General features: G+C 41.8%; 1 protein-coding gene across 3 annotated transcripts; it reads right to left on the reverse strand.

Annotated features, from left to right (window-relative positions):
* Positions 1–22,976: 22,976 nt before the first annotated feature.
* SNAP25 (synaptosome associated protein 25) lies at positions 22,977–108,286 on the reverse strand. 3 transcript variants are annotated; one of them, XM_059705561.1, is made up of 9 exons: positions 108,139–108,284; positions 99,253–99,345; positions 53,507–53,642; positions 51,801–51,842; positions 43,963–44,011; positions 37,265–37,382; positions 33,486–33,611; positions 30,902–31,046; positions 22,977–24,256 (listed from the first exon to the last, which is right to left on the reverse strand). In XM_059705561.1, exons 3-9 carry the CDS (start codon positions 53,576–53,578, stop codon positions 24,188–24,190), a joined length of 621 nt encoding a protein of 206 aa, XP_059561544.1. In that variant the 5' UTR covers positions 53,579–53,642; positions 99,253–99,345; positions 108,139–108,284; the 3' UTR covers positions 22,977–24,187. The 3 variants fall into 3 exon arrangements, with proteins under 3 accessions (XP_059561544.1, XP_059561543.1, XP_059561542.1); XM_059705560.1 differs by lacking the exons at positions 37,265–37,382; positions 99,253–99,345 and adding an exon at positions 37,547–37,664 and having other exon boundaries at positions 108,139–108,286; XM_059705559.1 differs by lacking the exon at positions 99,253–99,345.
* Positions 108,287–144,179: the final 35,893 nt, after the last annotated feature.

Here is a 144,179-nt window from a genome sequence, read left to right on the forward strand (position 1 = left end):
AGTTATGTGGGAAACTATTCTGCACTCTTTATGTAGATTAATTATAAACTCTATGATAACACTATATGGTTGACATCATCCTTATAGATGAGGACATGAGGCTTAGAAATGGAAATAATTGTCTCTGATTCACCCAGCTAATGAGTAGAAGCACAAGTTATTTAATCCCAGGTCTGTGTGGGTCTAAAATCTAGGCCTATGCATCGTACCACCCAGCCTTTCCTTCCTTATTTTTCCATAGGTAATGCATTCTCATTGTATGGAAATCAAAGAGCACAGCTAAATAAAGAGAAAATAAAAATCACTTAAAATTCCATTACTCAGAGTTCATTAACTATGATTGTATTGGCATACACCCTTACGTTTGTTTCTCTGTTCATGTGTATCAAGCATATATATATATATATATGTATATATGTATATACATATATATATATATATATATATATATATATATATATATATATATATAGTCAGTTTTATAGGTAGTGTCATACTTCCATATTTTTTTCAAATAAAATTATCTTTCTCTGACTTTCATCCTACCAGATTGTTAGGAGATCCTTGTAAGTATTGGATGGAGGTCCTGATCTTCCTTGGGATCAAAGAGAAAAATGGGAGACTTACACACTGCTAGGAGAGTGGGAGAGATCTTTGATCTTCAGTCCAGGAGGGCAGCCTTCCTCACTGTCTGCTCTCCAGGGGATCAGGAAGGCAGGGGTTCGGCCGCTTCAGGGCCCAGGGGAGCATAGAGACTTGCCCTGGATGGGAGGCTCAGTGTTAGCTTGAGGTCCCTCTGCGGTCTTATACTACCTAAGGGTACTGTGAGGCATGGGCCTGGGTTCTCCAGTTCACTGTGCACCCCTCTCCCATTTAAAGACCACTCCCCTTTATCTGACTGTCAATCTCTCCTTTAATTCTTTCTCCCATAGTATAATCCCTTTTGCTCAAGTTTTCAAAGCAGGAGCTCAGATGGGAACTATTTATGGTTAACAACGCCTTTTGAAAAAAGGGAAAATAAAGACTACTGGGAATTATTTTTCTATTTATTTATTGTTATCACTAGAGGCCTGGCGCACAAAATTTGTGCACTCAGGAGCGGGGTCCCTCAGCCTGGCCTGCGCCCTTTCACATTTTGGGAGCCCTTGGGGGATGTCTGACTGAAGGCTTAGCACTGCCAAGGAGGCAGGAGAGGCTCACGCCATTGCTGCTGCGCTCACCAGCTGTGAGCCCAGATTATGGCTAAACAGCACTCCCCCTGTGGGAGCACACTGAGCACCAGGGGGCAGCTCCTATGCTGAGCATCTGCCCCCTGGTGGTCAGTGCACATCATAGCGACCAGTTGTTCTGCCATTTGGTCAATTTGCATATTAACCTTTTATTATATAGGATTATTTAAAAAATGAGGGTCACACTCTATCTGCCTTGTTTTTTTAAAATCAATTTTGACAATATACATTTTAGCTAGATCTCTTTTCTTATTGTTGAATTTTAAGAATTTTTTGTATATTTTGATACAAGTCCTTTATCAGATATTTGTTTTTCAATAATTTCCCCCCATTCTGTCATTCATTTTATTAGCAGTGTCTTTAGCAGAGCAGATATTTTAATTGAATTTTAATAATATCCAAAATATCAATTTTTCCTTTCTTAGAGTGTGCTTTTCATATTTTATCTAAATACTCATCTCTCAACCCCAAATCATATAAATGTCCTTCTATATTTTCTTCTAGAAATTTATAGTTTTGCACTTTACATTTAGGTTTGTAATTAATTTTGAGTTAATTCTTGTGAAACATGTGAGTTAATTTTTGTGAAAAGGTATAATCTAGGTTCTAGCACCATTTATTGAAAAACTGTCCTTTCTCCATTGAATTGCCTTTGAGCTTTTATCAAACATAAGTTGACTAATATTTGTGTAGATCTATTTCTGGGCTCTCTATTCTATTCCATTGATCCATGTGTCTCTTTTTTTCACTAACATCATGCTGTTTTTATTATTGTAGCTCTATGGTAAACCCTGAAATCGGGTAGTTTGAATCCTCCAATTCTGATCTTTTTTTCAGTATTGTGTTAGTTATTCTAGGTGTATGCTTTTGATACACACACTGGAATCAGTTCCTTGACATTTACAAAATAGTTGCTGGGGTTTCAAGTAGAATTGCATTATACCTATAGGTGAAGTTGGGAAGAAATGACATCTCTGGACAGGGTTGTCAAGCTATGACCAATTTATCAGAGTGTTGCCCTAATAAATTCCCAAGCTTCCCAAACCCTCAAGTAGGATGTCTCTGTGTGTGTTCTACCATGTCTCCCAGAGTTCCCAGGTAGCGTCAAGCATGGGTTGCCCACAGTGGCAACTTCTCATCAAGTTATCCTTTGCTGACTATCTTCTCTCCACTGCTCATGTCTCCATTCCCTTACTGATTTGGGTTGATTTATTGAGCAGGGTGATCTGTTTCCCCACGTTCTTGTCTCGATGGATTCAAAGAATGAAGCCATGAACAAAAGGTGATAGGTGATAAGTACAGAAACTTTATTGCAAGCAGACACTACCTCTAAAACCTAATTATAAATTTAAGTCTAAGACTCTGTCCCTCTTGGACAAACAGAGGGGCCCTTGAGAAGGGTGATCACTGCTTTCTTTGTCTTGAGGCATTTAATAGGCTGCAGTTCTTTGTCTGAACCTGACCCCTTCTTATTGGTCATTCTGCTACATAGAATTAGCTTGCAAAGCTCAAAGCCCATGTGGTGTCCCCCATTTTCTCTCCCCCTTATCTTGTTGGTTGGAGTCACTTTTGATTTATCTTATAGCTCTCCCAGTTGTGTTGGCAGAGAAAGCCTTATCTTATGGCCCTGCCAACTATCAGGTCAGGGCTACTTTTGGCCTAACTTATGGTCACTTTAATTGCTCAGGCCAGAGATACCCCTGTCCTTGGTTAATGGCTGTCTTTAAAAAATATATATATATATGTTTTTTATTTATTTTTAATAAAAAATAAAAGAGAGAAAGAGAGAGGGATAGAGAGTTAGAAACATTGATGAGAGAGAAACACTAATCAGCTGCTTCCTTCACACCTCCTACTAGGGATGTGCCCGCAACCAAGGTACAAACCCTTCACCGGAATCGAACCTGGAACCCTCCAGTCCGCAGGCTGTCGCACTATCCACTGAGCAAAACCAGTTAGGGCAGTTAATGGCTGTCTTAATTTCCCAGGCCAGATATATTTCTATTTTTCTGTGGCACTTCTTTATTCTCTGTGCAAGTAAGATAAACACCCTGGCATCTTCAAGTCTCCATTATGTATTCCTTCACCCACAGACCCCCTAATCTCTATGGCTCCCTAAACCTGTTTAATTAAGATAGCTAGCTAACCCTTTCACTACCAGTACTCCTTGTAATCACCTCCCAAATAAACTACCTGTTCTCAAAACTTCATCTTAGTTTGTTTCAGAGAGTGTGTGTGTGTGTGTGTGTGTGTGCGTGTGTGTGTGTGTGTGTGTGTGTTTGGGGGATTTAAACTGAGACAGACATGTGACAGCACTGGTATAGTAAAAGGCAGGTTCAATTAAGAAACTCCATTTCCTATATGTTTCCAATTTCCCATGTAGGATCAGGCTTAATCTATATCGAAAACTTAGGTAGCTTAAAATCTACGTTGGGTGTTCAGATTTATTCTTTAAAAGGTAGAAAGCAAGTGCTGCTCTCAAAACTGCTCTCTCTCCAGGAGAAAAATAAAAAGGATAAAAATGAAATGCATTTAATTTCAACAAGCATGCATGTGCATGAAACTGTTCCTCAAAATAGCTGGTAAAAGATGTGTTGCTATTTTAAAGTCAGAAGGTTTGGATTTGCTTTAGGCAGCTTTTAGTAGGTAGGGATTTATGGTGCACTAGTTTCAGGTTAGAAAATTAGGGTTGCAAAGCATACTGTGGTTTCAGTGTCCTCCATCCTTTCAGAATTGTGTAGTACACAGGTACCCAGTGTGGGAGATGTGGGAGGGGTGGGAAGGTAGGAGGAAGGAATGAAAGGTAACAAGAAAACAGGTCCAACTCTCTGTCTTCATTTGTAACAGACTTAAAAGCAGACCTGCATGCTGAGCACCGCAGAAACACCAGACATTTGTTGAGGGGGGGGGGGGACGGAGCGGGGGGGGGGGATCCTCTGGGAACACAGTCCTTGAGGGGAGAAATGGCTTCATAAAAAAAGGATGCAAACACTGTCATTTGCCCTGCCAGCAACTTCTCTCTTTATTTGTAGTTGTAGAAGGAAACATCCACCACGCTAAAGCCTCAGTCAGCTGTAAAAACAATGTGTTGTAACCTGATATTTATATTTTTGAAAATGGAGCTGCATCCCTGACAGTCCGGATTCTGCAGTCTTGTATACAAAGCCCCCAGAGAGCCTTCTATGACCTTGGGGGAGTGCAGACGGCTAATGAGACATCCTCACTTTCGCAATTTAATTTTTCTTCAAGAACCCAAGCCAGAGTTAGATGAGTTTCCATCCAGCTTTTGGAGGGGAAAACAAAAAATGAATTAATGAAGCTTATCAGACAGTCTTTAAAACATGTAACATCAGCCCTTTATTATGAAACAATATCAGCCAACACTCGCTTCATTTTCCCTGGGAGGAATTGAATTGGAGATGCTGATCATGGGAGAAGTAGTTTGTTGTCTCACCCACACACTCAAGCAATTTAAATCTGGTCTCTGAGAGACCTGACATCATGAAGGGAAATTGTGTTCAGGTCTTCTAATCAATGAAAACATTACCTCAACACTGCTCAGCTTACTCACTACCATTATTGCTCCCTTTCCCTGAAGCACCAAACTTTATGGGAGAAAAATTATTGCTTCAGTGCTCCACCACCTAATATTTTCTTAACACTAAGATCTCATCTCATAGACACTGTTCTTTGGAAGGTCACCAAGGACCTCACCTTCTCCAACCCAATAAGCATTTTTCAGTCTTGATGGACAGCACCATTGAACATCACCTACCCCTACCCACCTCTCCTATTCAGAAGCCTTGTTTTCTTGACTTTTGTTGACATGATGCTTCTATCTTTTCTGTGCATCCTTTCAGCTATTCCCTGTGGTTATTCTCAAAGGGTTTTTTCTTCCAACCTCCCATTCTTTATATTCATTCTCTCAACACACATCCATTCCCATATTTTCAGCCATTACCTCCCTGATAGCTGGAGGGTCAGCAGAGTCTTGACTAATGAAGCAACCTTGACAGTGGAATTCCCCAGTGCTGTGGTCGGCAAACTGCGGCTCGCGAGCCACATGTGGCTCTTTGGCCCCTTGAGTGTGGCTCTTCCACAAAATACCATGTGCGGGCGTGCACATACAGTGCGATTGAAACTTCGTGGCCCATGCACAGAAGTCAGTATTTTGTGGAAGAGCCACACTCAAGGGGCCAAAGAGCTGCATGTGGCTTGCGAGCCGCAGTTTGCTGAGCCACAGTTTGCCGACCACTGCCCCAGTGGAACATGGTGAAGCAGGACATTAAAAGGAACTTGACACCCTAGTGACTTTGTTGGAGCCACCGTATCTGTTTTGCTCTGCCCACCTCCTGATTTCTTCTACATGCTAGAATAAACCATTGTTATTGTGGGTTTTCTGTTATATGCAACAGAATCTAATTTACATAATAAAAATGGGTATAATAATGCCTTTTCATAAAGTCAGTGTAAGATTTACATGACATAATACACGTCATGTACCTAGTTCATGTGCCTAGCCAAGCATAGCCTAGGTGGTCAAAATATTATAGATAGTATTATTAGCTCTATGCCTACATTTTCAGTGTTACGGTGCATAATACTACAGAATTCCAACTATATTCAAAACAAATCCCTTCCAAAACCAACTCCTACTCCTGATTGCCTTAGTCTTTGGTTTATGACATGCCTAATCTCTTATTAATCAAGGCTTTGATTCTCCTCATTCTTTTCCTCCTAATATTGAATCAAATGCTAAATTCTATTGATCTAATCCTTCAAATTTTCTTCAATTAATTCCCTCAGTTTTATATTTTCCCTGCAAACTTCCTGGGTGAAACTTTCATTATTACCTACCCAAAATATTGCAATCATTCACTCACTTGTTTCCCCACTTCCTGGGTACCTTCCTTCTCCTGATTATCTTACAGAAACTCTGACATGAATCTTCCAGAAACACTGCTCTAATTTTGGTACGTCTCTGATTAAAAACCAGAGTGGCTTGTCATTGCCATTGAGTTAGACAACACACTCCTCAGCCTGGCACTTGAGACCCCAACCTATCTTGCAACCCTCATCTCCACCTTCTTTTATGCCAATCAATCTAGACTCTTTGATTTTCGTTTGTCCTCCCTCCCTCCCTCCCTCCCTCCCTCCCTCCCTTCCTTCCTTCCTTCCTTCCTTCCTTCCTTCCTTCCTTCCTTCCTTTTTTTTCAAAGCAAAACTTTTTTAAAAGAATATGTTTGTATTGGTTTTCTTTTTTAGAGAGAGGGGAAGGGAGAGGGATAGAGAGATGGAAACCTCAATGAGAGGGAAACCTGCCTCCTGCACGCCCCTCACCGGGAATCAAACTGGGGACCTCTTGGTTCATGGGTAGATGCTCAACCATTGAGCCACATTGGCTGGACCAATTTGCTTTCTTAATTCTGTTGCTTGGCTCATATTTCACTTACCCAGAATGTCCTCTTCCTACTCCAGCCTCTACATGTCAATATCTTTGGTAACTTTAAAAGCTCCACAGCAGAACTGTTATTCCTGGAAGTCCTCCTTCCAAAAGAGGTGTGATTTCCCCTTTACTCTAAGCACTTTGTTCCTCTCTTATGGTGCTTGTGCTCTACTGCTTTACAGAGGTGCTTCTCAAATTCTAGGGAGCATCACAGTCACCTGGAAAACTTATGAAAATACAGGTTGCTGGGCCCAACTCCCACAGATTTAGCTTTAGAAGGTCTGGGGTGGGATCTGAGAATCTGCATTTCTAACTACATCTCAGGTAATGCTGATGCTGTGGGTCTGAGGACCACACATTGAGAACTGCTTTCTAGTTATGGGGACTCATTCTCCCACCACATTGTAAACTTTTTGACAATATGGCTTACTCTAATCCTTGTATTTTCTGAAGCTCTCAGCACACAGCAGATACTTAAATATTTATTTAAATGAAATTGAATAGAACAAGAGGCCAAATTTCTGCTTTTGAAGTTGGCACTGACCCTTTGGAATTGTGTTCCATTGTTGGCCTCCATCATCCAGAAAGAACACATTTAAGTGCTTTTGCTGAGAGCACAGCCAAACCCCTCCTGGTCTTTGCTGTCATCCTTTGTCTGGCTGGGGAAGTGGGATCACAGCATGTGGTAGGAGAAACTTCAGGCACTGAGGGCAGTGACAGGCCAGGAACTCAGGAAAAGCAGTAGTTGAAGGGCTCTCCCAAAGGAATAAAATGACCGAAGTTCAACATTTGGGAATTTAAGTATGAAGATTGCCATGGCAAGGTAACAACAGAGTTCAAATCTCTAATCATACCTGGAGAGAGGTAGGTAGAGTCCCCTCCACATACTTTCATTCCCTTTTAAGCTTTTAAATGCTTCAGAAGCAAGTCACTCTAAATTTGGGTTGTGCTTCTAATTACTCTTCTTATTCTCAGAATGTTCTTTAGAACTAACATGGTTTTTACGAAAGAAAATTAATTGCAGCTTTTCTTGGTTTGGAAATGTGGGAACTGGCTATTCTGGCAAATTCATGTCCTGTTTTCCTCCTATGTGTAGATAACAGATGATTTTCTCCTTCTGCTGTCTATTCACTTATCTAGTCAGGGCATATTTTCGGGAGGGTGAAAGGAAATTTTGCATATGGGCAGTGTTGTGAAATGACAAGAAAATAAAGAACAAGTCAGCCAAAGGAGAAAAACACACACATGGTAGTCATCCCCCAAAGACCTTTGCTCTTAGCTTTCGTATTTCATGCCATACGTCTCATGAAATAAATCTACAGAAAAAAACGAAGGATAGATGGAGAACTTTATAAGAAAGGATCTTTATCAAATATGGATATTTCTTATTTTAAAGAGGCAAGTTTACAAAGCCCAGATGCTGCATTCAAAACGTCACACCTGTGCATCATCATTTTCCAGCAGAGGCACAGATGGCACCTTTCACATGCACCGCATGCCAACATAGTCAGTGCATTCAGCTGATTGCCCAGCCCCATCATGACTCCAAGTTTACATGGGAGGGGGCATGTTGGTTAAGTTAACCCAGAGACCTTCGGGAAACTTCATCGCATGGGGCCCTGACATTACTATTTGATAATATTTTCTTCCTTGAGGAAGCAGATGGGCTTGCCAGACCCTGACTTTTATCTACCGTTTTTGAGTAAGGTACCCCGGGGCTTCCTGCCACAGACCTACAGTGATGGAGAGAAGCGCGCTCTATCTGTAGACCTTCTGCTGGAAGCTCTTGTTTGTTTAAACAATCCGATTCCTTGTTTTTTATTTTTTATGTTTCTGGAAATTAGAGAGATATTTATCTCTTTTTGTTCCAGTGGAGTTAAAAATTATGATGGATGTCATGAAGGGCCCACAATTTATATCCTGAGTAAAAAAAAAACCCACAAACAAACAAAAAACCCAGAGCAAAAATACACTGTGACCACCACCAGCATTGCCCTCACCTGGCTGTTGGAAGGGATGGCCTGGGGACAGTAGCAGAAATTCTGCTTCCTCTGGGGAAATTACTGTGGTCTTCCGGGGGCAACATAGCAGCCTGGAGGGCCCAGCAGAATCCTACTCAAGGAAGGCACCAGGTAACTACTAATTGGGAAGCATTTCTAATTAAACTAAAGGGAGAATGGAATTGCTTGCCAGCCTATCTCATGTTGTCCTGCAATGTCTGCTTCACTGCGATAAAACAAAACTGGCCAGAGAGCATACCCTTGGCCCTAGGGCATGTCACAGGCTAGCATTTATTTGCCACTTTAATTCTTGCTTCCTAAGCTTACTGATTTCTCCGGCAGTGATAGGCACTTACCATTTTCAATATTTCACAACTGTGCTAACCTCTGGCTGTTAACGAAGAGCTGTCAGTCCTTTGAAAAGCACCATCTTCTCATTTCTCAGCCCTTCCTATACCCGTGCCCTTTGCGGTGTTGCTTTACAGCTTCCACATCAAGAGGTTGAGCCTATTTCCCTGGCCTTTGGTTCTGGTTTAATCCATGTGACTTGCTTTGGCCAATGGGATATGAACACATGTGACTTGAGCAGAGGCTTGAGAAAGAGCTTCCTTGTTTCCACGGTGGTTTGGTCTGCTGTCTCCATGCGCCTGTGCCCAGTTATCCCGCTGCAGAATGAGTGACATACAGAGCAGAGCTGAGCTAATCCACTTTTTCTAGGTCAGTGGTTCTCAACCTTCCTAATGCCGCGACCCTTTAGTACAGCTCCTCATGTTGTGGTGACCCCCAACCATAAAATATTTTCGTTGCTACTTCATAACTGTAATTTTGCTACTGTTACGAATCGTAATGTAAATATCTGGTATGCAGGATGTATTTTCATTGTTACAAATTGAACATAATTAAAGCATAGTGATTAATCACAAAAACAATATGTAATTATATATGTGTTTTCCGATGATCTTAGGTGACCCCTGTGGAAGGGTTGTTCGACCCCCAAAGGGGTTGCAGCCCACAGGTTGAAAACTGCTGACTTAGATCATTCTTTCCTAGCTGTAATCACAATCTGTACTTAGTCTATTTAGTTATTTGCTTCTTTGTTGGCTTCCTTCCTAGTTAGAATAAAATTGTCATAGACAAGCTCTTGATTTTCTTTTCTTTTTTTTTTCTCTTTATTTTCACTGATAGGTTAAAACTGGACTCCTTTACACACACACACACACACACACACACACACACACTACATGTAATAAGTATTTGTGTGTATATGGCAATGAGTCCTTTAACTTCACATACATATGTAAAACATATACAATGTATACCTATGTGTATAATGTACATATATATGTAATGAGTCTTTTATTTGTAATCTAACATGCATATATATATCCAATTTACTCTTCAGAATCTTGCATTATGTAAAAATATAAATTAAAAATCTTTTTATAACCTCAGGTATAAGCTGACCTCATCCCTAAAGTTGTATAGTATCCCTTTGTATGGATGTTCCATAATTTATTTAGCCAGTGTGACTTGTATTAAGATTGTTCCCGTTTTTCTGATGAGGCAACAGGGACTGAGGGGGACAGTTTGATGAAGCCAGACAATTTTGGACTTGGTGTCTGAGTCCCAGTGGGGCAGCGTGGGCCTGGCACTCCGGGGGGATATGCACAGGTGGAGGCGGGTGTGTCGGGGGTGGGTTCAGTTCCTGTTGCTGTTGTACTTCTTGACCTGTGGCTTTCTGTTGATGATACTCTCTCCAACCAATCCTTCTCCCAACAGTTGAACGAGAGGACGTATGTCAGTGGTTTTCAGAAGGCAGTGCCCACAAAACCACCTGGGCGTCTTATTAACATGCAGATTGCTGGGCCCCCCCCCCCCCCCCCCGAGATTCTCACACAGCAAATCTGGGCTGGGGCTGATTTCTGCATTTCAAACAAGTTCTCCGGAGGTGCTGATACTTTAAGTCTTTATTAAACCCCTACTGAATGCCAGCTACATGACAGGCAATATGGGGGGGGGGGAAAAATAAACACAATGCGGGGCTTCACTCATGAAGATTTAAGAATTTAGTTGGTGAAAACTAAACGTGTCACAAAAACACAAATTTTCAGTGCGTTCCTTTTCAGTGCCAAAGGGAGTCTTTAATTAGAAACAAGTTCTGGGGAAAAAACCCACACCACTCTACTTAATGCAGATGATAGGATTTTTGGCATCTACTTATTGAATATCAATTTTGTTAATAAAACCTTTCCTCGTTTTAGCTGGTGCAGAATTAGCGTTCTCCCAGAACTGATGGATGGCTGACTTGAACTTCTGCTTGCTGATCCATCACTTAGCTAAGACTGTTTCAAGAGCCACTTTGACATAAAGGGAGGCTGTCTTAGGTGGGGTCCTTAGAGGTGAGCCTGAGATGAGGATTCTTGTGCAGGCGATTTATTTAGGGAGAGCTCTCGGGAGGAACCTGTGACAGGGTGAGGGAAGCAGAAGAGGGCAGGGCAGGAGAGGAAGGAGGATGGAGTTTCAAACATAACCTCAGCCTGGGGCTGTTCCATCTTGAGTCAGGGGGCTGTCCTCCTAGTACCCCGATATCAGTCAGTCATTGATGGGGTATTGCCCTTGGGGGTGAGGTACCTACCTTTGGCACTTTCAGTAGAACCTTGCAGTCCAAGGGCCCCTCCATCGTGGTTCACTAGTTTCCTGACTTTCTGCCATTTCCACCCGGATTCCCAGAGTCTTTGTAAAAACACATTTTTCTTGTTTTACTTAGCAAGCATGTATTGCCCACATAGGCTCTGGGGTACTTGTGAGGTCCTTTTAGGACCTCAACTTCTCTGTTTCAAAGCCCGCAGTGACATCATTTGATGATGAAATGTGACCTGCTGGCTACAGGGACAACTTCCTCTCCAGGGTCGCACACCTGAGATTGAGCCAGTGGAGATGTAATACCGGGCTTTAGTCTGGCCCCTCCAACCTTGCTCCACACTGCAGTCGGGAGGATCTGCAATAAGGGAAGTCTGACCACTTTACTCTCATGTGAAATCTTTAAGGTGCCCAATCACTCACCCTGTTTTGGTCTGTAAGATTCTTCATGCTCACATATCTGCCACCTCATCTTTCACCCCTCCTTAAGCTCAAGGAATGCTGAAATGTCCAGGTCTTAAGCTGTTGTAGTACACTGAATGACAGCCACCCAGAGATGTTAGTCCTATCCCCAGAAACTGTTAATCTTACCTTATAAGGAAAAATGGTCTTTGCAGATGTGATCGTTAAGGGTCTTTCTTTTTTTTTAATCCTCACCTGAGGATATTTTTTCATTGATTTTTAGAGAGAGTGGGAGAGGGAAAGACAGAGAGAAATATCGATGTGAGGGAAACATCGATTGGTTGCCTCCTGCACAAGCCCTAACCAGGGCCCGGGCCTGGGAGGAGCCTGCAACTGAGGTACATGCCCTTGACCGTACTAGGACCCAGGACCCTTCGGTTTGCAGACTGATGCTCTATTCACTGAATCAAACCAGCTAGGGCAAGGGTCTTAAGATAGAGATATCATCCTAGATTATCCAGGTGTGTCTTAAATGAAATCACAAGTGTGTTATAAGACACACAGAAGAGAAGGCGCTGGCTGTAAAGATGGAAGCAGAGGTTGATTTGGCCACAAGCCAAGTAGTGAGGGCAGCCATCAGAAGCTGAAAAGGACAGGTTCTTCCCTAGAGCTTCCAGAGGAAGCTTGGCTCTGTCAACACCTTGATTTCAGACTTCTAACCTTCAGAACACTGAGAGAATGAAGTTCTGTTGTTTTAAGCCACCCACTTGTGATCATTTGTTACAGCAGCCACAGAAACTTATATAGTTGTGATATCACCTCTTTCAGGAATTACCTGGCCTCCTTCTCCCACAACACATACTTTATCAGGATGATTCCTCTCTTTGCAGCTCACATGCCACCTCCTCCAGGTAGCCTCCTAGATGTCCTCCCACCACCTCCAGGTTCCAGTCTGAGTAGGCACTCCTCCTCTGTTTCCCACTGCTCCTCTTCCATTGCTTCTTCCCATTCCTTTGTATGACCCTTTGTAGTCAGTCTTCACATTGGATTCTAAATCCCCTAGGGCCCTATTCATTTTTGTGGTCCCTGGGTTTGACACAATGCTGAGTGCAAAGTGGCTTCTTGGTGAGTATTTGCTTCTTGCCACGAAGAGGAGGTAGATGCTGCCAGTCAGTGGTTAAAGGGGAGCTCTGGGGGCCTGTGAAGCCTCTCATCACTGGCCAGAAACAGCGGTACCTGAGTGGACGGCAGCTCTCTTGGCTGGGCGCCATGTGCAGGCTTGTCTGCTGTGAACCTGCTTCTCAAGCCCTCCAGCCCAGCCAGCTCTGAAGCTTTCTGAGGCCTCAGGCCTAGGGGGCTCCCCTCGGCTTTGTGTCTACAGAGCCTGTTTATTTTCTGCTCAGTTTTTAAAAATATTCTCCTCCTCTCTCCTGTCTCCTCTCCTGCCTCTCAAACATCAGTGACGCACAACCTCAAACGATGCTCCCTTTCTGCATTATTTTTAGGAGCCACATGATTTCCCTCATTATCGCCTTAGGGCTAGACGGGAGTTGTCCTGCGGCGTTTTACTCTCCTGGGGCCAAGCTGGCAGTGCAGAGCAAGTGGCAGTTCAATAAACTGGGGGTTGTGTTAGTGTCCCAGTAATCTGGTTGCTCGGAGGAGATAGTGGCTAAACATGGGGTTTGAAAAGTAGGATTGGCTTCAGCTAGAGTTTTTAAATTTTTTCTGCAAATTCACTTCCAAACTCAGACTTCCTGGACAACATTTGCAGTCAAATTAAACAGTCCCTCCTAAAGCCTGACAGCTTTATATTAGCCTCCAAGGAAGGTAGATAATTATTTTTGTCTACTATTATTATTTTTTAAAAATGAAATTTATTGGGATGACATTGGTTAATAAGATCATATAGGCTTCAGGTATACTTTTTTTTTTTTTTTTGAACACTAGGTAGAGGGTTCCAGGGTGGGGTTGGTATTATATTTTCTCCCCTTTATACTGTATAGAAGCCACTGTGATGTTGTAATTATGAAACCCGGATTTTGGGGAGAGAGCTCAATAATTTATTAACAAAGTAGCTGAATTAGTTATTTATTGCTGCGTAGAAAACGGTCCCCAAAGCTTAGCAGCTTAAAGCAAGCATTTATTATCTCACAAAGTTTTTGAGAACTATGATGCGGGAGCGACACGTTCTGTTTCAGGGTCTCTCGTGAAGTTGAGTCAAAATGTTAGTTGGACTACAGCATTCTTCAGAAGGGGCTGGAGCAAGCATGTCAAACTCGCGGCCCACAGGCCACCTGCCTTAATTGGCCCATGTTAGCCTTTGAGTTTGACATGCTTGGGCTGGAGGATCTGCTTCCAAAAAGGCTTATTCATAAGCCCATTGGCTAAAGGCCTCTGTTCTTTGCCACTAGACCTCCCTATGGGGCTGCATGAGTGCCCTTAGGACATGGAAGCTGGCTTCTCCCACAGCAAGTGATCTGAGAGAAAAAAAGGGAGAAGTACAAGGCTTTTGATAACCTACTCTGAGAAGTTACATGCTGTCACTTGTGCTGAATCTATTCTTAGGAGTGAGTCATTAAGCCCACATTTAAGGGGAAGAGAATTAGGCTTCACCTGTTAGAGGGAGTGTCAAAGAATTGCAGAGATATTTTAAACCACCTGAGTGGCTTTTCTTCAAATAGCTTCAGAGAGGGCAAACAATGATTGTTATGCTGTAGATAAAATACCGCCTGCTATTTGAAAGTTCTGCTGAGAGGTTGTAAGACATGGAAGTCTTACATTACAATCATTGGAATAGTGAGAAAATAATAGCATTAACAGTGGAAATAACACTTATGGAGATGGTTGAGGGGGTAGTCTGCTCTCTTGGGGAATAGGGGGAAGAATTTTGGAAGAGTAGGGGGTACCACTGGCTTCAGTTTAGTACCTTTAGTTTATTAATATATACAATATTAACTAGCTATCTCACTGTGCTCCTAGATCCAACAATTCAACACCACATACCAGACAAAATCCTTGCCTTCAAGAATTCGAGACAGATGGAGCAGAGATGTCCCAGTTAAGCTGCCCCAGCCCAGCCCAGCCCAGACAGAACCCCACCTGCATACATGCATGAGAGAGCCCAGCAGAACCACCCAGCTGAGGTCTGCTGAACCCTGCAGAAATGTGAGACATTAATATTTATTGTAGGCCACTGAGCTTGTGGGACTGCTTGTTATGCAGCAATAGTAACTGATACAAGTTTACAGTGCCATGAAAAAGACAAATATAAAGTTAAATTTTGCAATGTAATATGATACATATCACACTTGAAGATTGAATGGGGTGTTCTGAGAAGAATGAGAAGGAAGTGCTAAGTCTACCTCAGAGTGATCAGGAAAGTCAAAGACTTCAGCTGATGCCTACCTAAAGTCCTAGAGATGAGCAGGTGTTTACCAGAAAGTGGTGGAGACTCAGTTTGGGGTGGGGAAAGCTTATCCTTTTCAGGGAACTGCAAGCATCTTAGTAAACTAGGGAGCAATGGTAATGGATGGGCCCCAATTGTTGGCAGCCACTGGCTCATGGATAGCTTCACCTGTCCTGCTAACAAGTTTGCTCCTGATCTTTTTTGTTGTTGTTAATCCTTACCTGAGGATATTTTTAAATTGATTTTTAGATAGGGTATAAGGGAGGCGGGGGAGAGAAACATCAATGTGAGAGACACATAGATTGGTTGCCGCCTGCACGCGCCCCTGACTAGGGCTTGGGGATCAAATCTGCAACCCAACTATGTGCCCTTGACCGGGAATAAAACCAAAGGAGACTGAGGAAGAGAAGCCAGAGCGTAAGAGAAGAGCCAGGGGAAAGTGGTTTCACATAAAACAAGAAAGTGTCTTATGGCCAGGCTGCCACAAACTGTCAGCAGTCCCCAGCCCCGCAGCCACTCTGCTCATGCTTCTCAAATCCTCTCTTGGGCTGCTGGCCTTCTGAGACCTACAGTGTTGTTGTTTGTTTGTTTTGTTTTTAATACTACTAAAGGGGAAGAATATTAGCATGTGCCCTTTCTCTCTTTTCTTTCATAATGCATTCTTGTACTGGCTCTCCCTCCTTCGCCATTTCACCCTCCCGTCCCTTTTTCCTGCTCCCTGGAATCACACTCCCAAATAAACTACTTGGACTTATGCCTTTATCTCAGGCTTTGTTTTATGAGGCACCAGCCTGTAGCACCCCCTAATTCAGCCCCTGGGGGAGGGGAAAGCACCTCCAAGGCACTCCTAAGGTTCTTCTTGGCTTGAAATCCTTGCTCTGGAATAAAGTTATGTTGAGATAGTTTGTTGGGATCTCTTGAGCTGAGCAGTCTATTTGCATTTAAGGTGCATAAATAAAAGTTCAGTGGGCAGAGATTCAAATGGGCCATTGTCATGTCCAAATCAATAGGTATGGGAAGCAGAGTGGATTTTCAGGGGAGAGGTATAAAAGCTCCAGCCACTTAGAGAATCTATTTGGCCTAGTTTGGAGTTTTGCCCTTCATAACAATTAAGAGTATGAGCTTAGGTCTCTAGGGCTTTCTATCTCCACAGCCTCTGAAAGTTTAAAAACGCACACCATTAGCACTTGCCTCATTTTTCCTAAACTGGGTGGTTGTCACGGTTCCTTTAAAGAAGTAAGACAGTGCGTTGGAAGATAGCACTCACCTCCCACACCCCCACTCCCCCACACACCCAAGATACATCTTGTGTATACTTAAGCTGTCTCTAACACACAATTTCTTTCTCACTCCTGAGTAATCAGTCTTTCTTATCCTCCTAGCAAAGAGAACAGTATATCTTTGTACAGAAAAGATTGGAAGGAAAGGAAAATAAAAGAAAGCCCCCCCCCCCACCTACTCCCTGAAATTTCAGTGTAAATTCCCACAAAATAGCAACAAATAAAAGATGGCAGGGGAAAATCACAGTCTAGAACAGCTGTGGGCAAACTACGGCCTGCGGGCCAGATCCGGCCCGTTTGAAATGAATAAAACTAAAAAAAAAAAAAAAGACCGTACCCTTTTATGTAATGATGTTTACTTTGAATTTATATTAGTTCACACAAACACTCCATCCATGCTTTTGTTCCGGCCCTCCGGTCCAGTTTAAGAACCCATTGTGGCCCTCGAGTCAAAAAGTTTGCCCACCCCTGGTCTAGAATAAGGGTATTTGTCAAGTGTTGAGGATCCAGTTCTATTTTGAACATTTTGAAATGTTTTCTTTCAAGTTCAGCTGTTTAGGGGTTAATGATGGTGCTGAAACCCTGTTGCTTTGAACAGGAAGGATTAGTTTCATTATTTCCGGATTAAGGTCAGTCTATGGAGAGGCTGCCACAAACTGTCAGCAGTCCGCAGTTCCACACTCACTCCGCTCATGCTTCTCAAATCCTCTCTTGGGCTGCTGAGCCTTACAGTTTTTCTTCGAATACCACTAACAGGGAGGAATATTAGCATGTGCCCACTCTAAGACACAGAGAGCTTCCCCTAACCTTTGCTTTCCATAGGACTCCAAGGCCACAGAGGAGAGAGTTCCACAGGCCTGTTTGAGGTTATGGTAGATTCATTGTGAATATAGTCATACTAGAGGCCCAGTGCACGACTGAAATTGTGTGAGGAGGTGCCCCGCCGCCCACCGTGCAAGGAGGCACCCTGCAAGCAGCTGGGACCCATGCCTGACTCACAGTGTCCCCCAGCCCCCCTGCCTGTGTCCACTCCAGGACCGCCAGAGCCCCCGTGCCGGCTTGGGCAGGCCCCTCGCCTCTGTCTCCATCTCTGCTCCGGGCCTCACCTGTGCGTGCAACCTCCTCCTGTCCGGTCATGACGCGTTTCAGGGTCCCAGCCTAATTTGCATATTCTCTCTCTTTCTCTCTATCTCTCTTTCTCTCTCTCTATATATAATTCACCCCTCTCTGTATCCACACCCTTGATAATATGACTTTGAAGTTTTTTTTCAATAAGTGGTGGAGAGTATTGCCCTGTTTTGAGTCTAAACTAGTATTGTCACTTGTTTTGGCCACTAGAAAGTGGTAGGCATGATGAGCTTAGAGGAAGTTTTGCATGCTTCTACTATCTTCCTTGGGATTTTCCTGACTTTGCCATGAGAATAAATCTAGGTTGGATTGCTGAAGAATGAGAGTGAACAGAGAGAAGAGGTGAGGGGCTTTTTTTTTTTTTTTATAGCTTAAAGTATTACAAAGGGTATTACATATGTATCCATTTTATCCCCCCGCCCTAGACAGTCCCCTAGCCTCCGAGGTGAGGGGCTTTGACCAATGGCTGGCCAACTCTTACAGGCTAAGCCACCCAGCTGACATGCAGTTGACTAAGTAACGTGAGGAGCTCAGCCAAGACCAGAACTGCCAGCCAAGCCTAGTTCAAAATGCCAAACTGCAGAACTGCAAGCTAAATAAACATTCATTGCTTTAAGTCACCATGTTTTGGGGTGGTTTGTTTCATAGTTATAGCTAACTGTTACAGAAGTTTCATAGCTTCCACCATATTTCTTAGATCATTTGCCTGGTTTGCCTTATCTTTAACAATATTGGCAGCAGTGAAAACAATAGGTAACATTAGGATAGAGTGTACAACTCATTTGGTTCTCACAATATCTAGGAAATAATTCCTATTTTAGACATGAATGACAGCAAAAACAGTGTTAATGCCCTTGACTTTTGTGACATTAGGGTAAAAGAGAGATGAACTTTAATGGTGATAAATTTAGCACATCAACTGCTACAGTTTGGTACATGGAGGTACTTGGTTGTTGATTGGTAGATTTTTTTAATGCATTTTTTTGGCTAATCCTCACTGGAGGATACTTTTCTATTGATACTTAGAGAGAGTGGAAGGGAGGGAGAGAGACAGAGAGAGAGAGAGATATCAATGTGAGAGAGACACATCTGTTGGTTGCAACCAGAGCTGGGGGTCGAGCTTACAACCGAGGTACATGCCCTTGACCAGAATTAAACCTGGGACCCTTCAGTCCATGGGCTGAAGCTCTATCCACTGAGCCAAACAGGCTAGGAGAGTTGATTGGCAGATTTAACAAAGGCATGAAACATATTTGATGTGGAAATAATGTGCTTAAACTAAGATGAAATTCAGTGAGTGCATCTTGTATGCATGTATGCAGTGAGTGAATTCTCTCATTAAAAGTGGCAAGGAACATCTGCTTCTATCTCTGATGGTGTTGATTGTGTTTTCTTTCACTTTAATTGTCATGTTGGTGGCACATATGATTTACAAGGAATTTTAATGAACATTATCCTAGTAGATGTTCTTAACCATCCAGTGAAATAGGCAAGGCAAGCATCATTTTAAACATTTGCTTGGACATATATAGACTAAGCTCAGGAAAGTATCAAGATTCCTGGTTGAATTCTCTTCCCATAGCACACCTTGCCACCCTTTAGTTTATAATATAACTTTGTGGGAGGCAACATATTGCCTTTTACTAGAAGCTTTGTTTCCCCAACCATCGGTTGGGGAGGGTGTCATGGTGCATGAGCAGCAGAAGCTGGAACTCACAGATGAAGGTCAGTGGGCTCAGGCAATAGTTGGTATTGCTTTGCATGCAGTTCCTTGCTTACCACTGAGGGATGCCAGTTTTTAAATGCAGGCGGTAGGAATAAAGGAGCATTTCCTTGACTAAGGATGGGTCCAAATAATGCTGGGAAGGAGGTGGAAGGCAGCACATTTCCCTATGTTGGTGTCTTGGGGGAGATGCTCAGAGGCTGGCCTCTAGCTCATCAGAAAGCATTGCCTAAGGTAAGGCTTCCTCAGAAGCAAACCTTCAAGCAAGAATTTGGGAGCAAATGGTTTGAGAAGAGATTCTAGGAAACACAAGTAGTGAGGTGGGAATGACACAGAGGAGAAAAGACAGTTGATAAAGACAGTGATAATCATCAGGCAAGTGATCTTGTGAGAAACTGGAGACTGAGTCTGCTGGGGGCATTCTGGGAGACAATGTAGAACACACACACCTAAAGCTATCCAACCTGGGCCCAAGCAAACTGGGTATCCGCTCACTCATCCCCATCCATCCTGGCTGAGGACTGCTTCCAGGGGTATTAAAACGTCAGCCTTTCTGCTGTTCCCAGCCCCAAGGCAGAGAAGTACAGGGTTCTTCTGTGCAACAACCTTTTGTGAGTGGAGGTAAGTGCTCAGAGGATGTGGGCCAGGGCACCAGCAGTGCCCAGCAGAAGGATTATGGTGGATGTTTTTCTTGAGTTGTTTGTGGAAAGGGGATCATGAACTCAAAGCAGTAAAGCCCCTATGGCAAGAGCCTGGAGAAGCTAAGGATGGGTGTAACGGTGGGTAGGGAACATCAGCTGGTGGCACCCTGTTTGGGGGTGGAACTCTAGAATATTCCATACTCATCCTGGAAATAACATGGGCTCTATGGTTAAATGACTATTAGATAGCTTACTTTTCTTTTGTTTCCTTGTTTCCCAAAATCTCCTACATTCTAGGAGATTGATTTGAGTTTCTAAAACCTAGATGGAGAACCAGAGGTATATCACTAACCTACTCGAAGGTAAATTACTAAGTTGATGATTATACAAAGACCACTTAGAGCAAGAATTCCTACATCTTGGACCATGAAGTCAACACTTTCAACTCTCCTAAGAAAGTGTGACTTGATACTCATCCTTTGCACACTGTTTCATCCTCTAAACTTGCCTCCCTGCTTGGGCCAAGGATTTTGCAAGTCTCTTCTGAACAAGGGGGAAAAACTTTAAACCGGTATTGACTGAGTTGCAGAGGAGGAACCCCAGGGGCATTACTAAGTGAAAAAAATATAAGTAGCTTGTACATTGTTTCATCAATCCTGGCCCCTGCTCCCCAAATGCATTCACTCTGGACATATCATTTTAGTCATCCCCAAACTTGAAGAATTCTCTGCTTAAACTTACTTCATCTGTGAGGTCTTTCCCCATCACTCTATTTTAAAATAACACCCTCTCTCCTATGTCCTCTACTGTTTATCCCCTTCATTGTTCTACATTTCTCTTTGACACTTACCATCTGATATACTTTATATTTTACTTGTTGGTTTATCTATCTCCCCCCAGCTTGAGTGTAAGTTCAATGAATGCAGGGAATTCACAGCCTCTCCAATCCCCGCCCCCCCCCCCCCACCACCCACCGACCCCCACCACGATGCTCTCAATTCTCAGGACCTGGCATAGAAGCTCAGAGAATATTTCACAAATTAATAAATGAATGATGAAAAGCAGGTTCACCAAGGCCTCCTGCTAAGAAGTCCAGTACATTTGTCTTTGCTGTTCTTTGTGAAGCCAAATAGTATATCCTGGAGTTTCCTGTTTGAATTGAGAGAGGCACCATCCTGAATTTATTTTTTAGGCTTCTCTATAGCTTTATACACATTGGGTTTGAATCATGCCTACATTACTTACTAGCTGGGATAACTTGTTTAACTAAACTATTAATATCTTCTGCAAAATGGGCTATCATGCCCATTTTACAGAGTTTTTAAGAGGGTTTAATGAATCTAACTAAATAAGGCACATAACATAGCACCCGGCATGGACTGGATGATTACAAAATATGAATCTTCTTTTTTTTCTCTTAATTTCCATTGCAATTATCAACCTACTGACAAAGCACTGAGACAAAGATTAGGGAAAGTTGGTCAAATCAGATGTGGGGAGGATGTGGAAGGATAGCAGAAACGAGAATGGAAAGGCAGACAGAGGGAAGGACTCTGTTGCTAGGACCCAGGGCTACATTCCCCATCTGGTCTTTTGTAGAAGGGCCATGGAAGAGGGAGATGGAAGATTTAGCTCTTACAGTGTTCCTCCTCATTATATTTCTAATGTACTTCCCGAGTTGGCACATTCTGCAGAGCTGATTCATCCCCGGGGAATATGTTCTCCTTTAGCCAAAAGGAGCTGACTGCATTAGAGCTGGAGTTGAATGAACTCAATTATCAAAGAAATATGCTTCAGAATGAATTATGTGATGGATCTTCAAGCAGAATTCCCATATCTTACCTTTCTTGTATCCAGTGTGGGATTTTAATTACTCAGACGATGAGGCGATGAGGCGAGGGAGGTAATGGTGGTGTTGGTGAAGGTGGTGAAAGAGATGGAGGTGGAGGCAATGGTGGTGATGGTAATGGTGATGAAGGTGATAATGGTAATTGGGAAGGTAGCGGTGATAAAGGTGGAGGTGGTGGAGGTGCTATTTAAGATGGAAAGGTAGCAAGAGGCAGAAGAAAGGTGAAGGTGGTGGTAGTCGAGGCAGTGATTATGGTGGAGGTACAGGTACTACAGGTAATGGTGATGCTGGTGGAAGTGTTGGTGGTAGAGACGATGATGGTGGAAAAAATGATAGTGATGTTAAGAAAATTGAAAACACATGTCCACACAAAAACTTATATATATGAATGTTCATAGCAGCACAATTCGTAATAGCCAAAAAACAAAAGTAATCCCAATGTCCATTGATGGATGAATGGATAAACAAAATGTGTTTTCCATATAATATTATTTGGCCATAAAAAGGAATGAAGCTCTGTTATATGTTTCAACGTGGATGAACTTGAAAACATTATGCTAAATATAAGAAGCTGGTCACAAAGGATCACATATTGTCTAATTCCATTATATGAAATGTTCAAAATGGGCAAATCTATAGAGACAGAACATAAAGTAGTGGTTGCCTACAGCTGGGAAAAGTGGGATGGGAGTGATGGCTAATAGGAATCAGGTTTCTTTTTGGGATGACATTCTAAACTTAGATTGTACAACTCTGAGTATACTAAACACCATTGAATAATATGCTTTAAATAGGTGACCTGTATCGTAGGTCAAAAAGCTGTTAAAAAGTTGGGGCAGCAGTGGTGGTGGTTGTGGAGGGCTCAATTTTGGTGGGAGTATATTGGGTGGAGGAAGGAAGAGTAAGAGTTGATTGACAACTAATATACCTAAATCTTTGTAGGGCCAAGTCTGAGCACCACAGATTTTTTTCCTGTTTTCTGGAAAACTATATATCCTCCCACAGCCAACACTGAATCTACACACACGGATTTCTGAAAAAGATTATAAAAATCAAGCCACATTCCAACTGCCATTGAAATTGTATCTAAAGGAGACACGTTTGTTTTTTCCTTACAGTGTCCTCAGCACACAGAATTGGCTTCTTAGGAGCAATCGGACAGGGGAGCCAGGTCTCCTCTTCCTGTGTGAGTGCAAAGTCAGATGGGGTCCATGAAAAAGTGAAAGCAGACATTTGGTGTCTATAATTTTTAATAATTTTAAACTAGCTACAAAATGTCAATCACTTCACAAACTGACAGAGAAGACAGAAGGAATTTAATATTACATGCTATAATGATATTTATCTCACAGTTTATATTTCATTCATTTATATTATTTTTTAAAGGTTTATCAGCTACTAAACATCTCAGCAATTTGGTGTGCATAGCTCTAGATTAAGCAACAGAGAACTGTACTGATAACAAATCACAGGGAAAACAGTGATTAGTAAGAGTCAGCCTTATAAAATTTACATCTCCACACTGTTTCACAGCAAGATTGCTTTCTCCAAAACACAGGCTTCAAAAGCAGAAAACAAACCCTATATTACAATCATTTGACATAGTTTCAGCCAAATGTTTATTTTGCTGGAAATGATAAAATGGTGAGTGTGTCAAATTCATCTTTTTAAAAAATTCTTTTTTTTAAAAAGGATGATGATGATTAATAAGTCTCTATATTGACAGAAAGAAAGTGACACTACTGCAGTTTTGCTGGTATAAATTAATCTTGACAGTCTCGATACTGAACATGCTTTGCTGTTTTGTTGTTGCTGTTGTTGCATGTGTGTGTGTGTTTTCATCAGTATGCTACTGTCATGGAAAGATTTTATTAAGTAGGAATCTAAACTCTATTTAGTTCTCATGCATAAATGCATAAATCACATCACTTTTAGTGCAATGCCTGTTATGTAATTCCACATTTGTCTAATCGTGAAATCATAAAGACAGATGACAGCCAGGAGGAACCAAAGACAGCAAATTTTGAGTTTCAGAGCCCAACACCCAAAGAAAGGACCGTGGCAGTAGCTCTGTGGAATGTCACAGTTTTACAAGAACAATACTCTGTATTGAAAGAATCAACAGCACATTGAGCATTCCTTAATTGTTGTCATTCAGCAAACGCCACTGAGGAGAAAAAAAGAAAAATGAAACCCAAGACATCTTACATTGGGAGTTAGAGCCACCAAATGACCACTATATACAACCTTTGGAAAGAGAGAGACTCAGAAAGAACAAAAGACACAATATTTTTGGGAAGTTGATGGATGACACAAGACAACATTTACAATGGAGATGGACTTGTGTGTGTATGTGTGTAGACCTACTAGGTAATACCATGAGAAAAGCATGAAGGTGCTATCTTGCCCGACAGCATTTGGAAGAGAACACAGGTGGGCACATTTAACCGCTCCCCAGCATCTTTGTTGCACGTTGGTTGGCCTCATCAATTCTGGTTTTGTTGGAATCAGCCTGGGAAAAAGAGAAAGAAAAGAAAATTGAGGTTACCCATGAACATTTCATTCATCCTTGTAGGTCTAGTTCAAATGCCCCCTTTTGGGTGAAGGCATCTTGAAACTTCAATCAGAATTGACGATCCCTTTGTTTGTGTTCCCAGTCATTGCTTATGACTGTAAGTGGACATGATCATGGAAACTTGATCTTAGGTCTCATGACTATTTTCCCCACCAGAGAGTGTCCTTTTGAATACAGAGTTATATCATTTATTTTTCTCTCCTGAAATGGTACCTGATGACTTCTACGGTAGGCAGTCACATCTGTTGGATTGAGTTGGGTTACTACCACTAGTGTTGTTGGGTTCAAATCATGGATAATTTATTAGTAGTGTCACTTTGAGTAAATTACTTAACATGATGGGGCCTCAGCTTTCTCATCTTTAAGCCAGGGGCAAGAAAGACTACAGCTAATGAGAATGAGTGTCTACTATGTTTCATGCATCCAATTTTGGTAACATCAAGATTGACATCATCTATGAGGTGTATACAGTATTGTTATTAGCTCCTTTTTTCCTGAGAAAACCAGGAAGAGAAGATTTAGGCAGTTTGTCTAAAGTCATAAGTCCCCTTAAATGGGGACACCATAGTCAAATGCAAGCAGCCTAGAGTCTGAATCCACACTGCCTATCACTATGTTGCTCATTTTACTTCTTAGGTTTGCTGTGAGGATGAACTGCATTTATACACATAATGTGCTTAGAACAAGGTTTTGCACGAATTAAGTGCTTGATACAGCTTATCTTGCTATTATTGTTATTTGGTGAAAATTTGGCTTGCTTTTGAGATGTCTAATAACTTTTCATCCCTATTTCTGAAGATTCACTCCTATGAGTTTGATAACTGACTTATTTAAAAATGGATACATTTACCATAATTTTGTACCTAGATAAATCTCCTCACTGCTTGAGTTAGCTTTGCTGAACAAACAGAATGAAACCCAGGGCTGCTACCAAGCTAGACCTTTAAACACCAGAAAATAAATTATTTCTAACATCACTGAGAAACATATGAGGCAGCAAGTAGAAGCAAAGACAAAGATTCCAGGAAAACTGACCTGTTTTTCTATCAATAGTATTTATTCAATGATTACTGGTTTTGCATCTACTACTGTGTTTGGTGAGTTCCAATTTCTATCAAATTGGGTCTTCTTTATTCAGTTTAATTGTGAATTCCTAGGACACTAGAGTTATCCATATTCAAATAGCAGTTTGTGAGTGGAAATATAAATATTTCTAGGTTATTCATAACTCTGAATTATCTGGCAATGATTCCCTACCATATGTTTGGATTATCAAGAGTTGACTTTCAAAACAAGTGAGAGCATTAATTTTCCTTGATTGTTTTGATCTATAGACTCATATTTTTGGCCTAGGGTTCCTAACTTGGAAAATGATATTCTCTCCTATTTTACTTGGCTCTCAAATCTTCTTTCTTCAGCTACAAATCCTATCAGAAACAATGACACTTGGATACAAAGGAAAATTACAGGCTCAGACCAATGTGCAATGCTTCTGCAGGTTGAATTAAGCTATTTTTCCCAGCCTGAACTCTGAGAAAAGCTCAAATGAAAAAAAAAAATATCCATTTCAAAATAGGTAGCATTTCTGGAGGCAAATGTTCTAGGACCTCTTGCATTAAAAATGCACTAGTGAGCTTCACATGGTGGGGCAAGAAGATAATTTGAAGTAGAGCACAAGGCCACTCTGGATATCTTTAAAGGATTTGGAAGGAGCTGGAACAGACCTGTATTCAATGAGCATCTGAATTCCACTTAATTCTTTCTGAAACATATCAGTATTCCTGACCATATGATATCTGACACAAAGGGTACCATTTTATTATTGGTGTAACAGAAGTAGTACTTTTTCCAAAAAAATCCTGAGATAACCTTCTCTTAGGTGTCTTCCTGGTATTTGGAGAATGCCCCTGTGTTTTTCTATTTATACTAGAGGCCCAATGCACAAAATTCATGTGAGGGGCTCAGCCCTCTCAGCCCCAGCTTCATCCAGAAGGTTGTCCGGAAGGTTGTTCGGCTGTCCGGTCTAATTAGCATATTTTGCTTTTATTATTATAGATGCTTTAGAACTGTGTTTATGGAATCCAGCCCATTCATCTTCATATTTCTATTTAGAAGATCCTGAACTTGCTGGCGTACCCAAGATTTGCCTTTGTGGGAAAGCCAAGATGCCCACTGGAAAGCCAGTAAGAGAATTAGAAAGCGCTATTTAGCCCACCCTTCTGAACACTCTGGAAATCTCAACTTCAGACCATGGCAGATAGTTTTTAGGCCACAGCTGAGACTTGCAGAACTGGAGGCTCATTACCCATCATGGCAGTCAGTTCTGATCCCAGGTTTGAACTATTCTCTTATTATCTTTCAGATGAGAAGACCAGGTCACAAAGCAGGAAAACCCTGTTGGACCCAAGATCTTAGTTTTCAAACACCATGTTTGCTAGTTGATAGGAGAATCTGAGGAGTGCTAAGGCAGCCTCACTATATTTCACCAGGTGTGACATCTACCACTGACAACTTTATTTATTTATTTTTTTAAATATATTTTTATTGATTTCAGAGAGGAAGGGAGAGGGAGAGGGAGAGAGAGGTAGAAACATCAATGATGAGAGAGAATCATTGATCAGCTGTCTCCTGCAAGCCCCCTACTGGGGATCAAGCCTGCAACCTGAGCATGTACCCTTAACGTAATCGAACCCGGGGCCCTTCAGTCTCCAGGCTGATGCTCTATCCACTGAGCCAGACTGGCTAGGGCTCACTGATAATTGTAAACTGAAGTTTGAATATCTATAAGTTTTTCCTTGACAACAACTCCATAAAATATCTGATATAATCTTGCCCCATTTTAGTTTTCTGAAAGAATGGTACCTTATAATAGTTTATACAAGAGTGGGCAAAAGTAGGTTTACAGTTGTGAGTTCACAAAACAGTTTATTCTTGTAGTATTTATTATTGTATTACTTTCCATACAAATGACTGTAAACCTACTTTTGCCTACCTGCATATATAAATATCCTAAATTAGAAAGCAAGGTTTTTTTAAAAAGGCAAAGTAATTTCTTGACAGTCCTTGGGGATATAGTGAATATTGCTTTGTTTTGAATTCCCAAAATTTCATTATTAATCCAGATGATAAGAAAGGATCATTACTGATGGAATTGAATGAAGGTTGTTGTTGGAGTCATGAGAGAATATGAGAGAGACATCATAAAATTCTCTTTACTTCTACCATGTGATTTCAATTTAATCTTAGTTATGGGAGAGACCTTTGCACAACATTTCCTATTAACAGAAATGCAAACATACATGAGAAGGTGAAAGTCTGTTAATAATTGTGAAGCCCATATAACATGTATCATTTCAGGGCCATGCTGGGTTAAAGTGGGTTCTAACTAAGTCATGTCCAGATTGTAATTAGTTGGGGTTTGGGGGGGGAGCTAGTTATTCAAAGGCAACTAGACCCCTCTCCACTTCTTAAGCAATTCAGCATTCAAGGAACAATACAAATCATAATGGCTATTTCCCATCATGACTTTGGATTAAACCATGTAGCTTCATATGTCTTTGTCCTTGTGGTAAATTGGGTCCAGAATGACAGGGTTTCCCTGAAGAATAAAGCTAGAATTGCAAAGTAGCAGAATTAAAGTGCCACTTGCCTTTCCAGGAACACTTTTCCGTGCTTCAAGTCCAATTCTATCCATAAAGGTTGACCCCTCTCTCTTAGTATAAGTTCTCCTCTGGAACGCTAATTGAGTTAGAGATACATTATCCCCCTACATCTTTGAGTGAATTGAGTCCATGAATAGAAAATGACTACTTGTTTTTTCAAATCGTTTTTCTGTTGGAAGGTAGTTCAGCAATTACTTCTTAGTTTATTTTTCTGGGCCATAATGGGTTAGGTCAGTTTGTGTTAGCTCCAGTGCTTTTTGAAGTTCTCAATATCATTCTAAAATCTATTGATTTGCTCAGCCTTAAAAGCTTCAGCATATCAAAGGCTCTAAGCAATGGTAAATATGTCATGACTTGTAAAAGTAAGTAAAGCACAAGCATTTTGCCAACCAGCACTGACATTTGTGTAGCTCAATATTGATCAGGCAAAATATTATGCAGTTAGATACTTTCAGTATGGAGCCCTTAGAATACAACAAGGCAAAGTGTTTCCTTTGTCTACTCATTCCTTTTTCAAATCAGTGGAGACTGCTTGGGTAGTAAGAAACTGAGTATTTAGCCTTATGATTCAAGAGATCTCAAAAACATCCTTCTCTGTTCATCAAAGTAGAATGACTTGTTAAAAGGAAATTCAGGGGCTCAGGTGGAAAACTTCAATATCTTCCAGGGAATAAACTTATGCATTTTAAGATCAGCCAACTAGAATTGACACACAATTATGATTAAACCTATAATATGTCTATTTTTTTTCTTTTGAATTTGGATATTTTAAGAGATTTTAAGCATTAATCAAGATTCTACTGATTGGGGAGGGTTGAAATGCAAGGATATAGAAACAATGTCAGATTTACATAATGTGGAATATTAGGTTTTGGTGTCCTTTTTTAAAAGATTGTGGAATATTAGGTTTTGGTGTCCTTTTTATAAAGACTTTCCAATGTTTCTTTCTCTTCCCTTCTAATCTCAAGCCCCCGGACCCACCCCTTCCCATTCTAACCTTGCCGCTCTTCCTTAAGCCTCTTGGTGACCCTATGGGCTCAGTCATAGAGCCATATCTGGTGTCCTTGTGTGAATTCAATCTTGTCACATTATGTTCCTCACTTTGAAATCTGGACATGTTTATTGTTGGACTGGAAATGGAATCTGAGCCTTTTAGAACTATCATTAAAACTTTGGCATTTATAGCAACAAAATCTCAGACATATGCCGAAGCAATTTCTTCACTGATACAGCTCCTAGGGCACTTGAAACTAAAGAGAAAATGAACAAATGGGACTATATCAAAATAAAAACTTCTGCACAGCAAAAGAAACGATCAACAAAACAACAAGAAAGCCCACTGCGTGGGAAAACATATTTGCCAATGTCATATCTGATTAAGGTCCTAATCTCCAAAATTTATAGGGAATTCATACAACTTAACAAAAAGAAGATAAACAATCCAATCAAAAATGGGCAAAGGATCTAAATAGACACCTTTCAAAAGAGGACATTCAGAAAACCAAGAGACATATGAAAACATGCTCAAAGTCACTAATCATCTGAGAGATGCAAATCAAAACAACAATGAGGTACCATCTCACACCTGTCAGAATGACTATCATCAACAAATCAACAAACGACAAGTGCTGATGAGGATGTGGAGAAAAAGGAACATTTGTGCACTGCTGGTGGGAATGCAGACTGGTGCAGCCACTGTGGAAGACAGTATGGAGTTTCCTCAAAAAACTAAAAATGGAACTCCCATTTGACCCCGTGATCCCACTTCTAGGAATATATCCCAAGAAACCAGAAACACCAATCAGAAAGGATATGTGCACCCATATGTTCATAGCAGCACAATTCACCATAGCTAAGATCTGGAAACAGTCTAAGTGCCCATCAGTAGATGAATGGATTAGAAAACTGTAGTACATCTACACGATGGAATACTATGCTGCTGTAAAAAAGAAGGAACGCTTACCATTTGCAAAGGCATGGATGGAACTGGAGAGCATTATGCTAAGTGAAATAAGCCAGTCAATGAAGGAAAAATACCACATGATCTCACTCATTCATGGATAATAGAGACCATTATAAACTTATGAACAATAATAGATACAGAGGCAAAGCTGCATCAAACTGATTGTCAAACTGCAGCGGGAAGGCTGGGGAGGGTTGGGGGGCAGGAGGGAGGGGGGTAAGAGATCAACCAAAGGACTTGTATGTATGCATATAAGCATAATAAATGGACATAAGACACTGGGGGGTAGGGGAGGCTAGGGGATTGTCAAGGGGGGGAAAAAGGACACATATGTAATACCCTTTGTAATACTTTAAGCAATAAAACAATAAAAAAATAATATTTAAAAAAACAAAAACCTTTGGCATTTATAAAAATCAAAGCTTATATTCATCTTCTGCCTAAACTAAAATAATTATTGTTTTCCTCATTTCCTGATTTTTTTCCTAAATCATATCCACTGACTAGTTCCTAACCATCCTTTAAAACTCAGTTCAAGTTCAATTCTTTTTTCCCCCAGATTTTCCCATCCTCTGAACCTGGAAATCTTCCTTCATCTAACTTTCTTAGCATTTTATGCGTGGCGCTCTCAGTGAATTACATTTTCTGTGGCAGTAAATTCATCTGGAGGCTAACCGTCTCTCCTTGGCTGTGAGTTTCTTGGCAGATGGATGGTATCTTTCTCAACTTTATATGTTCTGTGATGCTGAGCACACTGCTGGAAATAGAGGTGCCCCGAGGAATATCTGCTAGATTAAATTCTATCTTCTACTTACTTATCTGTTGCTGAATTTTTGTCTACCAGTGTGTCTGAATCCAATGCCACGGTTTGAGGGTCTCATTATGCCCTTCACACTTTCTCAGTGTTAATTTCAGAAGTAATGAACAATGAAAACTTGCTGACTGCCACATGCTTACCTTCTCCATGATCCTGTCGATCTGGCGATTCTGTGTATCGATTTCATTGCCCATATCCAGGGCCATGTGACGGAGGTTTCCAATGATGCCGCTCACCTGCTCCAGGTTTTCATCCATTTCATTTTCTCGGGCATCATTTGTTACCCTAGGAGTGAAACAGCAATTTTTAGTGGGTAAGGATAAGAAAAAAAACACACCTTGAATATCAAGGATCCAAACCTTAGGAAAAAAAATCTATCGACCTCTAGATATCAATCTTATCTACCTGAAATCTCCATTCAATATGATAACATGATTTAGCTTTTATACATTAGAAAGGAATTTTTATTTATTTTATTGTATTAGAAAAACAATTTTAAAATGCATTTTAAACCCTTGAATTTCCATTTTTTAAAGAATTTCGATTATTAAATAGATTACCTGTTAAATTTCCACCAACACATTATTTTCTCCCTTCAAATATTTACCCCAATTTTCATCTTTAAAAAAGAAAATTATTTTTAGTTGGGATGTTTCTTGGTCAGAGAATGAAGATGGAACTAGTTAGAAACTATATTTTTCTTTCTGAAATGTCAACCCAAATCTCCAAGAGTCAAATTCAAAATGAGAGAAAAGCTCATTGCGTGAAATCAGTAAATTTCTCTGCTCATCTTCTTCCCTATTTGGGACCAACATCAATGGGAAGAGTAATGTTCATTTCAATCTGCCCCTTAATCCCACTTGCTCCCCAGAACTCCACAGGGAACTACTTGTTCAAGATGACTTTTATTTGCTCAGATTTCAATGCTATGGGTTTTTTGGTGGCATTGTGAATGGATGATTTCAAGCGAAAACAACTGTGCTAAAAGGTTTTGTTCCTGTTTGAGTGGGGAGAAATGAGTAGGTTCTCAAAGTGCCTTACCATCTTGCCATTTCTTTTTTCTATAGCTCAGCTTGAAAGTGAAAAAGCAGTGAAACAGTAACTCTTTATTGCAAATGGTAGGTACTTACTCCAGAATATTCTGGCTAAATAACATTTTCCCAGTACAGATGGTGATGGGCTAAAAATGATCAGAGGGCTTAAAATCCTCCCCCCATAATAACTCCCAATGCAGACTAGCCTGCTAAGTGTTTGAAAGCAACCCAGCCCAGAGAAAATGAAAGGGGGGACTTCCTAGCTTTTTTAGAAGAGAAGCTTATTTAAATGATCATCAACAGCTAAGGCATATTAGTACTTCCCATTCAGTGTTCTCAGCCCTGATTAGGCATTTTCTAAAAACCTGCAGATGCCTGGTTCCCATTTCTAGAGCTTCTGATTCAATTGGTGTGGATTAGGTCCAGGCACTTGTATTTTAAAAAAAAAATCTCCTTCAGTCATTCTAATATGCAGCCAGGACTGAGACCTCCATCTAGTTTCCCTGGGAGCAGGGAGAAACAGGAATAGAATTGCCACCTGTGAGGCTCTAGGTAGATATCTAGACCTTATACCTAAGTGAGAGCGACCTGTCACTTGAACCTGGGTTACTGGTGGGCAACATTAGTGGCCTGGGTGAAGATAACTGTACAAGCAACTACCCTAGTTGCTGCTGAGTCCTGGTATAGTAGCCTATAAAAAGAGATCGTTTTGTTTTTTTCTTTGCAACACCTGGAATATTTGTTACTGTATTTGTTTTCTGGTCTCCTGAAAGCTGAGTTCTGTGTAATTGGCAGATCTGTGAATTTAAGATTTTTAAAAATTGATATTTAAGTTGGCTTTTGCTTCCAGATCTCAAAGGAAATGATTAATAAGAAGCCAGGTATGCTCATTATTGTCTCTTTGCCCAGATCTGTTCCCTGACGTTTCTCTCTGCCCCAAGAGGCTGACCTCTCTACAACGGTATCACCCAGGTTTTCTCACCTTCTGACTTCCAGAGGGCATTGCAAATGGCCAGTGAATGACTGGAAGGCAAGAGGAGGGAGGGGTTGACACACCTATTGCCTGGCAGTGGCTGCATTTCTCTACCCACAGCTATCACTCTTGTTGGGTTCTGATAACAGCTCTCTTCTGTCCTGTCAGGACTCTTCCTGCTATTGCTAATCCATAAGTGCTTTACCATTACTTGTCATTAACCCTGTCCACACCTCTGTAACCAGCCTCTTTAATAAGCTCTGTTCAATTAAACTCATGGAATGAGGTGCCTGTTTGCTGCTCATGTGATCATGTGACTTGCTCTGTCTGGTGAGACTTTGGCAAACATGACACAAGCGAAGGCTTGATAAGTGCTTGTGAATTGGAGCCTGCCCCTTAAAATGCTTTCACCACCATGTAAGACCCCTGAGCTGTTCTGCTGGAGAGATGATATGAGAACAGAGGCGCTCTGCTGACATCCCCTGCCAACCCTAGCAGATGTTGACAGCGGCAAACAAACGAGTGGGCCATGTTGCATCATTCCACACCCAGTTGCCTATAATGAATGAACCTAGGCTCTTGAGGAAATACCCAACCAACATACAGATTCATAAGTAATAAAATGGGTGTTGTTTAAAGAACCATTCAGTTTGGGGTTGTTTGTTACTCATAAATAGACAACAGTTATGGTTATAGTGTTGGCTGTGCAAGGCTCACCTGCGGATAAAGCCACCGCTAATGGCCATCTGCTCCCGTTCGTCCACCACACGAGCAGGCTGGCTGGCCACCACTCCATCCTGATTGTTGCCCCAGGCTTTTTTGTAAGCATCGCTTGACTTAAGCCTATGCAAAAAAGAGGGTGAGTGACAAGGCAAGATGGTGGAACGTCAAGCTCACAGCAACGGTTATCTCTTCAAGCCAAGAACCGAACCAAGCGAATGAGTTTTAAGTTGAGGCATTAGAGAATACCGATATATCATAATATGGACCCAAACAGTTGGCCACCACCATGCCTCAGCTACTCAGCATTTCATGTCCAATTGAGTCAATTGCAATTGTCAAGACTGTAACCTTTGCCCGCAATTTGTTCTTGTTTTGGCATGTTTTGGTAGTTTAGTTAGATTTAAGACAAGGATTAAGGTAGCTGGAGGACACTCAGTTCTATTTCAGTGACATGGTTATATTTTGAGACACAAAACACACAGGAAAACATACTGGCAGACAGACACAAAACAAGACTGCCAAGTAGAGTGTGTACATCACACCACAGCAACACACTGTCATCAAGAAAAACATACTCAACCAAGTTTTTACACACTATCATGCAGAATTCCGTTTAATTTCTCCCCCCTCCCCACCCCCAACACATGTGCGGAACTAACCATTCCAACTCTGCATGAAGGACATAAAGGATTGGTGGTTGGCCAAGGGTGACGGTCTCTGAGTTGCCTCTAGCATGATCTGAATTAGATAATATATCGGTACTTCCAAACAGTCACCATACATCCAGAGTTGATGTACAAACCTTTGTCCACAGAGACAAAAAGTAAAAGAGGCGTAGTGAAATGAATGCAGGAAAATAGAAGAGAGAACAAGCCATCTAGCACCAAAAAGGGAAATCCCTCTACGTCTTCTTCATGCACCAGCTACAGGCATGAGTAGAAAGTGAAGCATTCTCATTTAAGCCAAACTACTCCAGAAGTTGACCATTCTCGAAAAGGCACTAGCAGGGCAGTAATAGCCTTCATGAGGATTTGAAACGCAGTTTCAGTAGCTTCTTTGTCGGGCTCAAGGGCGGGGTGGGAGTGAGTACAAACTCCTACTTCAAACTATCCTGGGATGTGGCAGGGGGAGTGGTCTGGAACTAGTGTGGCCTCCATGGGCCATATTTCACTGAGCTGCCTTGGAGAGAAACTTAAAATCCAGGCATACCTGTTGTGCCCAATAGGAACATGTGCAGCATATTTTGGTGGGTGTGTTCTTACTTAAGGCAATCAAAGATGTTTTTAGGTTCTTTGCATAGTAGAAACCACACTTTTTAGTCCAAAAAAACAAAAGAACTTCCTTTGGTCCCATTTTCACAATTTCTATTAAAGATATTTAATCCTCCACCCCCCATTTTTACTTCAGAGAACCACAGCCATCTGTAGTTCTAATATTAATATTTGCAGATTGGGGATCAAACAACCCTGGAAACAAATTAGAAACCGTACAAATGAACCCTCAGTAGCTCCCACAATCTAGCATAGAGCCCTTAGAGCAGTCAAAATTTACTGCGCTAAAGAACCGTGGGCCCACTCAGTGGGACAGGATGCAAAAACTAATTTAATGGAGCTTAGCATCTGGTTTTGGTTTTTTCCCCACTCCCTATCCCCTCCCTCCTCACATTAAAAGAAGTTACATGGACCTGGTGATGTTTTCTGCTATGTAAATGTCTGGTATACCATCTTTGGCAAAGTCAAGAGGGTAGGAAGGTTTGCGTTTCTGAAAGAAGGCAAATCACTGCACTCACAATGCTGCACATAGACTCACATAACTGCCGTACATCTATCATAATCCTTCGAAACATGCCGAGACAGGGCGAAGCCCCCAGAGAGTCCAGGGCACCACCAGACACTGCATTGTGACACATGGTTTTTACAGCATTATTTACACACAATAGGGAACACTTCGGTCAAGCTTTGAAGCTCAGTGAGGGTCTCTTGTGCAATAAGGAATTGGTGCCAACTAATATGTGGAATTCACAGGGGCCATCATCTCATTCAAACATTAGAATACATCCTGGGGGTGGGGGCCTGCCTCCACCCTTTCTCCACACACAGTTAGTTGATGAATGGGAAAAATGTATCTTTTGGAATTATCACAAAACAGGTGTAAATCTCACCTGGTGGCAAGTAGCCACTAAAGACTATACAGTTAAATCTTGACTAACTGGAATACTTTGAAATGAGTCGTTTTGGTGAATTATTTAACTTTCTCCATTAACAGTGGGCCATGGAGGAAAATTTTGTTTCAGGGGTGATTGTTGATTACCAGTTGGATTCTTGAGCCACTTTCCTGTCTTTGTCTTAGGGTAGTGAACTTGATTGAATCTTTTATTGATTATGTTTTCTCTTGATGTATCTGATGGCCTTTACTCTGAAGATCAACCAACTCATTGTTTGGTCTTCTTAGATGTGGAAGTTATAGAATGGAGACTGAGTGTGAGAATCCAAACTACCTAGATTGCCCATTTTCAATCCCTGATGTGATTCCTCCCTCCCCCCGCCCCCCTCCCCCCAATTTGTTCATTTGTCTCTTTTTGCCAGAAATGGAAGGAAGCAAAAATATAAATAGATTTGAGGGTTCCAGTTAGCTAGATTCCAGTTAATCAGGCTTTACTGTAAATCATTCTCTTTTTTAAAAAAGGTTTGAAATTATTTGTAAATCGAGCCCCTCCCCCTCCTAAATAGGAAGTGGGATATTTTAAATCAGCCTCAAAGTTTAAAGGATGTGAATGGTCATATAATCAGCTAGAAATGACATCGATTTCTATTCTAAAAGTTAGGACCAGGAGAGTTTGTAGGAAAAAAGGTTTCTGTTCAAAGGGAAATGGGAGGGGTGAGGGAGATCAGGTAATGGGTTTAATTTTCCAAATGCATGTTGGACAACCCACTCATGCATTTTTTCCCACTGCTAGTCAAATGAAACTATCTTCCAGAACCCTCATTTTCAGGTTCCTTCTGTTGCAAACCTTTATAACCACATGTCACATTTCTGCTACATTCCAAAAAAGCGTTGCAGAACCTTGAGAACAGTTGAATGTTTTGTGATGTTGTGCATGCAAAATCTACACATTTCAACATTTTGGCCAGTGTACAGGTAGATCTTCCAAGAGGAGGAATTTGGGAGGGATGGGTCCAATTTGGGTAAGGCTTGAGCACTTCTTGCTGAAGGACTCCTCGCCTCTGCCTTGAATATAACTGTGGCATCTCTTGTCTAATTGCTGATCAGGTTTGGCAACTGGCGGGCAGTTGAAAGGGTGAATCATTGTCATAGACTAATTTATAGAATGCTTAGTTGGGCCAAATTAACTGTCTTTTGCTTCTGAAAAATCAACCCTTGATATATGTGCGTCTCCTCTCCAAATTTACCTCCAGTCTATTCTAAATCTGCAATTTTGGCTTTGGGGGTTGGGAGAAAAGAAAATTCATTGGGTGTCTCTTTCTTGAGGCTAGTCTCTGTGTCAAAGTACACTTTCTGGAAAATGTTGAAATGTTCATCTATAAAATTTGCTGACAGTGAAGCTTTCACTGTAGTATGCCTGATTTTTAATGCATAGACAGTAACTCCCACTAATATCATCTAGGCTATGAGATGAATGCATTGGAGACGGTATTGATCTGTTCTGCATGCCACATGCTCATCCTGCCTTTGTGCCTGGCGGGAATGAGCTTGTCAAGGCTTGGAGATGGGCCTTGGGAAACCAAAGCTTCAGGCAGGCAGGCAGCACCTACTTGTTACAGGGACACACACAAAGCCCGCAGAATTTTCCTAGGTCCGTCAAATTCTTTTCTGCTTCTTTCATGTCCTTATTGATTTGGTCCATCCCTTCCTCAATGCGTTCCAGTTGTTCTGATTAAATACAAGTATTTTATCCCCACAGAATGAAGCAGATGGAAAAGGACAAAGAAAAAAAAGACAAAACTTCAGACATTCACTTTGACATTAAAAAAAGGAAAAGAAAGAAAGAAAGAAAAACTGGACGCCACAGATTAGAGCTGGTACCCAGTACCTACTTGTTACAAGGACATATGAAAAGGCCACAGCATTTCCCTAAATCTTTTAAATTTTTCTCGGCCTCCTTCATGTCTTGGTTGATATGGTTCATGCCTTCTTCGACACGATCGAGTTGTTCTGGTTAGGACAAAGGGATGACAGTGTGGAATGAATTTTTTGGGGGGGGTTTCCAACACAACATGAGAAATGACTACGTGAAACAGAATTTGAAAGAGAAAGATATTACAATGCATTGTCTGAGAGGATGCATTGCTGTCGACTGTTTCGGGCTGCCCTACACAGGCATGGGTGGAAGGAAATGAACAAAAAGAATGCTCAAAATAGTTTGCAATTCAGACATGACAGGATGGGGTAGGTAGGCCTGTTTGATTCTGAATATCCAGGAAAAAAAAACACAGCGATTCACTTACTCAGATGCCAGTGAAATCCAAGAGAATGAAAAACGGTGTTATCTTAGGCATTCAGATTTAATGCTACTAGACAAAGTATTTGTTTCAACCTTAAAAATGTCTCTATCTTGATTTTAAGCATCCTCAACCAAATAAGGTTAGGAAGTAGGATCCATCTTTTTTCTTTGGGGAAAATAATAACTAAAGTGATAATTAGCAATGGTTTCCAGATCTCCCCCTCCTCCCCTCAGCAGTGGCCATCTAGCCAAAGGCAGCACATGGGAAGCTCTCAGTTTTGAATACTTAATTCATAGCAATTCACAGAAGATATAAAAATGGCACCATCAGCACACAATGTTACAAGTACTGGGACATTTCAATTCATCCTCTCTTCCTATGACTTACTTGATATTAAGGCTTTGAAAGGCATTTCACATCTCTGCCCCCTGATCTCCCTTTCTCTACCATGGGGGACATGCTAGATCCCAATTGCTGGCAGAAAGCAGGGAAAATGAGTGCATGAGTCTTTGGAGGAGTGATGGATGGGAACATAGAACAGTACTGAGTCATCGCTGCCAGCAAAGCTGACCTTGGTGTATGAGAGACATAGATCAATAGCCATGGAAGCGAATTGTGCTTCTAGGTTGCCAGAGTTACATACACGAACTTGGTTAATTTTTCAAAAATTGTGTCACCAAATTGAGTCAACTACAAATTCAATGAAAGGATTTTTAAAACAGCTTTTAAGACCATTACAGGAAGGCAGAAATTGGTTGTCCAATTACAAAACCTAATTATCCTTCCTTTCCTCTTTTCATCTATACTTGCATGCAAGCATGCCTATGCTTCCGGGAATAAGGGCAGGATTAGAATTAAACTAATAAATACATTTCTGGTCTATAGGCATAAATACTCACTTAAAAACAATTTCACATTAAATGGTACAGTGGAATTATCATCCTGAAAAACAAAGGTTCATTAGAGACCCAAACTGAGAAGACTGTCCATTTGGAAAACAAGAGCCTGTTGTTTTCTCTTTTGTGAGGTTGAAGAACAGAATTCAGATGATTAGGGATGTGCTGTTTCTGCTATGCTTTTCACATGACCAATAAAAACAAAATTTCAATGTTCTTCAGCATTGAATAGTTGGAAGAATAACAGTGTAGTACTGGTGACCTTTTGCTGAATAAATACAGATATAGTAAGAAGGTCTTTAAGAAAATCCTAAAAAAAAAGGCCAAAAAAGAAAAAAAGAAAAGAAATTCTGTACATCCCAGAAGATTTTGTACTGTTTAAAAGAATTCATTCCAATTTCCTTTAAAAAATGCAATAAATTAGTTTGTAGATCAAATTAACTAATAAATGAAAAGATTGATGAGGGGGAACCAATCAACATCATCAAAAGAAAAGCCATGTTAAGTTCAGATGAAAACAGGGGTACCAAGTCCCAATGGGATACTTGCTAATGGCTTCCTGGTATGCCGGGCTGAGATGAGATTGAAGGAGAGTCTGGGCTCAGAGGGAAAAAAGCCTGTTGGACTCAATGGCAGCTGAAGTACATACAGATTTGTATTCGCTCTTGATCAAAATATTAACTCTCTGACTGTATTTCAGGAGCCCCACTCGTTGTGCCTTCTGGGGTTGGGAGGTAACAGAAAAATTGGTCCACCAGCATTGGACTTCTGAAGTAAATAATTCAAAATAAAGATAAAAACAAGTGGGTCCAAATCCATATTCTGAGAGCTGGGTCCTGCCATGGCTCTGGCTTGCTCGGCAAGGTGCATAGCTAAGAGAGGATTCTGAAGTGCTTTCAGAAAAGTTGATTCAGAAAACTCTTTTATAACTAGGTATATTGGTTGAGTATATCTTTATACACAATTGTTAAGTCAAACACTTCATTTAAAAAATATTATGAAACCATTTTCTCACAGATGATTCTAATATTAATTTTTAGGGTGTACTGAATTATATTTCTGGATATGTTAGGCGTATTGTGACTTCATAGCACACTAATACTTTCTATGAAGACATTTCTAGGGAAATGCTTGAAAATAACCGATATCCTCATTCCATTCTGAGGGGCACAGCAGCATCTCGGGAGCTGGTGCAATGTATTGTCCAGGGCTGACTGCTCCTTCCCTCCCTAAGTTTGCTTTCTGGCTTGTTTCTCTTTATTCTTGTAGCTGGGGAGGAGAATAACATTTTGGGTCAGAAGAGGTATTCCAGGAGATAACACTATCTAGATAACACTTGTTGGGGCAAGAACTTGAACTTTCTTTTGTCATGTTTGGATGACTGGTAATTTGTGATAGATCCACTGATGGCAGGATACTCAGGGATCCAAGTTCAGACATCTATTCTACTAATCTTATGTAAGTAAGGCATTATGGGGGCCTTTAGAATCCTTAACCTGAACAGAAATAGTGGAAGAACAGCAAACTATCAATGCTATTGGCCAGTATGCAAGCATTCATGAGTATATCCAGTTAGAAGATAGATGCTGCCTGTATGATTTTCATTTTGCATTGATGAGCATATGGAAACCATTTAAATAAATTTAAATAACCACATGTGGCTGCCTCATTGGATAGTTGCAGCTTTAGTCATTCATTTCATATTTGTGAGTGGATTTTAGCAAGAGGGAAGTTCTCACAGATGCTACCTTGTAGTGTCATGCATCTTTTCAGAAAGTCAGCAAGTGCTCGGAACGAGGCTTGACTTTGCCTTTACTCTTCCAGGCAGCGGTTAATAATTTTACCATTTAGAGTTGACCCCATGGGATTTCCCCAAGAGCTGCAGCTTCAGCATCAAAACAAACATAGAACTCAGCAAAGACCACCAAAAGGAACAAGAGATAAGGAAGTGAAAGGTTAAGCCATCCCACATTAGTGTTAAGGTTGTTCCATGGGAATTTCTCTTGGAGAAAAGAAAAGTCCCAGGACTCAGGACATTTCCAGGGCCGTCTGTCATACTCCTTGGTGTCTCCTGATACCTGGGTATAAAACAAGAATCCAGTAAGGAATATCTGAGTGCAACCATATAGCTGGACAACCTGGGATGGTTCTTCAGAAGGATGGCTGTTTCCAGAGATTCCTGTGCAGCTGCAGGATTGAAAGGGCCAACACCTTTGGTGTTCAGGCATAGACAGAAGTACTAGAGCATCACTGGAGAGAAATTTTAAAGCAGTTACTGATCTAAACAACTAAACACAGCATATGCAGAATTAAAATGCATTTATGAAGGCAGTGAAGACAGTTGTTGCCTTATGCTCATTTGTCATTTTAAAAGGTGCTCATCTCCTATTACAGTATAAATGGAATGTGTGAAGTACATTTAACTGAGGAATTCAGCAGTTACTGTGGTGTAGCCACATTCCTAAGAATAATATATTTTTGCATTTGTATGACAATTTTGGCAACGTTTTCCTCTATATTTTTTTCATCAAAGTACAATGAACTTTGAAACTCAAGTAAGCATGCTATTACCTTTCTCTCTTGTTGATGTCAGATGTTATATGCTATTTTCCATGTTTTTATGTCAGTGCTTTATAGTTAGGGGGGATAAGAGAAATTTTCCTACACTTTTGCCCAACCTTTCCTCCTACTGCAATGCTCCCTTTCCCATCCCTTCACATACAAACTATTAACTATAGACTTAATAAGGTGGAACTCCTAATTACTTAAATGTATATGTATCACCTTAGCTCTGGAAATGAGGTACCATTCTTCTATATGGGCATCTACTGCTTAATTTAAAAACAAACAAACAGTGTTTTGATGCATCCCGAGTTTCAAAGTCTGGACCACTGTTATAGAGATCAAGCCAGTAAATCTTACAATTATAGCAAATTCATTGGGGGTAGTTCTGAAGACTGCCACCATCATTTCCTCAAAATACAATTCCATTAGACTCCTTTATTTGCATATATATATTTTGACAATTTGTATATTAAAATTGGTGGGCGGGGGGAGCTTTGGGGTTGATTTTCAAAAAACTTTTTTTCTTGATTTTTATGGATTGATTAGTGCATATTTATTGAAACACTTGAATACAAGTAAATAATATAGAACGTAAGTCCTTACATGACAGCCATGAGGGTTGGCCCCTCAGATGTCCCTTTACCAGGGACCCTGCCTGGAGGAGTGTAATTAGCTGACACCTCCAGCTGCTGCACCTTTGGAATCTGCCACAGCATTTACATGGAAGCCATGCTCTTCCCAGGATGCTTCTTGCCAATGGCTGAGCGCAGTGGGCTTACTAGAGCTGAGGCATTCCTGCCCAACATGAGGCTGCTCTCTGGGGAGTCTCTGCTCCTGGGCTTCACATCCACCTGGCTGAGATGTTCTCAGAGCAGAACTGCATTTGAGACCCTTCCCACCCAATCCTGATTCCTCTCTTCTCTTCTCTTGTGTCAGATCCACATCATAATCAGAAGGCTCTCCCTGCCTGCTCTTCCTCCCTCTTTCCTTGACCCATCTTCCCAGAGGACCCCAAAGATACACCTTTCCTCAGACCCTGCCTGTCCACCAGCCCTGTAATTAATGATTGCAGAATATGCATTTGTTATGGTCATACCATGATTCATTTGGTTGGTCTCCCCACTGACAGAGAGTTGGGCTGTTTCCAGTTTTATATGATGACAGGTAAGGCATGTAAATTTTTCTTTATATAATTGTCAATGTACGCCTGTAGTGTACAATGCTGAGTGGAATGCTTTGGTCAAAGATGGGTGCACTTCACAATTTGAAGATATTATCAAATTACTCTTCGAACATTTGTTATTAGTCTGTAGTGCCCATCTGTAGAATGAGAGTTTTTGTTTTCCCAACATATTCACAGCATTGGTCATTATACATTTTAAATATTTGGGTCAGTCTGCTACAGAATGGTACCTCATTGTTGCTGTTGCATGAAGCATGGTTTCATATGTCTATTTGTAAACTGATGGTTTATAATTTACATCCATTTTTATTTTAGTTTTTGCTCTTTTCATTGATGATATGCAAAGGCTCTCTGATTTTAGAAAAATGCTTTATGTCTCTTACCAGCATGGCAAAATTTTTCCCAGCTTGAGCTTTATGCTTAGAGCTTATTTATAGTACCCCATAAACAAAGATAAAAATATAAAACATTCTTAACAACTTACTTACAAGTGTATTTATGATCTCCAAAACACACTTGTGAATAAGTTGTTGTGAGCTTTATATTTTTATCTTTGACACCATAAAGCATTTTTGTGATTCTGAAGAATTTTCTAATTCTTTCATAAAGTATGAATAAAAATTTTCTTAAAAATTGTTTATTATGATAAGAATTCAGAATGAAATCAGGTAGCTAACTTGTGGCTTAAATGAAACAAATCATCACTGTAAGACTACCCATATTGAGACAAAGAAAAAGTTTGGTATTATCCTTCTTCATTCCACCTTAGAGATGCTATACTAAAATGTTGGCCCTCTGATTTTCATTGTTTCTAGAATCCCCATAATTTTAAAAACAGGTCTAATATTTCAATTGGTTCAATTTTCCATTTTCCTATGATCTTCCCAGTTATTTAAAGCATCCCTATAATGATTAGGAAATCAAAACTGCCAGCTACTGAATTAGGATGGTCAAAGGAAATGGATGGTGTGATATATATATATAAAACGAATAATTAGAAGAAAATAAAATTTATCAAAAAGAGTGGGAATAAGGGGAATAAGAAAATTCTCACACTGTCCAAAATACTGTCATTTAAAAAATCAACCACACAAATAGTTTTTGCTTTAAAAAATCTGTTACCCTACCATATATAACAGGGAGAGTAGTGCTATTCATTTAATCATGAGGGCCTCAACATTTCCATACATTTACCTTTACAATCTTTTCAATAGAAAAGGAAGACAAGATGATGAAAACGCTAGAATCTTCACATTCATCTATGTGTTTAACATCTGGGAAAATGACCACCTGTGTCTGCACAATTTTTTTAATGCACTTTATTCAGACGAGAAATTGTTCTTACTGAAGAAATCTCAACTTACCTCCTTGTTCATCCAACATAACCAAAGTCCTGATACCAGCATCTTTACTCTATATTCCAATAATGGTAGCAAAGTTGAAAAAGAGTTAGAGAGAAAAGAGAGAAAGATAAATCAGTAAAGGGGATAATTAGCTCTATTAGAAATGGAAAATGAAGACAGTCCCAAGAAAAAGAGGGAGGAAATGCGGCAAGAGTTTAGGGACTCAGGAGGGACTCAGAGGAATGGGTTACCTATGGACTTGCTCTATCAGGGATCCTCAGGGTAGAAGAGGGAGATATAGTTCCATGTAGATAGGGCTTGGCACAAAATTGGAATACACATACTTAATATTATACTGGGATTTTATATTGGGAAATAAAAACACCTGCAGTTTTCATAACATCAACCACAGAAAGCTAATCTTACAAAATCTTCTAGACTAAATCTTCTTCTCTGGCCTGATGTATCAGAAAGTCTCCATCAGCGAATTGGGTTGGGTAGGGGGGAATGCCACATGGGGAAGATGTGTAAGAATCTTGGGGGCAAGATTTTTAGGTTTACCAAAGGAAAAGATTGCCTCACAGAGGTTGAGAAACACAGCTCAGAAGGAAGCTCACTCTTCTGTGAGATTTAGAAAAGGATTGGCAGATGAGAAATAAAGGTCATTCTCATAAAATAAGGATTTCAGAATAATCTAAAATAAATCTATTTCTTATTTCAGGTGAAATCTGAATTTCTTTATTCTGAAACACAATTCTGCACTGTAATGCAGTATGAGAAAATAATTCATTCATGAGCTTTCTTGCAGTTCTTTATTACAGCTCTCAATGGAAGTAAAGAAAGACCTTCCGTTCCACCGGGTAACTGTTAATAAGTATAAAATGGCATTGCTTACAGTTTGAATGAATTGTTTTGTTTTTCATGGAAAGCTCCTGTGTCTCCTAGAACATAATCTAAAATTAGCCATCTCTTATAGCCCCATTTATTTTCTACTGACTTATTTTAAATAAGAAAGAGAGAGATGTTAGTGGAGGTCAACAGAGGATTTTTAAAAATAGTATTTTAACAATTCAATTCTAATAGTGCTTCCAAAAATTAAATAAAACACTAAAAGTGATTTTTGTGAGCTTTTATAATTGCCCATTTCAGAGAATGGGTCCAGCTAACGCTACCAGACACCGAAGCCTGCCTTGCTTTTAAAAATAGTTGGATAGGCTTCAGTTGTGAAATCAGGACGCAGTCTGGAGAGTGACAGCTCAGGAGGACTTCAGGGGTCATGATCAGCACAGATTCTAGAGCCAGACTCTGCCCTGGAAACCTACTGATTTCATTTCTTAGCTGTGAGACCTCAGGCAAATGTCTTAATTGCTCTGTGCTTTAGTTCTCTCATTTGTCATATATAATAATAGTTACTACGTCATTGAGTTGTTGTGGGAATTGAATGAGTTAATATGTGGCATGTGGTAGATTCGTGGCTGGTCTATATTTAGCATTACTGAAGTGTTTATAAAATAAATACCTTCAGAAGATGCATCTAGAGCAGGATATCTAGGCAACCTAAAAATAACATCATTACCCACTAGCATCAGAAGCTTCTAGACCACTACTTCTCACACTTAAATGTGCACATGAGTCCCCTGTTTAGGAAATACCTTGTTAAAATGTGGATCCTGATTCACTAGGACTGGAGAAAGCCTGAGATTTTTGCATTTCTAACAAGCTCGCCTGTGCTGATGCTGCTGGTGTGAGGATTGAGCAGCAGGATTCCAGGCCCCAGAAGACATTTCAAAATCTCTTTCTTAAATGTGTTGTGAATGGACATTCATCTACACTAGCCTGTATTTGAATCATTTCTATGCCTTTTCCTGCAAATGTTAGCCATTATGTATGATAAGAAATTTTAAAAAGCAGATGGCTTATTCAGGCATATGGATGTGACAGTGCAAGTTCTGGTGAGCTAAAGAGGCATCTCAGAGCATCAACTCAAGGCTGTGCATAAGATCCTGGTTCCATTCTATTGGGGACAGTGGGTGGGAAATAGGTTAGTGATTTCAGTTTGGCCAGTTCTCATCTGTTTATACTTTTTTGATATGTTATTATACCCTTTATTTTATACTAGAGGCCCAGTGCACAAAAATTTGTGCACTCGGTGTGGGGGGCGGGGGGTCCCTCAGCCCGGCCTGCGCCCATTCACAGTCCAGGACCCCTTGGGGGATTTCCACCTGTCAACTTAGGCCCACTCCCCGGGGGATCAGGCCTAAGTAAGCTTGCAGTCAGATATCCTTCTGGCAGCCAGGGAGCCCTCGGGGGATGTCCGACTAAAGGCTTAGGCCCCCAAGGTCTCGGTCTAAACCGGTAGTTGGACATTCTTAGTGCTGCCACGGAGGTGGGAGAGGCTCCTGCCACCACCACTGCACTGGCCAGCCATGAGCCAGCTTCTGGCTGAGTGGCACTCCCCATATGGAAGTGCACTGACCATCAGGGGGCAGCTCCTACATTGAGTGTCTGCCCCCTGGTGGCCAGTGCGCATCATAGCAACCGGTCATTCTGCCGTTCAGTCAATGTGCATATTAGCCTTTTATTATTATTATATAGGATGTCCCTATTTCCCCCCTTTTGCCCCCTCTACCCAGCTCTTGCCCCCCACTTCTCTCTGGCCATCACCATCCTGTTGTCTGTGTCCATGGGTTGTGCATATATTTTCTTTGGCTAATCCCTTCTTTAAATTCACTTCTTTAAATTTGTATTTTCAGATAAGTGCTTATAACTGCACTATTACATATTTTGTATTATATCATTTAGAATTAAGATAATTTTTAATTGAACCCTTGTAAATTTTAGCACAATTTAATAAATTATGCTAGAAGCAATTAGGAGATTTTTCATGTAATGCATACACATTTCAATTAATATTTTATTTATTTTTAATTTGTTAATATTTTAATTTGAAATAATCTCATACATGTAAAAAAACCTATAAAATACTACAGCATATTATATGTACCCTTCACCCAATTTCTTAGTTGTTAATAATTTAAACATAACCATAATACAACTAACAAATTTTGGAATATATTTTTCTTATAATCTCTTTAATGTTATTTAATCCATTTACTTTGTTTTTGTTAATCTTCACCCAAGGATATTTTTCCATTGAATTTTAGAGAGAGTGAAGGGAAAGGGAGAGACACATTGATTGGTTGCCTCCTTCACATGCTCTGATAGGGACTGGGGATCAAGCCAGCAACTGAGGTACATGCCCTTGACTAGAATCGAACCTGGGACCCTTCAGCTGTGCTCTTACTCAGCCAGCAACTAGTTATGAGACTGAGAGAGTCGCCTGGCCTTTTGGGATGTTTCTCCATCTTTAAGATAAGGGTAGAGATGCCATATAATATTGGTGATTAGTAGGTTGGTTCATTCACTCCCTTGCTCACTCATTCATTCATTCATTCATTCATTCACTCACTAAGAGTTTATTGAGCCTCCATTCTGCTCCAGGCACTAAGGATAAGAGGTAGGTAGACAAATGCATGGCTTCTCAATTGTGCTTCACAGTGAGAGACAATCTGGTCAGGTGGGAGGAGAGGGGATCTGGGAGTCAGTTACTCTGAATCTAGACTTACCTTTAAAATTTTGTTTCTAGAATCACCTATTCTGTTTCTCAGCTTTCCCAGCTTTTGATGGTAATAACAATAGCTCCTTCACTTCCCAGACTACTCAGGAGGATAAAATGAGCTATGGAATGTAAAAGGCTTCTACAAATTCAACTCCATGGGAGACTGGTTCAAAAAGGAGTACATTAAGAAAAAGGACTTCATTTATAAAGACTCTCAATCAGTTTAGAATGAGTTGCTTTTATTTTTATTTGTTTTCTTAGATCCTTCTATTTGTGTGTGTGTGTGTGTGTGTGTGTGTGTGTGTGTGTAATTCTCAAGGCAAAAAAGGAAATATAGTATGGTGGACAGGAAGTTAGGTGCTGTGCATAATAATTCACTCTGGAATTAGGTAGACCTGAACTTTAATTTCATCTCTGCCTTTTGCGTTTGTGTGACTCGTGCAAGTTACGTAAGCAGTGTGTACCTCCATTTCTTCCTTGGTAAAATGGAGATCAAAATGCTGTAGTTATATACTCAGATTTTTGATAGCACAGGAGGTGGGTGCCTCTAACCTCGGCATTGTTCAAGGGTCAACTGTAGTCGTGAAAAGTGGCTACAGGGATTGAGTGAGATAATATATGCTTAATGATGATAGCTTTCAGCACAGTACCTGGCACATAGTAGCCTCTCAATAAATATTAGAGTGTACACGTGGCTTCACTGTTTTGCTGACAGCTTTTATCAAAATGACTGGATTGTTCTTTGCAAGAGAGAAGGGCAGGCCTGGGGGCAATATCTCAGGGGAGGCAGAACATTATTTTCTCCTCTTCCTTAGAGATTATTATGTTTTAATAGCTGAGAATGAGAGGAGGCAGTTCTATTTTTGTCTTAGTTCAATTCTTGGTTTCTATTTGAAGTTGCTGGGGTAATTGTCAAAAGCAGGGCAGTTTGAGATGTGGGGGATTTTTTTTTTCCATTTCCCCCCCTCTATATCCCCCCCCCCCCTGTTTTTGCAGATGAACTAAAATCATGTTTGTGGAACATTTAAAAGTCTTTCTTTTGTCATTCTGGGATGCTTTCCCCCAAATCCAATACATGCGAGCTGAAACTAGCAGAGGCCAGGCACTCTAACTGCCAGAATTCCCAAAGACCCACATCTGCCTGATTGGGCACAGCTTCCCAGCCTGAATTTTCCACCTTAGCAGAAAGTCTGCCCTAACACAGCCATCGCTGTGGAATGCTTATTCTCTTCTTGTGCCCAATGTGTCTCAAAATATAAATTGGCATAAAAAGAAAAGATGCTAAAACAGGCCTGAAATGTTGGGAAGCCCTGAGGCACCACTCCAGGCTCTTGAACCAGCCTGCCTTAAAGCAGTGTGGCTTTTCCCAGGCTGAGTTTTCAGAGCCCAAGGCATTCATGTGTAGACTGCTTTTAGTGTTCGCAGAGTTAATATTTTTGTCTAAAATCAAATATTCCCTCCTTTAGGATGCATTCATGACTCTCCTACCAGAAGTAATCATTGCCTCCTCTATGCTCTTAAGGCAGGTATGAACTTGAATTTGGAGAGCTCTTTGTATGGCTCTTTTCCTGCACGACCTAAATTTTTTTCTTCTCTCTCACCCCCAGGGTTAGACATTCCATACATATTTGCTGAAATGCATCCATCAAAAGAGACAGTACCTCCAGGAGGGAACCAAGTGCTCTATCATTTGTAACCTTTTTACTTGTGTATGGCATTCAGCTCTTCTGAACTTTCCCCACTGACCGCTGTGTAACTTTACATCATCCTTAATGCTAATGTGGCTTCTACTAAAAACCAAGCCACACAACTCTGTTACACCCTCCCGTCTGTGAAAGATGGCACAGCCAGACATTCCACAGCAAGCGATACTGTTTGCCTTCGGGAGACATCATGAGCTTAGTAACCTTTCCTGTCTTTGAGACTGAATCTCAATAGGAATCCTGCTCAATTCAAATTAGATAGCATTGATGCATTTTGGGATCGTGGGCAAGATCCTGGTATTTTAATGCTTGGGTTTTCTAAATCATTTCTGTCCTTGATGAATATTTAATGCTGGTTCTCTTCAAAGAGAATTTCCTTTTTGATTGAAAAGCAGAAAATCATCTGAATAGCCAATGCCCTAGACGTAAGAGGTGTTTGACATACACATAAAAAAACCCAGGAGGAAGTAAGAACAAATTAGTCTACTCTAATCATGGTTTGCTCATCATTTTCCAAGGATGGACAGGCTAAGAGCCTCCTCTCATTCATTGGAGGAGGGAGAGAGCTTCCATCTGTTTTGCTCCTTGTTCTAAAGATTAACTTCATGCCTGACCAAGAAACACTTTAGGAGAAACAAACAGGTACGATTTGAGAATCTTACTTCAACCAATAGAGCTTTTAAGATTCGTTTCCCGCAGAGTAAATCGGAGCAGACACTCCTTTTTGAAAACCGGTGGACACTGTCTGCGATTTAAGACCCAAACAAGGTGTCTGCGGCCCAAACATTCTGCTGGGTGAGGGGCCGGTTCAAAGTGGTGCGTTCTGATGCATTTGCTCCCGCACATCCCATGTTTTGGGAAGTGTCTTGACCTTGCACGGGTAGGCAAGTTGGATATAGTTCTGCTACTTTAGAGATTGACTTCATTGTGCATGCATGTAAGTAAAACATTAAAAAACGAGCTTAGAGGCTGTGGTTGAAGGGGATAAAGACGTATCAGGATAATTATGTCAGCAGACCTCGGGGCTCCCTTCAGGTAAATGTCAGAGCTCACATAGAAAATGTGCCTAAGGTTTGTCCTTTCGCTTGCTCTCAGATTGAGGAACAATCGGTCTACTCTGAAAGCCTCTCCAGCACTCCTGGATGTAGGTTATCTGCCTCCTCCTTGGTCTTCAAGTATTTCTGCATGAATGGTGTTCCCAGGATAGAGCAAACAACAACTTCTCTTCATTTAGAGAGCACAGGCTGCTTTCCTATGCTGATGAGGACCCCTTAAGGGCCTGCCTCCCTGTGGGTGCCAATTTGTGCTACACTGCAGGCTCTGTCATTTTTTGGTGATAACAGACTTTATTAAATCCACCTCCCTGCCCTTCCCAAGTGTCCTAGGAGCTCCTAGTTATCACCTCTCCCTGCTCCTCTGGTGGCAATTCACATCTAACCATGATATTTCATTCCTAGCTAAAGCTGAAGAAATAAGGGACGATGTTGGCTCCTTTGGTGCGACAGGCAGTTGCCCTTCCTGTTAGCCTGGGAAAATTTATCTTTTTTTCCCCTTTCATGTCATTGTATAAGCAATTTACAGTGGTATCAGGAGAGTTGGCTCATTTAATTATTCTGCTACAGAGCCTCCAAGATCTCTAAAAATGATAACCACACATGAATTTACACATTGCTTATCACTTTCAAACCATAGCTAAAGCAGCATCTTACTGAATAAAAACTATTAGGCTTATTTTATTTATTTAAATAAAAATAACCCACCCTATTCTTTTTCCATTTTATCTCTCCCAAAGGGCATGTTCAATTAATCCTTTTATTCTTCCTGGTTGACTGCTGCTCTCCCAAATTGGAACCAGTGAGTTTTATTGCAAATGGCCTTTTGATTCCATAATTGCTATCTGACCTATTTTACCCATTTAAGAATAGTTTTTGGGAATTCATTAACCATGCTTTGCAAATGGATGTTTAATCCAGAGTCAGGGATATAAAAAAAGCTTCTATATTTACATTATTGGTCTTAATATTTCACCCTTATTAAAGAATTATCCTTTTATTTCATGAATTTTATTTTTCCCCCTCTTATATCATGCATTTTAGTGCCTGAGTCCAAACATAAAAATTTCTGAAAATGTTATATGTATAGGGGGTACATATTTTAAAAAGTCACATATGTGGCTGAAACAGAAGAGGATATCAAGATTAGATGCAACTTAAAGGCATCAAAGTCATTACAAATAGTTTTTGATGTAGATCATTCCTTTGTATATTAAAAGTTACTCTGATTTGTTTTAATTGGGAGCATTTACTCAAAAATAACTGTCCATCTCTGCTTCTCAGATTGTAAAGGTAGTCTGGGCTAGGAGGTGGTACTTTGATGACTACCTGGCAACTTCAATATAGCATCTCCCTCATTATATGGCTTCCAGGTAGGCTCTGTTAACACCAGAATCAGTCAGCACAGGGGAAGGCAGGAGGGCCCAGGGAAAGAATATGTCAGCCAGTGGGATCAGTTTATCATACAATATGGTCACTCCTTACCTCTTCAACCAGTTGCAGCATACGACGGGTGCTTTCGAGTGACTAAGACAAAAAAAAAAAAAACACACCACACATAAATATTATAAGTGCAGGATCTAGAGGTCTTGGAAAATCAGAATTACATTCTTCCCTTGAGAAACACAAAGGATTACTATTACATATTCTTTTATATTTGTAACTGAAACACAAAAGGTCTTCCCATTTCCAATCTCTTTCCTTATTATGTAAGCATTCTACATAATAAGATTCCCTAAAGCAATTACATTGCAGCTGATCTTCATACAATCAAAACCATATGAAGCTGATCTTGATATCAGACAAAGTAATCTGGAAAAGATAATTTTTCATGTGCAGGCTGCATGAAAAGTGATCTCAAATACTCAGAGGACTAACTTGACCACCCTGGAATGGGAATATTGAATTTTAAGCACAAATATAATTCTTCATGAATTGAGATGAATCTAACATTGAGGTTTTTGGTTTTTTTTTATAAAGCCCCTAGAAACACAATTGGAAGTTCTTATCAATACAAATTAAACTGATGCCATAGGGTGAAAAAAATCAAGCATGTTTGAAATAACCAGCTCATAGGAGGCAGCTATGATAATTATCTTCATCCTCAGATAAGAAAAAAATGAGATGGGAAGTCTGGTCCCTCAGGCACAGTGTTGTCACTTTTTTCTCAGTTCCTTTCAGACTACTAGAATCTAACAGTCAGTGTGATGTCTCAAAGCGGTGCTTTTAACTGACAAACTTATTTTGGACAAGATTCTGTAGAAACGAAGAATGTTAACTTTCCTGGAAGAGCTGTGAGCAGCCTGCTTTTCAAAATAGAATGGCTGTAAGCAGTGCATGCTAGCAAATGTTTCACATCTGGCCCTCCAGAAAAAAAAATGAATATATGTGATTTAAGTTTATAAAGATGAAAGCACAAAATTTACAAATAATAATAAAATGTACAATACTCTTTATTATAAATTCCACATAACCAATTGATTCTACAGAAAGCTTTTGTTGGTTTGTGCCAAGCTCTGTGCCCATAACTAAATACAGGTAGAACAAGTTGGTTCTGACATGAACGCTGGTTGATATTTTCATTTACCAATGATGCAAGAGACTTCTTTGCTGAAGAGAATCATAGTTCTCAAATGCTAGAAGGTTTTTTTTAATCTTTCATGGTATTCATCGTGTAATAGTTGCACATGTACACATTTTTAAGTTTAATCTGAATTATTAAGATTTTCTTCCCTTTCTTAAATCTAGATAATCAACAAAACAATAAATCCATCCCTGATTTGTAGTGTTTGTAGATTCCCACAGTAGAAATACTCTCATGTGTCTGATTTCTAAGTATATCATGGTGTCACTGATTATGAATTTGGCGAAGGTTATAGTAATGCACCATTACAGACCCCAAACATGTCAAGAACTTTGAAAGCATAGATAGTAGTAAAAAATAGTAAAATGATTAGGAAGTGATGAGTCTTGTGTATGACCTCTGATTTTAATATAATTTATTTAGTTGTCAGTTTATGCAATTCAATTTTAATACCAGCTTTCAAAGTTCCAAAAAATGTAACAATCAGCTCTCAGAATTGAGCCTGCTCCAGCAGACTAGTGGTGTGTGTGTGTGTGTGTGTGTGTGTGTGTGTGTGTGTGTGTGTGTTTATTTTAATTGAGATATTAGAATAAACCCCATCCCTCACCTCGTCAGCCAGCTGGTCGGCCCTTCTCTGCATCTCCTCCAGCTCATTGCGCATATCAGCGTCTTCGGCCATGGTAATGGTGAGGGGTGGCTGGGCGCCTGGGACGGGGTGTCAGTGATGGGTTTGGCCGCCCAACCTGGGAAAAAGCAGATTTTAACATGTGAGAGCTTATATGTGTATGTGCAGAAATAGACCATATAAATGCCCCACACTCTGTCTCCGTGACTCAGTCATCTTTTGAGCTGGAAGCCATATTCAAACAGGGGTCAAGAAAATTATGCTGTTTTTCCAAAAGAAGCCATAAATGCATACTTGCCAGCTTTACCGTGGAGGTAGATATCTATCTACTTACAAGTATTTTTTTTAAATATATTTTATTGATTTTTTACAGAGAGGAAGAGAGAGAGATAGAGAGTTAGAAACATCGATGAGAGAGAAACATCGATTAGCTGCCTCCTGCACATCTCCTACTGGGGATGTGCCCGCAACTCAGGTACATGCCCTTGACCGGAATTGAACCTGGGACCGTTCAGTCCGCAGGCTGACACTCTATCCACTGAGCCAAACCGTTTTCAGCTGCAAGTATTTTTTGAGACACAGACCACGTAAGAGTTAGGAATGATTGGATGGAGGGAATTGGTTCTGGGTTAATATACTTTTAAACTCACATCTATTTATTTTTATTTTTAACAGTTTTATTGAAGTTTAATTGGCATACAATAAATTCCACATATTTCAAGTGTGTAATTTGAGAAGTTTTGACACACACAACTTTTGTGTGTGTGTGAATCATTACCACAATTAAGGAAATGAACATATCTATCACCCCCAACTACCTTATCCCAGGCTGAAATAACTACTTATATGCTTCTGTCACTAAAAGTTAGTTTGCATTTCCAAAAATTTTATATAAATGGAGTAATGCAGTATGCACTATTTTTTGTCTCATTTCTTTCACTTAGCATCATTATTTTGAGATTCATTCATGTTGTAGCATGTATTAATAGTTCATTCTTTTTTGTTGCTGAGTAGTATTCCATTGTATGTAGAGGCATTTAGAAGGCAAAAGGCAGTCTTTTTCAATTTCTGTCAGAGATTTCCCAGAGGGATTATATGAGTGTGCGCAACTATTTTCCAAAGTGGGATGGGTTCTTGGCCCTGAAATGTGACCAGCCCATTTATTGGTCACTCTCTTGAAATCCTCTATGGTACAAATTACAGGTAGCCTGACTGAGCTACCTCCAAGCCAACCAGCCCACCTCCTTCCATCCCTACCTTCATTAACCTTCCATCCTTCCTTCTGCACTTCCTTCCTTCTCAAATATATATTGTGTGTCTATAATATGCCAGCCAGGTCAGTGTTAAGCACTAAAAATATGGTGATGAATGAGACAGGCATTTCACTGCTGTCACAGAACTACAGTCTAACCGGGAAGATGGGAGTGAAATACGGAAATTAGATTATTCACTGTGAAGCTAATTATATTTGGGGACATTCCATGGGTACCCATGGGTCACAGCAGGCCTCCCTAAGGAAGTCATGTCCCAGGAATGGTCATAAGACAGAAGGGTTCAAGAAGATAACTACTTGGTGTGATAAAAATGTCTCTGTGAGTAGCACAATTGTAGAAGGCATGAGCTCCTGTCTTGTGGCTGAGATGGCCAACATGTACCAGAATTTACCCTCCCTCCTCCATGGTAGATCATAGTCTTTGGAAAATGGCTGCCCAGTTGGAAATTGCATTTCTAGTCCTCAATGTAAGGAAGTCGTGCCATGTGGCTAGAGATGGTTTATGAGTTGTAGTCAAAATACTGTGTGTACCTGCCAGACTAAAGCAATCAGAAGCAGCCATCCCATCTACACTCTTGCTTTCCCCTTTTGCCAGCAAAAATAGGGCCCTGGAGGATGGCCAGGCCATGACTCAGCAGTAACTTGGGTCCTACAATCCACACCTCCAGGAAACTTGATAGTTGACCAGGAAGACCTGGACCTTCCTATGAGGTGACAAGGCACTTCTGTTGTGCTACACTGCTCAAATGTGAGGGTTTTGTTTTGTTATAGCAGCTGGAGTTGCACTAACTAACAAAGGCCTAGAGAAACTTAAAATGGAATAGAAGCATTGCCCAGAAATATGATTCCCTAACCAAAAAACACACTTATATTTGTCCTTCCATTGAAAACTGAAGCTGAGAGAGGAAATTAGATTTAGAGCTTTGGGGCAATACCATGTTTATCATTATTATTTTTATTATTGCTGTTATGATTTCTATGAGAAGCACTTGCAAAAATACAATGAAAACTCTTCATCAAAAAAAATCAGGAACATCCTCATTGGAAGGCAAGGAAGCCAACGTTCACAGAGAAAGGCCCTGGATGGGAGCCTCTCCCAGGCCCACTGCTCCAGCGCTTTCCTGGCAGCTCAGGTTGAATTTCTCTGGAATTTTAACCGAGAACATATTATTAGAATCTTTCACATTTATCACTCTTGTGAAGTAACTCAGACTATTCAGAATTCCTGGGTAGTAAGGATCCTAAAGTAAAACTTGTTTGGAAATGGTAGATTTAACATTCTTTTGTACCCAGCAATTCTTGGGTAGAGCATCAGATATAAAATCATAGTAAAAAAAAAAAAGAAGAAAAGAGCATCAGGGCTATATTCTACTCGTGGTATTTAAAAAAAGGAGTAAGTTTATGTTAGGTTAGTTTTATGGGTAGTCATTTAAAATATCGACTGAGCATCATACCATGAGTCTGCTAATTTTGCACACCTATTCTGGTCACCAGATTATGTAGTTATGATGTGATGTAGAGCTTTAAGTGCTTTGTGTTTTGCTTAAATACAGTTCTCCATTTTAGAAATTGGGGATCTAGGAAACAGAAACTGGAAGGAATTTACACCAAATCATTCTTTAATCTTGAGATGAGCAGAAGCACAATTCTGATGTTCTCCTGAGTGACTGGGGTCTACCCTCCAGAAAGAAACGGTGGATCATGGAAATAATGAGCAGACTGTGGACTGGAACTTAGTGGATTGGGTAAGGGCCCTGCATGTCAGAAAGTCCTACTTGGTGCTGTGGGCTCTGGTACTCAGTTGCTGGGTGACTCTGGGCAAGTCTATCACTGTCTCTGAGCTTCAGTTTTCGCAACAGGGCAAATAATACCAGTCTCACAGGCTTGTTGAGGGGAATGTATTATAGAAAGTTCTGATTTACCTTGTTTGTAAGGATGTGGGGGTTTAATATTTATAAAGCCTTGCTCATTCTGGACAAGCCTGTATTCTTTGCTAAGAGTGGAACAAATCCATTATTTATTAATTAGCTTTCCTTCACTAATGGCTGGGCAGGAAGCATGCTGAGTACCCATGGAAGCCTGAAACCAGGGAAACCAGCAGAGTGCCTGAGCCTCCAGTCCCCCCTCCTGGGATTAGCACGCGGAACAAGAGTGTCTTCTTGCCCTGTTCTCCAGCTTTGCATTTTGCTGCTAGCTCCTTGGTGGAACTTCTTCCTTCAATAAACAGGTCAGGTTATTAGAAGGCAGAAGTCTGCGTCCTTTCAGACCTGTAATACTGTTGCAATTTCCTACCCTCCAGGTCTATTTGCTGATGGATGCTCCCTCACACACGTTCTCTTCTCTCTCATTCTCTCTGGTTTCATGCCTTTCCTTGGCAATCTCCTCTCAGAGTTGCTATTCTCAGATCTGAAGAACAGCTATTGGGCCCCCTTGGCTTCAAGCTGCAACACCCTGTGAGGATCTGGCTGATGGGCAGTTGGGGAGATGGCAGAGAAGCCACGTGGCAAATACCTTTGTTTTTACCATTTTCATGGTTCCCCCAGAGGCCCCCACACCTTTGTCCTGCTCTAAAGTGTGGGGGTATGTCTGAGATTTGGGAGGAAGGCTGATGAGTCTGGCAGATCTCAAATGCACAGCGTTTCAAAGCTAGAAAAGCAATATCCCCTCTCCTACTAAGAATGAGGGACAGCAGGCATGGAGCACACACCTGGACCCTCTGTTGGGATGTTTACCGCTAGTGTTGGGCAACTTGTCCCACAAAACCAAAACCCAAGCATATTAACATTCTCAGAGACAGCACTTAATGGTAATTTCAGTGGCTGAAAGGATCTTAGTAACGAATGGCATTTATTATCTAGGCGATGTGGAACACTTGACTCATATAAAGTGCATTAAATCTCCTTCCTGTGTGTTGCCCAAGCTGGGAGTGTGGCCCCAGCCAGCAAAGCCTGCTGAGTAAACGAGGAAATAAGAAGCAGAGCCACTCAAAACTATCCTCCCCGGGGCTCTGATGTAAGACAATCTCCCATCCATTAAGGGCCCAACAGTATTCTATTAATTATTTCAAATCACCATTGTTCAGGGGTCTGGCCCTAGTAGGTGTTCAATTTATGCTAATTGGCTTATTGAATGAAGGCTGAATGAACTGTTCTGACACCCCCCAGTGGCATTTAATGTTCCCACATCAGCAGTTTTCCTTGTGTGGTTTAGGGCAGTGCTTCTGAAACTTCAAGAGGCATCAGAGTCCTTGGAAACCTTGTGAGAATAGATTGCTGGGTCCCACTCCCAAAGACTTGGAGTCAGTGCTTTGATACCAGATGAGATTCGGCATTTCTAACAAGCTCCTAGATGATGCTGATGCTGCTGGTCCATAGACCGCACGTTGAGAGGCTCCTACCTATAGGACCCCCTATCTCCTGGAATGTCAATGTGTCATCAGGTGAGATGGGAGAGGTTCTGTGGTCAGATAGAGTGGGGAAACAGTGGGCTCTACTAGGAGTGCTTCAGGGAACCATGTCAAAAGCCAGCTCACTGCCTGTTTTTGTACTAGCCATGAGCAAAGGGTGGTTTTTACATTTTTAAGTGGTTAAAAAGACTCAAAGAAGAATACTTCGTACATGTGAAAATTATATCAAATTCCAGTTTCAGGGTCCATTGGAGCACACCCATGGCCATTGGATTCCCTATGGTCAATGGCTCCTTTTATTTTTAGTCAATTTATTTATTTATTTTTTTCAATTACAGTTGACATACAGTGTTATATTAATTTTTAGTGTACAACATAGTAATCAGACAGTTATGTAATTTATGAGGTGGTCACCCTGAGAAGTGTAGGAGCCATCTAACTTGTTAATGGCCCCTTTCAGGCTACAATGGCAGAGTTGAGTGGTTGCAAGAGACCAACATAACCCTCCAAGCTGAAATATTTACTCTCTGGTTCTATACAGAAAATATTTACTGATCCCTGGGCTCAATAAACTTAAACAGAAATCCTTAAAGCATTCCTTATCAATCTTTCATATCCACGAAGCATTGAGTATTTCCTGTAGACAGACACAATGGGTAGTATTTTTTTTCCTCTGTCTGGACTTGACTGTAGAATTCCCTTTTCATGGGGCTTTCCATGATGGAGCTTATGTTTCCTGAACCATATTGTAAAACAAGAAATGATGCATGGAGTAAAATGTAAAAACAAATTTGCCTTTGATGGACTATTCCTACTTCAGGACTGCAAACCAGATCTAATCCATGTTATCAAAGGCAAGGTTCTGGGTTGCCCATACAGGCCTCACAAAGATCCCCAATTTCCATGACCAGCTGCAGACCAAGGTTCTCAGCCCCAGACGCAGCACTGGACTGTTTGCATCACACGCAGAAACATCTGAGGTCTGTCACTGTTGAGGTATGTGGTACAAAGTGAGCAGGCTTCAGCTACTCCTTGATGTCAGGCATAATTTGTAAAGCTCTTAATTCTCTAATGTTGCATCCAAATCCATTTGAGACCCACAATGAACACAGAGCAGATGGATTGCAGAGACGACCCTTTCTCCATCCTCAAGGGGCTTATTTATTTACATACTTTAGGCTTTCTCAGTGCAGAGTCTGAACTCAGATACAAGATTAAGACCTAGGAAGAAGTGGTGAGAGTGGCTACAAGAAGTGTGTGTTTTTGATATGTCAGGTGTACAGAGGCATAGATGGCTATTTTTCTGGGAACATTGGCCTTTATCCCAAGCTCCATAGGGCAGGAAGTCTTGGGGAAGGTGTAATTCTCTCTATGTTTCACCTTTTAACTATGAAAACAAACCAGCAAACCAATCTCCAGTTCTTTTTTTCTTGTCTTTATTCTTATTTTTACTTCTCTTTTCTTCCTAAGAGGTATTATGGTGTTGTTCTTTTTATATGTTCTTGTATAAAAGATTAATTTTTTGCATTTTTCTTGTTTTGGGTACAGTATTGCTATAAATTGTCTTCTATGTGTTACTGTGGCCCTATCTATAGTTTTGAAATATATTATGGCTTTTGTTATTTATTTTTAAGTAGCTTTGCATTTTATTTTTAACTAGAGGCCCGTTGCATGAAGAGATTTGTGAAATAGGCCTTCCCTTCCCCTGGCTGCCAGCACTGGTTTTCCTCCAACACCCTGGACCCAGGTCTTCACTCCGGCCACAGCAGAGAAGCCAAGCCTCTTCAGCCTTCAGTCTTCGCTCTGAGCCTGTGTATGTAAATTAACCACCATCTTTGTTGGGTTAATTTGCATACTCATCCAATTGGCTGGTGGGCATTGCAGAGTGACACCAATTTGCATGTTTCTCTTTTATTAGTGTATGCCGGGGTCCAGCCCCAGCGGGTCCAGGGGTTCCCAAAGGTGTAGACAGAGTCGGCGAAGAAGGAATGACATGGAAACAATGTTCTGTTGATCAGCAGCCTAGCCAGGATCTCTAGCCCGGATCTCCAGCCAAGTTCTGGTCTGGATCTCCAGAGAGGTTCTGCTTAGGATCTCCAGCCAGGTTCTGTCCAGGTACTCCAGTCAGGTTCAGTAACCAGGTTCTAGTCAGGCTCTCCTGCCAATCTCCGCAGTCAGGTTCAGTCCAGGATCCCCTGCCAGGCTCTCTCGCCAGGCTCCACCTCCAGGCTCCGAGGCCAGTCCCTGTCCAGGATCCTCCGGCATGCTCTCTCCAGCGAAGTTCTTCTGTCTCTAGAGAACGTTCGGTGTAGGTTCTGTGCCTAGGCTCTGTCTCTCTTGGTCCTGTCTTCCAAGCCCTGTCTCTGAAGTTCTGTCTTATAAGTTCTGTGTTCTGAGTTCTGTGTTCTAAATTCTGAGTGTTTCTGTCTTGTTACAACTGTATTTATACCAGTTGATTCAATCCCATCAATCTCTATTCCAAAGGTTAGGGCGTTTCTTATCTCCATTCCAGGGAGTTAAGATTATGTAGCTTAAGCATGATTGTTCGTAGTTAAAGTGATTAATTACCTGCCTGGCACTTAGTTAAGGGGTTTTATTCCCTCCCTAACTTCAGGGGAAAATCCCTACCTGGGGAAACAACCTTTCTCAGAGGTGACCTTGGTTAAAACACATAGTGCCAAGAAGGTGAGCAAACATATTAAGAAAAGTATGCCATATATGCCAGGTCCCTTGAAACAGCAAGCATGGACCGGCTCCCGGCAAGTGTAGATTTCCTTTTATTAATAGTGAAGATAAGTATTGCACCTGTATACCCCATTTCACTATGTTGTTATGTTACACAAATTTGGCCAAACTCAAGGGACAGAGATATACATCTTAGACCTATCCCTTTCATCTTCATAAAACAAATCCAAACAATAATACACCAGTATTATGCATCGAAGCTGTGGGAACTCTCATTTGCCTCATAACTAAGAATCTAACAACGGGGCAGTGGCCTGATTACTCTGGGTTTTCATCCTCACCTTCTAGAAGGAGCCAGCACTTGGGTGTCTGGAGGCAGGAGCTAATTATCTCTTTCCCTGACTGTAGTGCTATAAGAAATGTGATCAAGGATGGGCCTAGTGCTTTATTTTCACTGAACAAAATCTCTCCTTGAAGTAAATGGAACTATAAGACCCAAAGTGCCTATTTTAAGGGAATAGTGAAGCACAGCAACAGCTGCTGAGACAAGTCCCAAAGATTCCCCAAGTGTACTGGGAGCATTTTCTATTCTGAAGAATAAGAATTCGCCCCAGGTTTGTAGCAGCCTTTCTCGACTAAGGAAAATCAGCTGCATTTGTTCCAACAGTGTATGTCACATATATTTTGTTGTCAAAATTTTATGCGCAATGAAAGTCATTTATTGAGAACTAGCTATTTAATAAGAATCAAACCAGGAGCTTTATATAAAACTGGCGGTTTGTATAGAACCCCAAACCTTTGCTACTCCAAATGTGGTCACCAGACCAGCAGCGTAAGCCTCGCCTGGGAGCTCAAGCTCCACTGCACACCTACTGGATCAGATCACCTTGCACAAGCATCAGAAGTTTGAGAACTGCTGCTCTAAGCCACATTATCTCCACAATAAGCAGGTAAAGAATGAAATACAACTTGACTTGATAACCAACCAAAGTCACAGAGCTGGTCAGCGGAACAGGCTGAGTGTCACCCTTTGGGAGCCTGACTCTGTGCCTGTACATCCGCTACTGCACCGCAGGCCATTAGGTCACTCTGCCCACTCAACACAACCTGCAGGCTTCCAGCAGCATTTGCTTCTCAAGCAGCCTGAAAGCTCCATCGGCCATGGCTCTGAATGTCTTGCAACAGTGTCCTGTTGTAGGGGGGTGGACACACTGGTTGATTTTCATGAGACAAAGTCTTTCACCCAGAAAACAAAGGGAAGATGTTTATCAGAGAATGCATCCTGGAGATTTTCCATCTTCCCCAAATAGCTGTTTGTGAAGTCTAAGACTTGATGTTTAAGATCATCAGAGTTCAAAAGGGAGAAGACACTGAGGACTTTGAGTATTGGAGACTGTACAGATTGTGCTGATACATTCTTCTTCCTCTGAGAATGAGGATAATTAAAGGGCATGTCTTAATGCTAAACTAAGGTCCAGAGCAAAGGATAATTTTAGAAGGTAACAGGTAGCAAGGTTCTGTTTATGCTTCTGTTGTTAAAAATGGCCATTTCTTAAATATACTGTGTCTGTGGTTGTGTAAGACCTTTAAAGTGTGGGCTGGACTTAGCTTCCTGCTCTTCTGTTTGAACATTCTTGTACATGAAATTCAACCTCCTTCTCTTTTCATAGTGGAAACTACTGGTTTTAATAATTTTCATGGTTGAATTAAAAGGTTATCTTTCAAATATGAAGACTAAATGGCTCATGAATGACTGATTTAGCATATTATATCCATGTTATGCCCATTGTCTGGTTTATGGATAAATCACAAGTGCTCACAACAGGGCTTCTCAGTAGCATGGTCTGAAGTGTCCTTGCATCTAAACCTTTTTAGTTGCCTGTTAAAATGCAGATACTGCCGGGAGCCGGTCCATCCTTGCTGTTTCAAGGGACCTGGCATATATGGCATACGGTTCTTAATATGTTTGCTCACCTTCTTGGCACTATGTGTTTTAACCAAGGTCTCTGAGAAAGGTTGTTTTCCCCAGGTAGGGATTTTCCCCTGAAGTTAGGGAGGGAATAAAACCCCTCAACTAAGTGCCAGGCGGGTAATTAATCCCTTTAACTACGAACAATCATGCTTAAACTACATAATCTTTTCTCCCTGGAATGGAGATAAGAAACGCCCTAACCTTTGTAATAGAGATTGATAGGATTGAATCAACTGGTATAAATACAGTTGTAACAAGACAGAAACACTCAGAACTTAGAACAGAATCAAGAAGACAGAATCTACACGGAGCCTAGAGACAGAAGAACTTTGCTGGAGAGAACATGCCAGAGGATCCTGGAGAGGGACTGGCCTCGGAGCCTAGAGACAGAGCCTAGCGGGAGAACATGGCAAGGGATCCTGGACTGAACCTGACTACAGAGATTGGCAGGAGAACCTGACTGGAACCTGGACACTGAACCTGACTGGAGAGCCTGGACAGAACCTGGCTGGAGAACCTAGCGAGGGAACATGGCTACAGAACCTCGCTGGAAATCCGAAGCAGAACCTCTCTGGAGATCCAGGCTAGAGATCCTGGCTAGGCTGCTGATCAACTGAACGCTGTCTCCGTGTCATTCCTTCTTCGCCTACTCCGTCCACACCTTTGGGGACCCCTGGACCCGCTGGGGTTCGACCCCGGCATATGGCGCCCGAACAGGGACCCCTAGGTAAGCGCCCCACACTCGGGACGGATAGGACTCCACCGTAGGAAGAGGGTGGATAGTCTTCGCCGACTCCGTCCACACCTTTGGGAACCCCTGGAACAGGATTCCCTTAGGTAAGCCCCCCCTCATTGAGAACCCCACACTCGGGATGGATCAGACTCCACCGTAGGAAGAGGGTGGATAGTCTTCGCCGACTCCGTCCACACCTTTGGGAACCCCTGGAACAGGATTCCCTTAGGTAAGCCCCCCCATTGAGAACCCCACACTCGGGACGGATAGGACTCCACCAGGGTGCTACAGACCCCCCTATAGAGGATAAGTAGGGTAAGAAGGTGGATAGTACAGAACTTAGATTGAGAAGATGTGCCATACTGAGTCCAAAGAAAGAAGACTCTGTATTGATCTTTAGATTAAGAAGATGTGCCATACTGAGTCTAAAGAAATAAGACTCTGTATTGATCTTTTAACACATATGCTTGCTAGCAGAGGAATTAAGGTTACTCCCAGTCAGACAGAACGTTTTGTACAAGAAATACGTCCATGCTTTTCTGAGGAAGGAAAGGTGCCGGAAAGGTAAATGTAGAGGCATGGGAGAAGGTAGGCCCAAGGAGCCTTATCCTTAACCCCACTGCAGCCTTTCCACCCCGGGAAAGTGCAGGATTGGCAAGCTCTCCCTGGGGTGATAGATCAGGACTCAGGTAATAGCAGAAAGCGCCAATCCTACTCTAAAATGGATACAAGAGAGCATTTCAGGTTTTTCTTTTTAATGCCTGCTTTTAAAAAATAAAAAAGGGGGAATTTGCCGGGAGCCGGTCCATCCTTGCTGTTTCAAGGGACCTGGCATATATGGCATACGGTTCTTAATATGTTTGCTCACCTTCTTGGCACTATGTGTTTTAACCAAGGTCTCTGAGAAAGGTTGTTTTCCCCAGGTAGGGATTTTCCCCTGAAGTTAGGGAGGGAATAAAACCCCTCAACTAAGTGCCAGGCGGGTAATTAATCCCTTTAACTACGAACAATCATGCTTAAACTACATAATCTTTTCTCCCTGGAATGGAGATAAGAAACGCCCTAACCTTTGTAATAGAGATTGATAGGATTGAATCAACTGGTATAAATACAGTTGTAACAAGACAGAAACACTCAGAACTTAGAACAGAATCAAGAAGACAGAATCTACACGGAGCCTAGAGACAGAAGAACTTTGCTGGAGAGAACATGCCAGAGGATCCTGGAGAGGGACTGGCCTCGGAGCCTAGAGACAGAGCCTAGCGGGAGAACATGGCAAGGGATCCTGGACTGAACCTGACTACAGAGATTGGCAGGAGAACCTGACTGGAACCTGGACACTGAACCTGACTGGAGAGCCTGGACAGAACCTGGCTGGAGAACCTAGCGAGGGAACATGGCTACAGAACCTCGCTGGAAATCCGAAGCAGAACCTCTCTGGAGATCCAGGCTAGAGATCCTGGCTAGGCTGCTGATCAACTGAACGCTGTCTCCGTGTCATTCCTTCTTCGCCTACTCCGTCCACACCTTTGGGGACCCCTGGACCCGCTGGGGCTGGACCCCGGCAAGATACTCCATCACACCACCTATGGAAAGAGATCTATGAAGGTGGGGCTGAAATTCACATTTTTAACAATGACCACAAGTCCTTCTTATGTCCCAGAATAGGAGGATTTGTGCACAGCATCATGTAGGGTGAAAGGACTTTCCAAGTATCCTATAGGAAACTGGTAATCCTATGATAAAATCATCAAGAAATGCAAGCACATGGTTTTGTAGCATTTAGGAAGCTATCTTTAAAAAAGTTTTTATTGATTTTTTAGAGAGAGTGGAAGGGAGAGGGACAGAGAGATAGAAACATCACTGAGAAACATCGACAGGCTGCCTCCTGCACGACCCCCATAGGAGATCAAGCCCGCAACCTGGGCATGTGCCCTGACTAGGAATCAAACCAGTGGCCTTTTGGTTCCCGGATCGATGCTCACCACTGAGCTACACCAGCTGGGCTAGGAGGCCATGTTGATCTGAGGTGGCAACCTTCTTTTCTCTCCACCATGTTCTTTTATTTGATGTCATAGTATGTACCATGTTAAATAGTACATACTCATTGATGGCATAGTATGTTTCATGTTAAAAACACCATGAATGCATTTCTCATAGGAAAATTAGGCTTAAGAACCATTACAAATGACAGATATTTCAACCAGCTCACAGAAGTGTCATCATCGCCTTCAGTGTCTCCGAGGGGAGGCACTGACCACCATTAGAGCCTAATTCCTTTCAAGCTTGGTTTGTTTATTTTCTAAACCACCACACCCCACCCCATTCCTAAATGGGACTTTACATTTGGATATATAAACGTATACAGTCCTGATCTCGTTCCTTTTGAGAAGGGAAGTCTGACTTCCCCAATGAGTCCCTGGGCTATTCTGGGATTGATGACAGCATAGCTGACAGGCGGCTTTGGCTTGGTTTTTGTGTTTTAGGGACCTGGGTCCAGGGTGGCCTGGCATTTCAATGCAGCTAGCTTTGGCATCTTGTAATTATAACAGGGCAGCCAGCCACAACCAACACTGATTATGCCTAAATTCCCCCTTTTCAAAAATGCCAATGTTGCCTTTGTCTGTTTTGCAAATGTGGCCAAATGGGTATTTAGCACTGAGGTTTGTATTATGCAACAGTTCCTGATTGTTTACTTGGAGCAGAAGCAAGGAGGACTCGCTGACCAGGAGAGAGGGAAGGGCAGAACCGAACCTCAGCTCATTTACCCTGATCATAGTCAAAGCAAGCAAGTAATCGCTTCATCCACTTAGACAATATTTACTGAGTGCTACTGTGAGTGCAGCCACATCTGGCTCACAACTGGAGTGGACTGGCTGCCCCTACAGGATGGCTGGAGGGAGGGGCTTTGGCTAGAAGCCTTTTGCTTTTGGGTCTCCTCCTCCAGCTTGCCTAGGAGAGAATTGATAAAAATGTTTGTATTCCAAGGTACTGAACTTGGTTCCTGGGAGAAGAGCGATATTGTGTTGGACTAACACTCAGCCACATGAAAAACAATTTTTTCATTGCTCCCTAAATACATGATTCCACACAGGAGTGTATGAACAGACAGAATCCAAGACCAAGCAGAAAGACCCTCACTTTCATTGAAACAAATGCTTTCTGAGCCCACAGACCAAGTCAACAGTGAGAGGGAAGTGGCTATATGTTCAGTAGTGGATGCTGTTGTGTTCTGCTCGCATCCTGGGATCTCCTCACTGCTCCATGTGGTCTTCCCCCGTTTCTGCATACTCTACTCCTGACTTACACAAGTATTCTCTTTGTAAGAACACCCTAGGGCAGCCGTGGGCAAACTACAGCCTGCGGGCCGAATTCGGCCTGTTTGAAATGAATAAAACTAAAAAAAAAAAAAAAAAAGACCGTACCCTTTTATGTAATGATGTTTACTTTGAATTTATATTAGTTCACACAAACACTCCATCCATGCTTTTGTTCCGGCCCTCCGGTTCAGTTTAAGAACCCATTGTGGCTCTCGAGTCAAAAAGTTTGCCCACCCCTGCCCTAGGGCCGTGGTCGGCAAACTGTGGCTCTTTGGCCCCTTGAGTGTGGCTCTTCATAAGCCTTAGGAGTACCCTAATTAAGTTAATAACAGTGTATCTACCTATGTAGTTTAGGTTTAAAAAATTTGGCTCTCCAAAGAAATTTCAATCGTTGTACTGTTGATATTTGGCTCTGTTGACTAATGAATTTGCCGACCACTGACCTAGGGCCACTTCACTGATCCATGGAGAGCTGCAAGTACTTGGGTTTCTCCAGGGCAGACCCATAGCTGGCAGCTAACTGGCACAGGAGTACAGAACCCAGATTTTTTTTTTGGCCTTAAAGTGAGACACACCTTTGAGGTATAATGGACACTCCAAAGGTCCTCTTGGAGTCATACCAAAGCTAGGACCTCACCCTCATTGCCCCACTGCCTGGCTTCCTCTCCATCTTGCAGTCCTACTTCTCTCTCCCCTTTTCTGTTTTTTCCTGGGAGCACATCCTTAATCCTTAAGTCACTTGCATGCGGATCATTACCTAATTGAGTTTTGGCATTTTTTGTTGTTTTTGCCTTTCTTCTGGAGACATGATGAACAAACAGCATAACAGGTAAATAAGGTTGATAACCATGACCTCTATTCTCCTAGAAAATGTACACATGGTGAAGACACCCAAGGCCAGGTCCTTTATATCCTGGACCAGTTATCTTTGTGAATAGTTTATCCAAAACCCTAGGTTCCTTGTGCCTTCATCACAGTGCAAGCATAAATGCACACCAGGTTATTAATTTACTTAATCATTTAAAAATTGATTTCAATGAACTCATGATTAATGCTTGACCTCATTCTAAGTAATAATATCTATAAAATCAGATTTTTAAATGTTATGTTTTCTTCAAATACATTAAAATAGATATACAACTGCCCTAGCCAGTTTGGCTCAGTGGATAGAGTGTTGGCCTGTGGGCTGAAGAGTCCTGGGTTCTATTCCGGTCAAGGGCACATGCCCAGGTTGCGGGCTCGATCCCCAGTAGGATGTGCCAGAGGCAGCCAATCAGTGATTCCCTCTCATCATTGATGTTTCTATCTCTCTTTCCCTTCCTCTCTGAAATCAATAAAAATCTATAAAAATAGATATATAACTAATAACTTTAAACAAACAAACTTTATCATCCTCTTAAATTCATTTGGTGAACCATCAAGGGTTTGTGTGTGTGCGTGTGTGTGTGTGTGCGTGCGTGTGTATGTTGTTGGTCCAGGACTATGCCATTGGCCTAAGAATTAAATTTGCCTCTTCATTCTGTCAGGGTTAGGGAATTCTCTTGGCCATTGATTCTCACCTGGAGAGCTTGTTAAAACTCAGCTTGTGGTTGCAGTAAGTGATTCTGGGGTGGGGCCTGATAGTTTGCATTTCTAAAAAATTCTCAAGTGATTCAGGGAACACACTTTAAGAACCGTTACTCTTATCTTCTCTGGTTATGAGGTCACCTTAATTCTATAATATTGTATCTTCTCTGGATAAGCCTTTTATGCAAGCTGCTTCCCAGAATCCCTGAAGGAACAGAAAGCTGGAACTTCATTGTGTTGGTAGAACAGGTTGTCCAGCTAGGATTGTAATAAACACTTGCATGGAGAGAATTCATCCTGAACTTGTTTTCCTTATAAAAGAAACACCTAATTTCAAAGTCATGGGAGAGGAGACCTACAAATGTCATCTACTGTAACTACTGGAGGCTGCAGATACCTACTAAGTAATTACTGAGATAAGCAGAGGACAATTCACAGCAGACTCCAAGGAACAAAGCCATCAACATGGGGGGAAAGTTGTATGAAAATAGAGTTTAGTTCAATAAAGAACCTTGAAGAGATCTGTCCAAATTTGGGTTGGAAGCCTTAGATGGTGTGAGTTCCTGTTCTTGGAAATATCCAAGGAATGGCTAGTGGCCTCTAGTGGTTGAGATTTACTAACGAGAAGGGCTCTATGAAGGAACTCAAGGTGTATTTATGGTGCTGATGCCACAAGTCTAGGTCCCCACATAAGAGTAGGTTCTTTGTAGCCATGGAATTGAGATTTCCTGAGTAACTGGGGCAAATCCTTTAACACAACTCCTCAATATCCACTTCTCCCACAGGCAGATGTAGAGGTAAGAATCTTGATGGAGCTAACTCTGCCCTTTTGTCCCTTTTGGGAAAGGTTTGCTGTGCAGGAAACAATGCCATCTGCTTCTTGATATCCATTGTGGTTGGAAACAAGAAGAATATTCCCTAAGTGGACAAACTCCCAGGAACTAGCTGACTCACTTGCAAAGTCTGCTTCATAGAGGTGAGTGAACCAAAAATGCCACCCTACCATCATTTCTAAGATTCATCTAATGATCTCATATCAAGCAACGCAGGCATTCATCCTGGCCTTTATTTTCACTTTTGATGGAGATAATTATTATTTTTTGGCCTTAGATAACAGTTCTTCTATGTCTCTCATTGAAGCAACCAGGACCTACAAACACAATTCCACTCCAAACAAACTCATCATGCACCAACTTACTAAGTAATTATGCTACAAAACTGACAAAAACATTATTTGCTCTAGAAATGAATTCCCTGCAGGGTTTCTTAAATAGCAAAGCTGCTAGCTTACATTCTAGCATTTTATAGATCATTAAATATTTGACAAAGAGAGTGGGAACAAAAAAATTTAAAAGACTAGCCAAAGTGTCAGGAGTCCCAGCTGATGGCAGGAGAGCTCCAATTGATGTTAAAGGGTCTCTGAAGTGATTGTGTAGGTCAACGAGAACAGAAGACTGATTTGTAAAATTGGATTTACTCAACTCTCCAGTTGCTTAAGATGAGTAACTGGTGTGATTGTAACCACCCCAGTGTATAAATCTGGCTTCTCCAGTTACTCAGTTTGGCATTTGCTATCATTAATATGGAGTGGATTTAAAAAGCACTTTGGATTAGACTTTGTGCGCAGAGGGCCTGGGGGATTTTACAAACCACACAGAGAGCATGTACTGAGAACATCAGAAAGAAGGAAGCTTTCTGTGGCCAAATGGTAAGGTGATCATGCTGGATAAATTTCCTCTCATTGTGAGTGTTCTGTGTTCTTCTAACATTGAATGTGTGTTTGATCATCGGGTAGTTTCAAGGTGCAATTACAAAAAAGTGAAAACATGACTGGTAAAAATATACAATGAATACTAGGTATATGTCAAAGATTTAACTCATTACTGAGGAAACCAACAAATGATAAAGCTGGTTCAAAGAAAATCTCTCTATATAAAAGCCTAAGCAACCATTATGTCCAAACAGCTGGTGGACCAGTCACTATGACATGCACTGACCACCAGGGGGCAGATACTCAATGCAGGAGCTGCCCCCTGGTGGTCAGTGTGCTCCCACAATGGGAGTGCTGCTCAGCTGGCTGACCTATCCTGGCAGCCCACCAGCCCTGGGGCAGCCACTCACTCCCTCAGTAGTCATGCAGGTCCAAACATTCACTCCCTCAGTAGTCCTGCAGGTCCAATCTCCAGAGAACAGGCCAGGCACCGATGGACCAGCACTGCTGGCACAATCCTGATAGTGCCACTGGCCTCCTGGAAGTCGGCCTCAGGCACCGCAGCTGCTTCCCCTCCCTAGAAGCTCCGCAAGGAAGAAACGATATAAAAGTGGCTGCCAGGTGGCTCCCAACGACTGGCATAAATGTCAGCAGGATGGATTCGGATCCCGGGCTGGCAAGGGCACCCCACTGCCTGCCTGGAGGGCTGATTGCATCCTGGCCCCTCATTCCCTCAGGACGGGCATCAGATGCAGAGCTCATGGCTGGCAAGTGCTGTTGCTGCACCAGCATGAGCCTCTCCCAATCAGGACTGACTGGGCACGAGCCTGTTGCAGGCACAGTGGGACTGGGATAAGGTGGAGCGGCATTGGACTGCCGGTTTTAGCCCAATCCCCCACAGGCCACACTGAGGGACCCCACCTGTGCACAAATTCATGCACTGGGCCTCTAGTTCATATATAAAATAATAAAGATGTAATATGCAAATGGTCATTACGCCGTGAAGTGTAACGACCGACCACATAACAACTGGATCACGGATCAGCAGGAGGATGGGGCAGTGAGCTACGAGCAGGCGGCAGAGAGCTCCAGGAGGGGGCAGGGCAGTGGGCAGAGAGCTCCAGGAGGGCAGTGGAGAGCTACAGGAGGGGGCAGGGCAGCAAGCTATGAGGGGGTGCAGGGGGGCGGGGGGGTGTAGGGAGCTACAGGAGGTCAGGGCAGCAGGCGGAGAGCTACTGGAGGGCGACAGTGAGCTACTGGCAAGATACTGGTGCACGGATTCATGTGCAGGGCTACTAGTATATAATAATTCTGAAATGAGATTGATAAATTAGATACAAAACTGCTTAATATTTTCTGGGACAAAAAAAACCCCAACCCTATAACCTCTATAGTTATCTTTTCTACCAGACAGAAAGCACTTAAAATTTTAGCACACAAAAATCTCCAAGTTATCCAACATGTAACTTCACAGGGTCTGGAGCCTGATCAAAAGTGAATAGTTGCAGCTCTAACTGGTTTGGCTCAGTGGATAGAGCATGGGCCCGCAGCCTGAAGGGTCCTGGGTTTGATTCTGGTCAAGGGCATGTACCTTGGTTGTGGGCTCGATCCCCAATAGGGGCATGCAGGAGGTACTATTTTTTCATCAATGTTTCTAATTCGCTATCACTCTACTCTCCCGTCCTCTCTGTAAAATCAAGAAAAAATTTATATATAGTATTTGTAATGTGAATAGTTGCAAAATAAAGAGAATTATATAATTCTTGGATGAATCCCTTAGACATGTATCCAGGCTTTTTGCTTTATTTTCAAGTTTAGGATGATTTTTCTTTTTTTAAATAATATTTATTTTATTTTATTTTATATTTCCCCATCACCCTTTGGATAATTTCCTTAATAACAGAAACAGGTGAGATTTTCCCTGGACACTACGCCATGGAATTTGTTAACAGTCACCAGGCAAACTTCTGCTTTGGAAGGCTGAGTGGATATTCAGGCTTCTCCTAGTGTGTTTAGTGAAGACTTAGGAAAACCTTATTCCCACGGTTATTGAATCTGAGGAAGGGACACATTAAAAATCTCTTGGGGAGCTTTAAAAAATCTAGATGGCCAGGTAACAGCCCAGACCAAATCAATGAAAATCTCTGAGATGGGTCCCAGGCAGCAGTATATTTTAAAGTTCTTCAGGTGATTCTAACATGCACCAAGACTGAGAAGCATTGTACTACTTAGAATCATATATGTGTATATGTATGTATGTATGTACATAAATGTATTTTTATGTGTGTATATATATACACATACATACAGGGTATCCCAAAAATATATATATACACTTTAACAGCTGATAGTTCAATTTTGAAAATGAAATGTATTTTACTAAACACTGCCTTTATAATTATTCAAAATTTGTGTATACATTTTTTGAGAATATGTGTGTGTGTGTGTGCGTGTGTGTGTAATGTTTTTATTTTACTATTAACTACTTTTAAAATTTTTCATTAATCATTAAACATTGCTCAAATGCCATTTTTAAAGACTGTTATGTTTGATCATGTAAAGATATTATGATTTATTTGGCTAATCTTATTCCTGGATTTTTAATTCTGTTTTCTTTTTTCTGGCATTGTAAGTTAACTGCCATGTACATGTTTATACAAAACCTTTATCTACATCTTGGATTGTTTCCTTACAATGCATTTCTGGGAGTGGAAATTTACAGGTCAAAGAAAATAATTGTTTTAATGACATCTGAGATATATTACTAAAATATATACTTTCTAACTAATGATTTCATCAATTTTTATTTATAAAATATTTGTATATCCCAATAACAGTTAAAAATTTATTTCTAGTCTTTCTCAGTGGTCATTTTTATGTAACATTTTAATCTAGCTAAAACTTATTTTAGATGTATATAAGGAAAGAACTAAAACTCTAATTTGTTATTTTTCCAAACAGGCCCTTTCCTCAACATCATTTGTGGAATAATTCATAGCTTCTCCATTAGTTTGTGATGCAAAGAAGTTGACAATACAATATGTAGGTTAGTTAAGTGTACTTTGTTATAGTAAAGAGAATCACAGAAGCACATGAGAAAGGTTGAGACTAGAAAAAACTATGTTGAGCATATTCTTGTCATGACTTTAACCACTACCATTTCCTAGAGCAGTGATGGCGAACCTTTTGAGCTCGGCGCATCAGCATTTTGAAAAACCCTAACTTAACTCTGGTGCCATGTCACATATAGAAATTTTTTGATATTTGCAACCATAATAAAACAAAGACTTATATTTTTGATATTCATTTTATATATTTAAATGTCATATAACAAAGAAAAATCAACCAAAAAAAATGAGTTTGCGTGTCACCTCTGACAGGCGTGTCATAGGTTCGCCATCACTGTCCTAGAGCTTTCTAGTTCTGGTTTTAACTCTCACTCACTTAAAAAACTCTTAGGTGCTGGAAAACAACTCAAAGCTCATCCTCTCTAAGATGGCTTTAATCTGTCCTGAAGCAGCTTGTAGCTTTGCCAATAACAGCCCTGCCTAAATCCGTCTGTTCTACTTTAAATATTCACCTCTGTAATATTAGTTATACCCTTGCATTACCTATGAGTAAAGATTTTTCTACATAATGTTTCAGATAGGCTTATTATCAATTCTGAATTAGTAGGATCCATTTTTATATAAGTATATATTTAGTTTTTATATTATTTCCATAACTATTAAAGTCTCATTGTTCTGTGCTTAAAAGCCCTATTTAAAATCATTAAATGAAGCCTGAAGTTATCAAAGCCACATTATCCAAGGAAAAGGAGACCAGAAATTTTAATTATGCTCAAGGAAACAGAAACATTTTCAATGAACCCAGGACACAGTTCTCCCTCCTACTAAGTTTTTTAATGAGTTGTGCTCCATTAGCACTACTACTCTTTATCCGCTTTGTTGAGTCTGAGAAATTGTTATTGTGCCTCTCTGATTGCCAGGTATCATACAAACAGTAGTGATTGCGTGTTACAAAGAGGGACAGCTGACTTCAGTGAATTTCCACCCACAACCCTGAAAAGGCAGAGAAAGATGTGTGTGTTTGTGTGTGTGTGTGTGTGTGTGTGTGTGTGTGTGTGTGTGTGTGTGTTACTATTCCAGACACTGAGGGGAACTTATCCTGACTCCACCCTCTTCAACCCAGCCTGTCTTGGTTAAGGGGTTAACTTCTTACTTGAAGGATACGTGCAAGGTGGCGGGCAAGAATTAAGGGTGCCATCTATGTCTAGGGGAGCAGGCATCACTTGATGGCCCTATAAGCAATCAAACTTTTAAGTGCTTTCCAGCACCAAAGAGTCCATGTGAGACCATTCTAACTTCTGAAAACCTGGCTGGTTGGTGGTCACGGTCATTACACTCACTGAAGGGCTCACTTGGACTTTGTAATCCAGAAAACTCAAATAGGCAGACTTTTAGATTTTCTCTTACCTTTCTCAAAGGCCAGCCTATGGGTTGCCCTGATACCTCTGGGGAAACGATGCCTTGATGTCTAGAAGCCCAGTCCCTGCCATGGCTGAGCTGGAGGAAGAAGCTGAGGGTACCTTTCCTGAGGTCAGTGAGGCACAGAGCAGGCTGCCTCTGTTTTGGGAGAAGTTTCTGAGGCTTTGGGACAGCCCAGTGCTTGGAAAAATGGTTCCAGACTCCAGGCAGGCCTGACTGGATCACACCACATTTTGGGGCCATGATTACTTCCCTTGGAAGATTCTAAATGCTTCTTCCTCCTCCCACTGCAAGAGCCTGAGCTTCCTATCCTGCTTCTTTTGCCCCCGCAGTGTTCACAGAGCAAGCAGCTCAAGATGGGGCCAATGGCTCAGCGCAAGCCCTGGCTGTATAGGAACTTCAAAGCAGGAGCCTCCACCTCCGTTTAGAGCTCCACAAGCTCTCGGCAGAGACACACGTCTCTCCTGGCTGTGAGAATGGAGGGAAAAGGAGGTGGTCCTAGGCTGGCCTCTCCCAGGATCCAACTCTGTGTCAAGAATCTGTGTGCAGGGTGTTTCTTAGGGAGATCAGGGAGGGAGTGGAGGAAGTAGGTAAACAAAGAAGCCAAGCAAACCACGCTTAAGCTGCAGGGAGCTCTGGAGTGTAAAACGCACCTCAAGGCTGGACAGCTGGGATTTTAGACTCCCTCCCCCATCAGTCAGTTATTGGTGAAAGCCACTGATTGTGGCAAGGGCACAAAAACTCCCAGGCATTGCTGATTGTCTGTACGGGTGATGCAATCTGCCATGGTGTTACACACAGGTAGAGTGTGGGTAGAGTCATGCGCTGCCTTTAGCAGCAACACCTGCAGAAGCTGTGCAAGGGGCTGGTAAAAGGGACCCAAGGGGACCTCGTGGGGGGTCCCACAGTGCCTGTTATAGAAACTCTCTGGGGACAGATTTTCTTGTAGCTCTGGGCTGAGCATACTCCAGAACTAGAGAGGAGCCATCTTGCCAAAAGCAGGTGGTAAGCCATCTGTGGGCTCCGTGGGAACGCAAGGGCACATCCTGCTGAGGGAACGCTGCCAGTCAGCAGGGTAGAGGGCCTGGCCAGGTCACCCTGAAACCTGCCTGGTCAGGCCTTTGTGGACATCCACACCTTTTCTCCAAGGGATGTGTGTGACATGCCGATCACAGGGCGTTTTTGTCATAAACTGTACATGCAGCTGTCAGACAACTCGTGTAAGTACCCCAGATACACCTTTAGAGTTACCATTGAATGACACCCAGAGAGGGATTATTCTGCAAATACAAATCACATTCTCCACCCTCATCACTCTGAGAAGTTTAACAACACCCCGTAGTCTTGCTAAATGTTCGAGACCTTTGGCTGCTCAGCCACTCATTCAAAGACACTAATAATAATAAAATGATCAGAGCGTTTAGTGTCTGCCAAAGTTGGGATCTGAAGTCAGAAAACCTGAATCCAGGGTCTTCACCACTGACCACAAAGTTAGAGTATGGTGGACATGCAGCCCTTAGCACTCAGGAATGGATTCTGGATGTGAAGAAGCCAGATTTCCCCCAGGATTTGATTCAGGCCTGCTGGTGAGTGAATTCTAGTTTAAGAGTTAGATCCTATTTTAGTCCTCACTTACTCTTCTCACAGTTTATAGGTGAGGATTGAAATATAAGGCAAAGAAAAGTGACTTGGCCAAGATCACACAGTTCTTAGAATCCTTATCACCTCATTCTTGGTCAATGGTCTGTCTGCCCACCATATTGTCTCATTCAGTCTCCTTAGCTATCTTCTTCCTTAGAAACAACAATGAAAAAGTTAACACTTACTAGATCCTTAGTATAATATGCATCAGGTGCTTTGCTAAGCACTCCATATGCATTATTTTATTTAATCCTAGTTATATGCCTATGACATAGGAATATACTGTTATCTTCTTTTTCTTTTTTTCAGATGGAGAATCTGAGCTTCAGGGAGATTTAAAAATTTTTCCCAATGCTACACAGTTAGCTGTGGCCAAAACCTAAGTCTCTTTTATTTTAGATTCAATTGTTTTAATTAGTGTCAAAAAATTATCCCAAACTGGGAACTAAAGCAAAAGAATGACAGCGTCCTTTTATACCGTACTGGATCATTGTCTAATTGGCTCACCCAATGATTATGCAATTTCTAGGGGAAAGTGCTTTTGTTTGGCTTACTATTCTCTCTCTCTCTCTCTCTCTCTCTCTCTCTCTCTCTCTCTCTCTCTCTCTCTTTATCAGCTTTATTGAGTCATCATTGATAGACAATAAACGAACATTTTAACATGTATAACCTGATACATTTTGTCATATGTACATCACCATGGAACCATAACCACAATCAAGGTAAGAAATATATCCATCACCTCTAAAGTTGTTACTATTTACTCTTAATTAGAGGCCAGGTTGTCAAGTCAGATGTTACTATATAGGAAATTGAGTGTATATGGTTTTTGTCCAGTGCAGATGCAAATGATTTCTCTTTGGTAGAAAAGATAATCCCAAGTGTTACAGTTTTATTGCCTTATAGAACATTAATCAGTTTCATACTTAACTGAACAAGCTTATTTTAACATTCCTTTCCTATTATCTATATAAATCTTTGTTCCTTAATACTCTGTGGATGAGCTTGACCAGCCTACTGGTTTTCTCACTAACAGTGTAAATGAACCTTTGAAATATACTCACTATATGTTGATAGGATAATCATGTTTTAACTCTTTGGAAATTCAACTTTGCCGATACCGAGTTTGTGGGTATGTCTCAGAATGTGTTCATATATCCCTGCGTCCCCAATCTCTTCCAGAGAGCAAATCAGGGCACATATTGTCTTACCCACCTAAGGATGGTAAAGCTCTAGATGGTTCTAGAAGGTCATGGCAGCCATGTTAGAAAGCACGTTTGTGATTCTTACTCTTTCTTACTTGGCATGTACTGGTGGAGGGCCCTGGCAAACAAGAGTAAACAGAATTTGTGCCTTGAGTCTCTCCAGGTTCCTGTTGTTTCCATTCCCCCAGATTTGAGATTTCTTTTTTTCTAGCTGCACAAATATCTAAAATTTCCATAAATTCGCTTTCTAGGGGGCAGGTATTATAGGCAAACAGGCTTTTCTTGCCTGAAGTTCACTTAAGCTAGAACCTCACGGGGATTGATGAAAATGGAAGATTTCATGAATAACAAAATGGAAAGACAAAGGCACCCGGGAAAGGTTAGCCTGCTTTAATCACAAGTGCAAACACGGCTCCTTCAAATAGATTTCTGTGTTCTTCTTTGGAGGTAGCAGCAGGTTTATTTAACATTTTCCAAGGATTCAGATTCATGCCTATTAGTCACTGCTCCCTCAGGAGTCAAGCTGATGAAAATTCATATCTACTTACTTTTACTGTAATCCTCCAAATCCCTGTTATTTCGTTTGCCATAATATCACCTCTCAACTCTGCCCTGCCTTCTTTTTCTGGCCAGCTTCCACCCAGCCTTCCGAAGTCAGAACAAGTATCAACTCCTGGAAGATGCTGGTGGCCTGGGCCAAGGCACCCCCTGGGCCCTGTGTGCTCTCAAATGTCTTTCCTAGTAATTTTCAACTCATGCTACATGGACCTCTTTATGTATCTACATCCTCCTCCCCCATCCTGTGACAGGTCCTTACAGGGTACCCTTTTGGTCCCAGGGGCTAGCACACAGAGACACTGAGTAAATATTTCTGTGGACAAGAATCATAGATCACACTTCTTTAGACTATTTTTTGTTTGACTTGATGTTAGGTCTCAAACTTGAGTAGGCCCTCATGTATATGGCGCTTAATCATTTCCTGCAGTTTTCAGCTTCCATCTTCCCTTGACCATTTAAGGCAATGCATTCTCAATTAATACGAACATGTTAATACATATACTGAAGAGTCCAATAGCAATTTAAGAAAACACACACATGCTTAATCACTGGCCTCAGTATCATAGAAGGTGAAGTACTGAGGCTTAAGAGTAAAGATAAGCGTTGGAGAAAAGCATTAAGGTTTCCTTTACCGAGAATCTGGAGACCACTCTTGGCTGGTTAGGTGTCACTTTTGTGGGCCTGACTGTAGCCCCATGCAATGTTTAGCAGGGAGCTCTGGTTCTAAGCAGATGGAAGGTGATCAAAGTCTCCTGAACATGAAATCATGCAGCTGTACCACACATACCTCTACTTTTATAGTCTCAACTAACTCTTTCATGACCTGGACACAGAACCAGCTCTCTTCAAAACCGTTTGTAAATGCTGGTTGCAAAATAAGTTTTAGAAGTGGTTTTCTGAAGAAAATGAGTTCCCTAATTAAGAAACTATTGTTTCTAAGAATAACTATAGAATTAGAGATCTTGAAAAGGTCATATAAGTGGAAGTCAGTATTCTGTTTTGCCTTCTTTAAGAAGAATGTTGATGCCCTAGCCAGTGGTCGGCAAACTTATTAGTCAACAGAGCCAAATATCAACAGTACAACGATTGAAATTTCTTTTGAGAGCCAAATTTTTTATACTTAAACTATATAGGTAGGTACATTGTTATTAACTTAATTAGGGTACTCCTAAGGCTTAGGAAGAGCCACACTCAAGGGGCCAAAGAGCCTCATGTGGCTTGCGCAGGTTGCTGACCACGGTAGCCAGTTTGGCTCAGTAGTTAGAGTGTCGGCCGGTGGACTGAAGGGTCGTGGGTTTGATTCCAGTCAAGGGCATGTACCTGGATTGCAGGCTCAATCCCTGACCAGGGCCATGCGGGAGGCAACCAATCAATGTTTCTCCCTCTCTCTGACTCTCCCTCTCCCTTCCACTCTCTCTGAAAATCAATGGGAAAAAAATATCTTCTGGTGAGGATTAAAAAAAAGAAGAAGGATGTTAGCTAAAGGAGTGCTGGTCGGAGTGTGGTCCAGGACTCACAGCATCCTTTAGCTTCCCCAGGAAACTTGTTAGACATGCAAATTCATGAGCACCACCCTAGATCTGCTGAACTGGAGGCTCTGAGGGTGTAGCCCAGCAATTTATGTTGGAACAGGCTTTCCATGTGATTCTGATGATCAGTAGATTGAGAACATGCAGATTTAAAACTTTCCAGAGGGCCAGCTGTCCTCCTTGAAGGCAACATATTTATCTCCACAGAGTTCTCAGTAGACTAGGCTTCTAAAAATTCAGCCTCATAAAAATCACCAGGAGAACTTGTTAAAACACAGATTCTTGGGCTCCAGCCTTAGAGATTCTAGGTTTGGAGCGGGGCTTACAAATCAGCATTTCTATCAAGTGATTCTATTGGTCCCTCGACCACAATTAAAGCAATGATGACAGACATCCAGAAGCTGTGAGCTAACCCTACGTGGCTACAAAGCTACACTGCATCTGGTCAGAACATCATGAAGGCTTGCTGATCACAAGGAGGTTTACCTTTTCTTTGTATGAAATCCAGCGAAATAGTAGCAGTCTCTTTGCTGTTTAAAATAGCATAGAGTCCTTTAGAGCAGGTTCCTTTCCATAGCTTCAAAAGGCAAAATCTTTGTGTATTTTTTCTTTAAGATCTTTTTTTTTTTTTGATGAGGACAATCACTTATATATCAGTATGTAGAGGCTCCTGGGTGCAGGGCTTATAACACTGCCCATCCCAGGGCTTCCCAGTGAGAGCCCCTCCCCAAGGAAGTAAATGAATGGATGAGCGAGTGAGGGGGTGAATGGCTGCAATCTCACAGGAATGCCCAACTCTCAGAGAGGCTGCATCTTAAGCAGCAGAGCCACACCAGAAGAAAAGCATGGGCTACAAAATGAGGTGAAAATTGCCCGTGCTCACTGTTTTCCATGAGAGCAAACTGGAAAAGGGGTATAACACAAAACTGGCCAGCAGTGTGTCCATAGCCTACTCACTGAAGCTCCCCGAACCTCTGTCCTTTCATCTGTGAAGCAGAATTAACGGTACATACCTAATGCTGCTGTGAACACAGCTACTCAGTGTAGTTCACAAACGAGCAGCATAGGTATCACCTGGGAGTCTGTTAGAAATGCAAACTCTCAGGCCTCACCCAGACCAACTGGATCGTGCTATTTGGAGGTGGACTTCAGAAATCTGTGTTTGAATAAGTCCTCTGGGAGATTCTCACAAACACTAGAGTTTGAGTAACACAGAATATGAGGACCGATAGTCGATTCTCATGGTCAAGATCTGTTTGAGGAATAAGTTTGCACTGCTTCAAATGCTGGCTCCACTACTAACCTGCTGTGTGACCTCGGGTATGATGTTTATCCTCTCTGTGCCTCATTTTCCTCATCTCAAAAATGATTATTGTTGTAAGGGTTAGATGAGTCAATACATGTAAAGCAGTTAGCAGAAGGCTTGCCATGTAGAGCTCCACAGATGATACTGGTTATTTAAATATACATAGAAACAAAGCCAATGTTATATCATCTATAATAATAAAAGCAAAATATGCAAATTAGACCAGACAGCCAAACATCCTTCCTGACGTCCTTCTCAACAAAGCCGTGGCAGCTGCGAGGGCTGAAGGCAGGCAGCCACGGCAACTGGTAGTAGCTGCGGTGACTTCCCCTGATTGGCCCGGTCACCTCCCACAGAGGGAGGCCAGACTACAGCTTAGGACAGGGGTCCTCAAACTACGGCCCGCGGGCCACATGCAAATACAAATATTGTATTTGTTTCTGTTTTGTTTTTTTACTTCAAAATAAGATATGTGCAGTGTGCATAGGAATTTGTTCATAGTTTTTTTTTTTAAACTATAGTCTGGCCCTCCAACGGTCTGAGGGACAGTGAACTGGCCCCCTGTTTAAAAAGTTTGAGGACCCCTGGCTTAGGATCTGGCTTAAGCTGTCAGAAAGACATCCTCTGAGGGCTCCTGGACTGTGAGAGGGGGAAGGCTGGACTGAGGGGCCCCAAACCCCATGCATAAATATTCATGCACCAGGCCTCTAGTATGTATAATAATTATCTATAATTATTGCCTCTGGGCCATAAGATCAGGATTGATTATTTTTTCTTTTTTATACTTTACACACTTCTTTGGCAATTACTACATAAATTGCTTTAATGACCAGAAGAAACACTATCAAATTATTTGCATTGAAAAAGGGAAAGTATTAACTGTTAGATGAGGTACTGTGGTTGGCTATGGAATATTTTATGGGTCTCCCTGCATCCATGCCCTTATCCTTACAGCTAAGCATACCTTTTATTGGCTTCTGTATATACATGTGTGTTTGTTCATTCCCATGCAATCAATCCCCATGGGCCTCATTACCCATGGGCATAGGCTCAGGATGATTGCCTGAATGGAGGTGTTCTCCATCTCTTCTTGAATCCAGGCAACCACTAGGTGAACAAACCCAGGCTACCATCATTGATCCTGAGACAGACAATGTGGAACAGAAATAAGTCATCTTAGTTAAGGCCACTCTAGACCAACTAGCTCCCAGCTAACCCACCATCTGACCACAGAGTGAACTCAACCAAGACTGGAAAACCTGCCCAGCTGAGCTCAGCCAAATTGCTGATTTGCAGACTCAAGAGCTAAATAAATGAATGTTATCTGAAGCTACTAAGAGGGGTTATTTGTTACCTAGCAAAAGCTAACTGATATAGTGGGTATACTTTAGAAGTGCTGTAGTGCTATTATCCTGTTCTTTTCTCCACATCCAGCAGTGAAATTTCTTTTTTACTCTTTTATGTTAAGCATTTTACAGACAGCTGGACTATCAGTGTGAGTAAGCAGCAGGCAGCAAGTAGAGCAGAAGCAAAGCATGCTTGGAAGGCACGTCCGTAATGAAAGGTGCTGCCTCCCCATCCTATAATAAAAGAAGATAGGCCCAGAGGGGAAGAAAAACCTGACTTAATATAAAGGCTTAATATAGCATCTCCAGAACAACCAGCAATTCTGTTCTTAGTCTGTTTCTCTGTTGAAGCTGAAATTTATTTCCAGTTTAATGTCTATCTTGGTCTGAACGGGAATGCTAAAGATGTGGGCTGGGACAGGAAGAGTATAGTTGGTAAACAAGTGTTGTCATCCATTTCATTTAAGGGTCTGAGAGAAATGGATGTAGGGCTGGACCCACTGATCTTACCAAGTGATTATTGATGATACTACCCATCAATTAATGAGAGCCCAGATGCAAAACTAAGGTGTTCTCTGGAACTCTAAAGAGTAAGAAAGACCCTAGCCTTAGCCATTGAGAAATTACCTATTCTTTTCTAACTTGTGGGATATATGGGTTTAAATGAGATGAATTAGCACCATGGCTAATACACAACAACCTTATTATCATACCTCTGTTTCATACATGAAGAAACTGATGAAAAGAAAGGTTGAATAGCTTCCCCCTAGATCTGAGGCCTGAGTCCCCCCCGGCCCCCCCACCAATAACCTTTAAGATAGAACTCAACCAAGTGTCAGGACAGTGCCTGGGACATGGTGGGTGCTCAATAAATACCGTCTACCTGACCAGGTGAACTCTAGCAAGGATGCTGCCCCTGGGGGGGTTATGAACACTCCCAGAGAACCAATATTAGCGATAAGTGTTTATGTTTTCTCTTCTTCTGTTCCTATCTTTCCACTTAAAGGGACACTTTCTGGATATCAAAGGGACCATAAAATTCTTTACAGCTTAAAAGTGGACATTAGGTAGGAAGTTTAGGAGACTGTCTGGCAAGTGAGTTTTCCCAGAAAACGTGCAGTTTTCACTCAGGTTCTGTGGGTGGAGGATGGCTGGGTATTGATGGAGATTCTGCAGAAGGTGGGTGGCAAAATCACCACCCTCACCTGCCATTGTCACAGTGGCTTGCCTCTTTCTTTCTTCTGTATAAGATGTTTTAGCCAAACATCAACCTTTCGTGCACTTATTCAGTCTTCGTTGCTAAGAAGAATCTTACAAGTGCAATTTGGTCTCCTTCCCTCTCAATAAATAGGTCAGCCCTTTTTATCTCTTTCCTTCCATGTCCTATCCCTACCCCCACATAATGTACAGATGTGCACAGAACACACGTGCCCACTATCTTTTTATTTGCTCTATACCAGGAAAATACAATATGGCACTCTGAAATAGAATGGGTCAGAATCAGCTCCGAACCACATGCCCAGTGAAACTGTTGGGATTCTGAGTTTTCCCAGCAGGCTTCAGACAGAAGTGGGGTCAATATATTCAAGTGTACGATGAGTTCCAGTGAGCGTCACTAACCACACCGATGCTCAAGGACACTTGTTCCCTGGGCTTTGAACTCGCAGGTGTCATAATGGTATGTTTAAAATTTCAATCATGATGTGAATTAACACACCCTTATTCCTCATCAAGTTTGGAAGCAGAAAAATGCTTTTATATGGGGACGAGATGAAGCAAAGGAAAGACATAGCTGATGACTTACAGGTGCTCTTGAACTCTCAAATTTGGATGCAATTTTAAATATGTAATAAGTCACAGCACGTTACCATGAGTCTGTTTAATTATAAGTTCATTTAAAAACACGTACTGAACACCTACTGTGTGGGAATTTTCAGTGTGTGTACATGTAAAAGAGGGATAAGGTAGCACTCCTGTCACCAAGAAGTTTGCAGTTGAGTTCAGGTGCAAGAATATGGACCTAGGCTTAGGGCCTGGCCAGTGTGACTCAGTGGTTGAGCGTTGACCTATTAACCAGGAGGTCACAGTTCAATTCCCGGTCAGGGCACATGTCTGGGTTGTGGGTTTGATCCCCAGAAGGGGGCATGCAGGAGGCAGTTGATCAGTGATTTTCTCTCATCATTGATGTTCCTATCTCTCTTTCCCTCTCCAGTCCTCTCTCTGAAATCAATAAACCATATTAAATAAAAAAGAATATGGATTTGCAAACCTAAATGCAATACTTTGAGACACACACTGTTAGAAACAATATTTATTTTAGACTCCTAAATCCCAGTGAACATTCATCCTCCCGAAACATAATTGGATAGCATCTAAATCCTCACAATCAGAATCTTCTTTTGTATTACCAACCCCGGACACAAAAGCAAAGGAGGGTGAATTGCTTAAGTTTTGAAGAGAAAGCACGAGGATGTATTTGGTCCAGATCCTCTTACCAATTATTGAAAGAGGTGTCCTACCCCTTCCATCTCCCTATAATCAAAGACACGCTCCATTTTCCCAAGGACACGTTCAGAAACTGAAAACACAAGAGACAAAGTGAGAGAGAGAGCTTTCTGTGGAAAGGATAGATAATGTCTGCTGGCTTTGGGGGAACCAGGAGGTTCTTTAATTTTTCCAAACACCCCAGTTCTCTTTCCCCTACCCCTGTCCCCAGCTTGCCTTGTATACACTTGCCCAAGATTTCACAGCTGTTTGCCCTACTGGGCTTCCCTACCCTGACCAGGCAAAGCCCCCTTTCATAGAGTCTCCCAATACCAGACCACTTGGTGTAGCATAGTGGTTATGAGCATGGACTCTGAAGTCAGACTGGCTCAGTTCAAATCCTGGCTCTGCCAATTCACTGACTGTGTGCATTTAGGCAAGCTACTATGCCTCAGTTTCCTTATCAGGAAAATGAGGACAATAATAGTTCCTACCTCACAGGCTTTTTGTAAAGAGTAAGTAAGTAAATATGAAAATGATTAGAACAGGGCCTGATACAGAGTAAATGCTAAATAAGTGTTCACTTACTAAATAAACACTGTGGAGTGAGTTGCTCAATATGCCCCTCTCAAATCTAAGTTCCAACTTTCTGCTTTATGACATTGAGGTGCATTATTGAGGCAGTAGATATCTCATACACAAGGCTGGAGTAAGGAAGGCATTACTGCTACTACTATTGCTACTATTATTGGTAGTTAACATGTATAGAATGTTTGTTCTCTGTCCAGCAATGTGTTCAAAACTTTGTAGACATTAACTAATTTAATCCTTGCAATCACGCTTAGCAATAGGTTCTCTATTGATACCCATTTCTTAGGTGAGGAAACTGAGGCTCAGAAGGAACTAAATAACCTGCCCAACATAACATAGTTTGGATGTGCTGGTTCATTCCCAGGGGATCTGAAGAGTATTCAAAGTCCTGGATCATTTGAGAAAGTTTGCACAAAAGTGACTGGGAACTAAGGCAAAGAGATCAGGTCACAATGGTGGCTGTAAAAATGTGTCCCTCAGATTGAGCTTGATTATGACCTCCTTACACACACACACACACACACACACACACACACACACACACACACACACCTTGAGGGTGGGCTAGACTCAGTGACACGCCTCCCAAGTTTAGAGTATGGAAGAGAAAAGTAACTTCACAGTAGAGAGACCTGGTGAACACCAGTCCTACCCTGGACAAGTAGTAAACTAGAACATCACCAGTGATGTCATATGACTTTGCTGTTTCCCCTGACATGAGGTGACAAGTAGGGCACTTCACTTCTGCCATATCCTTTCTAAAAAACCATAGCCCTACTGATAAGAATAACGATAGGCAAACTCCAATGGGGAGACATTCTATAGGGCCCCAAGCCAAAGCTCCTCAAGAATGTCAAGGTCATGAAAAAGAAAGATGGAGAAACTGCCACAGGCCACAGGAGACGGGGGGGGGGGGGGGGACGACACAACAACTAAATGCCATGTGGTACCTGAATTGGAACCAGAAGCAGGAATAGATCACCAATGGAAAAGCTGGTGGAACCCAAATAAAAACTGGACTTTGATAATAGTAATAAACTAATGTCGATTTCCTAGTTGTGACAAATGAACCATGATAATTTAAGGTGTTAACCATGGGGAAAATTGGATGAGAGGTATACTGTCTTTGGATGAAAGGTATATCATCTTTGCAACTTTGATGCAAACCTAAAATTACTCAAAAACAAAAAGCTTAGTAAAAAATGCCCTCAGGCTCAGCTGGCATGGCTCAGTGGTTGAACATTGACCTATGAACCAAGAGGTCATGGTTCAATTCTGATCAAGGGCACATGCCTGGGTTGTGGGCTCGATTCCCAGTACGGGCCCTGCAGGCGGCAGCCGATCAGTGATTTTCTCTCATCATTGATGTTTCTATCTCTCTTTCCCTCTCCCTTCCTCTCTGAAATCAATAAATATACATATATTTTAAATGCCCTCAGAAATAGAGATTTGATTGGTTTAGGATATGGCCTGGGCTTTGGAATTTTTATAAGATCCTAGGAGACTCTGATGTATTGACAAATCTTGGAAACCACTGATCTACATTCTTAAGAGCTACACAGCTGAGAAGGGCACCAGGGGCCACTGTGTTCAGGTGGTCTGTCTGAGCCACGGTTCCTTCTTGTGGTCGCAGTGCAGGGGTTCCTCCTGGGGCAGCTCTCCCTGGGAATAGGCCACATTTACTCTCAGAATCAGAATCAGATCTCTTTGGTGGGACACTCCAAAGCACTGGTTAGGTGGGCCTAATCCTAATTCCCTTTTATGTTGGCTAAATAGATATCCAGATGTAACCTTTATGGAATCAAACTAAACCGGAGTCACTTATGCCAGGGACAAAGGAGACAGTCAACACAGGCACATAAAGGAAACTTAACCTAACCTTTTGCGAAGGTACAGCTCTTCTCGGAATTCAGAAGAGGACACCAGCCAGTCCCCAAACTCCGCATCTGTTCACACCATCTCTGAATTCCCCTGCTCCCCTGACTCAGCTACTCTGATCCAAATAGGGAAGAAAACCACTTGGCAACCAATCAGGTGAAAAACCCAAATAAAATATCCCTTAGTCTGTAAGCAACTCTGAACTTGTTGCTCCCATAGCCTTGAGTTTCCCGAATTGCAGGCTGAATACCTTGAAATAAACTCCTCTTGCTGCTGTTTTATTCAGAGTGCAGAGCTTGGGTGTTGACACCTTCCAGCATGCAATGAATTTATTCCTGAGAAGCTGAGTGAATGGAACACCCATAAATCAATTCCTATTTTCAGTGCATAGTGGGAGCTATTTAAAGGTGTTTTGAAGAGAACCTGTGGGCAATGAAGTTCCTCCTGTAACAGACCTCCCATGTTAGCTCATTTAATTTATTTTTAAAATTTTGGATCCAATGTTTTCTTGCAATGGGGCATTGCATAGTCTAGTCATCTCCCTTCCCTCACTCAGGAAGGTCATGGCTACTATAAAGGATGCTGGAGATGCACTGCCCAGACCCTGTTACACTGTGCTGGCAGGTGCACCAGTTCCCCAGACGCTGGGCTTGCTCTGGCTCAGTGAATACCTGTGACTTTTCCTGACACCTGCCCTTGGTTGACAGGCCCCACTGCCACTGAGATCCCTGGGAGTTTACATGCCCATGCACTCCAGGCTGGCCAACGACAGACAGATACAGGGCTACCTCCTTGTCTCAAGGCAGGACGAACTGTGATCCAATTTGTACTCTGGAGCTCCTCCTGGGATCAGGCTGAGGCTGGTCCCCAACTGAGTCCACATCCTTGCTGGGATTTCTCCTGCCCCATCCTGCTTTGGTCACGTTTTTATTGGCTGACCTGCGAATCCTTCCTCAGGGAATCACTTGCACACGAATCCCACTGCAACCAGGGAATGTGACTTAAGTCAGCGCAGGGTTCTCTGATGGCCCCACCTGATGCTGCTCACCCACTGGCCACCCCTTACTAGCAAGGAGCCCCTGAGTAAGTCACATCATCTCCCCTGGTCCACATTTATTCATTCATAGCCAAACTCAGAAGCTGCAATTTCTCCTACTGGGCTCCCGGTTTCCGCTCTTGCTCCACCACAATCCAGAGTGACCTTGTGAAATGATTAAAGTAGATCATACCAATCCCCTTCTTAAAACCCTCCTCCCAGCCTGGCCAGCATGGCTCAGTGGTTGAGTGTTGACCTATGAACCAGGAGGTCACAGTTTGATTCCCGGTCAGGGTACATGCCCAGGTTGCAGGTTTGATCCCCAGTGTGGGACGTGCAGGAAGCAGCCGATCAATGATTCTCTCATCATTGATGTTTCTACCTCTCTCCCTCAACGTTCTTCTCTGAAATTAATAGAAACATTAAAAAAAACAAAAACAAAACAAAACCCTCCTGCAATGCTCTTCAAACAAAAGCCAGCCTCTCCAGGCCATGCCGGTCTGGTCCTCCCTAACTTTCTGGTCTCATTTCACACCACCTTTCTCCTGCCCACTTCCCTCCAACAACATGGGCCCACTGCATCCTGCAAACACACCAGCTTCGCTCCCTTGGTCCCTTCCCTTCAGGAGCTCACCTGTCATCTCCTCAGAGGCCTGCTTTGATCTTGTCTCCCATTAACACCTCGCCTTATTTTAATCTCCTGCTTAGCTTCATCCTCATCTGATATTGTTCTTGTCTGTCTTTTGGTTTGTTCGATATCTGTCTCCTCCCACTAAAATGTTATCTCCACAAAAGGAGTTCTTGCCCGACAAGTTCACCCCTGTTATCTCAGTGACTAGAGCAGCACTAAGCATGGAGTAGAATCTACTCAGTAGATGCTCAGTTAGTACGTGGTAAATGACAGAGGAGGGAGGGGAGAATCGATGGCTGCTTCAGGCTTCAACTCTGCATGATGAGGATCCACAGTGTTGAACCCACATGTTGCCTTCTGAGCCAGGAGGCATTGCCAGGCTGCCTGTGATGCACAGAACAAAGACACCACCCTTGCCCCCTAATTGCTCCCCCAACCCTGGCAGCCTGCTCCCTTGAGGTCTGTCTCAATCCCTGTCTTTCTGGCCAAGGCCTTTGCTGCTCCTTTTTGGCTCAAGGCAGCCCAGCTTTGTCAGGGCTCAGTATGCTGAGGGCCCTGCAGTCCACACTGGCCTCCCTCGAGCTGGGTGGGCAGACACAGCCCTTTTGCTGGGCTCCATGAAAGCTCAGGGAGCCTTAGGGTATCCCCATTAGCCCCAGCAGCTGCTTCACTGCAGTGTTTCTATAGCTCATGTCAGGGACCCCCCAGAGTCCACAGTGATTGCTGGTTGCACACAGTGATGGCTGGCTCCACGCAGTGATGAGGCCACTCGCCTCGCTCCCTGGGACACTAACTGCAAACACTGGAAGCTGAATGCTCTAGAGGCCCCTGCCTGCTCTTCCAGAGCTCTGTGGGCCTGCTCTTCTGGGACAATGATTATGGATTGAGGCAATCAGGCTAGAAAAATGCCCACGGGCACCAACTCAGGCTGGTGGGTGGGTCTGCAAAGATCAAAATTACCCAGTTCAGAAGGAGGCCAGGCTGATGAGAAATGGTCATTATGGAGGCCTCTGACTGTGGGACGTGAATCCAGGTGCCCTCTAGGGTCGCAGCACCAGATAGCTGAAGGAGGCAGAACTGGGCTTTCTCCAGTGTGGGGGACAGAATTCTAAGATAACTCCTAAGGTTCCCACCCTTGGGACCCAAGCTCTGTGTGTAATCTCCTCCCCTGGAGAGTGGGTGACACCTATGAATGTGACAGGATGTGATGAGGTTATGTTATGAGAAAAGATTATGGGATTCTGCATTTGTAATTAAGGTCTCTAATTAGTCGATTTTGAGATAATCAAAAGGGAGATTCCCTGGGGTGGGCCTGACCTAATCAGGAGGGACCTGGCCCTTCTTGCAAAAATCAGTGGGGCATTTGACAAGAAACTGAAGGGGTCCGTGGCTGAGAGTCAGCCAGGAAACGGCCCTCAGTCCTTCCATGCGAGGAACTGAACTCTGCCAATGACCTGAATGAACTTGGAAGTGAACCTCAGGCTCCAGATGAGAAAACAGCCCTGCTGGCACCTGGAGTCCAACCTGTGAGCCCCTGAGCAGAGAGCCCTGCCAGGCTGTGCCCAGACGCACAACCCATGGAAATTGTGAGACAATAAATGTGTGTTGCTTTAAGCTACTAGGTTTGCAGTAATATTGTTGCATAGCAATAGAGAGGGAATACACCTGGGTTCCAGAACGGCCCCTGTGGGTTCCCGGTGCTGCCTCTCTGAAATCCGAGGGCTTCTACCCGCCTTGTCTCCCTCTGCTCCTCTACTTCAGGAAGGCCAATGGGTATTGTGAGTAGCGTGGGGGCTCTACCTAACAAGCGCTTATTTAACAAGGTCACAGCAGTGTCCTTATGTGTGAGTAAGAGCTTTGAGTTGGAGGCTTCCCAACATTTCTTGCAGCTCAACATTCCATGATTCCAGGATGTAGCCTCACACATGAGGGCACAGAGATGGCTAGGTAGATCAAAGCACCTAGAGTTGGGATCTAAGAAGGAATCAAAACTAGGTCTGAGTGACAGATGACCCCTACTCTTCCGTCTCCATTAAAACACTGTGGATTTTGTCCCTGGGTATTTGGACCCATGGTATAAAACATACTCTCTCTGATCTTTACCAGGGCATTTCCATCGAAGACTTCAGCCCCATTCTTTTAGTTCTTTCCATTACAGCTTTATTTTCTGTTTTGTCCTGGGAGAGCTGGAGAGAATTGGCCACTAACCAATACTGGCTTCAGGGCACCAGAGGTGGCATCGATGCTCTATTGATATTGTTGTTCAAAATGACAGTATGATGCTCATGAAGTCAGATCTATCGTCTGTAAAGTGGAGCTGTGCAGCACTGCTTTGCGCCCCACCCACTCCCTTTGATATATATGGTTTGCCACCTGGCAGCTGAAGTTCTGTGTTTACTGCTGCGGTACCTTCTCTGAGACTGTGAGAGCTGCCGCCTCCCTCCCACTCCTCTGGAACTAATTATTCCTTCTCCTGGTCCTTACTGTGTGCCACTTTATTTTAAAAATACTCACAACAGTAAATTGGGACTTCCATTTTGTTCTGATGCTTAAACACAAATCATTGGGTTCTATTTTCTTTGAGCTCACAGGTGAAATCAGCCTTAACGTCACAAGATGCCACAAAGAGAGTTCTCTGATTCCTTCAGGAGGATACCGAGGTGGCAGATGCTGGCTGGAGGAGCACAGCTCATGGGTGGGTGTGAGTTGGAGGATGTTTAAGGACCCAGCAATTCAAAGATGCAGAGCTTGGAGAAAGTGGTCATAGTGCCCAGGGTATTGGGGCCTGGAGGACGTGAGGGACAACCCACTGCCCTGAGAGAGTGTTCGGACACCAAAGGGACAGAAGTTAATTCCTGGATCCAACTTGAGAACCACAGATACAGGGACAAGAGAAACAAAGAGGAGGAGGGTTCTGGAGAAATGGTGGGGCAGGGGCTGGGCATGGTTGGGCTTTCTCTCAAGTCAGCAGAATAGACTCTCCACCTAATTGGGGTGGCGATTACAGTGGATGGAACTTGGTCTTGACGATGGGTCTAGATGAGAATCTCAGCTCTGCCCTTTCCAAGATGAGGGACTTAGGTAATTTACTTAACCTCCATCTTAGTTTTCTCAGCTGCAAAATAAAACTATGTTGCAGGTTGTCATGGGGGTCAAATGAGATGATATACTTCAAAACCTTAGCTTAGTGCCCGGCATATGGGTGCTGAATAAATGGTACCCAGTAGGAGCCCAGTGAACATGTGTTGGAACATATGCTGACATATATGAATGCACCAAAGCTAGAGACAGCTGTTGTGATGCTCAGAGTGTCTGGAGATGACAGTTTTCAAAATTGTAGCAGTCATTCTCGAAGCTCTACCTACATCTCCTTGACACCCACCTTTCCTGTATATTCTGAGGGCCTCTACTGCAAGCACCTACCACTCACTCACTGCCTTAGGGAGTTCTCCAATCTCGGGAGTAGGCCTGGCCTTACACAGGGCTGGGTACCAGTTTACGCCTCTTAGCCACTGAAGGATGGAAGTTGGTGAATAAGTAGCCCGGATTCTCTTGGGGTGGGGCAATTCAGGAGTGAGCCTCAGCAGGTGGTAACCTGCTCAAGAATGCCCCCTGTATTGGCTTCCTTCCCATCCCTGTAGCTTCCCTGCTTACCTACCAGAGCTTCCTCGGATCATCTCTCAAATAAAACAAGTGCATTCATCCTTCTCTCAGGTCTGCTTCTGGGGGGACCCAACTAAAGGATAATTTACAAGCCTTTAATTTCATTTGCTTTGGGAGCTCAGTAAACTGAAGCTGGTGCAGTGTCTGAAAGAGTGGACAGTTCTTCTGCCCAGGTTCTGACCTTAAGGAGTCTGCTCACTGATAACTAAAGTGAGTTGAGAAAAAATATACAGCTAGGATTCAGAATGTTCTTTGGAAGTGCCCAGCTAGGCAGCGGGGTGAATCAGACATCCCCTGCTAATCTGTAAAAGAGCTAAGACGGAGGCTCTGGTAGGACCTGCCGCAAGGCCCCAGTACCGGTGCCTGGCTTGTTATCCATGGCCCAGCAGCACAGTTGAAAAGCCTTCAGGGTTTTTTCCACTGCCTCCTCCCTTGGGCTCCCATTTCCAAAGTGTTCACTGGGCAGAGAGCTGGCAGAGAATTGTTTCTGCCATTATGGGGAGCTCTTGCAACTAGAGGACAAAACAGGGTTTGCTTAAACAGTGGGCACTTCTGCAAGGACAGAGAAAAAATTCAAATAAAGTTGTCCTCACTAAGACAAGTCCAAGTGAAATTTCATATAAAGAAACCTCATCACAAAGCAGTAAGAAGCTGATGTGTGTTTTTCCCCAGTTTGAATCTAGAAAGGCTTATTCACTTTCAATATTCAAAGAAAAAAATTCCTCTTTGACTCTCCCCTGAATTTACCAGACATCTGGATCTGTGATTGCTTAGCTTGGAGAGATGCAGAGAGGTGTTCCACTTGACCCAAGGATACCTTAAACTTAGACCCTAAGTCTCCAAGTTTGGCTGGAAAAGAAATTGGAAGGCCTATGGCAGTAAGGTAATGAAAAGCCATCCTCAGTCCCCTGGGTTGTGGAATTTAGTGGAAGTTATGATGCACCAGGATGGACAACCAGAATCTAGTCCCCAGCCTGTGGTATGTGGAGGGGCTTTCTCTGACTTAAGCTTCCAAGATCATTGGGGGCTGTGGTAGATTTCTTTTCTCTCTTTTTTTTTTTTTTTTTGCAAAAATGGCCCTAATAATTCCTCTCTCGGTATTCAAAATCTTGGGTGGCCCCTCCCACACTGACTATGTGCTTGGCCATGTGACTTACTTTGGCCAATGAGACAATAGCAAATGTGACCTAAATAGACTTGAAAGTGCTTACACATTGGAGAGTGCCCTCTCTTGCTGTTCTTGGATGATGAGAGACATGCGGTCTAATCACTCCTGTCACCCTAGCCAAAAGCCAGCACCAATCTCCATTCATGGACCAAGAAGACCCCAGCCAACCTATCAACTGACTGAAGAACCACCTACTGAATTCATAGAACCAGTAGCAATAAGAAATTGAATGGTAGCTATTCAAGCCACTAAGTTTTAGGGTAATAGCTAGGAAATCTGGATGCAGTTTTTTTTGTTGTATAACAAGTGATGTATTTTACTTTATACATTAAAAATATCACTATGAAAAGAGACCTATAGGCTTTACCAAACTGCCAGTAGGATCCATTGGAAAAAGCAAAAAGCTAACTATATTCAGATAAAAATATTTTAAACTTGGTTGATTTATTTTAGTGCCTATTTGCCCAATTCTGTCTCTCAAAATATTAACATAACTTATGAAGACAACTGTAGGAAAAATTTGTGGCAAAATAACCCAGGAAACTTCTAGTTGTATCTGATTCTGGTTGTACCTGATTGTTTGGTAAGTGATCTGATAAAAATTCAGTCTCTGTATATAAGACTTTTTTTTTTTAAGTCACCAGCTTGTTGCATCCAAAAGAGGCACCTCAATTATGATCAAGGGGTCCTTGCCTGCTCCACCCAGAGGCCAACTCTGATCTATTTGGTCAGGGCTGTGAGTAGATCTAGGAGGAAAACAAAAAAAAAAACATAAAGGAGAACTCATGTGAGACTTACTTCTAATTTAATAATACACAAAAGCATTATTCAGGAAACCAATGTTAAAAACAAGCTCAAAACAAAAGAAAGAAAAACCAGACTCACAAAATGCTAGAGAAAGAAGGGACTAGAGCAAGTAGAATGAGAACATGGCCTTGAACCTGAATTTTCTGGTCTAGAAAAAATATCTTGTAACCTAACAGCTTCTTTGTGCCCACTTCCTCTTTTAGGGTCTGTGTGCCTTCCTGCAGCTTGTCATTCAATCAGATGCCAACTCTTCATGTTTACCTCCTCATTGGATCAAAAATGACTTGGCTTTCTCCTGGGTCTTTTTGGTGATTGATGGAAAGAGGAACTCCAGTCAATGAATGCAGAGGTGAGAGGCTCTCCTTTTATTCCCTCTTCTTACTTCACTCCTTTTCCCACCCCTTATTGTGTCCAAGGAAATCTGTAGCAAATTGAATATTATGGTTGGCTGAGGCAAGGACTTACTGGTACACTCATATTTCCCCCCACTGGGCCACATACCAGTATGTCCTTATGAAGCCCACATGGAACACAGCCTAATAGCTATAGTAGGAACTAGATAGAAGGAAGAATTATAGCCTTAAAGGGAACTTCACCACTTAGTTAACTATCCTGTATCAATATCCTTGGTTTGGCTCTCATTTTTGAGTTCATCAGCCTAAAGAGGCCATAAGTGCCCAGCTCATCAGGATATCCGTGCATTTAGCAAGGTCACGCTAAGAGGCAAAGTGAGCCAAAGGAGGAAAAACTTGGACCAGAGGACCATAATCCTCAATTTCTGCCACTGTGGGCTGTTTGGGTTTCATAGAGTCACTTTCTCTTACTGTACCCTGAAGCTATAAGTGCTCCAGGTTTTGAAATCTGAGAGAAAAATGAGAAGATAATGGGAAATCATACCTGTATTATTTAGACCAAGGTCCAATTTATGTTTCTTGCTGATACACGATAGAATCAAGTGCCAAGGTTCTAATAAAGGTGCAGAGTGAGTGAGAAATCAAAATCACTGGGCCTTCAGGTGATTTGGTCTCTGCTTAAATGCCACTTCTCAGAAAGGCCTTCTCCCAGGACCCTCTCTAAGTCAGCACTCTACCCTCTTGAGGTCATTACTTATCCCCTCTGTCCTATATTATTTTATTGACAGTACTGTCTGTCACTCTCCACTAAAATGTAAGCTTTGTGACCTCAGGGCTTGATCAGTTGTTCTCTGCTTATTCCCATTGCTTACGACAGTGCCTAACATCTGGTAGAGGACAATACATATTTGATGAATAAATGAATTATACTGAGGAGAGAACATCCTACAAAATCAGGAAAGTCTGAGCCCAGAAAGATGTGAAAGAGCCATCCTTCACTTCAGTTAAGTTACTCTATGTTCTTTAGGTCAAGCGAGTTTCTTCTTCTAAAGAAGCAGGTATTTCACCTATGGTTTGTTATCCATCCCAAGCTTTTGAAGCAGAGAAGGGAGGATGACTTATTACATCTGTTTTGAAACTGATTCTTCCCCCAATTGAATTGTGTGGTTCCAGCATGTAAATATACTCTTCCATGACACGCCGTGCCCACAATTGATTGGTGTAAGCTGGGCAGCAAGCCCAGCTGGACCAATCAGAGCCCTTCTCTGAGATTTTGAGCATGGGATATAGACAACAAATGGCAGTCCTTTTTCCATAGTGGACGTGTTGGAAGTACAAATTGGGTGTTCATGTTTCTGGTGTATGCAGGGAGTAACTGGCTTTTTAGCCAGAGAAGTGAAGTCTGTGTAATGAAAGAAAAAGAGACAGGTGCAGAGACAATGCATCGGCAGTATTTAAACACTGGGCTTGAGTTGTTTCTGAATTCTAGCTACCTCTTTGTCCTCCCAATGGTTTGACTGTTCAATATTTATTCTGATTTTTTTAGCCAATTGATCTCCAGTTTTGCCAGAACAATTTATATTTTTATTTCTGTCATGAGCAAAATCCAAATAGATATAAGAAACATAGCTAACTTTTTCAGGGAGCTCTGCCTGGCAGTGCAGAATTATAGGAATGTTCATACCCCACTTTTATAGATGGTGTGTCACCATTTGAGGCCAAAGGTCTCTGAGGATAACAATAGCCTGAGAGGTTTCCCGATTGGAGTGTGACACTGTGCTGGAGAGAAAATTTGGAAGAGATGGAGGCAGAAATGGCAAGGCAGCACAGGGCAGTGGGAGAGCACTGAACTGTGAGTCAGCAGCCCTGGCTGCAATGCTCACCTTGCAAGTTTAGCAAGTAATTTATCTCTGTGTCTAGTTATCTGTTATTTATTTATTTATTTATTTATTTAGAAAGTGGAAGGGGAGAGACAGAGAGAGAGAAACATTGATGTGAGAGAGACACATCTATTGGTTGCCTCCCACACAAGTCTCAACTAGGGCTGGGGAGAGAGCTTGTGTGCCCCCTTGACTAGAATCGAACCTGGGACCTTCAGTCCACTGGCCAACACTCTATCCACTGAGCCAACCGGCTAGGGCTATTTGTCATTTTTTTAAAATTCCATTAACAAGGTCTGTCCAAGCAACCCAAATCTATGGTTCTACTAGTACATGAGAGGAGGGCAGAAAAGGAGGGTGATGTGAAGATCCTTTTCCCGAGGTCAGTTGGAGCTCTGATCCAGGGAAGAAACAAGAAAATGGAGGGATGCATGGAAAAGGGCCAGGCTGCTTCCTTGCCACTGAGGCATTTACTGAGGGGCCCAGAGGAGAAGCAATGGAAGCTGCTTTATCCTTTGTACAGTGGGTACCCTTCAGAGGCTGCAAGCTGGGACTTTAGACAGAAGGAAGGGGCTATTGTATCCTCTGGTGAGATTTTAAATTTTGGTAGGGTTTTGGGTGGGGGGAATTCTGGGAGCCCTATTTATTGTTGCAGGGGGAAAAGGCATAACAAAGGAGTCCTCTGTTCCCCTCCCAAGACCCCATCCTTATTCAGTGGACTCTCACCTTCCTCATCCTTCAATCTCATTCTGATAAACAATAGCATCTTTATTACTAAGTCTAGAAAGGTGAGTGGAAACTCTATGCAGTGGCCCAGGACAGCTTTTCTCTCTCCAAGAACCTAGTCACAGCTTTTGCAAGGCAGAGAACAGTGGAAACGCCACACGTCCTCATCAGATCCAGTTCAAGATCAATGTGAACACTTGAAGGAACAGCTAAAATCTCTAGGACACTGGCTCTCGAACTTGAGCCCACACCAAAATCCCCTGGAGGTGATGAAAACAGAATAACCTGGCCCCACCTGTAGTTTCAGACTCAATAGGTGTGGAGTGGGGACTGAGAAGTGTCTTTCTCACAAACTCTTGGGTGATGCTGACGCTGCTGTTCCAAAGGCCCCAGTTTGACAGTGTGGACTAGAAGAATGCATCACTGCCTGTGGAGGGTCAGTAGCATGGCACTTGGGATCTTAAATTCAAACTCAAGTTCTCTCTCTTATTAGCTGTGTGAAAGATAAGGAACCATTTTCTCCCTCTCAAAGACTCATCAATTTCCACGTTGTCCCTTAGGATGGGGACCCCCACTCTTTGGGAAGACCAGTATTGGGAAGATAGCTTCCCCCATCCCCTACACCCCTTCCTTTATTTGGCCCTCCCACCCCCAATGGAAGTGCTCTGTGAGATGGGAAATAGGTAGTAAGCAAGCATAGCTCGGCCCTCCACTTGGCTTTTTCTCTAAGATCTGTGTGCCCACAGCAAGCTAACCTTTCCTGCTCCTCCAAGCCACACACCTTGGGAGGCAGGTTCTGCACCTTAGGAAAGATGGTGGAGGAAGGAAGCAGGACCTAGGGCAGGGGTGGGAAACCCCTGGCACACATGCCAAACATGGCACGCCAGTAACTTTTGCTGGCATGCAAAACCCTCTCTTATAATCTTCCATTTACAATTTTTTTTCTTAATATCGACTTTTTTATGTTTCAGATAAATTCAGTGTAGGTGCATCTTAGATAAATAAATAATTTTACATAACAAGTTATCTTAAAGACCATAGACATGGATTGACGAGAGAGGGGAAGAGCAATTTCTATGCCTCTGCCTTAACTCTCCCTGCCTTCCTACATCCGACCAGTGTTTTGGTTTCATCCACATACACTTGTGAATCTTTGTTCTCAGTGATGAATTTTGTTAAGTCTCATAATAGAAGTAGCCTGACAGATGAAAGTAGTAGCTCGTGCATATCTCTGAAGGTCACGAAATATAAACCTGATGTAAAATCTCTGTCATCAGTGATGCAGCAGCAAAAGTCCCACTGATAATGTCAAACGGAGTCATAAAGTTTTCTGTCGGACTATTAGTGTATATGTATACTCTAAAAAATAAATGTCTTTTTCATCATCATATACTGTGTTTTTGTTGCTCGAATGAATTTTATTATTTCTTCAAGGTTCTTCACATACGTACACCTTAAGAGATATCAAGTAGGCATAACATGTTCTCAAAAAATTAGGGTTGGCACGCAGAAGAATTTTGAGTCAGAGATTTTGCTGGTTTTGGCACGAACTCACAAAAAGTTTGCCCACCCCTGACCTAAGGTGCTCTAGCTCTTCTGTCTTACTGAATATATCTCTGTAGCCCTTTCTCCTTTGGTGAATCCCAATGTCTAGGTATGAAGTAGGATTAGGAGTAGGAAGAGCAGGCTGATTCTGGCTGCTGGTTCCAACCTTTTTTTTCCCAATCAGGCTTTAACAAAAAGCCTGATTTTTTTCTTCTTTTTATCACTTACCGCGTCTATGTATCAGTAGGTTCAAGGAGGGAGTAGCGGTGGTGATTATCTCCTTGGAATCTTTGGTAGAACCTTGACCAAGTAGTATCCTCTCTAGTCAAGTGTGGAAAATAACAGTCACCACTTAGGAGGTTGCTGTAGAAATTAAATATAACACTAGCCACAATAGACAGTAATATAATAACTAGCACATGGCCGATGCTCAAAAGTGCTCTCTTGTCTTGTAGGCCTGGATTTGCATGAAATGTCCCCAAAACAGAATTTTAGGTCACTGCTGCAAACAGAATTCTTTTCTGTTTGCTTCAGAATTCTTTTCCAACTATGAAGTGAAATCATTCTGTAAATGTGGCTTAGGAGTGTACATTTTCCAGTTCATATAGCTAGCCGATGCAGGTTTTATATTTTATATTTATATAAATAAAGCTAAAGGCTCTGAATGACATGATACATGTAGGAGACTGACTGTGAGAAAGTCTGTGTTTGCTCCTCTCTGTCTACATATTGCATGCAGGTACAAGAACACGCATGTGCATACACAATATTTAATAAGGAACCCAACCCTCCCCCACAAACCTTAACACAAAGCTGAATACAAAATGAAGCTAACAGATGCAGCTTTAATAATGCTTCACTAAATAGCTTATGGCAAATTTATTTTTCTTAAGCTAAAGAATAGCAGGAAATTTTGCATATCATCTCTTAACTACTCGAGGGCCTTAAAAACCCAAGGCATTGAGCAAAAGGAGGCTAGTGTTTAGTTGAACAATAACCAAGCCTCTTTGGTCTCCAAATGTTATCCTGAGAACTATGAGGCCATTCCCAGAGATACTATTCAAAGGCATTTTAAAAATCCTTCCTCAAATAGAAAAATCAGAGACTATTAACACATTTTCCCATTTTATCATGCATGCTGCTCAAGCTAAAAAAGTAATGTGATTCCAAGACTTGTTGTTTCTTAAAGCAAAGTCAATATCAGAAAATGAAGCATCGAGCCCCCACGTAACCTGTAATGAGGAACATTGGAAATCTGGCAAATGGCAGATAATGACACATGATAGCAACGGTCCTTTCCTCTCTCCCAGAATGGGGCAGGTAACAGTACTTCACTAGCATCAGCTCATTTAGGTCTCATGACAACCAAGTGACATATGCGTGACAGCTACTTTCTTTTTTACAGATGTGAAAACTGAGACTTGGTTCAGGTTAGGGTGATCCTGTTGAAGTGGCAGAGATGAGCTAAGTATTCACTCATCTGACTCTCAATCTAGGGCTCAATGAGCTTGTCTGGATACTGAGTCACTCATACTATCATATCTGACCTGACTTTTCAGCCCAGAGGACCGAGTTCTTTGGATTTTGCCATCTCGTGTTCTACATGCTAGGGGTATGCTTTCTATTAGAAAATCTCAATGGATTGTGCACACCTCACTGAAAAACTCATGGGGTAGTGGGGAACAACATGGATGTTGTAGTTGGAAAGACAAGAATTCCAAACTCTTTTAAGGTTGCCATAAAAATTAAATGAGATAATGTATGTGAAGGGCCTAGTAGCGCGTACCATAGACATTCAATAAGTTGATTACTTTCTTTCTTATGGTTATAAGTAATATCTTCATTCTAAGCCAAGAAAGTAGGGTGCAGAATAACTGACCAGTGGTTTTAGACTTGGTTTAAGAGAAGAACCGGGAAAAAGAAATGCAGAATTCAATGTTCACTTGGTGATAGCTTTTTCTTAAGGCTAAATGGATCTATAAAGGAACTGTTAAATATATGTAGTTTAAAAAAGATAAATGGGACTGACTTAGCATATCAACTAGGTTTATTTTTCTCTCCTAGGCAAAGAGGCACTGGATATTTTTTGGGGAAAAAGTTGGAGATTGATGTGTTGGGAAAGCAGGGTGACTCTGGTCTCAGGGGGGCACGTACGAGACTCTTTTTCTTACATGCTGTCATCAGTAAAGGACAGAAGCACTAATCCAAGCCTACAGGCATGAAAAATCATCTCCCAAGTTCAAAATGTGTGACTAGTTTGGATATAGGAAGTGATGGGGAGGCTGAGACCAGATGGTCATTTGCTAGAACCTACCATTTTAGCAGGAAAATAAGCTTATTCTTCAAGTATAAAATGGGCCATCCTGGAGGACAAGGTGAGGTGAGTCAGCAAAAAGTGCAAACTCTCCATTTAAGATACGGGAAATAGGCAACTTTGTCTAGAAACAAAATCAGTTCAACAACAAAACCCAAACACAGAAGTGAAGATCAGTGAATTGTTGTAAGTTTCTCCTTCAATGGATCAGAATTCAACTTTTATTACCTAAGAGGATCGAATGTATTTTTTCCAGACCAAAGAAAACAATCCGTAAACCTTAGTGCAGCTGTCACTCAGCATCAATTTGGTGCAGACATGGGAATGCACTTTGAGTGCCTCTGAATGGTTGTTAAAACATTTAAAAGGAAACATTACAGGAATGTCCTTAAAACAGGATTTTCTCCCATCCCTTTTTGGGCATACAGATTTGTTCTTATCAGTTCGTCACTAGTGACGCCAACCTCTATGAGTCAGCAGGAAGAAAATCAGCTAGGATCTCCTCTGGTAACATCAAACCATACTCTGGAAAAGATGCTGACATCTGCAGTAGAAATGGAGCTGTAGCAACAAGAACATGGCTTTTTGGAAACATGTGAATTAATTTACGTAGGACAATGAATCTAATTAATATCATACTGCCGGTTGCTAGCCTCTGACCTTTAAAACTCCTAGGCTTTACAACTTTCTCCTCTCCTCATCCTTTGTGCTTAAAGCTGTTTTGAAATGTTATTTTGCAACACACCCTCATTCTCCAGATTTGATTAGTTTTTGAGCTGGCTACTAATATCATGTAATTCAGGTCATATGGAAATGTTACTTTTTAAGTATGTAGGGGCTCACAGATTCTATAAAAGCTTCTGTTTTTCTCTTTTCTAAAGTGACAGAGGAAGGAAAAGGAGTGAGGAAATAGCAGCTAGTAAATTACTTTAATTCAGACTTAAAGTGGCTATAGGAGATAATCAAAGGGGGTACAGAAAGGAATAAAAAAAGAGTTAATTAGTTGAAAAAAAGAATGATACAATGTTTAGGAAACTTGTAGAGAAAAGTCTGTGCCAGACAGCAATGAATCTGATTGAGACGGGTGGGAGATCCCCAAAGCCCCGATGACTCAGGGCAGGGCTATGGGCGAAAAGACAGGACTTCTTAGGCTCGACCAGAAAGAAGACTCCGGAGAGATGATGGCAAAGCAATTATTGGGGGGGGGGGGGAGAGAGAGAGAGAGAGGAGAGAGAGAGAGAGAGAGAGAGAGAGAGAGAGAGAGAGAGACTTTGAGTAAGAGAGAGGCTGTGGGTGTAATTAATATTATGTTGGGGGAGGGAGTCTGGAGTCTGGTCAGTTCCGAAAGCAGTACTAAGGCAGTGCCAGATGAGACCATCAGGGCACCGGACCTAGGCTTATCCGTTTTCAGCACTGATTTCCCTGACTTCTGAATGGTAGGAAGACTAGAAACCATTAGTCCAGTTCTGCCATTCCACAGATGAAGAAACTGAGTTCAACAGTGGTTGAGTGGCTTATTTAAAGATGGTGTAATTCCCAAACAGGAAATTACAAGCAGTTGTTTCAGCACTAGAACCAGGTCTCCTGACTCTTGATCAGCATCCTTTGCCATCACACCCTGCTTCCCAATTGAGGGAGAAAAGATGCTGCAAAAAAAAAAAAAAAAAAAATCACGTCCATTCTCTGTGTCTCCTTTTACCAAACTGAAAAATGTGAATGATGCAAGAGGTAGCACAGTATGTAGTTATAAGCTTAGTCTCTGGAGTCAGAGTGGTTGCATTTAAATCCTGGCTCCACTCTGTGATAAGGCTCTGCATAGCCTTTCTCTGCCTCAGCTTCCCTATCTGTAAAATAAAAATAATAACAGTACCCTGACTACAAGGTTGTTATGAGATTCAGTGAGCTAGTATAGGTAAAAGCTTTCAGAATTAGGGCTCGCTCTTCTCCCCCACAGGCCTACTCTGATTAGTCACTGCTTTAGATATATCTGTCCTTCTAAATCAGATTTATGGCTTACTAAATGTTATCTGATATTATATATAAACACATACAACTATAGTTGGCATCATTCATTTAGATATCAGAAACTGCTTTGTCTTTTATATTGAGTGAAGTGCTATGAGATCCCTGAGGAAAAAATGATGTAGAAATGAGCTGCTACAATCATTACAGTAATAACAGCAATTTTGAAGAGTTCAAAGTGAAGTTGGGGAATCTCTGGAAATTTCTCTTAAGTCTCTTTCCTCCTGTAGGACTAATTAAAAAAACAACAACACACACACCTCTTTGTCTACTCTTCATGTCCTAGTTTCCTCATTGCTATGCCACATCTCCTCCCTCCCTCTTAACTAGATTTGAAAAGCTCTCTGCACTCAGTGTAACACCAACAGTGTGACCTCCTATAAAGCATCAAAGGTCACTACCTCCAGATTTCCCCCAGGGAGTCACTTGAAAATCACAACGTTATCCTAAGGATGTCTTTTCTGCAAGCATTTTGGTAAAGAACAGATGAGTATAGTCCCTTGACACTTGAGAGCCAGAATTGAAATAGGAACAAGATTTATGTCTGCAATTGCCATTTCTTCCTCTACACAAAGTCATTGACTATTTTGGCTCAGCAGTTCCATCAACATTTGGAATTCTGAAGCTCTGCTGTGAGAGTAAAAGATTAAAAGGGAAATGGGTACGGTTCAGACCTCAAGCTAGCCCTTAAGAAAGGGTAATCAGACAATGTCAGCAAGGATGGTAGGAAAAGAAATAGTATAAATGCTCATTTCACCTCTGTATTCCCAAATTTTACTATAGTATCTAATTTTTTTCCAGTTTTAGCCACTTGGGGCTGTTTCTATGTATCATGATGCCTGAAACATACACAGGAAAACTGGTATATATTTTTTATCCATCCAGTCAGTGTAGCATACTCAGAAGGTACAAAAAAGTGTTATGCATAATTATTATTCAAGTGCACCTTCTGGGTACCCCTTATCACTAGATTCCTGACCTGCTTTTCAGTCTCTTTGGTAGGTGCTCATCTTGAATAATTTGTTTTAGTTAGTAATGGAAAATTGAAACTTATAATTAACTTCTGGGAAGGACATATAAGTCTATCTGCATATCCTGAAGAATGATCCTAAAAGATGCCTAAATGAGGACCGATTATTTTTTAAAATTAATTATCCCTTATGATTGCTTCCCTCTATTTCTGGAAGAATGCCAAGTTAATCCACTCTCTCAGTAACAACTCCTAGATATTAAAAAAGAGCTGATTACTTTGTTACATCAGCTTCTGCTCAGGAATCAACTTTAGAGGATAAAGTACCAAGTCCTGAGCTTGGCATTCAAGGCCTTCCACAGAAGGCTCCAGCTTTTCATTCCAGCATATTCCCCTACACAAGCTTCACACTCCACCCAAATGGATGGGCATTTTTAGGGTTTGCTGACCATAACTTGGGCTTGCCTAACTTTAGCTCTGTCTATGATGTAACTTTTACTTAACAGACCTCCCCCTCCTCTCTTTAGTTTCCAAAAGCCAGCTTAAGTCCTGCCTCCTTTCTCACATCATAGTAGTCAGCTGTCCATATAAACATGAGACTTTATATCCTCCAGGGGGTTCATTTATGTATCTGGTGCTCACTGAGTGATCAATAGCTTCCTATCAGGTTGGTCCCTGCTGACAAGGGATGACATTGCAGAAACGTATCTAGCACAGAGGCTGTAATCACCAATTTTCTTATCTTTATAGCATTGCAAAGCAGTTCCATGATGTCAGAAAAATAGTTCATTCATAGTACATCATCCAAAAATGAGATTTATCTATTTTATCCTTCATCTCTCTCAACTTATTTCTCAAATTATCTCTCATTTCTACTAATCATCAAAACCTAATGTTCTGCTGAAGGCCAGTTGCTACAGGAAGAGGTTCTATTGGCAGAAACATCAATCTTTTGGTTGATAACCATCACTCCAGGCTTAACTCTCAGAGCTTAGCAATGTCTTTAGACAAGCTAATTAAAGGGCAGTTTATATTGTGTTTGTGCATGTGTGGTTGCACAAGTTTAACAAAGTAAAAATAAAATTGTGAATTCTTGGGAGATTTTATTATGGAGAGGTTAAGGAAATTATTGTTCTGTATTCTGAATGCTAAGGTGGTAGTGCAGAAAATGCCAATAAACAAAAAAGCAGGTACCATTCGAGGGTCTGCGTGAATGTTTCCTGGCATATCCCTATGTCCATCTGCCCCTGCCTCTTCTCTTCATATTGCTCAGAATTTTAAAAATTTAAAACAAGAAATCTCTTGATTTTTTTTCCTGAATCTTATCAATAATGTAAATGTTAAATTGATGCTTCAATTATGTTTTCCTTTAATTTCTCAGTAAGCTGTTCTAGAACTAGCTCGATAATTGTGCACATCGCCACTTCCTCCCCGATCTGTGCCCTTTGCCAGCTTCACTGCAGTCTTCTACCTCCGCACCCCCTCCTGCCCCCGCACTCCAGTCCTCCACTAGCAAACAAACCCAGCGGTAATTACTAATGTCCAAGCACGTAATTCCGGCAGCACTAGGCTTCTTCATTTGACGCAACTACGCAGGGAGCTGTCTGGACATGCAGCATAAAGTCGAAGCTTTCTGATAACTCCTACCCACCTTCTCTCCCCTCTTCCCATCACGAAGGCACAGTTGTTTATTTCATCTGCATACTGAAGAGTTATAAAAACGATTCCATGTAGTTATATACTGTTGAATAATAATTTTACACCCATTTATAATCACAAATCAATACATACATGGAAGCACATGGTTACTCATAAAAATAATTATAAAACACTAGGAAATAAATAGCCAAGAGAAAGTACCTTCTCTATGTGGACAGGGCATTTGAGCATTTCTAGTATACAAAAAAATGGAGTTATAACTAACCAAACACAATCCAAGACCTTGAAGCTTTTCAGGAGATCATAATGGCATTTCTTCAATGCGTTGTAAATGTCCTTACATAATATACTATTACTCTTATTTAACAATTACTCATATAGTCCAATTTTGCTCCTGATCATTATATGCACACTTTAACTGTATAAAACAGCTGGAAATATCCCTGTGATAATTTGTGTTCACTAAGAGGCTCCAAGTCTCAGAGTAGACAATGGTTAAAGTACTTATCACCGGCCTCAGCAAAACCCCGCAGTGCTATAACAGAAACTGCAGTAGATCTGTAGGTCAGAGTACAATTTCAGTCGAACACTATGGTCCTTTCACATTACCATGAAGGACACAGTTAGATTCTCCCAAGGAAAACCAGTCTTAGTGTTGTCAAAATCAGAAACTATCACCCGAGATAACCAATGTCCACTCACTCTGAAACCATGGCCAAAGAGGTTAAATGTATATCCTCTAAGACCTGCAATATTTCTCAGAGATGTATTTTTTGGCTATGTGATTGGGTTCATGCCTACGTATAAGCATGGGGGAGAAGGAAAAGGATGAGGGGTTCATTCTTAAAGTTGATTCTGCTTAGTTAAACTACCCCCATATTTTTGTCAAATAGAAATATGTATGGAGATACAGCTCTCCTATAAGCAAATCCTATTGGCATCTTCCTGTATCCCTCATTTATGCCTACCAAAGTCTATAGACAGATCTACTCTGTGCTAAAACAAAAACAAACGAAAACCTTGATCTTTAACTGGATAAATGAAGATTTTTTTTCAAAATGTGTTTATTTCATATCTAAAAAAGGGAAACAGGGCCACACATAAAATTTCCATAAGTGGACTATTTATTTATTTATTTATTTATTTATTTATTTATTTATTTATTTATTTTTGAAGCTATGCAGGAACTGAGGGAATGAGAGAGCAGGTAATTGACTGCAAAGGAGTACCTGTGGGCAGGATTTATTTTTTCTTTATTTCTTTTTACCTACTACGTCTGCTTTATTAGGGAGTCTCTGTAAGACAGAGGTCTGAGAGAGGCAATTTGGCCTGCCGCCCAGGAATCTAGCGCTGCCTGGCCAGGCATCTCTGCAGTAGATGCAGCACTGAGGCCGGATCGCTGTCCGCGGTGCTGAAAGGTCGAGGGACCCAGAGCCGTCCCTTGGTGTTGCTGTCCAGGGTACTGAGTGAGGTCGTCCGTAGTCCCCAAGGCAGCCCACCCCCGCCAGCTCTCCGAAGAACCCTCCCACCCAGCACGACCCGCCCGCCTCCCGCCAGCCCACAGCTGACAAGGAGCAGGCGGCATAAATCAAGTCCGTAGGGCATGGAGGCTGCTGCCGCTGCTGCTGCGGCTCAGCTTGCCCGGGGCGGGAACTCCCCTCTCTGCTTTCGCCTCCTCAGCGTCCACACCCTGCCTTTCCCCCAATTCGTCCCTGGGTAATAGCGCCCTAACATCAACAGTCATAATAATAGGGTCAGAACGACAGGGTTTGTTTATTTTGGCCTACAGAAAAGAAGAAAAAAAAAACCCAACAGCCTAAACATCTCTGAAAACTGCATCGCAAAATGGAAGAGAGGACCCCACTGCTGTTTCAAAAGAGTAAGTTATTATTTAGTACGTATCCTTGCGCTTCCTCCGAATCGCTCCATCAGCAGTGTCTCCATTCATCTCTTCCCCAAGCAGCTCACCTAGAAAACACTTTAAAAAGCCCCAGGCAGGAGTCTTGCCAGACGCGCACAAACGGAATACCGCACCCTAGGTGCACAAATACTTGTATTTGCCCAAGTTCACTTGGTCTGCCCAGCTACAGACCCCTGTGGGTCTGCCGCCATCCAGCCAGATCCACGACCTGGGGAGTGGGCTCCTTACCTTGGCTTCTCCCGAGGGTGGTGTTCTCCCGGACCCTGCAGGTTGCAAGTGTGGAGGAGCCACCAGGCTGGGAGAGAAGGAAAGACAGCGCCTGACCTCCCTGAGGTTTCGTCTTCAGTGCAACGTGAGCTCTGCCCTCATCAAAGATGGCCGTCCCTTTTGACGTCAGCAGCTTTTAATAGCCACCTCCTGGAGGGGCGGGGGAGCGTGTTAGGGGGAGGGCTGGGGGAGGGCCGAGCCTGGGGGCGGGAGGAGGGGAGCCGCACGGTGCCCAGCGCTAGACTCAGCTCCCCGTGCGCTGTACTGCAAACCTTTGTATTTTAGTCTTTTATAAACAACCGAATGGGACGATTCTTATAAGTCCATTTTAGCAGCCGGTCTCCGGACAAACACGTTTATCTCGCGGCTGGTTTTCTGATATTCTTTGTGCACGTGCTATTTATGTATGCGTATGTAATGTGTGTATATGATATATATGTATGTATGTATACGATATATATGTGATTATATATAAAAAATTTCCCGTGGGGGGTTGAGTCTTTGGTTGAGTCACAGAAGCGGGGCGGCGGGGCGGGGGTGGGGGGGGTGGCGCAGAGAGGAGTAGAAGGCGAGGGCTGGTGGGGGGTGGCGGGTGGAGGGCGGAGGTGTGAACATTTCCACTGCAATTTCTTTTTTCTAAGGGAGAGGGTCCAAAGGGGCATTCCTGTCAACCATCACCAGCTCCAAATATGGACAGGCTACGTAGGTTGCTATTTTTATGAGTGATTTTTTTCTTGTTATCAAAGCAGCATCGGGGGCTTGGAGTTCGTGTTAATGTAGTCAGTAAGGGAGGGAGACTCGCGCACGTTATTTTAAAGTACGTCAGAGCAGTTATCGCTGGGCGATGTCAAATGAGTTGGGGGGAGGGGGAGGGAAGGGTAGTTAACCCCAACAAAGTGTGTTTGCTGGAGTTCAAGGACGAAGAGTTGAGAGTTGTTTGCGGAGGGCAAAACACATGAAGCTGTTTTCGGTTGAATTTGCAATCAGAACCTGGGTTTTAATGTGAGGTTTCTTAGGAATAGTCTACAGAGGCTCGTACACGCCTAATAGAACCGTCCAGACTTCCGGGGGAATGCTGAGGGCTGCGGGTGCAAGGATCGCTGGGACGCTACAAAATTCTGGTAGTTCGTTCAAACCTGGGTACTAGTCGAGCCTGGCTTGGGGACCCCCAGATGCTCAAAACAGGGCGTGGGGAGAAAGCCTACTTGCGTGGTCATATGACAGATTAAAATAATAATCATAAAGCAATAATCCTAACTGCCCTTCCTTGCTGTGCCCTAGGCGCCTAGGGAGAGGGGGTTATGCAAATGGTTCCCCGGTGGCAGCCTCTCGGATGAGTCACAGGTGTTTGGGAGGCTGCCGCGGGGTTCTCCACGGGGAGGGCGGGCTGGGAAGCGCGTGGGAGGTGGGGGACCTCGGCTGAGGAACTGCTTGTACTTTTCCGGGAAGGATGTGATTAGAAGTCGTGTCTTGCAGTGTTGAAACTTGGACTCTTTTAGGCAATGGAAAATCCTTGTCTCCACCCCTCCCTTCACCATCCCCAACTCTCTCTCTCTCTCTCTCTCTCTCTCTCTCTCTCTCTCTCTCTCTACACACACACACACACACACACACACACACACACACACACACACTCACTTGCTGGCTTGAGAACCAAGCTTAGCCTTTTAATTGCTCACTATAAGAGGGAGAGGGAGTAGAGTGGGAGGGAAGGAGGGAGGGGGAGAGGGAGAGAGACAATAAGAATAAATCTCAAGAAAGGAGGAAAGCAGAGTTGTAAAAAGGTTGGGGAGGATAGAGCAAGCAGATCTATAAAAATTTAATAAAGGATGCCTTTAATTGAAATAAATAGAAGGCATTGTTTCATAAAGATTCCCTGACCCAAAGGGTATTTGAAATATTAATGTTTTCAATAATAATTAACAAATAATGTTTGAATTTTTTTTAAAAACTGGATTCCTAAAATAAGGCATGCTGCTGAAATTTGTTTGCTTAAATATTCATTAAACATTTAAGATTCTTAGACAATAAAGAACAAAACCTGCAAGGTCCTTAGACACGTAATGGCTAATAAAACTTCTAGTTATAGTTCTTACTTTCATTATGAAGCAAACTGGAATGGGTGAAGTGGCCAATACAATGTTACTACAACATCCTTTGTAGTCAGGATTTTTCCCCCTAAAATTTGTCACTTTTTTGACATGTGGAAGCTTGGGGGGAATAAGCCTGCAGTGGGGGAGAAATAAAACATATTTATGGCCCTCAGATTGAAAGCTTTGTGAAGGAATGGAGGAGGTGGGGGATTTTCCAGAATTAAAAAAAAAGTAACTACGTCAGTGATGTATTTTCATCCTGCAGGCAAAAGATGTATGGCAGCCACCGGGGAGAACTGGCTCGGTATTCTGAGTTTTTAACTGCTGATGCCCCACACTGACATCTTTAAAAATTACAGATAAGAGGAGAGAGGCGGATTCAAAGCATCACAGAAAATACTACAGGCCTTACAGGATTATCTCATGGTGGCTGCAGCATTTTGCATCCTCCTGTGCTTGTGTTAAAAATGTGAGAGGTTCTTTATCTTGTTCTGGGAGAGGGAGCAGGCTAATTTGAGAAACATAAACATTGGATAAGTATAAGTCTACTAAGGATGACAAGATAGCCCTAAATCTATTCTTTAATATAATGAGTCTTTATTATATTTACTATAATGAGTCTTTCTCTTGCCTTGGAGAGAATGCTTGTTTAAAAAAAAATCCATAGTCATTCTTGCCATTAGGGAACCAGCAGATTCATGTTATTCAGGGCCTATAAAGCCCTAAATCCTACAGAGAAGGAAGGTGATGAAAAATTTGCTCAGAAATGATTCAGCTGCCTGTGAGTTATTTCTACAAAGAACCAGCATGCAGAGTAACTAATGCTTAGGAACTCATTTGATGAGTAATGAGAAAATTACCTGCTCTGCTGGATGGATATTTACACTATGCTAATTCAATCTCTGAAAGCTTTTTCTGGTATATCATGCCCCAAAGTAATATAGCTCTAGGTCCAAAATATTTAGCTGGTGTTTCCCAGGTAAGGTGCAAGATTCACAGTTGAATAAATAATTACATCTTTATGAAGAAGAACAATAAAATATATAATTTGTAAAATATCGTACGATCTCTCCAAAGTCAATTTGAAAGTAGTTTAGAAAGAGCCCAACTCAGAAACCCCCTCTCCAAGGCCCTCCTTTGGAGCATGCCTGGTACCCTGTGACAATATTTCAACACTGTGAGGGCACAGGACGTGGGCAGAAGAATATAAAATTTAACAGATCAATTGTTTTGATTCCTTGGTTTGCTTTCCACATGGCTTGTTTGCCTCTTTCTCTTTAGAGTTCTTCCATCCTTTACCCCAGTCCCCACCCCATTTATTGATAATGACCTAATAGCACCCATCAAAAGCATAAATGCTTTAGATACAAACTCCCCAGGTTGTCTCTGTTCCCTGAAGCCTCTGAGGTAGGGACATATCTTGTGAGAGGTAGAAAGACTACCAGGAATATTTGTTTCTGTTTCTGGCTTGTTGTGTTGAGGGGAAAAAATAAGATGGCACACCCAGAATTTTAAATAACACTTTGTTCTTTACTAAGAACTTCATGATAGGAAGGAAGGAGAAGAGTGCTCAGCAGCCAGGTGCTTCCACATTCCTGTTCCTTAATGCATCAAATTATAGGCTTTTATACAGGAATGCATCTGAGGACCACTGTGATGCTGAGACATGCCTGTGGTTACATAGGAGGGAAGAACCGTGTGACATTTAGGGATAGAGGGAAGGAGGAAATAGTAGCCAAAATGAGCAAACTTCAAAAAGTCTCTTTGAAAGAGATCACAGCATTCCTTCAATAAGTCTTTTGGAATATTATTAGCTCTGTATCCTCTCTGTACCTCAGTTATCTCAGAGGTAAAATGAGGACAAGGAAACTATGAAGTAATTTAAATCATCATGTCTGTCATGATGAAATATTGGTTAAGGAAAATATATCAATTTGATGAGATTTTTAACATTCTCTAAGTAATGACGTGTGACTGCTTTAATATGGAGGGTAATTTTTGTTGTTGTTAACTACTAACTAGATATGTATCATTTAATGGCTCTGGGCCTTGGTTTCTTCATCTGTATTAACTTACCTGCCATTTGCTTGGCACTGGAATATATTGGAATTTAGGTGAAACAGCGGAGGGCATTCAGAATTAGGTTAAACAACCTGACCAAGGGCACAGCTAATATATGGTATGGCTGGAATTTGAACAGCAGTGTCCAAGTTCATAATCACTATGCTTTAGTGCGGACTCTTCCAGCCCCTCACACTCATCCCCTCTATATTAGCTAGAATTCTCCAGAGAAACAGAGCCAATAAAATTTCTCTCCCCCTCTTTTCTCTCTGTATATACAAAGAGGTTTATTATAAGGAATTGGCTCATGTGATTATGGAGACAGGCAAGTCTCAAGATCTGCAGGGTGAGTGGGCAAGTTGGAGACCCAGGAGAGCTGATGGTGGTATCGTTCCAGTCCAAAGGCCAGCAGGCTCAAGACCCGGGAAGAGCATTTGTTTCAGTTTGAATCTGAAGGAAAAAGCCAGTGTTCCAGTTTAAAGGCTGTCAGGCAAGAGGAACTTTCTCTTGCCTTGGGGAGAGTCAGCCTTTTTGTTCTATTTAGGCCTTTAGCTGACTGGATGAGGCCCACCATATTAGGGAGGGCAATCTGCTTTACTCACTCTACTGATTTAAATATTAACCCATCCAAAGACACCCTCACAGAAGCACCCAGAATAATGTTTGACCAAATATCTGGGCAGCTGGCCTAGTCAAGTTGACATAAAATTAACTATCACAGCTTCACATTACAGTTAACCTCTCTGTTTCAACATATTGTGGTTTGTGTATGACTTTTTTCATTAGTAGCTTTAGGGGTCCTTTGTTAATGGGATGAGTTTATAGGACACTGACCACAAGGCTTTGTTGAGGTGAATTCCAAGAGAGGGATCTATTCTGGAAACATGGTTCCCTGGAGTAAACAGAAGCATCATATTCAAAGGAAAAGAGTGCCATGTGTAATCAAGGAGGGAATTCAGAGATCAATAAGGAGCATAAATAAGAATTGGGTCAGCAATTGCACGAAAAAATATCTGAGGGACTCAGCCAGGAGTCATAACAGAACAACCATGTTGACCACTGGTTTTGAGGGAATGATATGAGGTCTTAAGTAGGAATTGATTCCAAGGGCCAACAACTCCAGCAGTGAAAACCAGGCTGAGATGGGTTGAGGTAAATGGTTCAGGATTTTGGCTGGAAATCAAGCAAGGATATCTGGGACCATTCTATTAGTGTTGGCTACGAAGGGCAGGACAGTTCTGCCAGCTAACAGGCACCAGGCTGGGCAAGGCACACTCTAATATCTCAGCAGATAGCATCAATGATTTCATGGTCCCATTCAATGAGCTTTCATCTATCTTAACCTCTGGCTTCACCTGACACTCTGTACCAATCATTCCATTTCTTATTACTCTATCAGGTGTCCTCACTTCTCTTTCTCTATTATTGTTGGCTCTTCATTTTCCATAGCAGATGGGTTGAAGCAGAAAAATTGTGATGCTTAGCAGGTTAAGTTAGACATTTCCCTGAGCCAACAAGCCCTCTGAGAGTTCCATATGTCCATGGAACAGGTCCTGACTGTCCACCATGAAACTTCTGTACTCTAAGCCAAAGGGAAGAGTATCGAACAGCTCATAATTACACAGCCCTGTACAAATTCTAAAGCACTGTCATACACATGATCTCATTTTATTCTCACAATTATCTGAGGTATGTATAAAAGTAATCATTATTTTAAATTCCAATTAATATGTGACCATTCTGATTAATTTTCCAGACTCCTGTACTGACCAAATACACCAAGGGAACCAATGTCCCATTCCTTCCTTCACATTGTTGCCTTAAAAGAACCTGCCCTAGCCAGTTTGGCTCAGTGGATAGAATGTCGGCCTGGGGACTGAAGGGTCCCAGGTTCAATTCTGGTCAAGGGCATGTACCTTGGTTGTGGGCACATCCCCAGTAGGGAGTGTGCAGGAGGCAGTTGGTCAATGTTTCTCTTTCATTGATGTTTCTAACTCTCTATCCCTCTCCCTTCCTCTCTGTAAAAAATCAATAAAATATAGTTTTTTAAAAAATTGAAAGAACCTGATCCAGGCCCTTGAGTTTAACCATCATTTATATATGTATGATTGTTAATTATATATTTCCACTCCGATCTTCTCTCATGAGCTTCAGAATCATATTCCTAGCTTCTTACTAAATACTGTCATCTGAAGGCTCAAGGCATCTCAGTTGATTTCCTCTACTCTTCTCTTCTTACATTTGCATTGAACAATCTCACTAGGAGTCCCATTTACTAAACTAGCGCTTAAAAACATCTTAGTTTCATTCTCTCTTTTTTTGGCTTCTCTTCATCTCCATACTCTCATTTCATGGTGATTTCATTCAAATCTATAACCTCAAATAGCATCTATGTGTTAATCTATAATAATAAAAGTGTAATATGCTAATTAGACTAGACATCCTTCTGGACGTCCTTCCGGATGAAGCGGGGGCTGGGAGGGAAGCCCCTGCTGGCAGCTGGGGGAATGAAGGCCTACTCTTGCAAGTATTTCATGCATTGGGCCTCTAGTAATCTCACACTTCCATATTCAGTCCTGATTTATCTCCTGAACTCAGCTTGTATATCCAAGTTCCTACTCAATAACTGCACTGAAATATAAAGCAAATATGGATGTGTAACCTACCATATATGAAGTAGAATTTGTGACTTTTAACTCCAAAATGGCTCCCCTTCCCAGTATTACCTACATTAGTAAATGGCAGCTAGTTTCTCAGGGTGAAAATCTTGTCTTATTTCACTGATCTCTTTCACATGCACATCCAACCCTTAACAAAATTGCTCTATTTTCAATACATTTTTCTAAGTCTAACCACTTCTCTACCTTAGTTTAAGCCACCATTGTGCCTTATTTGGGCTATAATAGTAGCCTCTGAATTTGTCTTCTATTTCCTATTTTGCCATGTAGCTGCCACAATAATGCCTTAAAAAGACAAGCCTTCCTCAAAAATGTTTAATGGCTCTTATAAAACGTAGAAATCCTTGTTTTAACCTACAAGCTCAGGCTCCTGGCCACCTCTCCAAACTCATTTCCTAATACCTTCTTACCTCTGTAATGATCACATTGGCCTCGTGTTGTTAATTGTACAATCAATCTCACTCCCACCTCAGGACCTTGGCATTTTTATTAACTTTACCTGAAACATTGTTCCCCAGACTTCTCATGTCTCACTTTCTCAAATGCTACTCTTTTCAAAGGAGTCTCCTGCAATCTAAACTAGCTAAACCTGCTCATTTCTCTTACCCAGAATTACTTTTTTTCATAGAACTTTTCTCATTTTGAGATTATATATTTGTTTATATATTTTATCTATAGCTTATTCCAAAGGCAACAGTTTTCAATGACATTAGCTTTTCCTTTTGGGTAAATCCTTTTCATTTCTAAATAATATGCTGACATTGCTAATTCTTGACTTATAAAACAGACTATCATTTAACTTCCTATTATGGTAGATGATAATCAAGCTTTCCTATATCATTTCTTTTTCTTTGAATCATCCTTTTTAATACCAGGACTTGTTAAATAATCACTCAGCCATTAATATGATGCAGTTAAGTATTTTTCACTGATGAGTTAGTACCACATAATAAATATGCTTCTTCTTTTGAATAATTTTCCACTTTGGGGAAGATTTAAGAACCTCTATAGAGGAGAAGAGGATGGTTGCTTACAAAGAAACATGAATCACACCAATATCAGACTTCTCATCAGCAAATCCAGATGGTAGAGGGCAATGGAATAAGTCTTCAAACATTGGAAGAAAAATAAATTTTAGTCTATACATTTATACCCAGCCAAAATGTTAATAAAGAATGAAGGACAAAATAGAGACATTTCCAAACATACGCAGACTCAGGAGGTTTACTTTTTATGCATTCTGTCTGCAAATAAAAACATTTTCTGAGGATTGTATCTCAGCAAAGACAACAACTCACAAAAGACTCCACAAAATGTAGGAAGACAAGGAATTTAGTAAATATTAGAACTAATGTAGAATTTCTTTCCTAAAATAAAAACTAGGAAACAAGTATGAAAATAAATCAGCTCAGCCCTTGCCGGTTTGGCTCAGTGGATAGGGCATGGGCCTGTGGACTGAAGGGACTCGGGTTTGATTCCAGTCAAGGGCATGTAACTCGGTTGCAGGCTCCTCCCCAGCCAGGCCTTGGTTGGGCTGCGTGCAGGAGGCAACCAATTGATGTGTTTTCCTCACATCAATATTTCTCTCTGTCTTTCCACTCTCTCTAAAAAAATCAATGGAAAATCGTCCTTGGGTGAGGGTTAAATAAATAAATAAGTTTGAATTAGAGTAGTATTTATATAATCATAATACTGTAAATGCGATTTATTGATTTTTAAAGTTTACAGTCAAGCTGAGGATAAGCACACAAGATAATGACCTTTACCTAATGGAATCTAAATGTTATGAGGCCTAACATATAAAAGTGGTGGTAGAATTCTCATAATGTGCTAGTTAAAAGAGGTTGCTGGGGAGGGTTCAAGGTGAACAGGCGTTATTTAATGTAAACACCCTAATTTACTCACTAGACCTGGTAAAGGTTTAAGAGAATTGGCATAAAGTTGATAGGAGAAACAAATAAAGTTTAATTATATTATGTGACTATAATACAGTTATATATAATATTATAAAATTAGCCAACTGAAAACCAAAAATTAATATGTGTAACAAGGTTTGTGTCTTCAAATAAGAGAGAAATAGTCAATTAGATCACATTCTAATCTTTAAAAGAGAGCTAATACATATTACTTAAAGTTGGCAAATCAAGAAATAGAAGTATAACATTTAAAATTAAAATTACAAACACCAAGAAGAACCTAAAACTGAAATGTTTAAAGATGGTAACTTTGGGGAAGGATAAAGACTAAAATGCATGATTTTATTAATTTTTTTATGAAACTGTATTAATATTCTAAAATAAATAAAACAAGAAAAACATGAGAAAAAAATGAATCACCAAATACCAATAAAGAGATTGATATTATTTTAACAAATTGAATAGGAATGAAAGAGAGCTCAGCCAGGACTTGTGTGGGGTCAGCAAAATTGAAACATGGAGCAGCTTTGTATTTTAAGACTATTTTGCTTGTAAGTTATAGAAATCCAAATCATAATAATTTAGGCACAAAGGGAACATAATGGCTCACATAATTAAAAGTCTGGGATCAGGTCTGGCTTGAAGAAAGTTTGGATTTAGGTGTTCAAACAATGTCATTGAAAATTTATCTCGTCATGTATGTGTTGACTTCACTCTCAGATAGATTCCACCAGCTGTGCTCAACAGCAGAAAAAAATGCCACTTTCCCAATAGTGGGAAATTCCTGACTACTTTTTACATTGGCCAGGACTGGGTCATGTGCTCTTTCCATAACCAATCACTGTGGCTAGAAGGCTATTGTGCTCTAATTGGCTAGCCTGGGTCAGAACCATGATAAGTCCCATCCAAAATACATGGACTGGGAGTGGGAAAAGGAGTTCTCTCAAACAAAATTCAGAATGAGCTAAACAAGAAGGGGAATGAATTCTGAACAAGAAAAAAAATAACAAATGCTCATTCCAGACAGTGGGCCAATTGATCAACTGAAGGTGTTTAAAGCTTGGGTGGGAAGTCAGAGGCTCAGCAAGGAGCTGAGACTTGAAGGATTAACTAACCTGTGATAGCAAGTCTGACTGCAGATGCTATTCCAACGGGTGTTTCCCTATTGTGTTTCTTGCTAAGGTAGTGCTTCTCAGATTCTGATTTGGGATATCTAGGGAAGAGTTCAAGAGTCTGCATTCCTAACAAGCTATGGAAGTGATACTGCTGCTGCTGGCTCATGGACCACATTCTGATGTGGGGTTGTGCTGAAGTATCAGGACATCGCCATTCAGTCATCTCCAGCTGTGGTGAATTCACCATCTTGATTGCCCTTCTCTTGAAATGGTGGGGTTGGAAGGCTCTGTGTGCCCTTAGTAGGCTCTGTCCTGCTAGCAATCACCTCTCTCGGGATAGCATGGGCATGGAGGCAGCCTTTCCATCAGAATAATGGACCTCCCCATTTCCCTACTCCAGGCCTGCACTGGTTTAAGGCATTGGTCCAAAGGAGATTCCTGGCTTAGGGTTCAGGGAATATTAGTTAGCAGGCTGATAATCACCATTTTGCTCAATGAAGAACCAGAGAGTACTCTACTTCTTGCTACTTATTTATAGCTCTTTGGCTATAAACTAGAGAGTTTTGCCAATCCCCTGATGACTGCAGTTTCATGAGTGGGCCATGCTGAGGCCAATTCAAATTAGCAGAACTGCTCAGTTCACCCACAGTTTAATGAGCCATACCAAATGGCTATTGTTATGATCCACTGAGTTTTGGGGAGGTGTATAATACTGCATTATTGTGACAATAGATTACTAAAAGATTCTGTATATAAATTTGGACAACTTTTTAATTCCCTCTAAGCCTCTGTTTCCTCTGTAAAATGCTGGTAAATTTACAGAATTATGTGAATAGTAAATGATGAGGAAGGTAAAGAACATAACAGAATATTCCAATAAATGGCAGAATTAGGACTGCAATTTGATCTTCTACAGCTAGTCTTCAAGAAGCTTTATGGAGAAAGAAACTTTCTGGTAGAATTAAGCGATGGTGTGAGTTGCAGAAGAGAGAAACATCTTGTGATTTCTGCTTGGTGTCCTATTTTATATTTTCCCTACCAACTTGTAAGTTTCATTTTTCCCTTTTTATAAATGAGGAAACCATGACTCAGAAACATTAGCTGACTTTGTCAGAATCAGACAGCTAATAGAGGAGGCCCTGGAATAAGAAACAACTTAGGTCTTTTCACCCTAATGACCTTGCTCTTTCCTCCAATAAAATACAGTTCAAACCTTACTGTTTTTATGAAAATATTACATTCAAGACTCCTACTACAGAATAAGAAAATATATGTCACAGCCAAAATTTTCAAAGGTTGTTTTTTTATTTTTTCCATTTGATTTAATATTTCTTTTTTCTTTCTAGAATGAGTATCCCCGCGCACCCCCCCCCCCCCCCGCCGCCACCGCCGCCCCCCACCTCCCCCGCTGCTGCCTTCAGATCCTTGTAGTTAAAATTCAAGCAGAAGGCAAGTGACTCAGCAAGTTGGATGTTAATCTTGGTGGTTGATTTATTCTTAAAGGACAAAAGATTATCTTAGCATATCTAGAAAGAAGACAATGAAAATGTTAAGGTTTTTAATGGGAAAAGCATCTTAGAAACACACAGCTTATTTTTCCTTTCTTCCTTCCTTCCTTCCTTCCTTCCTTCCTTCCTTCCTTCCTTCCTTCCTTCCTTCCTACCTTCGTTTCTCTCTCTCTCTCTCTCTCTCTCTCTCTCTCTCTCTCTCTCTCTCTCTCTCTCTCTCTCTCTTTCTTTCTTTCTTCTTTCTTTTCCTCGGGGCAGGAGAAGAGGCCCAAGCTTATAGCAGACTTTAAATGAACCTCTCTACATATTTTTCTACTCACATGGACAAGGTATTATTTCTTCCTGCATTTAATGCCTATAGGAAATCAGGCCTAGAATAGAATTTGTCAAATTTGATCCCTTGCCTCTAAATCTTGGTCTGACTAGACATAGCATTTCTATTTTTAGTCATAGGAACAAAAGACTGAAAACCCATTGTTTCCATTTTGAACCACATGACCTGGATTTGGATGATGTATTGGTCAGAATGGGCAAGATTATACTGCAATAATAAACACCCTCATGTTCATAATGGCTTAACCTAACAAAAATTTATTATTTTTCAAGCTATTTGTCCAGTTATGATAAGCATGGACTTTCTTCATTATAATCAATGACAGATTTCTACTGATGAGACTCTAGAAGGGGCTTCCACGATTGTCAGTGTTGGAAGAAAGGAGGAATCAGCCAAGCCCAGAAACTTAAATGCTTCCACTGGAAGAGACATATGTCACTCCTGCTCATATTTAATTGTTAAAATCAAGTTATCTGGCCTCTCTTACTTTATAGCAGTGGTTCTCAACCTTCCTAATGCCACAACCCTTTAATACAGTTCCTCATGTTGTGGTGACCCCCAACCATAAAATTATTTTTGTTGCTACTTCATAACTGTAATTTTGCTACTGTTATGAATTATAATGCAAATATCTGATAAGCAGGATGTATTTTCATTGTTACAAATTTAACATAATTAAAGCATAGTGATTAATCACAAAAACAATATGTAATTATATATGTGTTTTCCGATGGTCTTAGGCGACCCCTGTGAAAGGGTCATTCGACCCCCAAAGGGGTTGCAACCCACAGGTTGAGAACTGCTGCTTTATAGGGTGGGAAAGTGGAGTCCCCAGTAGAAGTAGAACTAGAGGTTTTACAAACAGTTCTAATAACCAGCCCAGATGGCCTTTCTGATGGTCAAGTATGGTCCTTGCCTCTCCTGGGCCAATGATGAAATAAGATCCTGGCCAACTCACTTTCTTCTTGGGTTGACTAACTTCTTCCCTTAGAAAAAAACATGCAATATCTTAGAGGTGAACATGTATAAGATGGCCATGAGAAATTATTATGGAGATGTCAAGTTGGTAATGGAATGTATGTCTAAGTCCAAGCTAGTGCATCAGTTAGCTATTACTGTGTAACAAAGCACATCAAAAGTCAGTAGCTTAAAATAATAACTATTTTATTAGTTTATATCTCTTCAGGTTGGTGAATTATCCTGGGCCATGCTGGTAGTCCTATTTGGTCCCACCTTTCCCAAATACTTCAGTACTCAGCTGTGAGTTGTCTATGTGGTTTTGCTTCTGGGGGTTGGTTAATTGTCAGATAGTATAATGATCTATGTGCTTTTTAAATTCTTTAGTGGGCTGCCTTGAGCTTGCTCACATGATAGAGGGAAGGTTTCAAGATTAAGCAGATGCTTACGCTAACAATTTCTACACCATCACTTCCCCAGCATTCTATTGACCAAAGAAAGTTATAAGAGCAGTCCAGATTCAGTGGGAAGAGAAACAGACTCCACTTAATAATGGGACCTCTTGCAAAGTCACATTGCAATGGGGTTTGGACACAGAGGGCCATTACTTGGGCCATCAATGCAATTAATTGACTATAGTACAGGTTATAATTTGAGTCTTCAGCATATAGATATATAAGTGAGAACAAATAAGCTTAACTAAAGAGAAAGTATAGATAAAGAAGAGTCTTAAGAAACTCCAGCATTTGGCCAATGAAATTGGGGCCAGAAAAAAATGCCTTAGAAAGTGAAACAGGAAGTAGAAGTTGTAGAGCATGAATAAATGTTTAATAAAATGTGTCTTGGAGGGACAGCCTCATCCTATATAATAAAAGGCTAATATGCAAATAGACCGAATGGCAGAACAACTGGAACAACTGAACAATCAGTCGCTATGACATGTGTTGAACACCAGGGGGGTATGCAGAACATGGCCAGTGGCAACAGCGGTGGGATGGTGGAGCAGTTGAACGGGGGCACCAGACCAAGGCAGGGCATAGTCGCTGTCATCGGGGTGAGCCTCTGGTGGTTACTGAAAATTCTTTGCTCCTGCGCACCGAGGTCCCACCCAGCACTCTTGGTGCCATCAGCATGTGTAGGCGGCAGTCACTGGCCCCAATTGCCCCTCAGAGATTCTCCACCTCCTCCTGCTACTAAGGGGAGATCAGGGCTGGAAGCTGGCTCTTGCACCCATTGCCAGTGCTGGCCCCGCTCACACCCACTGCCGGTGCCCCGCACCAGTTCCTATCGCTTGATGCCATCAGCAGGTGCAAGCAATGGCTGCCAGCCCTGATCACCCCTGAGGGCTTCTCCACCTACCCTTGCTCCTGAGGAGAGATTGGGGCAGCAGTTGCTACTTGCACCTGTTGATGGCACCAGTCCCACTCACACCCACTGCCAGTGTCCAGTGCCGATCCTGATCACTTGGCGCCATCAGCAGGTGTGAGTGGGTCTGGCACCATCAGTGCATGGGAGTGAGGCAGCAGTGGGAAAGGCGGGGGGGAGCTCAGAGGATGGCCCAAGACTTGCCCCTGTGCCCACCACAGCCTCGTGACCCACAGTTACTTTTAAGGTGCACGAATTCGTGCACTGGGCCCCTAGTACTTATATAAAGCTAATAACAAAGTATGACAACTATACAGGTCTTTCTCAAGAGCCCATCACTGAGAATCCTTCAGAAAGATTTAAAAAAGTCAACCCTTTGGTTGGTTACATAGGTGTTTTCAGTTTTTGAAAAAAGATAATCAAATCATATTTTTATTATTTGTGTAATATTCCATGTGCATATTGTATTGCAAAAATGATGTTTAAAAAATGCTCACCTCAACTCTCTGGATTGATACCTGATAATGATTTAGTTTGATTAAAAATACTAAATGTCTTTTCTTAAGAACTTACTTTTTTATACTAATTTACATATATGTAATATAGTTACATATATTTCTGGACCAAAATTTAGAAAAAGAAGTTTGAGAATAAACAAAATAAGTTCTTTCTCCTTATAAGCAATTTAATCACAATGGATTTTGAAAACGTTAAGTAGTTTTGAAAAACAAATATAATCTTTGTCTTCTATCCCAGCTTAAATGAACCCACAATATGTAAAAAAGGGACTTTAGTTCTCTGCTTTAGCCTACACTGTACTTTATCATAGAACAAAAGAAAATTCAAACAGAGAAATTGCTTTTTGTTATAAATTTATGCTAACAAAAGGTAAGAAGTTTCTTTTGAATAAGGCAATTGAAGAAAAAAGAAACGGAAGAGTTAGAAAGAAAAGAAGACCTTGCAGGAATTTAAAGAAAGGTCAGATCAGATAGGAGTGTGCTTGCAAAACTGGAATGGGAACAAATTGGCTGGGTCAAAAAAGATCAAGTAGCTTTTAGAAAATTGGCTGTAGCAATAATCATAGCATCTAAAGTTGGTTTGGGTGATTTAGGGTTGCTGGGGAGGAGGGATGGCAAGAAAGCCCAAATCTTCTTGAAACTTATCTCATACTTTAAGAAAAGTTAAAATAGAAACAGTCCTCATATAACTTATGCAACTAAAGATTTATTATAAACTATATATTCAAGGCCTGTGAGCCTAGTCAATGACTGAACTCTTATAGAGTTGACTAAATTGTCAGGCACTTACGAGGATGCAGTACAAGGACCCTTAATTCAGATAAGGAAACTGAGGGTCAGGGTGATTAAATAATTTGCTGAAGGCTATCTAAACTAACAATAAAGGGGTACAGGGCTGGTCTGAGTTAATCACCTCAAAGTCTAAAGAGACAGGCTTGTGTTTTTGTAGATAAACCATGGGAAATTTGACCTTGTGGAAGATACAGTTGGTATGGATTTTTTTTTTTTTTTTTCATATTGGACAAGGCCTGTGGCTAGAAACAGTGGGAATGCCAAAGGAAGAGTTTTATAATGGGTGCCAACTTCTGTAAGGATGAGTGCAGCAGTTTTTTGTTTTTTTTCCCAATGGCCACAAATTCTTTGACACCTCTTTCATTGAGAGCTTGGGTTCTACATTGCCTCTCCTAGATCTGGGCTGGCTTGTAACTGTCATCTTAAGCACAGATTGGGGGGTGGGGGATCAAGAATAGAAGCCAGGCCCCCAGTTCAGAGGCTGTTGCTGTCATACAGAATGATGGCAGCTTGGACTGGAGGGGTGACTCTGGAAATAGGAAGAAGTAAAGAAATTCTAACTATATTTTGGAGGTAGAATTAACTGGACTTGGTTAAAGAGTGGATGTGAAAAGTGATGGCTTGAGCAATTAAATGTTGCTAATTTCCCTAGATGGGAAAAACTATGCATAGAAATAACAAGTCTTATTTCAGCCATGTTCTGTTTGAAATGACTGTGAGATGTGCTAATTTCTACTGGTGTTTGGATATCCAGTGGACAATTGGACCTACAAACCTGGAGCTCATGGGAGTGATCTGAGCTGGATATAGAACTTCTCTTATGATACAAAAATGAGTTTTTGCAAACTGAATTATTTTTATTTTTGACACAGCTATGCTGGCCTTTCTCCAAACCCATGAATCTCAGCGTGCTCTTGGACTTCCCAATCACTTCAGATTTGGGCTTCTTCTTGCAAAACCAGGGTCATCTTCCTGCATCTCTGTTTTTGTACCTATGAAGATGTTTTTTAGCTTTCTCCTTTTGTGAACGAAAGCAAATGCTTACCAGATTTCTGGGCTCTTAGCCACAGCATCAGAAAAAAAAATCAAGGTCTGTAGCTTATTTAAGCACCATACATTTGCAACTTCACAGCAGCCCTGAGTCTGAGAAAAAGGTAGTGTCTCTCATGAGTTTCGACTGTTAAGTTCTGTAACCCAATGTGGTGGATTGCATCCATTTTTCAGTCTATAAAAGCCTTAAGGAATGACTGCTCCTCCAGGTCTATTAATTAACTCCCATTGGCACTGTAGTGCTGGCTGGTACCCTGCTCCAAAATTCACATTGTCCATCTCAGAATCGCCATTATTTTCCTATTAGGTCATTTCTAGTCCCTCAAACTTGTTAGCCTGACCCCATTAAGTCACAGTTTTGGAAAGATACACCTGTCTAACTCCTTTCCTCAGAAATCATTTCCATAATTTCTGCAATCTTTGTAATTGGTCCTCGTCATAGAAAATAAAGAAGGTTTAAAGAGTAGAAAAGGATGCTTTCCTCCAAGATACACCACACACCTACATGGATCATTCTGGATTCTTCCTTTAGGAATCTTAACTGTGACATGCCCCACTGATAACATGTTGAGGTAGATTCTATATAATCGGGCAGGGGGAAGTCAGTTAGATAGTGTCAACAATTTTGTTTTTTAGAAGACTAGGACAAAATTATTACCAGAGGGAAAAGTAGCATCTTTCACGAATAGTTAAGATCATAAGCTCTGGGGACAGACCAATCTGAGTATATAATCCTAGCCTGACTCTTGACTGACTATCTGACCTTGAGCACACCATTTAATAGTTTCATAAAATGCTCTTTTTATCTAGATTGTTGCACTTCTAGCTCATCCTTGTCTTCAAGTCTTAACTGAAATGTTCCTCTGTCTGCTCTCTCACCTAAGGAAACCGTCCCCATCTTTGGCTAATAATATCCTTCTTCATTCCTCTGTTTCCTTCCTTGTACTCATGATATTATTTATAATTGTCTTATTTACAAAGTTTGTTTGTGTGCTTTTATATTTTTCAGTTGCTACTTTATTCCTAGCTCAGAATAGGTGCTCAATTAATGGAATGTCTGAGCAAGACCAAAATTGCCAGCCAGTCTGGTAAGAAAACTCAATCTGATTATTTGCTGTCCTCTGCTGAGCACTATTTGACAGAAATATAATGCAAGCCATTTATGCCATTTTAAATTTTCTAGTCATCACATTAAATAAGTAAAAAAAACCACACAGATGAAATTAATTTTATAATATGTTCTATTTCACCCAATACATACAACACATTTTAACATATACTCAATAAAAATTATGAATGTAAAAATTATTGAGAAAAATTACATTAACTTTTTTGTAGTAAGTCTTTGAAATCTGGTATTTGATACTTAGAGCACATCTTAATTCAAATGTTAGATTTTCATAGGAAATCCCTGATCTGTATTTCAGTTTCAAAAACTTTATAGTTCAAAAAGGAGATTCACGTACTGCTACTGTTATGAACAAGCTTAAACATTTTCCAATACTTGAATTAAGCATTTAATGTATGTTTCGATAAATTAAAATGAAATAAAATTTAAAATTCAGTTTCTAATCGTGGTAGATACATTTCAAGTACTTAATGGCCACAAGTGGTTGGTGGCTGGCTACCATAATTGCAGCTCTAGACATCTTTGCCAAACTTTTCTCATCGTGTTATCTTATGAAAATGTTTCAGCTTATGTTGTTCCAAAAGGAAGAAAAGGAAGGAATTTGTACACATTCAGTGGTGGTGAATGCCAGATAATTTGGCAAATAATTCCTGAATAACACTTTATAATGAGCTTAAGAGGCTGGTTTCCTTGTCCCCATTTCATACATTGGGAAATGGAAAGCTGAGAGAGAGAGAGAGAGAAATTGCTGCAAACACATGGCATCTTTCTCTCTCTCCAGTGGTATCCATAAGAGAAAAAAGTAAGCACACCTTCAGTTTTCTACCCTGCCCTTCTCATCTCATTCTACACATGACCCCAAACACCTGAGAGCACGCTCAACTTCTGCTCAGGTGCAGGCAACACAACGCAGGTTTTCTGCTTCCTACTCCTTGCAGAGCAGGGTAAGGCTGGTCACAGGTGAGATTTTATGCCCATGGAATAGAACTAACTTCCCTCCTTTCCCCTTGAAGGGCACTTGAAGTAGCACTCCGCCTTGAAGGTAAGAAGAGCCTTGCCTTGCCTCATAGCCAAAAACTCTCCAGAAAATTAAAATCTTCCCACTATTCTATGGGAAAGACACTTCGTTGGGTTGGGCTGGCCTCTGGGAGTGTGGAGACCAATTGGACTTCAATCATTTGAAATCTGCATTCTTCAACTTGCACAATATTCCTTCTCTCCTCTTTTGGAAAAGATAAATTGTACGTTTAAAACAAGTTTGTGGTGACCAGTCATCATCTGTATTCATGTATTCAGTTTCTCAAAAGAGTTTAGGTGGTAAAAAATAATTCTGATGACTTTATATCAAAGTTTGATGACTTTATATCTGAGTTTACCAGTTGCCTCTCAATATCCCCTTTCTCTCTTCCTCAGTGACAGAATACCTTATTATTTTTAAAAATATATTATTTTTCAAAGAGGAAGGGAGAGGAAGAGATAGAAACATCAATGATGAGAGAGAATCATTGATCAGCTGCCTCCTGCATGTCCCCTTCGTGGGACAAAGCCAGCATGTGCCCTTGACCAGAATCAAACCCAGGACCCTTCAGTCCATGGGCTGATGCTCTGATGCTCTATCCACTGAGATAAACATGCCTCTCCCATGAGAACAAAGACTATACTTTTTAGCTTTCCTGGCAGTTAACCATGATCATGTGACTACATTTTGGGCAATGCAGTGTAAGAAGATATGTTATGTGAGGTGGATGGAGTTTCCTGAAAGAAAAAGTCTCTACCCTTCTTCACTTCTTTCTCCAATGCACAGGCTTGAATGCAGAGTTGATGGATGGAATTTTGGTAGCCAGGTTGGATCAGGTGGTAGAGGCCATACAACAAAGGAAATGGAGCAGCAAGATAAAAGGAACTTGGGTACTTGGTATCATGGAGTGCCAAACCTGTCCTAAGCTATCTAAATCTAGATTCTCTTTATGCAAGTGTGTATAAACATATATCTTCCTTGAGTCACTATTATTTTTAATTTTTTTGTCACATGCATCAGCATCTAAATTAAGTCCTAAGTGAAACACACACACACATTGAAAGTAGAAGACATTTTGGAGGTGAGACTTCTGCAATTTAAAAGGCCCAATTAATAAGACTAAACATGGACTAAAAATTAAATGGGAAGTTTGAGGCCCCACTTGCCGTGCTCACTGTTAAGAGGTAGCTGACCTCTAGGCTCATCACCCATATTTATCCAGGATGCAATATATATCCATTAGGTCCTTAGATTCAATTTTGTACCTGAGGATCTCCTTAGCATTTTCCAGAATTTTTATTATTTTATCTTTTTTCCATCTTGATTTCTTTTCTTCCCCTTGTCTCACTCTCACCCACTTTTCTGGGTCCATTTCTACATTAGATTTTCCTGTGTTATTCTTCACAGAGGTGCAGAATGGGACTAATTATCAGGGCGAGTATTTTTCTGGTTAGAGAAGGACAGCACAAGAGTTGAACAGAGAGACAAAAAGACTGGCTTCCTGGACTGTCAGAAAGTGATGTGGAATGTTGGTCTCATTGTCCCAGCCTGTTTAATAATGCACAAAAGACACATGCAAAATGTGAGTGTGTAGGAAAAAGAGCGAAAGAAGTGCCCAAATTGAAAGAGTGGTTATCCCTGTGGGACGGGGTAGAAGATATAGTACAATTTTTTCTTCTTATATATTTTTGAATTATTTGCTGTTTTTCCCTTAGGATGAGAGTATCTTATTCTACAGTTTGAGAAATGGAAATGACAACATCTCCACAGTCAAGAGGTGCTAAAGATTATAAGGTCATAGAAGCCAAGAAATGTTAAAATTCGCCTCCATCTAAAGGCACGCACAGGCCAAGACCACACTTGAAAACCTTTGCTCCTACTGGATCTGCCCTTGGGCCTTTTAGGAGCTTTTCTTCTGTTTAGTCAATATGAGGGAGTTGTTGCTAGGTAAACAGTCGGAGGAGATCTGGGCCAGGCTGGGGCCACCTACAGACTAAATATCCACAGACTTATACCTACATACTTATGTCAGGTACTGATTCATGAACTCATTTTCACTTTATTATCACACTGTTTTCTGAGCTACCTGAAATACCCAATTCCTCTTCATGGCAGGTATTTTGCTGTTCTTTCTAAGAACCCATTTCTCTGTATGGCTTCATGGTTATTGGATTACTATTGGAGACTGATTGTGTTAATACACAGAGATTACCATGCCTCTCTTTCTCCACAGCTTTGGTCAGTAACCGTCCACACTGGTCCTGGGCCTCACCATGAGGTGTGTTTGATTAATGAGACAGTAGCCATCTTATTGAAAGAAAATGCTTGAAAAAGTACATTTGCATTTTTGCTTTTTCTCTTGGACCCTTGCACCATGAAGAGAATGTGTCTGAGCTATCCTGCTGGAAGGATGTGAGAGATCCATGGAGCAGAGCCAAGTCGTCCCAGCTGAGGACATCTTAGATCAGCCAGCTGACAGCCAAGCTGGCAGCTCATAGTGGATACCTGAGTAAGCCCTGCCAAGATCAGTCAAAGCTATCCAGACTTGCTGAACTTGCTGGTGGGACCAGAGGCTGATGAAAAATAATAATTGATTGTTGTTTTATGCCACTAAGTTTTGAGGTGGCTTGTTGCATAGCAATAACCAATTGATTCAGTTGCATACTTCCTCCCCCTCCTGCCCCCCTCCCACCTCCTTACCACAACCAGCTCTGCAATTTACCAGTTATAGAACTTTATCAGTTAGTTTTCTCTGTGTAACAAACAATCCCAATTTGGGGGAGGGGGGCTTAAAACACAACCATTTATGCATGATTACTCATGAATCTGTGGGTCAGCTATGGGTTCTGCTGATTTGAGTTGAGCTCATCTGATCTAGTGGGTCTTGCTCATACATTTGTCATCAACTAGGGGTTTGGAAGGTGCAAGCTGATTTATTTGGGATGATGGGGTCTTTTTCACATGGTCATACATCATCCAGCAGGCTAGTCTGAGCTTATTCACACGATGGTCAGAGTTCCAGAAGTATGCAACGGTAGCGTGAAAGCACTTTTCAAACCTCTGTTTACATCACGTTTATTCTATCCCATTGACCAAAACAAAACATGGCCAAGCCCAGAGTCAGTATGGAATAGCACTACCAAAAGATGTAGATACAGAGGGGCATGAAAAATTAGGGCCACTAGTACAACTGATTAACCATAGTGACATCACACAAATCGGTTGGTTTTTCTGAGTCTTAGCTTCTTCCTCCAAAAAATGGAGACAGTGATAGTGATAGGTTGAGTTAACCCCTGGTACCTGTGAATGGTACCAGATATAATCGTTAAGATGAGGTCATTAGGGTGAGCCCCAATCCAATATGGCTGGTGTCCTTATAAGAAGAGGAAAACAGAGACACAGAGGGAGAACACCATCTAATGATGAGGGCAGATATTGGCATGATACAGCTGCAAGCCCATGAATGCTGAAGATTGACAGCCATAACTAGGAGCTAGGGAGAGGCAAGGAAGAATTCTACCCAGAGTCTCAGAGAGAACATTGTCCTGCCGACACCTGGATTTTAGACTTCTAGTCTCCAGAACTGTGAGACAATACATTTCTGTTGTTTTAAGCCACATCATTTGTAGCCCTTTGTTACAGCAGCCCTAGGAAACTAATACAGAGTTCCATAGGACCTCTGGCATAGCTTTTTTCAAGGACCAATGAGAACAGAGAGTGCTGATGGTTGGGTATCATAGGTAATATATTCCGAGATAAAGCCAATCCCATTTCCTATCAGAGGAAGCTCTGGGAGCAGGGATGAGGTTGTACAGCTGCTGCAGCATCATCAGAACTACCTCAGATCTCTGGTTTTAGAGGCCTTGGGGTTTCCAAGGGAGGAAAAAGCCAGCATCCCTTGTCTTGCTGTCAGCCTCCTCCTGGTTAGTGGTCAGCTCTCCAGGCTCCTGATAGATCCTGCCTCCACGGATCCCTGAGCATGGAATGGGGCATGCCGGCAGGGCCTGGGATGTTGCCTTTTGCTGAAGGAGAAGCCCTGAGCTCTGATGGCTGGCTTTGTTCCCAAGTAGCTCTAGCTCCGGAAGACAGAGGCTAAAATTAATCTCCCTTACCTTGTGATTTCTATACTGTGTCCTTCATTCAGACTCATTTATTATACAGGGATCTTGGTCTGGGCATTGCTAGAGGCAATAGTAGCTGCTTTTGCAGCCAAACACGCTGGAGAACGGCTCTCTTCTCCTCTCTTGTAGGAAGTCTCATATCTCCCCAGGCATTTTATGGGGCTAAGAACATGAAAGTGCTCCCAGAATGCACCATCAGATTTCTCCCAGAATTCTCCCTGTTGCCTCGCAGTTCCATAACATTGCTCACTCGGTTCTCTTTGACCAGAGAGGGCTTTCCTACCTTCTCTACCTATAGTAGTGGTTCTTAAACTTGGAGAACCCTTAAAGTGTGGGTCAGAATAGAGAGAGCCCAAAGCTTGAGACAAAAGACCCAAGTGTGATATTCATATGGAACACTTAATGTGTGTCTTTGAGCAAGTCACTCAACATCTCAGTACCCTAATATTACTATCAATATTATCTGGTGGAGGGAGTAACTTCATTCTTAGAATCAACTAAGACAGTGAACCTGAAAGTGCTAAATTGTGTAAGTGGCTATTCTACTTAGAAAGAAAAAAAATTCATTAATTTATTCCTCCAACTAATAAATATTGGAAGCCTATTTTTTTCCCAGGTCTCTGCTAGATGCTGAGAATAAGGTAGTGAACAACATAGTTGAGTTTTCTACCCTCATAGGCCTTATATTCTAGTGCAGGAAATCGGCAACAAAGTAGCAAAAGATAGGCATAATTGCAAATAGATAATTACATGTTATAATGATTGCTAGAAAGAAAGCCAACATACCAACGAACTGGAGAATAATTGAGAAAAGCCATTTGGACTGCTTATTAAACAACATGACAGAGTTAACATCATCTGAGATTGAAAGGCTCTAGTCCTCGATGCCTGGAGTAAAAAAGTAGGCAAGTAGAAGTGTGATAGAGGAAAATGTTTTTTGTTTGTTTGTTTTACTATATTTCTATAGTATCTTCTGAATTTTCAGTAGATCTATTTGTCTTTCTGTCTTGCTACTCTCTATTCATTGGACAACTGGTATCTACTGGTATATCTTCATGGGAAAGGCAGCCACCCATTAGGCAAATGTTGAGGGTCATTGAATTACAAAGGGGGCCTTCTTAAGTCTAAGGAAACAAACGTTTAGAAAGCTTGTCTTGGTTGGCAAAAAGAAAAAATAAATTTAAAAATGTTAAGCATTTCCTTTACATATTAAGAGCAACTGGAATCTGAACACAGGGTTTCACAATAAAGCAGATGTAGAGATAATTTAGTTGATATTTAAAGAGAAGTTCAGTGACAGAAGGGAGAAGATATTTTTCCACCCCTAAAGGAGGGGGAGAGAGAGGAGCTGAAGGACAAGTGGTCAGATATAAATATACTGGTTCATTTTAGTAGATATAAAAACCTTTTGAAATATGGTTTTAGGGACATTATTATTGAACCGCAAGCATCCATAATTGCCTGCCTCCTTATTGATGATTTTGTTAGGTGTTCATCATTACCTCACACAGTGCATGTCACTAGAGAAACTGAACTGCCCTCCAGTTACAGGGGTGGGGCTTAGTCGAAGCAAATTATGGTACTGTAATCTCAACCCTCTTGATGGCAATTGGTTCAGAAATCCAGGCTGTAACCAATCAGGATATGACATTCTCTGTCCACTCATTTGTATTGAGTTGGTCCAATCAGACTGAAGGAAAAACCTTTTAATACAAGTTTACAGAGAAGTTTTCTCCTCTCCCCCATTGATGATGAAGAAAGTAGGCTCCTAGTAGTATTTACAGCCAATTCCTTCCCATGTAGGAAACCAGCTTTGGCATTAGACCAACAATGTGGCTCTCAGAGTGAAGAGACAGAAGGGACTCAAGTCCCAGCTGATATTGCTGAGGTCTTGAACCAACCAACTGTAATACTAAACTTCCCGTTTTGTGATATAATTTTATTTCTTGGTTAATCAGTTAGAGTTAGGCTTTCTGTTATTAAGAGCTAAAATAGTCCAAGATTATACAATGGTAGAAATAACCAGATTGTTTTGGAGGAGTGCCAGAACAGGGGAAAATTTTTCTCACTTTTCCTATTAAGAACAGACCTTAGGAAAATTTCAAGATTATTATAAGAGTCCTATGCCAACATGGGGAGATGAAGGCAGAAAAGACATGGGCACATGGCATGATGTAGTTAATCATCAAGAAAGCGTATGACACTTGCTTTAGTCTGAAAATGCTTTATAAGGAATTCAGAATTTCCTGGGTGACCAAGGGGGTAGTGGACACAGGGACTTGTAAGACAGCTGAGGAAGCTGGGTTGTTACACCATTAGGGGACTCTTGCAGTAAAGGGTATGTATATTTTGTAGTAGAGGGCAGCAGGGTGGACCCCTTAGACTAAGGTTGAATGGAAATCATTGCCATGTCCCAGAGGGGAAGTACAACAACCAAGACCCAAAGAGAAGGACAATTCAGTAGGGGCAGACCGTGTATTATACAGGACCCATCAGCATTGATTAGAATTTTACCAGGTGAGGTGAGGTATACCTGAACTTGAGTTCATTGGGAATCAGCAGAGATAAGAATGTAAACTTTTTACCTATACCCAAATTACATACAAGAAAGGATGACCAGGCTGTGAAACTCATGGAGAAAGAAGAGATATATATATATACAGTATAGTCTCTTTTTTTAAAATATATTTTATTGATTTTTTACAGAGAGGAAGGGAGAGAGATAGAGAGTTAGAAACATCGATGAGAGAGAAACATCGACCAGCTGCCTCCTGCACATCTCCCACTGGGGATATGCCTGCAACCAAGGCACATGCCCTTGACCGGAATCGAACCTGGGACCTTTCAGTCCACAGACCGATGCTCTATCCACTGAGCCAAACCGGTTTTGGCTATACAGTATAGTCTTGATAGGGCATCTGGAATTGGAAGTGATTAATCATTTACCCAAATGAGACTAGATTAATCTGAAAGAGACTAAATTAAACTCATTGTGGTATATTGTAAAATTTGCCCTAATTCTTTCCCCAGGCTGTATCCATTTCCTTTGTCATGTGACCTCATAACTCCTCTTTCTAACAAGGTAGAGTCTGGGGTAAACTCTATTTCCTCACTCCTGGATCTGGAGTTGGTCGTGTGACTTGCTATAGTGAACAGAATGAAACTGAAGAAATATGTCCTTGTTCTAAGTCTATGTCTCAAAGACCTGTGTGTTTCCATTTCCTTGCACTCAATGTCTGCCATCAACATGAAAACCTGCCCAGGGTTAAAAGTTGTGTGGAGGAGAGCTAAGTCACCCTGGTCATGCCAGCTGAAGTCATCTTAGATCAGCTGACAGCCCATATGTATTCGTTTTCTATTGCCACTGCAACAAATTACCACAATTTTAGTGACTTAAAACAATGCACATTTATTGTTACAGATCTGGAGATCATAAGTCTAAAATGGGTCCACAGAGCTGCATTCCTTCTGGAGACTATAGATCTTTTCCAGCTTTTAGAGGCTGCCCATATTCTTTGATTTATGGACTCTTTCTCTATCTTCAAAGCCAGCAACATAGCATCTTCTCTCCTGTGTGACCTTCTGCCAATCTATACTAATAAAAGGGTAATATGTAATTACACTGGGAGACCTTCCAGGAGACCTTCTGGACGTCCTTCTGGACAAAGCCATGGTGGCAGGGCCGAGGCAGAGGCAGTTAGGGACGATCAGGACAGGAGGAGAGGGCAGTTGGGGGCGAGCAGGCCAACAGGGGAGGCAGTTGGGGCAATCAGGCTGGCAAGCAGAGTGGTTAAGGGTGATCAGGCAGGCAGGTGAGCAGTTAGGAGCCAGTGGTCCCGGATTGTGAGAGGGTGCAGGCCGGGCTGAGGGACACCCCCCCATGCACGAATTTCATGCACTGGGCCACTAGTCTTTTATAAAAGCTTGCCCAGATAATAAAAAATAATCTCTTCATCTGAAATCTGTAAATTAATTACATTTGCAAAGTTCCCTTAGTAGTGGTTCTCAACCTTCCTAATGCCACGACCCTTTAATACAGTTCCTCATGTTGTGGTGACCCCCAACCATAAAATTATTTTTGTTGCTACTTTATAACTGTAATTTTGCTACTGTTATGAATCATAATGTAAATATCTGATATACTATATGTATTTTCTGATGGTCGTAATCCACAGGTTGAGAACCACTAAGGTAATATACTCACAGGTTCTGGGGATTAGGACATGGATATTTTTTTTTTACCATTATTCTGTCTACCATTCCAGGTATATGACGAAGGTAGACCAAGATCATCAGATACATATGTGAGAGAAATAAATGCTCATTGTTGTGTGTGACTGGGGTTTTGAGATCATTTGTGATATGGCATTGTCATATAAATTGATAACTGAAACACAGTAGAGATTGAGCTACCTTTAATAGGCAAGTTTCAAATGATATCCTCAGTTAAAATGAAATCTACAGTATGAGAACAAAAGAGCAAAGCAAGTTACTTTCCTTTTCTTTTTTTCCTTCTACTTTTTTTCATTGTAGAAAAAAATAAGAAAAATAAAAAGTACTTCTAATCATATTATTCTGAGATAATTATTATCAATATTTTTGTGCATGTCTATCCAAAAATTTTCAAATATTCAACCCTAAAATTTTCTATTCTGGGACTCTCAATTGAAGATTGACCTGAACTAAGAAATTTCTCCTCCTACCTTAAACATCTAGAAATACCAAAACAAACATATTGGAAAATAATAAGTAAAAGAAGGTCAGAGTTAGTACATTCTAAAATATTGTACTGTTTGGAAGAAGAAGATGCAGAATAAACTGAGATTTCTTTAGATTCAACGAAATTCAGAGACAGGAAAAAGAAGCAAAGAAAAATCTCCCCAATGGAATGCACCAAACCAGATGGCAGAGAGAACTCCAAACATCAGTAATTACAATAATACAAACAGATTATGTAAAAGGCAGAGATAATCGAATTGGTTTTTTAAAAAAATCCACCTATCTGCTCCATCAATTTGCTACTTTCCAGAGAGGCACTGAGAGTAGCAAGACTTAGGAAGGTTAAAAACAAATGGATGGAAAAGCTTTTGATGTATCAGGCCAATACTAGAAGTCTGCTGGCATTGCACATTGCCAATATGGATATGAACAAAGTTACATATACACTGCAGTACTGTTTATACTGGAGACAATTTAAAAATAACCTAAACAGCTATAAAAATGGAAAGGATAAACAGATTATATAATCACATGATGAAATGCTATATAGCAGTTACAATGAATGAATTAGAAGCATATGAATCAGCATAGATTTTTTAAAATGTCGACTGGAAAAATAAATGAAAAAATGTTACATTCAGTCTGATAACATTTGTCCATATAAAAACCCAACTCTCTATATTTCTTATATGTATGTGGCAAAATATAAAAATGTGGAGTGGGTTATATAAACCATAGTTATAACAGTTTGAGAGGGGAAAAGATGAGATGGAGAAATAGAATAAATGAGACATTAGCTTTATCTGTGATATCCTAGTTATTTTCATTAAAAATTCTGAAGGGGTTATAATTAATTAATGTTTGTTTCATCATCCTGTCTAATTTTCTGTTCTAAAAAAAAAAAAATGTTAAAGAACAGTTCCTTAAAACAAAGTGAGAGATATTCTCTGTAAGGTCTCCTTCAGTGCCAAAATTCTGATTCTACTGAAATATCTAATATATAAATGAGAAGAAAAAGAAATCCATAGTGCTTTGGAACTTGCAGAAAAATATTGAGCATTGTCTACTATAGAAAAAATTGGGAAAACCTCAAATGTCTGGAAATAAAATTGACACCTACCTTGGGGGAAAATATTAAAGAACTGTTAAATTCATGTCCTTGAAAAATAGTTCATGACATGGCAAAATGTTCACAATAAACTATCAAATTATGTAAGCAAGGTGCGAAAGTACTTATGCATATATTTACATATGTGCAGATAAAATTGATCTGCTTTGTGTTTGCTGGCATTATGGGTAGTATAGCTATATTTTCTACAATAAGCATGTGTTACATTTAACTTAAATTTATGTTTAATTAAAGGGGTTAGCCCTAGCTGGTTTGGCTCAGTGGATAGAACATTGGCTTGCAGACTGAAGGGTCCCGGGTTCGATTCCAGTCAGGGGCACATGCCTGGGTTGTGGGCTCAATCCCCAGAAGAGGGCGTTCAGGAGGCAACTGATCAATGATTCCCTCTCATCATTGATGTTTCTATCTCTCTCTCCCTCTCCCTTCCTCTCAGAAATCAATAAAAATATATTTTAAAAAAAGAAGCCTTTAAAAAAATAAAAATAAAATAAAGGGGCTGCTTTCATTGAAATCATGTAAACATAAACATTATGTAGTAAAAAGTAATAAAAAGACTGCCTTTTTAAAAAATGTACTAAGTGGCAAGTGTTAATATTCCAGCTCATTAGAAATGATTCAGATTCGAGTGTTATTACGTCATTTTCTGCCTCTACCTTTTCACCTACGGACCCATTAGCTGTGGATTCAGGGCAGAGAAAGATAAACTGGCTGATTAAGACAGTTGATGAACCCCAAAGTGGCATGTACAGTCCGCACTGCACTCACCTGCCACCAGGATAAGAAGGGTACGGGCCAGTATAGACATTTTTATCTGACAGAGATGTAGATGCTTTTGGAGACTGGTACCGCTTGGTCTCACAGAACATTGTCATCCAGACCACTGCGGGCAGCACGGCATTTGGCCCACGGAGTGCCTCCTCCTGGCTAAGCATCACTGCTTCTGGCCTCGGAATAAGCTTTTCTCAGGGATAGGCTTCCTCTCTGGTTTATATCCCGCCCCACTCAAGATTTTGACATGGGAGCAAAGAATGTTATTTTCATTCAAGGGAAACCGCTTGCTGAGTTTGATGACGCCTCAGCCGTACTGAACAGCAAGCCTGGAACGCTGAGGGCCCAGGAGGTACCGAGGTGAGGCCCCAGTGAAGTTTGGATGTAGGTGATCAACATATTTCAGACAAGAACTCAGCGTGTGGACTGACCACCTTTCTCCATCTCACAGCGCAGATGGTCCCGGAACCAGTGAAAACAAGTGAAGAGAGGACTCCTGTCTTCTGGCACACAGGTGGCAACCTCTACGTGGTTTGCCCCATTGCTATTGATGACATTTTGGACACTGGTGTGTAGATAACAAACAGTATTCAGTGTCTTCATCCTAATAAGCCAGCAGAAAACACACAGATAACAAGCTGCATTTGGCACCACTGTGCCACTTGGAAACTGGCTTTTGCGTCAGAGGAATTGTCTGAATCACTAAGAGGTTGGCTTGTCCCAGGCTTATCACTAGTTCTAGCTCTTTAAAAACTACCAGCATTTCTTTTTGTCCTTTAGGGACTACGTTTCTTAAATTTGCATGATTAGTACACAGAGGTACAGAGGACTTTGGGATAAAACAAAGCTTGGCTGATTTGCTGCATTTCCTGCGGCCACAGCTTGGGCTGGAAATGAGACTCTGTGCCCAGCAATAGTGGAAAGGGGCACCTGTTCAGTGTCCTGCTTCGGCCTCTCAGCCAAGCATCTCTGTGGATACCTGCCAGACTGTTAATTGGTGCCCTCGGAGGGTCCAGCAGCACATGCCCAGGGGCTCTGGCAATTCTTTATTTTTTTAAATATATTTTTATTGATTTCAGAGAGGAAGGGAGAGGAAGAGAGAGACAGAAACATTAATGATGAGAGGGAATCATCGATTGGCTGCCTCCCACATGCCACCCACTGGGGACTCACCATTTCCTGATTTCAGACTCTCCAGTATGCCTGCCCACCATGCTGACTGAACATGGGAACTCCCTAGCCAACAGCCAGTCAATTCCAGAAACAGAGCGGTTTAGCTGACCAGAGCTGACTGCAGATACATGAGTGAGCCCAGATGACAGCAGAAGAACCATCCAGTAGACCATAACTCCAATTGTTGATTTATTGCTGAGCCAAATAAATCATTTTTTAGCCATCAAGTTGAGGGGTAATTTGTTATGCAGCAATTGCTAGCTGATATAACTTTCAAAGGAAAAAAAAATCCAGTGAGTCAATTACTCTTTATTCACTTGTACCTGCAGACTTGGGGCCTGTTTTTCAGGGAACTTTCCTTGACCAAGAAAGCATCGAATGCATTGTCTTGATGATCTGTTGCCTGCTTTTGTTTGGCCAAATAACTTTTTGTATTATTGTTAAACTGGCTACTTAAAAAACCTCTAAGGACCTGGCTAAAATTTAGCCCAGACATTGTCCCTGTAGCCTATTCATTTATGCCTCGAGCTCTTTCTTATTTAGCTAAGACCGAGCTACTCCTGATGTTCACTGAAGGAAATAATGAAGCAGGACGTGTCTGCCTTTCACGTCTGCAGCCCTCTCCTCTGAGGACTACTGTCCTTGAGGGTGGACCGCATCCTTCCGCTGTCTTAGGATACATTCACCATGAACACTGAAACTCACTTGTTTGGTGACCCTTCGGATCAGAACTCCGTTCTCTACATTTCAAGGTAACACCTGGTTATGTAACAGATTAATTCTGCTATAATGTAGCTCCTCATAGAAAACTCAGCTCAGATTGGCTTGAGAGAAAAGGGGAAGGGGGTTTTCTTCTGTTACTGAAGGGTATCTGGCTTCACACGTGTTTTTTATTTTTTATTGTTTAAAGTATTAAAAATAGTAGTACACATGTCTCTCCCCCCCCACACACACACACACACATGGTTTTAATTAGGTTTCAAGTCTTTTTCACTCCATCAGTAACTTCTCTTTTCCTCAGTGTTGTCTTAATTTACAGGCGGTTTTCTCCATGTGGTGACAAAAATGGCCGCTGGGAGCCCAAGACTCCCAAGTTTTCTGCTGAGTAACTGCAGCCCAGAGAGACATTTCCCTTCCCAGTAGTTTCATCAGAAGTCTGGAGGCAGATTCTCATTGGATCTCCTTGTACATAAACTGGTAACCTGCTAGCCCCCGGTTAAGTGTGGTGTGGGAGGTTATGGTGGGGTTAACGTCACTCAATCCAGAGAGAATGAGGTTTTCAAAGTAACATTGGGTGCTGTTACTAGAAAGGAGAACAGATGTGGGCAGGCAAAACCAGCAGTTACCAGGGAAGCAGGGGGTTTTCAATCTTTTTGTACATTATGGCCACCTGGGAGGACTTCTAGACAACACCTGCAGAAGTAGGGATTTATTTGGTCAGAGGTGTGGCCTGGGCATCAGTATTAGTTCAAACTCTCCAGGTGGTTCTAGAGCAGCCACGGCAGAGAATCTCAGCATTAGGGATATTAATAGTGAAGTAAGCCTTAACCCCGGGGCATGCCTTGGAGGGCCATGGGCCATGTGGAGGGCGCTGGGTCCAGGGTCCCCGCCTGACAGACTGCATCTCATAGGCAGGGACACTGGAGAAAGCTGGGAGTCAGTGTGGTGCAGTAGCTGTGGCAGCAGACTGGGGTGGGCAGACAGGAAGCTCCAATTGTCCCCCATTCTAAGTATGCTAGCTACCCCCTTCTGTGTGTGCAAGCTGCTGGCCCTGATAGCTTTTCGAATTCAATTTTGAGAAACTGTTTGCTCCAGAATGCCAAAAATATCCACGATGACACCCCCAGTTACAGAATGAAAGGTATAAGGTTAGCTACCCTCTCCTCCAAGGTCAAGTGTAGAGACCCTTGGGGGGTCCCTGGCATCATTCTGCCTGATGAGCCCACACCTGACTCCCCTGTACCCATCAGAGGGGTGGGAACAACTATTTCCTTCTTTGCTACTGCAGTGTTTTCTTCCAGCTGGTTGTAGGAGGCAGATGCTCCTCATCTTGCTAGCGAGGAAAAGTTCTGGCCAATCACAAGAAGCCAACTGGAGACTGCAAATGTGGGCATGAGATGGCAAAATCTGTTTTTGGAGCTGCAAGAGACACCCCTCTCGGTGCAGAGCTGCCCCAGAAAGCTCGTTTTTCAGGCAGGCGCTGGCAGCGGCTCAGAGCCCAAGGGTGGGTGGGGGTGTCAGAAGCTGCTGGCTGCCTGGATCTCTGCACCCAGAATTCCACATCTTCCATTACCAGGGTCCAGGCCCTGAACAAACACAAGGTGGGGCTTCTCCCAGAATTTCCCTTTTGGAGAAACCAGCAGGGGAGAAGCTCAGGGACAGGCAGGGGCTGCAGTAGGCAAGGTAATGGATTGGTCCAATCCCTAACATCGATTCCTGCCCTGTCTTCCTTGATTTGGGCCTGAGACAGAGCCTCCCTGAATCTCAGTTTCCTCCTCTGTAAAATGGGCTTCTGGCTACCGGCTGAGAGTCCTCCAGGCTCTGCAAATTCTGAGGTTTGGATAAGAAAGGGTGGGGCTGCTGCTTTGCTTTGGGGCCAGCTGGTCTTTTGAGGCCAACAAAGTGTTGATGACCCCCCTCATTTTGTTTTAATTTTAACATGTCTTTATTCACAATAATCACGTTGTTCATTCCTCTTTGCCCTCCTCCTCTTTGGCTTCCTGGACACAGTTCACCTTGACACTTCCTCAGCCCAGCAAGTTGTGGCTTTCCCTCTTGTTTGCCTCATGCCATTGGTGCCTTGAGAACAAATATAAGCACCCTCATTTTTGAGAGCAAGAGACACCCCCTTTTCTTCCTGTCCTGGGCCCCCCATTATTGTCATTGTAGGAGCATACACACTGGGGAGGATGTCTGACTTGTGTGAGGGGCAGCCAAGCCAAGCCCCCATCTCCTTCCTCGGGCTTTCATTCCGGTGCATTACACACTGGGGCTTATTCTGCACTTAGCAGATATGGAGGCTGAGCTCGCTTCCGCTTTTTGTTGTTGTTTTTTTTTTGTTGTTGTTGTTCTTTTCTCCTACCCTGTCTCCCTCCTCCGGGTCCTCCCCCTTCCTTCCACTGCGACTGACTGATCCCCCAAGTCACGATGACGTGCCAGGCAGTGTGCCAAGTGCCAGGGCCCCCGACTTCATCAAGGGGTAGATTAGAAAGCTCCGCTCTGAAGGAGTCTCCAGGGGGCAGATGTGGAAATACACAAACAGGGACCACCCAGCGCCCCGAGGGCTCCCGGGGAAATGAGCACCGGCTGTTTGGAAAGCCCGCAGGAGGACCCTGCCCCAGGGGATGCCTGGCGGGCGCCTCGCGCCCCTGGAACAGATTGCGGGGGGAGGAGGGTGCGGGGGAGGCACAGCTACAGCCAGCCCGCCAGCCCGCAGCCCCTCCCGGGCCACAGTGAGTCAGGATCCCCGCCTCCCAGCCCGCGTCCGCGGACGAATCAGCGACACGCAACTCACTGCGGCAGAGCCTGCCCGCCCACGCCCGCCCCGCCTCCCCCTCCCGCTCCCCGCCTCCCCCTCCCGCTCCCCGCCTCCCCCCTCCTGCTCCCCGCGCTCCTGCCCTCGCCTGTCGCTCGCCCGGATCTGGCTCCCGACCTTCCGCCCTCTGCACCGAGCGCGGCGCAGGGGCCAGGCCCGGCGGTGCGGTGCCCTCCCTGCTGAAGGGAGGCGAGGGCCCAGACGCAGTGTTCCTTTGCGTCAGGAATGGTGCGCAGGGATGGGGGAGAAACAGAAATGGTGAGACATGACTCAGGGTTCTTGAAGCGGCTAAGACACAGCTGTGCAGAGAGAGGGGTGGGAGGCCAGAAACCTGGGGAGTCTCCACATCTCAAGCACAGGGGCCCTGCTCCAACCCTTAGCTTGAAATTCTGCAGGCAAGTAAGAAGTGGAGTTATAACCTACAGCTCTGCAAATATCAAACTGATGTATTCAGATGCATTCACAACAAGCATGCGACCCAGGAAAAGGAGATAAGCTCGCCAAACCTTGAGCACCCAAAGAACACTCACTCTGCTGGGCAAGGGCCAAGGGCCTTAACCCCATGGCCTTCCTAGATGACCTTTTGGGAAAAAAAGGCTGGTTGGTGGCTGGAGGGGAATGACAAGCAGCAGCCAAAGGTTCCATCTTGGAAAGCCACCCTGAGCTCCAGGGCCTGCTGATGGGGTCACCAGGTTCCACAGGAACTCCTGCTGTCCTTCCCAAACAGGCTGGCGGTGAAGAAATGGTGCTGCCTGGGCCTCTTGAATGGAAGAGCTACCTCAAGCCCAGATGCGGTTTGTCTGAGATGGGCTTGATTTGTTCAGTCAAGCATATGACTTGGGATCTCAGAGGATGAAAGGGCCGTGGGAAGCCCTCATTGTTTCTCTTGTCCATACCAGTTTGCTTCCAGATGGGGAAAAGGCTGTCCTTCCTTCAAAGAAAAGCCCAAGTCATGCTCCTGGAACCCAAGTCAGTTGCTACTGCCTACTCAGATCCCTCCAATGACTTCCCATTCCAAGGCATAACCAGGCCTAAAATCCCTTCCACAATGGGTCCCCTTATTTCTCTCCTCCTCCCTTTCCACTTTCTCCCGTCCCTCAGGACCTTCCCACATGCTGTGCCCTGCACCTGGAACTCTCTTCCCCCAGATATTTATTTCCCTCTGCTTTTCTCAAAAGACCATCGAATCCAAAATAGCATCTTGTCCGTAGCACCTCTCCTCCCTTCTTTGCAAACCTATTTACTGTTTCATGTCCTCATTATGTGTTTATCATATATCTTCGCTAGAATGTAAGTTCCCTGAGGGCAAGAACTTTGTCTTTGTGGGCTGATTATAGGTGCTCAATATATATTTCTGGAAAGAATGAGGTCAGGATAGGCCAAGGAATTTGCTCAACATCACAGTGGGTTAATGGAACCCCCAAGAGCTGAACCCCCATTACCTTGTCCTAACCCAGACATTTTCTAGTATCTCATGCTCAAGGTAGCTCTTTGGAAATGACCACAGGATGAAATCAGATGGACAATGGCCATCAAGAAAGCCGGGCACCTTCTCAAGATGCAGTTTTTAGGGTCCTCCGAAAGCCCAAATGCCCCATTATTCACATTCTGGAATGTGAGTATTTATGAAAGTACTAAGCTCCAATAGATGTTGACAGTTAGTGCATGATGTATGCCAACCTTTGGTCTTTCCTGACATTTCTTCTTTAGTCACCTTTGAAGGCTTGGCTGGAAGCCAAGGTTTATCGTTTAGGATCTATTTACTGAAGCTCATTCTATTCATTAAGCCTGGAGATATTTTTGGAGGAGTAAGTCCTGCCAACTGAACCCAGAATCAGCTCTGTATTGAGGTGTTGAAACAGGGCAATTGGTCCCTTGGGCAAAGATGGCCATGCTAAGTGATTCATGTGGCCATTTTTTGTTCCTTTTCTTAGCAGCTATTTATTTTCTCATCTAAGTTTGAATATTATAAAGGATGTCTGAGAATTTCCATAGTGATAGTACTTTTTAAAATAGCATGATA

This window comes from Myotis daubentonii, chromosome 8 (genome assembly GCF_963259705.1).
Source record: "Myotis daubentonii chromosome 8, mMyoDau2.1, whole genome shotgun sequence".
In the NCBI taxonomy this organism is placed as follows: domain Eukaryota; kingdom Metazoa; phylum Chordata; class Mammalia; order Chiroptera; family Vespertilionidae; genus Myotis; species Myotis daubentonii.

What these genes read in the sequence shown, in the direction of transcription:
- SNAP25 (XM_059705560.1), bottom strand. Translation starts at nt 53,578, where the DNA reads ATGGCCGAAGACGCTGATATGCGCAATGAGCTGGAGGAGATGCAGAGA. An exon ending in TGCTGCAACTGGTTGAAGAG is followed by an intron (nt 44,012 to 51,800) that starts GTAAGGAGTGAC and finishes ATTGGAATATAG; the next exon opens with AGTAAAGATGCTGGTATCAG. An exon ending in TATGTTGGATGAACAAGGAG is followed by an intron (nt 37,665 to 43,962) that starts GTAAGTTGAGAT and finishes TGTCCTAACCAG; the next exon opens with AACAACTCGATCGTGTCGAA.